The sequence below is a fragment of the Macrosteles quadrilineatus genome, unplaced genomic scaffold (genome assembly GCF_028750875.1).
Source record: "Macrosteles quadrilineatus isolate MER2022 unplaced genomic scaffold, UCM_ALF_1.0 Scaffold_5__1_contigs__length_97177068, whole genome shotgun sequence".
NCBI lineage: Eukaryota > Metazoa > Arthropoda > Insecta > Hemiptera > Cicadellidae > Macrosteles > Macrosteles quadrilineatus.
In genome coordinates this window covers 68257586-68401764 of record NW_026542598.1, presented here as the reverse complement: position 1 = coordinate 68401764, position 144179 = coordinate 68257586, and the positions used below count along the sequence as shown (strand labels likewise).

Below are 144179 nucleotides of genomic sequence, written 5' to 3'. Positions count from 1 at the left end.
TCTTTCCTCTTATAAATAACATAATTGTAACAGCAACGGCACTCACATGATCCAGTATAGGTGACAGAGCCGCACTGTTGACAGGTCGCTCCGTCTTGTAGGTTTTGATGTGGTTGAGTTGGTCGGTCAGGAACAACTTGGCCGTGTGATCCTTGGATGCTGTCACAAAGAAGATCTGATCCTTGCTCATCTGCATGTCGTTGATGGGACCTTCGTGGGCGATCACACTAGTCACCTCCTTGCCAGTCTGTGGAGAAACCGTTTATGTATTTACGTTGACACTTACTAGCCCTTTAAGTTCCCGATATTTGGTACTTAATTAGGCATATTACTTTCTTTTCCTATACCATAGGTCTCTGTATATGTGTGAGAGTGAGTGGATGTGTACTTAGCTGCAGACCCAACCTAAGGTCTGATTTAAAAAATTTGGTGAGTGCGAACTAATTTATGGTAGGGCCTATATCTTCGAAATTGCAACTTATGTGATTTTCCCCATAAAACATCATAGTTACTCCCACCACTTACCCAGATGATAAGTGTTCTTCACAAGCTAATGGGAGAATGTATGTGCAATGAATACAAAATATTTAAGAAGCAAAATGCCGTTGTTAAAAATTCAGTCTGGACATATTTGAATTTCAGATAGTTCATACGGCGGCCACTAGGTGGACTATCGCAAGCACCCGGCAAAGTCAGCTGACTGATTAAGAGAGAGTGAGACAAAGAATCGGCTTAGAGAGAGAGAGAGAGAGAGAGATAGAATAGCACGGCCCCCGTGTGAGCCATCATAGCAGCGGGCGCACAAAGCTAATTTCGGCAGAAAAATTTCAGTTTGACTATTTTCCATAAGCATCTTACAGGGTTTGTATTCATTGGTATGTGTCAGATTTGCTGGTACCGTTTATTTTTAATTTAGGCTACATGTTTCCTTTCATCTAAAATATAAAATTATAACTAAAATATATTCAAAACAAACAAACAATAACTTGATGTAACTGTTCAGCCTTGGCATGTAACTAAAAAAATTAACAAACAATAAAACAAAAACATGTGACCGCTAGCACCGGTGACCAAAGGGAAATGAATGCCAATCAATTATTTAAAGCTTTTGAACTGAACTGACAGATTAACTGATAACTGATTAACCAATTGGTATACAAGTTTCTATGTAACAAGTACTTAAAGCACTAAGCCTAGGCCTAATAAAAATGTTTTAAATGGTTTTCCATGCAACAAAAATCTGCACAATTGCATACCATTTCAATTCCTGTGATTTTTTTTTTTTTTTTCTTAAAACATGTCTCAAACCAATTTTGAATTTGAGTGGAGGGTGCCAGGAAAAACAGAATCAAATGTTGTAAATTCTGTAGGCTACCCTCTGGATTAGAATATATTACTATCTTACCAACCCTATAAAACAACGGCACGACGCAATAATTATTTTTTTAACTGAGCATGAGCAATAGGTTACTCTTAACCTTAATCATGCAAAAGGAGGACAAGGCTTTTTAGGTTTAAAGTAAATTGGTATGGAAAAATTTGTTCAAACAAGTACATTTTTTTGATAGGCCTAATGATAAATTCATCAGTAAAAAACACCAATTTGAACACTTTCAATAATCTAGCTTAGTACTTGGCTACTTACTCTGAGATCCCACTGGACGATTTTGCCGTTTTCATGTCCAGATATCAACGTTTCATCTAAGGGTCCCCAAAGCATTGATGTCACTTTTGATTCATCCACCTTTATTCTGAGAATAGGTTCTTGACTTTCTAAAACAATACAAGAAATTATGAAATAAAACGTGGAGTAAAATCATTGATAGGTAATTTTATTTCTAATTTTATACACATATTCTAGTACTGTACGTAGTACAGAAAGTGCAAAGATAGTCCACTCTCATTGCTACGGAGCGAGCTAAGTTAGTTTAAATCTGACAACACCACCTGATCTTTACTTCGCCATCCACTGTTTTAATCCACCACATGTCTACAGCACTGAATCTTATCATAGCCCTTATACACTGTTATCATATTTTACCTGAGCTTACTCCGTCTAGACAGGAGCTCATTGGTGATCTTAATTTACACAGACAAAGACAACCATTGTGTAATGCATCTGGGATTCACTTGATCTAGATACAATTTTTTTAAATGAACCTAAGTTTACAAAACAATTTAATACCGGTAGCCTTTTTGATCTAGTTAAGTTATCTTGTTAAAATGGAATTATGAGATTATCAATAACTGCTAATTACCTGAGATGGCTAATCTATACTATTATAAAGAAGAGGTGGTGTCTGTGTGTGTGTGTGTTTGTATGAGGTAATCTCAAAAACTAATGAACCGACTGGGCTCAAATTGCACACAAATGAAGCTACAGCTCCAAGGATACATATAGAACTATTCCCGCTTCGATATTGTCCTAGGGCTCCGCCCCGTGGGCTTTCAAAAATTTGAGGTGGGAGATTTAAAAGTAAATATTGATTGATGGTATCCATAGTAACAAAGAATCAACCTACAAAGTTTAAAAATGTAAACAAGCAGAACTAACTGTCAAATGAATTTTGATTTCACAACCCCACACAGCTGGTTCAAACATATTAAATACTACACGAATATTAGAACAGAGAGGGTAAGGATTATAAATTTAAAATAATGATGTCACTAGCCCGAATGTAAACATTATTTAACATTACTTAAATAGAGCTGTCAAACTATATGTTAATGTAATTTCAGTTACCTCATTTGTTTATGTTTATGATCTATTATACTGAGTCTGTTCTAATATTTGTGAAATGCTGTAATAATATTTTACAGGGAATAAATCTTTGTAAATAAATTGTTCATGGATATAGGAAATAATTAAGATTCTATAATCAGAAAGTTTGGATGTACGGATGTATAGATGTATGGATGGATGGATGGAAGTTTGTGACAAGTAAACGCGAAAAATACTAAACCGACAAGGATGAAATTTAGTATGATGATAGCTGACATTCCCGATTAACATATAGACATATTATTCTTACCTCAAAAATCCTTTCAGGCTCCGCCCAATGTTTCTTGTAAATTAACTACAAATATTTTAATATAATTAATGTCCAATGTTTTGTGACCCTACTGTACGTAAAAAATATTGCATGTTTTCTTCCTGTATTTAAGGCTCAATGCAATATAAAATTCATTGTACTTAAACATTAACATTAACATTAACTGGTGTAGCTTTTTTTTTACAGTGATGGGGGTTATTAATCATGCTTTGTTAATAATTTAGAAATAACTTTAATAAACAAAAACCTTGTTATAGACTAATTTTATCTTTAGGAAGAGGAGCTCCGTAATTCTGGAGACCCTAAGTTCTCCCACCTGTCAGATAAACTTCACGTGTTGTTCTTACATATTATTCTTACCTCAAAAATCCTTTCAGGCTCCGCCCCAGTGGCTCTGGCTCTGGAGTTTCTCATGTAAACCTTATGAGTATTCATATTTAAAGAAAATAAAGAATTTTGTCAGCCGTTTCAACTTTACAAGTTGGTTCTATGATATTAAATAGCATTAAAAAGGTATAAGGCTTACCAACAGGGTGCAGCACTATTGTGTTTTTTGCATTTATGACCACAGCTAATTTTAACCAACTAGGAACAAAAAGTGAGACACAATGAGAGCTTAACTTTTTTCATGGTTTAGGTGCAGTGGTAGAATATTAGGGCTATGGTAGATACTATAGGACACTATATGATACTATATAATACCGTATAAATTAAAAGACCAAATTTTAATAATCCGTGTCCTCTCCCATAACTAAATGCATTTATACTTATATGCCAACCCCGTACGAAGGACGGGTACTCTGCTAGTAAATAAATAAACTTAGCGACAAATTAAGCAGGTACTGAAAATAAATAAACAAACTTGGGAATATCTACAAATTATAAATAAACAAACTTGGGTAGATCTACAAATTATAGGATAAAAAATAAGGGTTCGGTTCAACAAATAAAAATAACTTTTAGCTTCAAAACTGTTCCTTTTCAAAAAAAGCTCTTACCTAATGATTTATCAGCATTCCTCACGTCCATGATGATGATCTCACACACTTGTTTACGAGCAGTGTCAGTTGAGAATGCAGCCATGTTGGCCGAGTAGCTAAAGTTGCAAGTTCTTACAGAAGAAGTTGTGTCAATGTGGCCGATTTCAATACCTGATAAAAATTCAATTGTTTAAGTATAACGTTATTCATCAAATTACGATATAAAAAAACTGTTAAATTTAGTAGTTACTGTATTACTTAACTTAGCCTTGTCTCTATCTTACCCAGATACTTTCCAAAAAGTCAAGAGGGTAACTAAAACTAATTAAAGGATTGTTACTGTACCCTGAAAGCTCCAACAATCAAGCAGTAAAATCTTCATGATAGCTTTGTGTTTCTTATTAACTCCAGTTGGTTTGTCTAATAGGTACGGTAGGCTACTAAAACTAACCCTTGAGAGCGGTTTTTAATTAGCCTACATTTGTATTCACATAAAAGTTTTTTTTTTGCTATCCAAACTATGGACATAACCCACCTCAATGGAGATGTAAAGTGCTGGTAAATTCATTTTGGCATCTTTCTCACAAAATCAGCGGCATAAATTATTTGTTAATTTTCCAATGCGGAAACACTCACTATTATCGTCCCAGAAAAACGTGGGGTTACCTATTAGGCTAATATAATAAATCCATATATAAATCCCAAAGTACCCATGAACTTTTGGGAAAACTACAAGTCACACCCCCATACTTAAACCATACCGGTAGGCCAACTTAAAATATTGGTAATGATGAGAAACCGTGTGCAAAACTATCCATTTTTTCATAAATTGCCCTTTAACCCTCCGAGTGTCACGCGTCATAAAAATGACGCACAACACACTTTGTGTAGGGTCACGCGTCACTTTTATGACGCACAAACATCGTTTACGGCGAAGGCTCTATGACTGACTGAATCGGATTGAACTGGATCGAGTTAGGTATCGTTCTTTCCGTAATATTCTAAGCTTTCTCCAGAGGTCTGTCTCTAAGCGCTATTCATTTTAGTTCCGAAAATATTGTAGCAGACAGCTGACGTGCGTGTATTTGTAAACAGCTAGGTTCCCCCGGACCGATGACTGATGTGTTTTATTACGTTTATCATTGTTTTAGTGTTAAAAATCAAAAGTAGTGATATACGTGGTGCATTATAAGAAGATTTAAGTGGTTTTGAAGTGCTGGTTGATGATCCTGAAGAAGTAGGTAGTGATATTGATGTAAATTATCAGCCAGATTCCTAGCTATGGTTAGGCTATGCATTCTTAGCTAAACGCTATGTACTGAAATCCGTTTTTCGCTCATAACTTATTTATTTGATAACTTACCTCGCTATATGATTATATATTTGTAATCCTCATTAAATTTAGAACAAAGTGGCTATTTTCAAATATTTATAGGCCTATAATTTATACAATTTCATTGAGCGCGAACTTATTTTTTTTTAGAAAATTTTCGAAATTATATTTTTTTTTACCTAAAAATTTTTTTTTTGAAAAAATGTTCCTTATGTTTTATATATAATATTGAAGCCCATGATTTTCCAAACAAAATGGTATATAGAACATTAGAATTGACATTGTTTTAAGCTTCTCAGATCCGTTTTAATAAAACCTTGCAAAGGGGCCAAAAATAGGTGGACATTAAGGCCTAAACTATGGACACTCGGAGGGTTAAGGTCGTAATTCCTTTCTAAAGGGAACTTTCCAAATACCTAATGTTAAAAATACCTCTGCTGTAACTTATTTGTTTGTATTAAGTACTGTACTCTGTTTTGTTTAACTTAACTTAACCAATCAATAGTTTTATTAATACACTTATGAAGTCAAACGGGGTGGAGCCTGTGGGTAACAGCTAGTAGTATAATAAATATGATTTTTGGAAAAAGCAGAGTCAAAACCCCGATTCCTCTTTTTCCTGTCCCACTTCACCACTGCAAATCATAATCATATAATGTAGGCCTAACCTAACTTAAGTTTTAAAGTTATTGATTGTGCAAGTTTCAATATTTTTAAAGATTCTATAATAACTTAGTTGCTAACTAGTGTTTTTAAATTGTAAATTATCAATATAAATTAATAAATTTAAAACAAAAGGACTAACTCATTATTTTAAATTAAACTCTGGAATTTCGACAGAGAGCTGTTGAGCCTTTCTCTTTTTAAGATTAGTGATTTTTTAGAAAAAATTATAATCTTAGGCTTGAACACAAAGTGAAAATTAATCTCTGCTAACTTAAAATGTATCACTCAAAAGTTTGTTTATGAATCCTACCATTAGAACAATCCCACAGTTTAAGGGATGCATCTGCTGATCCTGACATGAACCTTGTGGATTCCCAGTTGACATCGATACACCACACGGCTCCCTGATGGCCCTCAAAACTACCAAGTCTCTCTCCATTCAACGAGTACCAGACGTTTGGTACCGGATCCTTAGAGGCAGAAAACAACAGATCTCCTTCTCTGTTGTACTTAATCTGAGTGATAGAACGCTCGTGACCTTGTAGAAGTAAAGGTTTCTGTAAACATTAATTTGTACATTACACCCTAGGTTATTTAAAATTAGATTTTACATCTAATAATGATTATTAATTAATTGAATGCCTAAGGATGATGAGTTAGGATAAAAATAACAATTGCAGCAGCCTATAATTAGTTGGGAATCAATTCTCAATCAAGTCTGAAAATTGAATTGCGTAGTAGGCCTATATCAATGAAATATTTAACACAGAAGCCTAGTCCCAGTCGGCTATTAAAGATTTTATTTATGATTTAAATCCTATTAATCTACAGCAAATAAGGGGGGAAATCTGATAGCAAAAAATAGATTTGATTTCAATAAAATAATACCAGAACGTCATAGTGTGTATTTTAAAATGATTGTTTCAAGTTGAAGTGGGTTGTTTGGTCAAGACAAGTTTGATTCCAACAAGTGAACAAATGAACAAGTGACCCGGATTTTACCGACTGAAAAGACCTGTTCACGTACTCCACTTCGTTCACTTTTTCCTTGTCGTTCCAAGACCGACCGAAGAGACTGAGATGACTGGTGACTGGAACTAAGGAGTGAAGAACCTTGAGTGACCCAAAAGTTGAGTGTTTCTGTTGGGCCTAAGTTACATTTACATCTCTGTTCACAACAAAACGGAAGTGAAAGAGAATGGAAGTGGGCTAACACGTTAAAGCCTCATTTTTACAGTAGGCCTAGGCCCTAGTCAATTTTATTTTTACTATGCAAACTAAGTATTAGCATTGTAACTTATTACTTAGGCTATAAAAAGGGAGGTGGTTATATCAAAACAAGTTAAGTCGATTAATACCGTAGGCCTAGCCTACTTTATACTTTTATCTGAAATGGCGACCATACGATTAACTTACATCAGCCCACTTAAGTTATCGCTAAAAATCATAAGTCTTATCATCGATAATTTGATTCAAACGGTAGAGTCGTATGTCAAGGTCTGTTATGTAGGCTACCTACAAATTAGGCTAGGCCATAATTAGACAATTAAAAGAAAAAGATAATTTACTTATGTAATTTATGCCAATGGTACGTAAAATTGAACATTGTGTATTTATGATCCAAACTAAGCTAGTTAGGGTAGGCTGACTAACGAACTAAATGATTGTGAAACGACTGGCTATGGTTTAAGTTACCAGGTCAGGCGACAGTGACCAAGACTGACTGATCCAATTCAGTAAATTTTATACGAGCTTCCCATCTCTTTGTTAGTTTGATGAACAAGTTGATGACAGACGAACTACAGTCATATTATCCAACCATAATAATTTAGGCCTATCCATAAGTTAACCTAAAGAACAATGACAGCTGGGTCCAGGTTTGAACCAAACCGGTTGCTCAGAAACTTTTCTCAGGATCAAAGCAAAGACCTTCTGATCACTAGGAGAGCAATATGCCTATGTAGTAACATTCTGGCTTGCTTGGTAGTCACAATTGTATTAACTTAATGATACTGTAATCCCATAATAAGCCTAGCCTACAGCCTTATTTATTCAAAGGAGCTAACAACACTTTTGTATTTAAAAATAAATTAATAGTTAGCTTATGTGCTTGAAATAGACTCACCATGGCTTTATAGAACTAATTGTCAATCTTCCTTGTAAAAGATATACCTCAATTTTAATGTAAAATAATACAATACTAATATAATATTATATACATGTGCCAAAATATGTACGCCTTTGAGTAAGAAAGAACCTAACCTCAACCTCTCCAACTCTTTTTTTCTATTTTGCCGAAAATGGCCGGCTTGCTCAGTAAAAACAATGCAGCCATGTGGTTCAATATTTTATATATAACCTTTTCAGTTTGGTTGCTTCCTTCGGGTTAGTATAGAATGGTATTACTAAGGGAGTATGTTTTATCTATGGTATTGTCATCTGAAATGAACAGTTTGTTATTGTTAGTTACATGGTTATTATTATTTTTGTAATTTGTTTTTTTTTTAAAGATTGGGATATTGCTAATAGTAAGATCGATGGGATTTTGAGGAACGGTCAGGGTTGAGTGTCTTCACTGTTTGAGGTATATCCAAAACCCCACCAGAAAAACGTCCATCATGCAGACTTACCTAACCCAGAAGAGGATAGGACCGCGGAATGAAGAACCCACAAGCCAGAAACACACGGGATATACATAAACATAAAAATGTTTGTTTTGAGTGTGTCAGTGCACGGCTACCAGGCAACGGCCTTTGAAGTGACAACGTCGAAAGACGCAAGTAGGGTTGTAACAGCTGTTTTGTTTGGAAGCAGCTAATAAATGGCATTTGTGTATTTGAGTGAAAATTTAAAAACGCACGTTTTCAGGAAAAGCACTTTGCAAATTTTTTTCCCCTTTTTTCAAAACTTTTATTATTTTTTTATTTTATTAACATTTGAAGTTTCATAAAATGTCCATGGTAACGCAATATCTTTGGTAGTTTTTTTTTAAAGAGCATCTTTAGTGGAAAAACACAAAATTCTGTCACGACCATAACGGACGTTTAAATGAATATTTAAAATGGTTAATATTATTTTTATAACTATGTTTTGCTATAAACTAATTTACTTTTATGACCATTATACAATAAAAAGGTCACTAAGCTTTTGGTATATTTGGTCTTTCCAGAAAAAAATAAAAAACTCAAAAAATTGAAAAAAGCCAATAAAATCTTTTTAAGTTTGTATAACTACGAAAAAACTTACCCGAGACCCGAATAATCGTTATGTTTGTATAGAGGTGTGCTTCTCTTGTGTATAAAACATTGAAATATGACGATATTTTAATTTATGAAATTGTTATGATAGAAGTCATAAACGTGATGGTCAGGGACAAGCGGTACGGTCGTGAATTGTCTGGAATAATGTAAATCTTTCTAAACAATCCTTCAATTATACTGTTAGTTATAATAAAAATATGTGTTTCAATTGAACTAAACTGTTCAATTTACAATTATATTAAAGTTATTGTCACGACCAAACACACTATAATCCATAAGGCTGGATTGGTCGTGAAAAACCCGCGATGGTCGTGAAACTTTGGTCGTGAAATTACGTGTTATTTGGCTCTGTTCTGGCGGTAGCCCTGCACCTCATGTTCGAGGATACAAAGTGGACTTCTAGGTTAATCTAGCAATTGAAATATCTTATAAACAAAAATTAACACCATGTCTACTTCACCGAATGACTACATACGGTCACGGACACACCAAAATTACAAAAAACACAATCTTTCCTTTATTAATCTTGTAATTCCTCCTTTCAACTCGAAACGACCGGCACTACAATCCTGACGTACACCCCGAACTAGTCTCTCAAACCAACTGACTCCATCGACGCCAGGCTTGCCACTGTCGTGCTCCAAAGTTGAAATTGTTTCCCAAATGGTCGTGACGCCAAATCGAGGGACAGACTTATTTTGTCATGGTAGTCAGTTTGCAATGACAATAAAATTATAATATGCTCCTTTTTTGTAAGTTTAATAACCATTGATGACATAAAAATATGGCTTTATATATTTCGGCATGAATAATTAGTCTAAAAACAGCGTGAAAGTTGGAAAATGTACCCTAGGGACACGTCATGGTCGTGAATTTCGAGACTTAAAAAATACATAAAAAATACCTAGAACCTATTTAAAACCAAATAAATGTGTGTAACATGTTGCCCCCGTCCCAAAAAATATTAAAACACAAACTAAAAAACCAGTATCTACGAAGCAAAAGGCCAGGGACATGAAAACGTACGTTTTTAAATTTTCACTCATTTACGAAAGCTTGGTTACTGGACTATGGAAATATTGACTCCGCTGTACAGGTACAGATATAGATTTTCAATTCATATTTTTTTGGGTTTAAATTCTGTATGTTTTATTTTCAATATTTTAGTAATTCTATGTTCCTCTATGTTGGGTCTAGGTTTTAAAATGCCAAGGTATGTTTCTTGCACAAGGAGGAAGTCACATTCGTACATCTTGCACTTATCAGACAGTAATATTTCTTTGTCTCTCGATATTCCCCTGATATCTTACTAATGGCCTTGAAAAAGTCCGCTTAGGTAGATTCATTTTTCGAAGTCTTCCGGTTGTAGAAGGATTTGCCGCTGAAATGTCAGCGTTGCCCGGGGTGCGCCCGATTGTGATGTCGTTCTTAGCGTGTAATGGTCACAATCTTCGGGGAGGCTCCTTCTGTGCACCCCAGGTTTTCGATTCGAAGTAATGTCTGTGTGTGTGTGTCTGTATGTGTGGATGTGTACAGAGCTGCAGACCACACCTGTAGGCTGATTTTTAATTTAATGTGGTAAGTAAATACTGTACTAATCCATGGTATCTCCAGGCGTTTTTTAATTTTTTTAAATTTTATTTTTAATGACAATTTTTCCATAAAATCATGGAAAAATCAGATTTTCAAAAAAATTGAATGAACGATTTTGATAAAAATTTAGTATGATATAGTCCCTTTAATTCTGAACAAAATGGCACAGATCCCATTTTCGTAAAAATTACAGTTCAAAAGTTATTGCAACTTATGTTATTTTCCCATAAAAAAACATCGAATATCAAAATCATCGGATTTTAGAAAAAAACCTGTTTTTGGTCCAACTTAGTATGTTATGGTCCTATAAATTCTTAACAAAATGGTACAATTCCCCTTCCCGTAAAAACTATGGTTCAAAAGTTATTGTAACTTATGTTATTTTCACATAAAATTCATAGTTACTCCCACCGCTTACTTATGTTAAAGGTGTTGACAAGCTAATGGGAGAAAGTATGTGTCAGATTGCTGATACCATTTATTTTGTAAATGCCTTTGTCATTTTCAAGCAATCCCAGTCAATATAATAATTACAAAGTTTTACCATGCTTCCAAATTTGGTTTAATACCTCTCCACATAAACACATTTTGATTACAGTGGCGGATCTAGAACAGTCACAAGGGGGGGGGCAAACCTGGAGGGGGGGGTTCGGGGTACCCCCCCTGAAATATTTGTGTAAACTAAGTCTCCAAAATGGCAGTTTCATACCATTTCTTTGTCCAAAGTTTTGTGTCACAAATTATTTTACGCAATTTGTATGCACTACTGCACGAATACTATAAAAATACCTGTATGGATCATAAACATAAACAAATGACATTTTTGGTCCGAAAATAAACATTATTTAACACTGCTTACATAGAACTGCCAACACATATTATGTTCAATGCTATTAGTATGAGATTCGGGCCAACAAAGTCATTTGTTTATGTTTATGATCCATACCAGTATTTTTCTAGTATTTTCTAGTATTCGTGCACTACTGTATTACATGCAGTAACAAATATGTGTATATGTATGCCCAAGGGGGGAGCGGTCGGCCCCTTTGCCCCCCCACTGGATCCGCCGCTGCTTGATTAAAATACCGACGTCTGGTTATCTGGGAAAAGGAAGTAGGTTTTAAGATTAAAACAATATATTTATTAACATTTTGAATTTTATTTTTTTTTATAACAAAAATTATTAAAAAATTAACTTATGGTAATATTTTATGATAAAGAAAAATCTCAAATACAGTATATACCAATAAGGACATAGACTAAAACTTTTGACTATCAATACACTCAGTCAAACCTGGTTTATGAATGATAGTGAGATTAACATTAAATGGCATGTTTGAAGCAAAACTGTTACATGCAAATTTCATAGTTAAATAAAAAATAAATTGAGTAAAACTAAGGTGAAAGTATAATTGCTTCATTTGTTGGACTTTGTGAACTATTTTCTAGGAAAAATTGAAGTTGATTTCAAACCTTTCAATCCACAAGGATATAATCATTTCATGATACAACTTAACAGAGCCCATTTTGTTTTTCATCCCTGCATTGGAGTGTATTTTATCACAAACATTACTAAGTCCTCACTTATTCCATCAATATAAAAGTTTTTGCATTTGAAGCACTTTTAATCACATGTATTATCATTTGTTCTGTTTTCAGCTTCTCAGAATCATTCTAATCTTGGTATATTATTTCGGAAATAAATATTATTCAAACAGTTAACATGATCATCCTTTAACGCTATTTTGATCAACCAAATTACAAACTTAAATGGCAGAGATACAAAATTACCAAACCAGACTTAATTGTCAACAAACACACAACATTAAATTATAATTTTACAGATTCGTTTTTTCTCTCAAGATACAATTTCTAATAATGCTAGATATAACTGTATACTGATTGGTGTGCGAGTTGTACTGCACGTTGTGTTTACGTTGATGTGAGGAGTTGAGGGGGGAAATGTCCAGTGTCTCCAACAGAACGTAGAACCACTCGACCACTTGGGAGAATCGTTAAGATCGAGAGGCTAGCATGACGAAGAGAAATCCTCAACCAGGCATCTGCCGGGAATTGAAGTACCCTGTTGATAACAATGTGTAAATATGATTTTGAAATTATTTCATAAGGTTTTGCCAGTGGCAACAAACTGCGTCATAAGATAAAGTTCACTGCCAGATGTTTTGCCCTAGCTGTGAAGTACTAGCCACTGTAGATATAAGTTTCACTTAAAACGGCAGGCAGTGAAATGTATCTGCAGCGCATTTGACATCAAAACCTATGGGTATATAACAGTTGTTCGTACACTATGGACTGTTTGTAATGGTTACCTAGTTGACTCTTTTAACTTCTTTCACTGGTTTACAGGCACTATAAACCATTTTTCTAAATAATAATTCCAGAAAAAACAAAAACAAAAATAGTGCCCAAACTAATTGATATACAGACAAAATTATCTCGTTCTCTAATCTACGCTCATTTAACACTTATGATTTCATATATCTAAATCATATCTGAATAAATAACAAAGAAATGCATAGCCTTTTAACAAATGTATGGAATAATGAAATAATACCAGAGGAGTGGGCAGAAGCGATAATAATCCCATTACATAAGAAAGGTGACAAACAGTCTTGCTCAAACTACAGAGGTATCTCACTTCTAAACACAGTATATAAAATATTCTCAAAAATTCTATTAATGAGACTAAATCCGTACACAGAATCAATAATTGAGGATCAACAAGCCGGCTTTATGAAAGGTAGATCGACAGTAGACCAAATATTTTTGCTTAAACAGGGAATCTCAAAATATTATGAATATACAGTACAACCTCAGTATAACGAATCTGAAGGGACCGAACTGAATATTCGTTATATCAAGGATTTTGTTAAAACGAGGTTCGTTATATAGAGGTTATGTTTGCAGGAATTTCGCTAAGTCGAGGTTCAGAACCAGCGTCGGTCAATATAGGTCGGGATTAGACATCATTAAAACACAATTAAAGTAGCATATGCTACAATACTTTACAGTACAGTGTTTACATTGTACAGTAGAACCTAAATTATCCGGCATAAAAAAGGGGAGGAATCTTGAATATTGCGCAATCATGAAAATGGCATTGACCTTGGTACAGGTTAAAAAACTGTAAGTTTAAAATCACAGCTTGTTCTAACCCTCCTAAAACCTAGCCAAACACTGTATTGCGTAGTCATAAACCATGTAAAGAACGAAACAAAACAGTAGTAGAAAGTTTTGTAAGCAACTGCTCGTGATAGGCCGGTAGGCTACTTACAGTTTAGTACTGATTTATCACAACAGAGGAATGTCAATAATAATCACTAACTATAGTATTGGTGTTGCTAGTTTAAACAAAACGTATTGAAAACAATAAATTATTAGATAAGTCATTATAAAAGTGTATAATCATAGCAAACTTAAAGATAATAAAAACACTTGAAAAAGGAATGTTAAAATAACGATGTTGCTATTCTTTCTCTTTGGTTTTGTTTTTATATTGTTTCTTAGGTTTCTCTTTATCCAAAAATTGTACAATTTACCATAGTTACTTATCGCCCAATCACAGCTTACTAAACATTACGTCGCTATCAGTCCTCAGTGAATGAAATCAGTTCTCAGTTGCAACATAGTGCGCGCAGCGACAGCAGACAGAGATGTGTAAAACGGAGCATACGAATGTTGGCGCAAGCGATGACGTCACCTTTCCATTTCATTTTATAAAGAAACACATTTTTCAAAAAACAATATTGGGGTGAGGGATTTGTTATATCGAGGGAAAGACGTAGACAATTCGTTATGCAGAGGTTAAATTCGCAATGTAGAGGTTCTGACAATGATAAATTCGCTATATTGAGCTGTCTTATTTTAGCCGAAATCACAAAAAATTTGTTAAATCAAGGTCGTTGTTATGGTTTGTTCGTTATGTAGAGGTAAAATATACATTGTGTCTTATGGAGAGTTCTAGGGGATTTAAAAAAATTTGTTATATCAAGGAATTCTTTGTATCGAGGTTCGTTATATCAAGGTTAGACTGTAATAAGAGTTTTTATGGGATATTTATTGACTTCAAGAAAGCTTACGACAGCATTGATCGAAGGACCTTATATAGGAAAATGGAAAAACATGGCATACCTAAAAAGTTAATAAAATTGACAAGATTATGTGTTGACGAATCAAAAGCGAAAGTAAATGTAGATGGAGAAATGTCGGAGAGCTTTAGTATAAATACAGGAGTGAGACAAGGGGACGGGATTTCCCCCACTCTTTTCAACATAGCAATTGAAGAAGCTCTACAAAAAATAAAAAATCTAAAGAGAGGCCTAAAATTGGGTGTAGACTTAAATGTCATGGCCTTTGCAGATGATGTGGTGATATTGGCTGAAAAGTCGGAGGATTTGTGTTTTCTAGCCGACAAGTTTATTCAAGAATGTAAAAAAGTGGGTTTGGAACTAAATGAGGAAAAAACCAAAATAATAAAGTTTGGACGACATCCCATCAATAGAGGCACCAATTTCAATGTAGCCAACTATTTAATTGAACCAGTAGAAAGCTTTAAATACTTAGGAGTTACTGTAAATAGCTTTAACATAGAAGATACAGAAATATTAAATAAGTTAGCAAATGCCAATAAATGTTTAGGTGCATGTATGAAGCTCCTGTCATCAAAACTCCTATCATCTGATACAAAAATAAGAATATATAAAAACCATTATTCAACCAGTGTTATTGTATGGAAGCGAGACCTGGGTCCTATCCAAGAAAAATGAAGGACGCTTGATTGTTTTTGAAAACAAGGTCCTAAGAAAATTATTCGGCCCAGTAAACGATGAAGGAAAATGGCGGATTAGAAAAAACAGAGAGCTACGAGCGTTATACCAGGACCCTGATATAATAGCTTTGATAAAGGCAAAAAGATTGGGTTGGCTAGGTCATGTATTGCGAAGGGAAGAAGGAACAAGACTGAAGGAAGTATGTTCTGCTGTACCAACTGGAAAGCGTCCACTGGGTAGACCAAAAATGAGATGGTATGACCAAGTTAAGAGAGATGTGAGTCAGTGTGGAGGGACAGTGGAGATGGCAGCGGACAGAGAAGCATGGAAGAGGCTGATCTAAGAGGTGAAGAATCAACTGCGATTTGTAGCGCCCCAGCAGTAAGTAAGTAAGTAAATCATATCTGAAGTTTTTTTTTTAGTTTTGTCAATGGATGTTGTTAGCCTGGTCTCTAGACCAAGATTTTGATTTGTAGAATGAAGGGATAGCTAACCTTAGAAAAAGTGCAGGTAGGCCATGGATAGAATACACAGAAAACTTGTAATATTAATTAAGAAGGTATTGAGAAGGCATTTACTCAGTCATTCAGCAAGTTACAAGTTTGAAATTAGCAACCCGTTTTTTAAAGGTAGTTTTAATTAACTGAATCATACCAGTACCAGTTAAACTGTAACTCTACAATTTCAAAATATTATTGTTTTAGTTATCACCATCAAATAGTTTGTTATTTGTGTAACTAGTGTGCAAAATGGCACTTTGCTGCACATGAAAGTTTCTCAAGTGCAGCAAAGGCACTTTGCACTATATTTTTTGTACAGTCAAATCATATAAATAATTAGTCTTTCAAACGTTATACAAAACTTTTTTAATTTAGGTTAAATCCAAGGGTTAACTGAGATGGGAAACGCTGCACCAGCTGATCATACTCGTAGTATCTTTATAGTTTCGCCAACTTATTTTCAAGCGTACGTAGCCTAATAAAAAGCACTCTGTTTTGTGTCGTTTGGTTAAAATACTGGAACTGGAGTGCGGCAAAAGTAAGTAAATGCAGCAATTAGCTACGGTACTTTGCGTGCTATAATCAGTGCAAGAAAACACACTTTGTCAGGTAACTGTACTAAAAATACATTTCAGCATCATTGAGCACCCTATGTTAGGTATTATTTACTAACTAAGTGTAGAAACTATAATTATTTAAATTTAGATTATGTAGATAGAAAACATTTAAAAAGAATACAATTTAATTAAATGTAAAATAAAATAAAATTGAAATCACAGTTTTCAAACCTGCAGAGAAAAAATCTTATGACGTTTCCATGACACACAATAACTTCGTAGGAGTCTTCCTTCTGTTTAGGACTTGCTCTGTGAATGTGCTCCCTAAAAGCTGCTTCGATGCGAGCTCCGTCTTGAAAAAACTGCTGTACACAAACAGTACATGAAAATATCTGGCATTTAATAAAACTACACCAACCAAAACTTTTTTTGTGATTGAGCCATTGTACCGAATATGGTATAGAATGTGCCATTAATGTTAATCTGAAAGGTTTATTTAATAAGCCTAAACTGTACCTACAAACTAGTAAGCATACAAAGTAAATTACGTGAATTGTGGTTTTGATGTACTAACAATGTAAAAGTTAAATGTAAAATATTACTTATCATGGTTGACTCTCCATAATACTTTGCTGTCATGAATGAAATGTCAGATTTTGTGGGCACAAAACTGGAATTTGTAATATGTGGTATCAAGTATCAGTCTAAATTACACGTTGCCTTAATTTCAAATGTCTATTTTTTGTATATTTACAATTTTAAAAGCTAAGCCTAAGCCATTCATGTAAATATAAAAATACCTTAACGAATTTTATCTTATGATGGAGGTCTAAGTTTCTAAAACTGTGGATAATTTAAAGCTTGAGACGGATGTTGTAGACACCTACTCCTTTCCTTAGATTTATCTTAGGTGTTAAGCAGCTAAACTTCAACACACTGATTACCAGTTACAGTTGCACAGCTATAGTTCAGTCACATACATGAGGTTCAGGGCGCCAGTCGCCCACTGGTGGTTCGGGAGGTATGGGTGCGCCCTCCTCCAGCATGGAGCAATGAGTCACTTTCACACTGGACGGCAAGAAGCCCTGTATGATGGAAGCCGTCTCTTTAGCCCTGGTCATAGTGGACACAGTCAGATGCGTGTAGTTGTGGCCGAGCTCCTTCAACCGCTTACCCGTCATTGCCGCCTGCTCCTTACCTGAAAACTCCCATAATCTTCAACCTCACCAGAAACAGTGTCAAATCCCCATGGTTTTCTTTAACGGCTATCCTTTTATACTTTATATTGAAATTGAGACCATACAAATTTGGTATTTTAAGCCAAGTATGAAGGTCAAGATTGTGATTAAAAGATAGAAGTGGGTGGCACCTAGCTTACCTTAGAAAAAGTCTCAAAAGCAATAGGCAATAAATAGACTCTCTTGGTCAAAATAATTGGTCATGCACTCGGATTGTGAAATATTTTTAGGCAGGTACAGTTCTGCGGAGAACCTGTGAATTATTATCAGATGAAATCTTAGTTTGATGTATAAATTGTATTGGATATAGTAAAAAAAAACTATTATTTGAGATGGGATGCCACCCATATGCACATTTTAACCCAAATATGAGTGAAGTATTAGTGTAGAATGGTGTGAGATGATCTGTTTAGCTTAGTTACTAAGACCAGCTAGTTCATCAGTAAGGATAATTTTTTGAAGCCCAATGATCAGGAATTGCTGGGTCCGGTTTCATAGCATCAAAAAGCTGCTAATGACTTTTCTCAGAATCGAACTGACAGCTTTTTGATTATTAGCAGGCCAACTGGCATTTTTTTCTGGTAATTTTACTGGGACAACAACCAAGTCTCGCGACGAAGCGACGAGCTCTCCCGCCACCTATCATAATAATATTTATACGAAAATTACCACAAGTATTTATGACAAAAAATTGTTAAACCAGTAAGAGCTCTCTGACAAGTAGTTTACAACAGCTAAACTGATACTACTTGACCGATCAATAGAAATTCTCTACTAACAAAAGAATTCATGAGAAGTATGAAGAAGTATATCAGTCATGCGGGTTGCATCAACTGTCCTCGGGGACTGCGTGAACGGACCGCATTACGCATTACCGGAGTATTATGCGCTATAATACGGACCGATAATAATTTAAAACCGATATGACCCCCGGCGGGTCACATCAGAGAGAGGCCTCTATGCTGATTTAACTAAATGAACTTGACCAATTTTTAAAATAAAATCGGCAAATAAACTTAGGAGACTAGAACACTAGCTAAAAATAATTCATTTTTTCATTGATACTACTAATAGGAGACTGCACACTGTCGGGAAAAAAATATGTGCACTCGAGTTTGAACTAAATTATCTCTAAGATGGACGATTTGATTTTGTTGAAACAAAAGCTAAATATGCTATAAGCTATTTTAAATACATTTTACATGGTAAAAATAAAAAAAAAATCTGTTTACCAGAGTGGTTTGGTTGCAGAGTGGTTTGGTTGCTGAGTGGTTTGACCAGTCACAGTCCTTTATTTACGATATCAAATCTTAAATAAAATGACACACTGTATGAGAGTAGTTATGATATTTTAAATTTTAGATACCTATTGGCGTGAGGAATTTTTCAACATCACTTTTTCCGTCCAAGTTATACTGGCCGTGACGGATCAAAATGATGTGACGCTTAGCAGTTGGGGTTGCATTTGCTATTTCTGCGTTGTACCTGGCTTCATCTTCCTTTCCTTTACAGGGCTTCACAAGGCTTTCAGGATTTCTCCTGTGAATGAAATACAAATTAGGCCTTTAAGATAATCTTGATTAGGTACTAATGCAATCAAATGATATGAGTCAAGAACTACGGTTTAATGTGCCCCATTCTAAGGGTGAAGCAGTGAGGCTAGATTGTAGCGGAGAGCGTAGCTGAGTTTTTTACCCTCGATGGTAGCAGTGCTGCACATGCACATAGTGGAGCGGCGACAGTAGTGATTCAAGAGGCTGAATTACAGTACTTTCGTATATACTTTAAACCTGATTTATCTATCATGAGGATAAAATGTACTGATTTTGTAAAAAAATGAATGAATGGTGAAAATGAAATGCCTGGGACCCGCTCCACTATATCTTGGCGCACCTGCGTAGCCTACATCCATATAAATAAAATTTTGTCACTACATTGCTCAGAATTATATATTTTTGGGTTATTTTTACGTTTTATACATAAAAGAAGCCGATACAAGTCTTATCTCGCTTTCTGTCTGTCTGTCTGTCACAGCCCAGAAGGCGTTTTACAGGGCCTCCAAGAAAACTAGAGTACCGATCATGATTCTAATAGTTTAATTGTATTCACAGGATTGGCGAGTAAGTCTTTAGCCATTAAAATATGGCCTCACTATTTTGAAAATAAAATAACGGACGATAAAAATCCCAATTTTGTGTGATTTTTGCCAAGTCTTCTCCCTAGCCTACTACATACGTCATTTATGAAATACTAATCATCTTAAAAGAATACGTCATCTTTGAAATTACGAACAGCTGTTTGGATAAAGATTATTTTTCCTAGCTTTCACTGATATGTTTTTTTTTTGTTTTTCTACGCCAGTGGTATTTTACGAGAGAGTCACGAGAGAATAAGTGTTTAGTGGATGTGCCGGGGATTGAACCCGTCCCTCCCGCACAGAAGTCCGAGACAATAACCACTAGGCTGGCAACACAAAAAAAAAATTGTTAAATTAAATGTTGTTTATGAATACTATGTACTTAACCATTTCACGTTTGTAAGCAAATCCAAAACCAAGTGAGATTAATAACCGTGTGGCTTACATTTAACGGGTTTGATTGATCACAAGTTGGTACAATAATATGTAACCATAAATTAAATTAGGCCTAAATAACTAGCCATCATCCAGGTTGGGAACCGGAGATTCTGTGTACGTATTAAGTTGTACTTGAGTTTTGATATCCGGAAAAAGACCGCGAATCAGTGTTGACTGGGAAACTTACATATTTTAATCGTGGCGCCAAAAGACTACAATCAAGGTTTCCACTCTTTACCGGCGTTTCGAATGTTGTTGTGTCAAGTAAAAAATCACAACTATACTAGGCCTACTGTGTTATCGCGGATGTTGTTGTGAGCTCGGAAGATCTTGGTGATTTTGTTTTCATCAAAACAATCGCTTTTCCAATATGACATCTTTCAGTTTTGACTCACCGCTGTTGCGCTGTTAACTTATAGCTGGACCGTACCGCCAATAGGCATGTGGTCCAAATTGTTTGGTGGTACGTAGGCCTACCCAATCAGGCCTATCCACAATCAAATTTAAGACGACTCTCGGTATCGGTACTTTTCCCCAGAACCAGTTTAATGTTAAGTTAATCAATGGTTATCACGTATAGAACAAATTTAATTGATTTATATCCGGGTGACATTTAGTTGCAAAGCATTTGGTTTGATTTGGTATATTTGGGTTATATGAGCACTTTGGTGGTGTCCCACCTCAATTAATATTAGGCTAGTTGATATATAAGTTTTGCCCAGCTTTCTATGAGAGCCTAACTCACAAAGAACACAACTTAGGCTATAATGATGTAGGCCTACGTGAAACAGGCCTACACTGCAACCTGAGAGTCAAGCTTAGAAATAAGTAGGTACCTAACTAAGTTTTCAGGGCTTTGGGTTTACCAGTATTCTTAAGTGGTAAGTAGGCCTACATTGTGGTACATTAGATAAGTTAATCTTGAATAATAAATACAAAATTGACTCTGCTTGTTCATTCAAATATTACCTACCTATTTAGGTTTAGAATGAGTCTGTCATAAATATCTAAAGCCTCGTCCATTTGTCTGCAGAAACGTTGTCGGCCAACTGTCTCCGTAATGTTGCCTTTTGTATCTCACTTAGCTACATCTCAAGATAATCATGATGCCTTCGGACAAGTTTTGTGGGTAGGTGTATGGCTCTGGGCAGGGTGAATTTTTGGCAGGGATTTTTAAATAACTTCTTTATTAGTATTTTGTACGTGTTAAAAAATTAGGCCTACCGGTACCTGAAAGCTGTGGCAGATATAGAATTTTTTTTTTTTTTTGGGCCGAGATTAATTTAAGGTTAGGTCAAGTAATTTCAAGTAGACACGCCATGACTTTATCTCAGTTTTGCTGCAGTAATTTACACTAAATGTGACCTTTACTTTACCAAGATCACGCTGTATCATTAAATTGTTCCATTAAATTATAAAAATGTATAAGTTATTCAAGCCAAATGAAGAAAATATATCAATTAGGCCTACTAAATCAAACAACTTTGAGTCAAGATTAAACAGTGTGTCATTCCATCTGTAAACACTTATCCGAACCTAAGGAGTCAATTACGTGATTGTGTTTATCATATTCGGAGGAGTTCTAACCTCCGGTACTGTATAAGTTATTATTTTGTGCAAACTGCAAAACGTTAACATTTCAGTACAACGTCGAACAGATGTAAATAACAAACAATAACTAGGCCTATGGCGGCTGGGATGGGTGGCGTCATCCTGTGATCCAGCTACTAGGAGGTCACGAATTGTGGATATTTAAATAGGCATGCACTGTGGATGCGATACTCCCTGGTGTGGATTAACGTCCGCACGGGTGAGTGGGCCTACTACAACTATCCACAGTACTATCCTGATAATTAGACCAATACATATACCAAAGGCAAAAATGTGGTTTGGATTCCACTATAAACTGTAGTTCCCTTAGTCACCATTAGCTGTATGGGCTATTAATTAACAGCTGTGTCTAAGGAACATGTCGGCCTTAGTCACTAACAAGACTACAAGATCACGCCACTCATCCTACACTCATCTCCATTCGAACATACTTGGCTTAAAATACCTAGGCTACTTTGTATGGTCGCCATTTCGAAGAAAAGTATTTAAAGTATTTAAGTACCACTGAACTGACTGAACTCTCCATTACTCCCCTCCCCTGTCACCAGTAGATATGCTGGTGGTCTCTAGCGGTCACTACTGCAAGCGAAGGCCCCATTTATGCACTAAGAGCAGGAGCGGTAGGCTAGCGGTTTTCAACAACATTGAGATAAATGAGACTGTCTTAAGCACGAAGAGCAGGAGCTGTAGCGGTTGTCCTCCCGCTGCAGTTTCTATTTGACCGCTGAGTAGTTAAAAATCACAGCAGTTGTTTGAGAGTGAGCTGTTTTCCAACAACATTGAGTCAAATGAGACTGTTTATGTACGGCGGAAGCGTGAGCAGTTGCAGCCAACTCGGCTAACCTACCTACAGGCACGCACATTGTCTTCTAGGTTCGGTTAGAGGTTATTTGTTTAGCCTACTGTGAGCTAGAGAGTTGGAGTTGGCAGGACTGTGTCCCCCCTCTGTTCGCCTTTGACCGACCTCTATCACTAATTTATTTTATGCCTGTGCCCCCCCCCCCCCTTTGGACTATATTCGCCCACCTGCCTGAAAGCACAAAAATAAATAACTCTTATAAGAATAAATTTACACTTATACTGTTTTTAACAAGACAGTAGACTATATAAGTTAAGTTATACCGGTATATAAAAGATGGTACCAGTAGCCTAAGTGGCACGATCGATTTTGATTGGACACTCCAATCATCAGGCCCAATAATTTAGGCGAATAGGCCTATAGGCAGATTCGCTTATTGGGTCTGATGATGATTGGAGTGTCCAATCGAAATCGATCACCACATACCATCTTTTATATGTAACTTAACTTATACTTTACTTTACTTATAGGTTGTCATCTTGTGAGCAAACAGTTGGCTGTAACTTAAGTGAATATTATTATAGGCCTAAGTGCTGTTTGACATGTTTGTGCTTTCAGGGATTTTTCCGTAATTCTTGTATTTACCCTAACTTAAAGTTACTTTGGGGGTAAAACAGTCCATCCCTCCCTAAAATTGCTACTCCCTAGAGCCATTCACCTAGCGTTTCGTTTTTCTGGAGACAAGATACAGACAGGTATAAAATCTGTTTCCCGTTTTTACAATATGAATAGGAAACGCGGAGACAAGAATCGACAAGTCTTTTGTCTCAACTTTGCATGTTTGGTGAGTGGCCTCTCTCTTAGCATCTAGGCTGTTTTGAAATTTTTAGTCAGAATGTTGAGAACTTACCTGTCCCAATTGAAATCCCAGGGCACTTGAGGGGTGTAGTTAGTTGTCCAAGATGCGTTCACTTTAAATTTCTCTAAATTCTGATTATATAAAGAATACAAGACTAAACCCCCGCCACAAGCTGATATTCCTGTGGCCAATACTTTTTTCAATACTGTCATTTTAGGTTAACTGTTACTGATAATAAAAAAAAGTTAAAAAATAACTTAAGTTAGGTCCCTAGGCGGTAAGTTAGCCAAAGTTAAGTACACTTAGGTCTAATTGCACTACACTTTTCTAACCACTTGGGTAACCTAACTTACTTTGAATATATTTATTTGTGGATTTTATGGTGTCAGGGCCGGGCTAACCAAGAAAACTTATTTTATCTGATGTAGGCTAGGCCTAGGTAGGTAAGTTTGTCTTTCTATAGCTATGACGGTATGTAGATCGATTTATAAGGCAAAGCACACGAGTTTGTCACATGAACAAGTGAACCCCAACAACGAAACAAATACAACAAGAACAAGTAACAAACAACTCAAACTCAGACTCAAGCCAAACCTCAAACTCAAACCAAAACCAGAGCAGATGGAAAAAATTCTGAAAACGGATTGGGAACCACTGGGAACAACAGAACAACGATGAATGAGAAACGGAAACAAATTTTCAGTTCAGTTCTGGTTCAGATTCAGATTTCAGAATAACCAGAATCAGAATTCAGAATGACTGAGACGAAACGACGAAAGTAGAGAACTCATTAAAACAAAAAAAAAAACAGAAGCTGTGCAGACGGCTGAATTTTTATTTCAGGATTAGTGTTGCCTACAGTATTATTTTGAGGCTTCTGATTGGCTGAGGGAACATCATTACCGCGACGATACAGTTGATGCCAACGGCCTCGGTGGTGTTGTAGAGGATAGAGTGCTGGCCTGATAATCCGAAGGACCCGGGTTCGAATCTCACCCGTAGCACTATTTTTTGTATCGGATTTTTTCATTATCAACAAGTTTGGTTGGTTTGGTAAGGTTATGACGGTTTAATTTTATAATTAAAACATTATGAAATTGAATTTGACCCATTTATAGTTTTATTTTATGAACAGAAATATTTTTTTCGGTTTAACCTTCATTTGATTTTTCATTGTTAGCAAGTCTGGTTAGGTTATGATAGTTTAATTTTATAATAAAAAAAATTATAAAATAGGATTTGAGGCATTTATTTGCCTCAAATACGGAAAAATAGTTCCGTATATTTTATGAACGGAACTATTTTTTCGACTAATAAACCTTCATTAGATTTTTTCATTGTCAGCACGTGTGGTTGGTTTGGTTAGGTTATGACGGTTTAATTTCATAATAAAAAAATATAAAATTGAATTTGAGGCATTTATAATTTTATTCTATGAACAAAAATAATTTTTCAATTACTAAACCTTCGTAGTCAATCAGAAGCCTCTAAATGACACTGTTGGCAAAATTAATCCTGAAAAACAAATTGTGCGAGCAGACGAGACGAGACTGACTTCGTGAGCCGTGACTTGACTTGACTAGTGTGTACTGTGTAGCCTAGTCGTAGTGAGTGAGTGACTGAGCACTGAGCAGTGAGCAGTGAGCTGAGGCTGAGTGGCTTGGCTGGCTAGTGGATAGCTAGGCTCAGGCTGATAGCAGCTCAGCAGTGATAGCCGGCAAACTTTTGAAAAAGAGTTAAAAGAAATTGAGTTTTACAGTGCTAAATTGTTTAAATAATTTTGTTTATAATTATAAGAACAACCCTTTGTTCACTAATCCTAGTTTCATCATTAGTATCGACGTTTACTAAGTTTAATCATGACAAATGGAATGGACCCTACTTACCTTGTTGACCAGCCAAATAAGGTTGCTGAAATTTACAGAAATTATCGTCCCACAATTATGCCTTTAGAGATTGAAAAACACCTAGATTTCATTGATATTTCAGAAGGTAAGGCATAAACTGTCTAGGCTAGCATCAGGATTATGAGTCTTTTTTTCCTAGTTGTGGAATTATTTGGGTTGCCATTAGGCCTAGGCCTACATTGCACCTGAACACTAACTTATAACTTAGTCCCTACGCCTTTGAATATCTTAAACAGAACTAACATGTGTAATGGTGTACAACCGGGCTATCCTAATGTCTATTGAATATAGGCTAATCTCTTCAGTAAACCTTCATTTGATTTTTTCATTAGGCCCATCAGCAAGTTTGGTTAGGCCTAAATAGGTTAGGTTTTAAAATTTTCTTTTTATAATTGGCATAAGTTAGTTAAAAACATTGATTTGTAATCGATATAGGATCAATTTTAGGGTAGGGCCTAATCCATTTCAGAAACTTATCGTACCTGTGCGATGCCATCAAGTTTTTTATAGGTTGGGCCACAGAAAACACTACTATAACCCAGAATGCCAACCGCATGGTAAAAAGCATTAAATGTTTTGAGAGAGCTTTGCCGTAGGAAGCGCCACCAGCGTTGCTATGCTGAGTGCATGGCAACGCTGGTGGCGCTGCCAACGATTGACAGGCAAAGCTCTCTCAAAACACTTAATGCTTTTTACCACGCGGTTGGCATTCTGGGTTATAGTAATATGTTTTCTGTGGTTGGGCCTAGCTTAATGTAATTCGAATCACAGATGATACGCTTCTGGTATCCGGGCGTAGATTCGGCGTCCAGCAGTGATGTCTCCGGGTTGTGGGGGCCCGGAGCGCCATTACCACAACGATACGATGTACAGCGATCGGTGTTCGTTGCGTAGTGGATAGAGTGCTCGGCTGATAAGCAAGAGGTCCCTGGTCCGAATCCCATTGGTAACTTTAACTTTTTGTTACAGATTTTGCTTTTAAGTTAAATGCCATTTCTTCTTAACTGTAGGCCTACATCATTTGTTCGAATTTTTTACATTTATAATTTTATTTTATGGATAGAGTTTAACCTTCATTAGATTTTTATCATCAGCAAGTTTGGTTGAGGTTAGGTTATGACAGTAACTGCCAGACGCCTGATCCACGTCTCGTTACCGGACGCGTATCCTCTGCGTATTTGAATACATGTTTAAAATTCCTACAATTTAGATTGCTTTTTTGCCTTTACTCTTCGCCGCAAGTCTTGAAGACCAAGGCATTCTAGGTTTCATCAGGGCCGCATTTAGCCAAACGGCGCCCCTAGGCACACAAAACAGTTGCGCCTCCCTGCCGTAATATTGGTCGCGAAACGTAAATAATGTCACGATCATTATCATTGAGTTGTATATACAAGGATAATCCGTTGATATTTTAAATAAATCAACTCCTGTAAAATGTATAATATTGTATTAAACTTCACAGTAATTGGCATATGACCTGTCCCTATACTACACCTCTAATGAGACTAACTGAACAATTATAAATACTTTCCATCAGAAAATCTCAATCTTGTAAAATGTAGATGTGGAACATTTACAATACCATATTGTACTATATTGTGTTATTGTGTTATACACAATAACACGAAATACGTTTATGATGGACAACATTCATGTCCCGAAACATCATTTAAATTGTCGTTATCTAAATATTCACCTATTTCATCGTCTCGAAGCTAAATACCGGCTTGATTCAACAATGTTTACTAACAAAGCATAAACAGAATGACTCAACAGGTAAGTTAACAGGAGAGAATTACACAGCTGAATTTCGGCAGTCGCTGCAGGGATGTCGTCGAGACTAGCGCAAAACGAAATATCACACGCAAAAGAGCAGGTTATTCCCACTGAGCTATAATAATAACTGGAGTCACCACTCTGTGTTTTTTTCAGGTTTCGTGTTGTTAGGTTAGCCGTTTGATCGGTTGGTGGGACTTGTCAAATTAGAGGCATCCTGTTGTTTTGTTGATAGTAAACAAAAATATGTCAACATTATGATTGCAATATAAGTTTATTTATTTACTTTACGGGCAACCCATTTTAACAAGATCATAAATACAACAGCGATGGTTCAATATAAGTTAAGTAGGTGGGCGTGTAGGGCATTGACAAAAATAATTACACTAGGTGTAGGCTAGTAAAAATAATTACCAGGAAACTTGACTATTTTCACCATTAATCATAGCTTGAAAATAATTTAGTATTTAGCATAAAAAACAATTCATAATGTTACAAAATAACTTTAAATACACAGGTTTTAACGTTCAATAACTTAAATAAGTTGAAGTCCATCAAATAAAGGATAACCACAAATAAATAGCATGGATAGGTTAGAGTGAATTGAATTTGACAGCATCCCCCAACCGATCAGTGGAACGTTTTTCTCTAATGTTCAACCAGAGAGTAGTGACTCCAGTTATAATCTATTTATCTCCATGGTTATTCCCAACACGGCGGTATCAATCAATGCAATCTTTCTTCTTCTTTGATTTGCTTACTAAGCACGGCAAATTCAAACTACACTCGGACGCGCCCGTGTGTCAGTGGGCTCTGGGCTGGTAGCAGGGCTACCGGTCTGACGCGTGGGGGCGTACGTGGGATTCATTTAAGAGGTTAAAGTTTTGCGCCCCCTAAAATTTGGCGCCCTAGGCCTGGGCCTAGTGGGCCTAATGGGAAATGCGGTACTGGGTTTCATTAATGTGTTTTAGTAAGTAACTAAAAGCACCCACTTAAGTTATTTTAATGAAGAGAAGTACCTACTTAATCAACGTAGGTACTTATGTGAAAGAAAACAGGTGATGCGGTGGAAGGTTTCTTGTTGACAATGATGATGATTGAAGTAGCCTATGACTAAAAAACCCCATCTAAATAGTATCCAGGCTACTTACCTAACTTAAAGGGAGACTGAACCTTTTATGTCTTAAAAAATTAAATATTTGTTTTTTGTCTAAAATTAATCTCCGTTTCTTCCTGATTAAGAAAATATATAGGTAGGCCTAAGTTAATACCGTACTTAGAATATTAGAAAGCTCCTTATGATAACAATAAATAAACAAAGCTAACTCTACCGAGGTTTCGGCCACACTATTCTTATGGCTTTGAGTGTGTGCTGCAAAGCTTTAAGTGTGTTTTTCCATAGTTCAAAATCTGTAATACATAGAGACTTAAAATTTTGCATGCATTAGTCTGGGTAGGCCTACTTGGTGAGTACATTAAACCAATTAGGTAATCATATATTGATTAGTAATAAATTTTCATTTAAAAAATATTTTTTTTTTTTTTTGAATATCGCATAAAAATTTGTATTTTTCAAATGATTGAAAATAATTTGTATATTGATATATTTCTTTAAAAAGTGGTTTAACATAAAGATATGGATGTGATAATTAAGTGAGCAAAAAATCAGTATGATAGGTTTAGTAGTTTCGTGCTATATGTACTTGAACTTGTAGAGAATATCCATTTAAAAGCATTGAACTAGAAAAGGTAGGTACAGTCTCTCTTAAAACTGATAGTGAAAAAAATCAAATGAGGGTTAAATTCTGTTAAAATTATAAATGCCTCAAATTCTAAAAAAAGATGTACAGTCAAGAAGAAATGGCATTCTATCTTTAACAAAAATGTTAAGGTCGCCGATGAAATTCAATCTAGGCTAGATACCTCTTGTACATCAGCCGAGTACTCTATCCACTTTTTTTTTTTTCTTTTTTTTTTCAATATTTGTCATGAGAGCCGAAGCCCCCTGACTACATACCCGGTACGAGACGTAGGAATTGGCTAACTCAGGAACTCGCTAACTCGGTCGTGTGGCGGAACTGGCTAACTCTGGAACTGGCTAACCGTCTCAGTCAGGAATTGGCTAACTCCGGAACCCGCTAACTCGATTTTGTCTCGCGGCGGAATTCGCTAACTCTGGAAGTCGCTAACCCGGCCGCGCCCACTGCTCGGAGCGTTGCCAACCTTGTACGACAAAATAATCGTACACTGCCGTATTTCAAAATGTCAGTGTCTATAAAGATACAGTAAATGTTATTGTTTTTTGTTATCAATTCCACTTTTAACAGATAACTAGCCCAAAGTAATTAAAAGACAATTAAAAAACAATGAAAAAGTGTTTTTTATTAAACTGTACAATGGCCAGTTAAATGTTTATGATTTCGATCTTAAATATAAATGCCATCAGTATAAAAGAAAATAATAGAATATGAAAAATATTCAAAATTTAGTTTAATTGGTAATAAATAATTAAACCTCTACGAAATTAAGCTAAAATACACGCAAGTTCTTAAACACGGAAAACAGATTTAATTGTAATGTCCTAATAAACCAAAACCATTAATTAATACAGTCATCAACCATCGTAACTTTCATAACTAATTCATAGATTTTAAATTAAATGTTCGTCGTTGAACCGTCCAACTTACGTGTACAAATATGATGACATAGACTAAGTTTTTATCTAGGCCTAATAGTTTGAACCAAAGCATTGTAGGCCTACTAGTAAATAGTTGCCTAATTCTAAAATGTGTTGAATTTATTAGCAATAATGTTACATGTTTTAAAACAGTTTTTAGATTGTACACCTAAGCACCACTAGTAAAAAATAGGAGAAGATATAATATTCATATAATAAAACGTGACAGGGTTATTTTAATTCACGATTTTTAATAAACTAATTGACGGATTTTCCTGATTTGAGTGTTGGGTTTCCTTTATATTGCTTTCACAATCGATATAAACTATACCAAGCCATTGCTCGGTTCACCGTTCCCCAGTACTGAGCTACACAATAGACAGTAGTTTTTTTTTTTTTTTATAAGAAAGAACCAGCCTGGAAAAAAACTCCAGACTTTTAAAAAGTACGCCTACTGAAAGACGTAAAATTAATATTAATTAAACAAAAATAAGAGGATGACCCGGGTTCTACACTAATAGCCTACAATAAAAGAAATTTACAAGTTGTATTTATACATAGACTAACTTTTAATGCAATCCATGAATACATTAGGCCTACCACTTTATAATGTATTGATCAATATTTATTTAAATTCAATAGCTCTATTTAAAAATACATAACCACTACAATGTAATTCTGTAATGACGTTTAACGTGCAAATTTTATTATGATTTATGATTTAAGGTTACTACAAGCCCAGTATATAAAATACGAACTCAATAATTTTATTTGCAGAAGTTCACAAAATGGTATTTATTCGAATAAAAGAAACAAATGGCGGACTACGAAAATAGATATTTCATAACATGTAATAGATCCAAATTAAATGTGCATTTTTATCTTTTTCATACCAATAAGCTACTATTTAAGTAAGAAACCCACATATAAAACATACTCCCTTATATTAGTAGGTACATTTCTCATTCTTATGGATGATCTGAAGACAGTTGTATTGTTAGTTCTGTCCGGTGCACTGCCTTTAGAGGTTGTGTTTTGTTTACAATTGTTTCTTGTTTTCAGTAATTTAAAACCTCGTTTAACCAAATAAAACGTTCTAATCACAACTAATAACACGTCCCCTAGTTATATGACCAAACAGTAAAGAACAAATCATGAAGGTAACTATAAAATAATAGAAACACAATTTTGTCGACACTAGCGATCAGTGTCACCGGACATGAACTAGACACGAAAAACGAGCTTCAAAGTTTGGGGGAATGGGATGTAAAGTTTACTTGTGTTGGTTAGTCTATGGTAAGACTATAATGCATTTTCCACCCTAATAATCATAAGAACTTCTCTGTGGTTAAACATACTTCTAAATATATTTATTTTATCGACTACGTTGCTCTTACTCCTAATTACTCGTAGGATACGACATTATGGTGCCGATACGATATAGGTACTACACTTTCGGCAACACTGGCCAAAAATATTCGTGCTTGGCTCCCATTGGACGGCCCGCGAGGCTTCTGATTGGGAGTTAGCGAGTTCCGCCGAGGGACCGAGTTAGCGACTTCCGTACGAGGACGGAATTCGCTAACCCGGCTCTAGAGCGGGTTAGCGGGTTCCGGAGTTAGCCAATTCCGAAACCGAACAAGTTAGCGAGTTCCTCTCATCGACCAAATTTGAAGATAGGGCTTTTAACATGGGGTTAGCGAGTTCCAGAGTTAGCCAATTCCGCGGACCCCCCGGTACCTATCGTGAGACTTACCCGCGCCCCATGATGTAGGCCGAAGCTTACGCATCAACCTTTTGCACATCATGGGCGGATGACTTAAGGTCATCAGGCTCACCGGCTGCCGAAGCAGACCCTTCGGAAAGAGGGTTGCCCCTCAATCCTAACCAGGGTTTCCGGCTACTTGTTTAAGCGTCACTCCACCTGGGTTCCACTAGGTCGGGACCTAGAGGACCATAGTAGAGCGCCCCGACGCATTTAGTGCAAGCAACACTCGGGACCTATCTAATCCCTGACAGGCAAACCCGCCATCAATAGCCAGAAGGAAGGGGACCGCCAGCAAGCTGACGGGGGAACCTCCCATTTACACCACTACCCGATCGAGGCCTTACCCAGTTGCTGGGAAACCAGAGATAACCAGAGCGATAGATCCCCGGATACCTCTGGTGGGCTCGGACCCAGCACCCGATCTACTTCATTTGCCCGTCAGACCCAACATCACTGCCAGGCCATCAGGGTTTCCCAAAAGGAGGCAGGTATAGAAGTGGGACCCACCCGGATGAACCTATCCACCAGAGGTGGCGACACCCTTGACTCAATTGAGGTTCCGGGAAGAACCCCCCACACTCAAGATAACCATACCGTTTGCATAAGTGCCTACAAACCGTTACCCTCACACTGCGGAAAGTTACGTTGCCCTTGATTGTCCCCGTGAGCTACGGGTACTTGCCCGTTTTCACCTCCAGGAAAGGTTACTTCCAAAGTCGAGGATTTGCCACACTGAATGCTGGTCGCACACAACAAGCAGGCCGAAACCCAAAGAACCACAGACACAGGTAGGTTAGAGATTATGATGCACTTCCATCTCTCCTAGAGCTAAACACCCCTCCATCCTGGATAAAGGAATGTCACTGGGACCCAATGCCCAGTCGTCCATGTCTGTGGCCTACTTGAAAATGCCGATACCAACACCGAGCAGTTACCTCCCCTTTGGGGGCTAGGTTTTTCACCTCCCAGGACGAGGCTACTTCCAAAGTCGAGGATATGCCTCACAAAATGTCAGTCAAACACAACAGGTAGGACGAGCCCGAAGAACTCAAGTCACAACCACAAGCTACAGGCAGGTGAAAGATCTATGAACTTAATCAACACTAGCAGAGCTGAACACCCCACCACCCTGAATGGAGGAAATGTCACTGGGAACTCTCACTTTGGGTACAACCCAAAGAGGCTGGCTTGCCCAGTCGTCCATAGCTTGTGGCCTACCTGAAGTGCCGGTTCCAACACCGGGCAATTACCTCCCCTCTGGGAGAGCTAGGGTCCGCGTGGTCGCCAGGCCACGTTGACGTACGATGATTAATCATTGATAAAGAAAACCCCTCAATATATTTCATATAAGTTTGCCAAAAGACTGTTTAATAATTAATATATAAACAGTCATATGTTTTTCAATTGTTTTGTAAACAGAAAATAGTTTAATATGTTTTTTTGTTGAATACAATAAAGAAGATACCTAGTTTTTGTTAAAATTTATTTTGTTATTTCTAATGTTTGGTATTAATCGTCCGTGATATCAAAGGAATTGAATCACGTACAGTATAGTGACGATATCAATTGGCGACCGTGACAGGACTTTAAGAAGAAATGACAAAATTAGGAGAACCACCAGCAGACCCGGTGAGTATGTTACTAGTAAAGATTTCGGCACAGTTAGATACTCGATCAAAACAATTGGATACTCATTTGGCAGGCATCAAAAATGTAATTTCATCCTCCATTAAAAAGATTTCGGAAAACCAAAACCAATCAAAATTAGAAACTAAACTTATTACTAACACCTATGAAACAGACAAATCGGACATCAAAATTAAATACAATGAAATCAAATTCAACAACCGGGAAAATATCTTGGAGTTAACCGAGGACTCATCGGCCATCCCGAGAGATACAGATAAGATCCTGAATAGTACAGAGATGGTCCAGGACTCATCAGCTGTCTTGGGAGATAGAGAAGAGATCTTTCGACAAACAGTGATCGTCAAGGAATCATCAGCCATCTCGGGAGATAGACAAGAGATCCTGCGGCCAACAGACAGGGTCGAGGACTCAATGGTCATCACAGGAGGTGCAGAAGAGATCTTGCGACGGACAGTGATAGTCGAGGACTCATCAGCCATCTCGGGAGATAAACAAGAGATCCTGCGGCCAACAGACAGGGTCGAGGACTCAACGGTCATCACAGGAGGTGCAGAAGAGATCTTGCGACGTACAGTGATAGTCGAGGACTCATCAGCCATCTCGGGAGATAAACAAGAGATCCTGCGGCCAACAGACAGGGTCGAGGACTCAACGGTCATCACAGGAGGTGCAGAAGAGATCTTGCGACGGACAGTGATAGTCGAGGACTCATCAGCCATCTCGGGAGATAGACAAGAGATCCTGCGGCCAACAGACAGGGTCGAGGACTCAATGGTCATCACAGGAGGTGCAGAAGAGATCTTGCGACGGACAGTGATAGTCGAGGACTCATCAGCCATCTCGGGAGATAGACAAGAGATCCTGCGGCCAACAGACAGGGTCGAGGACTCAATGGTCATCACAGGAGGTGCAGAAGAGATCTTGCGACGGACAGTAATAGTCGAGGACTCATCAGCCATCTCGGGAGATAGACAAGAGATCCTGCGGCCAACAGACAGGGTCGAGGACTCAATGGTCATCACAGGGGGTGCAGAAGAGATCTTGCGACGTACAGTGATAGTCGAGGACTCATCAGCCATCTCGGGAGATAAACAAGAGATCCTGCGGCCAACAGACAGGGTCGAGGACTCAACGGTCATCACAGGAGGTGCAGAAGAGATCTTGCGACGTACAGTGATAGTCGAGGACTCATCAGCCATCTCGGGAGATAAACAAGAGATCCTGCGGCCAACAGACAGGGTCGAGGACTCAACGGTCATCACAGGAGGTGCAGAAGAGATCTTGCGACGTACAGTGATAGTCGAGGACTCATCAGCCATCTCGGGAGATAAACAAGAGATCCTGCGGCCAACAGACAGGGTCGAGGACTCAACGGTCATCACAGGAGGTGCAGAAGAGATCTTGCGACGGACAGTGATAGTCGAGGACTCATCAGCCATCTCGGGAGATAAACAAGAGATCCTGCGGCCAACAGACAGGGTCGAGGACTCAACGGTCATCACAGGAGGTGCAAAAGAGATCTTGCGACGGACAGTGATAGTCGAGGACTCATCAGCCATCTCGGGAGATAAACAAGAGATCCTGCGGCCAACAGACAGGGTCGAGGACTCAACGGTCATCACAGGAGGTGCAGAAGAGATCTTGCGACGGACAGTGATGGTCGAGGACTCATCAGCCATCTCAGGAGACGAGGATGGGATCCTGCATCGGACCGATTCTCCTGTGGTCACGTCAACCGCAACGGACACCGAGATACTACCTGCGTTCAATGTTACGTCGTGTGAATACTTTGAGGTGGAACACAAGCTAGGGAAGGGAGTGTACCTCTTGAGGTCTGATCCACCAATTAAGGTTAATGTTAAAGTTTTAATGTCGGAGTTAAAAATACTCATGAATCGACAAGCCGAAGAGAGTTCGAAGAGCAAGAAGCAGAAGACCATAACGATGCTTCACCTGGGTATAACTTAAGGTCTAGAAAGAGGAAGATTTGAAATATATATTGAGGGTTTTGGGGGGGATGATTGACGTACGATGATTAATCATTGATAAAGAAAACCCCTCAATATATTTCATATAAGTTTGCCAAAAGACTGTTTAATAATTAATATATAAACAAGTCATATGTTTTTCAATTGTTTTGTAAACAGAAAATAGTTTAGTATGTTTTTTTGTTGAATACAATAAAGAAGATACCTAGTTTTTGTTAAAATTTATTTTGTTATTTCTAATGTTTGGTATTAATCGTCCGTGATATCAAAGGAATTGAATCACGTACAGTATAGTGACGATATCAACGTACCCACGCAAGCGTGGGCCCCCTGCGGGAAACTCTATCCACTACATCACAAACACCGATGACTGGTACTGTATATCGTATCGTTGTAGTAATGGTGTTCCGGGCTCCCACAACCCAGTGAAGTCACTGCCGGACGCCTAATCCACGTTCGGTTACCGGACGAGTATCCTCTGTGAATTGAATAACTAACTGAATAACAAACTTCAGTTTTAGGAAATTATGCATATTAAAGTGACCTTGGGAACCTATAGCAATTTATATATCATTAAAAACTAGATTTTCACCTGAAAACAATGGTGCAAAGTTTTTTTTTCTGCTGTGACTAAAACTGAATAAACTACGATCGTTTGAATTTTATTACAATTGTAAAGCCTCTTGTCTGATTGTCTCTGAAGTCATTACCTAAATTGAGTACTAACTCAATCATGAACAATTGAAAGGATCGTCTTGGGAAGAAGAAGAAACCTAAGACAACAAACATTAAGTTTATACAAAGAGGACAAAGCGGTAGAGGCATTTGTAAATGCAATAGAGCTTAACCCTCCGAGTGTCCATAGTTTAGGCCTTAATGTCCGCCTATTTTTGGTGCATTTGCAAGGTTTTATTAAAACGGATCTGAGAAGCTTAAAACAATGTTAATTCTACTGTTCTATATACCATTTTGTTTGGAAAATCATGGGCTTCAATATTATACATAAAACATAAGGAACATTTGTTTCAAAAAAATTTTTTAGGTAAAAAAAATATTTTGGAAAATTTTCAAAAAAAAATTAGTTTGCACTCAATGAAATTGTATAAATTATAGACCTATAAATATTTGAAAATAGTCACTTTGTTCTAAATTTTATGAGGATTACAAATATATAATAATATAAGGAAGTAGATTTGCAAATAAATAAGTTATGGGCAAAAAACAGATTTCAGTACATAGCGTTTAGCTAAGAATGCATAGCCTAACCATAGCTAGGAATCTGGCTGATAATTTACATCAATATCACTACCTACTTCTTCAGGATCATCAACCAGCCCTTCAAAATCACTTAAATCTTCTTATAATGCACCACGTATATCACTACTTTTGATTTTTAACACTAAAACAATGATAAACGTAATAAAACACATCAGTCATCGGTCCGAGGTTAACCTAGCTGTTTACAAATACGCACGTCAGCTGTCTGCTACAATATTTTCGGAACTAAAATGAATAGCGCTTAGAGACAGACCTCCGGAGACAGCTCCGAATCTAACAAAAAGAACGATACCTAACTCGATCTAGTTCAATCCGATTTAGTCAGTCATAGAGCCTTCGCCGTAAACGATGTTCGTGTGTCGAAAAATCGACAAGTGACACTACACAAAGTGTGTCGTGAGTCAATTTTTCGACAAGTGACGCTCGGAGGGTTAAAACTTGGTATATCAATAATAGCCATGTCATCAGGGATTTAGGGCTTCAGAGGCCCCGGGCAAATCTGCCAATATGGGGCCCCCAGCATGAATATACGATTATGTACACAATATAATGTGTCTTACATGAACACTGATTTTAACTATTAGCCTATAAGCAATGTGATAGTGAAATAATATTTAAACATGTTAGAATATCAGTATGTTGCATTTTGTATAAAGTAATTTTATATAATATTTTAACTGTTAAAATATTTTCAATGTACGATTTTATGGTTTGTCGTAACTTTATTTATTAAAATTCAATATACCACATAAGCAGATACCTTGAATTCCTTTGCAATACTAGGCCTACATTAAACCATTGACTATTGGATACTGAAGTCTAATTCTTTTAATAGTCAAAGATTTAAGTGTAATATCCTTTTCAACAAATAACTAAAAAATTCAGTCAAAATAAGAAATAAAATAGCACAAAGTAGGCCTGTAAGGATTATATAAAATTTATTTTAAACACTGTAATAGGTACCATAGATTTTAATTTTTTTTTAAACTTGAATGAAAACACATTCAAAATTAATTAATTAAGGTAAATAAGTGAGAATTCTAAACTTCATTCTATAACACTTTTGTGGTAACAACTGTGGTGCTCTCCCTGATCGCAGCAACATCCGCGATGATTTCTCATGATTTTGGATATCTGTGCTGGTGCTCTTATATAAAAATCGCCCCAAAATATGTGGGGATTTCCTACAATCGTGTCAACATCCGTTATGATTCCCCACGATCATAGCAGTTCCGTAATCATTACTAGATCATGGCCAAATCCGTGAAAATTTCTCTTGATCATGGCAACACATGTGATGATAATCTCCTCTGATAGCAGGAACATTCGTTTATCTTCCATGCGACCATGTGAGAACCTCTTTATTTTACTCAACCACGGCAATCAGGACAACTTCTCGGGTTTTGCCGCGATCGTCTCTGTTTTTCGTGATAAGAAAGACCGAATACTTTTTAGTTGGTATGTTTAAATATTGTGACTATTTATTGGGATCTCGACGTAGTTTGTGATGATTCCTCGTGATCACGGCAACATCCACCATTATCTCAATACTCGTGACACTGTGTTGCGATTCCGATCATTATCTGGGATCATATTTGAATCGCGGCCAAATTCGTGATGATTTTCCGCTATCGCGGCTACGGCTGTCATGATTTCTTGCAATCGCGGCAATTTCCGGTATTCGTATTAGTTTCCCACGATCATAATTTTCAAGTACGCAAAACGAGAGAGGCCATTCGGTAAGCGCCTAATTAATTTTTGAACTTGTTAAGAAGGGGCCCCGGGCGCTCGCCCCGTCCGCCCCTAGGTAAGTTCACACATGTCTACTCTTTTAAGTTCTTGTCCCTTTTTTATCCCTGAAAGAGGACGGTCTTCAAGGAGTCAGACAAAATTCTTAAATAGCAGCATCTAGGTCAAGGTCTTAGATGGTAGAATACATTACCGCAAACTGGAACTCAAACGGACAACTTCGAGTACAAAATGACAGCTGTTCAAAGATTCATTGAATTTGCAATGCTATATGCTACCTCCTCAGGGAGGGGGGGGGGGGTAGAAGTCAGAATAAAATAACAAACGTAAGGATAGGTAGGTACACATCAAATTAAAGGTCTTTATTAGCAGAATACAATAACCAATGAGCTCTAAAGAACAAAAGTTAGGCTTTTTATTTTTATTTTAGAGCCTAAAATTATATTTTCTAAGTTATTATCTTATATTTTTACTGGTAGTTGATGAGACAAAACAGATGCTATAGTTTACTATAGTCACCCTATCAGTTTTCCTTGCTTATAAGATGGTGTAGGTAGGCTATTTGACAGCAATTACTAATTTACATAGATCTTTTGGAGGCTCAAATTACCTTCTTAAAATTTGAATTGAAAACTGGTGACAACTTTAAGGATGGAATGTCTAATTACCGGTATATCAGCGTCTTCCGTCTTTAATGTTGTAGAAGTACAACGCTGTAGAGACAAATTATTGACTAGGCATATCAAAAGAGTTCTTAATGTATACTAAAGAAAACAAACAGATTCTTACCTAAGCTAATTTTTTCTTAGTTAGGCCTACCTAACAAGTGTGTTTTTCCTGTGTTCAAGCTGTTTCTGAATTTTCAAAATTTAATTTTCTAGACGGATACTTTCTCCTTGGCTCATCGAACCTGACTGGAAGATACTGGAGAGGCTCTGTATGGTACTATAGTAAACCACCTTTGCCCCCCCAAAAAGAAGAATGTGAGACAGGAATGGAATGTGATAATACTGTTTCCGATGGTCAATTTCTTAATAATAAAACAGTAAGTACTTAACTTTTAAATCAAAGTATATATTTTATACTGCAGATTTTTAATTTAAAAATTGTTATTACAATAGGCCACTCAGATGTCACAAACCCTGTTGAAGTTATTTAAAAAAAAGAGAGAACTTTTGTCTGATGAGTGCTGAGGGAACATTTTGGTAGGCCTACACATTTCTTAATGACTAATAAAATAAACTTAGGCTTAAGTTTATTCAACAAAAATTTTACAAAATGAGTTTCAAAGTAGGTACCTATAGATCAGTCGGACTCTGATCAATATTAATAGTCAAGATTGAAAATAATGTAAAGGGAGAGTTAGGTTTCTCATGTTAACATTAGAAACTGTTTCTTGAACAATTTTTAGAGAACTGCAATTCAGTAAGTTTTATTTTTAAATAATCCAAAAATCTACGCCATATAGATAATTTGGTGTAGACGTACCGGTATTTATAATTTAACTTACCATTACATTATTTATTGTCATAGATAATAGTTGGTGATGATGGAGGGGCTGTGATAGTTTATGAAATTACAAAACGAGAAGATGGAACATTAGTTTTTACCCAGAAAAGTGCAAGATATGAACATGACAGTTCTGTATCGAGTATTTCTGTTTCCACGGACAAGACTGGGATTGTGTCTGCAGGATTTGATATGTGGTGAGAGTGATCTACTGCAGCTAATAATTCTACTTGCTATGTCGGAAGTTGCCTCTTTTCAAGAATTTCTACTGATTGGAAAGTCTAGAGAAGTGGTAACTTAGGTTAATCATTTCTTGCTACAGTAGACTCCCTCTTATCCGGACTGCTCGGGACTGAGGCCAGTCTGGATAACGGTTTTTCCGGTTAAACCGACGTCCCCAAAAGCTTGTTATGTAACCCAAATATTTGACTTAAATTTAGGAGAGCATTGTATTTAGACACGTGATCACTGGTCTCGAATCTTTCCTACGAGAACAGTTGTTTCAGTAACGCCCACTTCCTGCAGATCTAGTCCGGTTAAACCGATGTGCTGATAAAAATTGTCCGATTAAAGAGATGTAATTTCCGCCGAGTATAGTCCGGTTAAAAGGTGTCCGGATAAGAGGGAGTCTACTGTATGTCAGGAGCAGTAATAAACACAATTAATCCTTTTCCATTACGGTTACTCCATGAACTATGGATCTACAAACTCTCCATCTTTTTTAATCCCACTGCTATCTCCTATCTCACCATCATCTCCACGACCCCTCTTTACCTAGTCAATCTGATGTTTTTATATACTGGTAGGTAATACTTTTAGTTTCCTTTATCACCTGTAACTTCATGTTCCAAGACATTTTAAATTCTTGCATGTACACTTGAGTCCAGCTAATCCATTGGGACTGAACACTTTCAGATCAGTGGAAATAATGTGATATACTGTACAAGAACTTTGATTAACCGGAGCAATAGGGGGTATTCAAAAAAGGTTGGGAGACATCATTTACAAAGTGATTTCTTGGGTCAAAATAAGAAAAAAAGATTATGTAAACATCTTGTAAGTCAACCTTTTGATAACAAGTCTTATTTTATAATCCCTATGAGTCTTGTTATCAAGGCTCTACTGTATATTACACCTAATCACATGTTATTGCAAACTTCTATAAGAAGTAAACCTTGATAACAAGTCTTATTTGATGATTTCCATGACACTTGTTAATCAAGGTTTTACTGTGGTTCTAAGAGTGCTTTTCCACAGTGGTCAAACAGCAAACGGTTGGCAATCTCTTCCGATTGCCCGCATTTCCTACATTCTACATCCCTAATTTGTGTTCTCAAGCGATGTCAATGTTTCATCTGGTAACCATGACCTGATCTCTTAAATATCTAATACAACGGATTTACTTATTTCCCAAATACCTATTCTAATCATATTTCTTTCAGCATCAAGGTTTGGGATGGAGATGAACTGAGCCCTGCACAGACTTTCCGCAACGCTCACTCTCACCAGGTGACCAAAGTGGCTCACTCCCCCGAACCTGGCTCTAGAGTGTTTGCTTCCACTGGTCTGGACGGACTTGCCCTTGTGTGGGACACTAGACAACCCAAGCCCGCCTCAGGTATTTTATTTTTTTTACGCCAGTGACATTTTGTAAGGTTGATTCATTAACGGTTCTATGGTAAAGCGGTTCTTAAAAATTTCTACTCATCCCTCTAGCACTACCGGACACTACACCTTATATTGGACACAGATATTGTTGTACTATGTAGTTTTCCAAATGTCCTTCTGAAATTTACATTAGCCCTTTCTACTCTCATTTTAGGGCTCCGCCCCCATGCCCTAGGTTTATTTTACTATGCAGATCATTAAGCCTACTAGTATTTTTAACTTCCAACTATACTAATAATGAAAAATAAAAAGTGATGGAATATTTACATTATTCCAATCATGTTTCTTGAGAAGGTCGTAGTAGAGCTTAGTAAAATACTGGTTTGGAAATGCAACTCGTAAAACGTTCACTCAACCCAAAAACTTCCACCTAAGACGTCCGCCTTTATTTTAGTTGGACGCTATAGAAATTAAGTAGGTAGTTAAAGTTGTGCTAGTTGCTTGTAATTACAACACTTTATATCGAATATGATCATTATAATCATTATTGCGATTAGCTACAGGTTTATTTGTACATCAATTATATTTCCACAACATTTATAGCATAAGATTAAATTTCTAAGGTAGGTCTGGCTGTATTCAATGTTTTAAATAAGTAGTTTTTTTTTTACTTTTAGTCGTCATCGACCACCCAGGAGAAGGAATGACAGCTGTTACATGGAAGAGTGGGGATTTCAATACACTTGCCGTGGGTTCGTCGTTTGGGAACGTCTCTCTTATGGATCTACGTACTAATTCGTCAATACAACAGTCAGCGCCTTACAAACGAACGATTTTCAAATTACTCTTTATCAATCCAAGGTAAATTTTAAAGATTTTGTATGTATAATTTTTTGATGGGAGTTCTATTATTATAGTTATTTCAATAAATATGGATCATAAAATATGTGAGCTTCACAGATCAGCGTTAAATAAAACGTATGTATTGTTAGATAAATTAACTAGCCACAAGGCAATAGGTTGTAATAAAGGCATAGGTTGTAATTTAGACAATCAGGTTAAAATTTTATAATGTCAATCTAGTTGTAGGCCTAGTGATGGATGGAAATATTTAAACTTTTGAAATATTTCCATTATAAGGCATATTATTTAAATAACTTTAGATATAACAAGTAGGTCCTTAAGTTTGCTGCTACAGGAAAAGAAAAAAAAAGAAATGCCAAACCTTCTGTTGGCCGCATTGATTTTCTAACAACAAAGGGGACGCTCACGGATGTTACCTCTCGGGAGTACAAAAACTATACAATATGGGAAAAAACATTATCAATAAAACTGTTCCTTACCTATCCCTTGACACTTTTTTGTGCCTATAGATGCCAAATGGATACAAGTTGTCCTTATTATGGTAATCTGTCTCATCCTATGCCTATAGTTGCCAAACAGACAGGTTTCTACACGGTGCCATTTGTCACCTACAGGAAAACTATGATTGTGCAGCAATAAAACGTATACAAGAATTGTACATTATGAGAGAATAGTATCCATATGGATAACATTCCTTTTTTTACTTTAGAGGGAATACAATTTTTTGAGTCAAATATGACTAATTTGAACCTAAATAAAAAGAAAAAAGCAAAAAGGTTTTATGTCTCGTTTTCATAATTTAGGAAAGAAAGGGAGATTAAGTGGATTCATATGCCAGTACATGTACATGTTTTAACAACAATTTGTCTAATTTTTCAGATCTATGGTAGTTTGTGCTGATTCTAACGAACTCAAAGTAATTGATACTTCATCGCCCAACTTAGATATCAGGTAATGGCTATTACAATACAAAATTTTTTTTTAAAGAATTTCTGTGACATTTTGCACTTGTAGTTTACAATCTATATTAACAATTGCATTTAATTAAATGCTGATAAATAAATGATCAAACATTTCATTTTATTTAATTTTTTTTACATTATATATTATGTCAAGATTACTAAGGCCTAGTCTAATTATAACAAACCTGTATTTTAACTGCTATCTACAAAACGTACAGGTCCTGCAATGTAATAATGACAAATTGCTCAAAAAACAAAAAACTTTATTGTATCTAACAACCAAAACTTACATACTAACAACGGTTTTTAGTTAAATATTAAATTTGAAACAATATAACAACAATGCCACCTGATACTTCACCCTCCATTCTCTGTAACAATATTGAGAAGGAGGGATCGGCAATCTTCTGTTCAAGGAAATCATTGAAGTGTTAAAGCCGTGTTTACACGAGGCTAATAGGCAGGCAGGTTACCTGCCTCCAGTGTATTTCAAGTTACCTGAGGCAGGTAACCTGCCTGCAAACAGACTTAGTGTAAAGGCGACTTGACTGAGGTTTAAGTAACCTGGCGGAAGCTGGTACTATCTGGTTTATAATAGTGGTATTTACATAATAATAGAGATGACAGCAAAATGTAAACGTCTTTGAGTTTGGGGCAGTTGGCACTTGATTACTGGAATGTCTGACTGCATACCCTCCTTTAACACAAGGCCGTGACAATCATAACTTTGCACTCCCCTTCTTATTGCCATGGTAAAAAAGTAATTGTAAACATAAAGATTGCATAGACGCTCCATGTGAATTAGTGCTACAGCTATTTCAATAGGCGGGGACTTTAGTCTCGCCGCGGCCTTGTTTTACAGGGAGGAGGCTTTGCTGACTGGGATAACATTGCCATGGAAATCAAATGTAGGTTTCAAAATGTGCCTTAAGGCGGTGAAAATATATGGTAAAAGTCCTATAAGTATCTTATTTCAGTGGTTTTAAAAATAAATAATCTGTTCATAGTAATCTAAGTAATACCATTAATTAATGTAATCTTTATTTACCTATAATTAATGTATATTTTCTCTGCAGCTATATGGACAAGCGGCACTCAGATTTTGTCAGAGGACTTGCTTACGACAACAAAGCTAGTGTTCTCTACTCCTGCGGCTGGGATAAACAAGTTCTGTCTCACTCTCTCCCCTGACAGGAACACATCTTACAACATTTGTGAAACTACTTTTCAGTGAAAATAAAGTGTTAAACAATATTGTTATTCTGTGAAGTGAACACAACTTTTTGCTATATGTGTTATGTTGTCATTATTAAACAGAAATTAAACGTGACATGATTCATTTTGTGTAATAATTTTATTTGTATCATATTTTAACTAGTTTTTAATAATAAGTCAAGAAGTGTTTTTATTGTCTTTATTGGTGAGCAAAGTGGCAATTTTCTAAACAAGATAAGTGTTGACACATTCAAGGCTTAGTTAAAAATAAGACACTTTGATAAATAATAATAATAAAGGAAAAACCCAAAATGACAGCTGTTTGAGTAACTAAGGACTACCCTAAAATATCCTACACCAATTACCAATTCTAAAACACCCTGTGTGTGTATATGACAGAGGATATTAAACGACAAATTAAAAGAGAGGAACTATCGAGGGCTTGCTGATTGAGCCATTTTTGTTAGGAATAGTTTCCAGAATAATCAAGAATTGTACATGGACAATAAAGAAATGGAAGATGGAAAGACCCCAGAAGATTGCTTGTATTGTCAGGTTACACCACAAACCATCCTCAGTCCCCTGGTACTGTTTTATTAAATACATTGCATCAACAATTTTCCCAATATAGGTCACTAGCTGTAATGTCACACTCCGTCATAAACCAATGACAACATGTGTGTGTGTTTATACATGTATTTAAAAGCCAATTATATTTGTCATTACAGTATATACAGAACTTAACGAAGCTTAAATGATATGATTGAATAAATGTTGATGTACAGAATTGTCAGCATGTTTTGAACTATAAGGTCCAGGATGAACCAATATGCTTGATTGCCTTATTGGTGGTTAAGGATTTTTCATACGTAGTTAATTTATGAGGTCACTCTTCGGTGTAAACCAATGTATGAATGAAGGAACATACATTGGTTCACACAGGGGAGTGGCCTCATTGCTTTTGCTTTTCCAGGATTTTCCACAAGTAGTTAGTAATACATGTACGATGACCCTCTCCTCTACAGCCAGCTTTCTTCTCCCTATCTACATACACACAGGCAAGCAAGATAACTGATCACCTCATGGAATCGTTCACCGAACTCTACCTCATGTTTTCTAAGAGATCAAACATAACTGTGTGGCATAATTTTTCAGATCGAGACGGAAATGTTCTATCCTAACCTAACCTAACTTATCCTAGAACCTACTCTAACATCAGACCATAAAAATGTTTCCAACAATATTATTATTATATAAAAAGGCAATTATAGGCCTACCTGTTTAAATTATTTTAACAAAGACAAGTGCTGTCAAATTCACACGGAGTAAATATTTCCGTGAACGATTCCATGAGCCAACCCCACTAGTTCACTAAGTGTCCGTGGGTGGATGGGAATTAGGCAGGGAGAACAGGAAAATTCTATTCAGTCCTAATGTCGCACCCTCGGAAGATGCCACATGCCTGCCCCAGGGGGCTCAGGTTGGCCCAGGTCAAATTCAGTCCTGTTGTCGCTTTACCGAATAGATGAACATCAAAGTAGGCCTATTTTAACCTATTCACTTTTCTATAAAGATAACTTAAGGCTACGGGGGCAGAGCCCTGATTGAATTTATAACTTTGTCTGATGACAAATCTATATGCCTGGACCTATGAAACGACACCTTGTCCAGGGTGATTCTAGCTTATGCGTACCTACATCTTCAAAACAATTAACTTATCACAAATTTTGTGTTTGACTCTTACATTAGGTAGATATAGGCCTAACTTGCAGAGTGCCTGTCCTTCGTATATGGTTGGCGTATAAGTAAAAATGCTTATTGCAGTTATAAGCTTACTCATGCGTTAGGTGCGTTTGAATGGGGGAGGACCTGGTGTGAAAATTTGGTTCAATTAGGCTATATGCTATGGTTACACATTTACCTTAGCCATTATGTTCTACCTTCTACCACTGCACCAAAACAGTTACCGTAATAGGAAAAAATTAATCATCAAACATTTCGCATTACTACCATACTGTTCCTAACTGAAGAGAACAACATAAGATCTAAACATTACAGGATACACACTGTGAACTCACTTATCAAATCAAACATCCCGTCGACAAATTCTGCAGAAGACGCCCGCACCTACCACAAAAAATGAACCGGCAGAAAGAAAGTAGCACACGCGGCGCGGCGGAGATGGCGTCTGCAATATCTAGTATCAGACTGGGACGGGTGGCGTCGTCCTGTAATCCAGCTACTAGGAGGTCACGAATTGTGGATATTTATAGGGATGCACTGTGGATGCGATGCTCCCTGGTGTGGATTAACGTCCGCACTAGTGAGTACTACGACTATCCGCAGTACTATCCTGATAATTAGACCAATTCGTAAATTACAAGGAAAAATGTGGTTCGGATTCCACTATAAACTGTAGGTCCCTTAGTTGCCATTAGCTGTATGGGCTATTAATTAACAGCTGTGTCTAAGGAACATGTCGGCCTTAGTCACTAACAAGACTACAAGATCGCGCCACTCATCCTACACTCATCCTTCACTCATATTTGGGTTAAAATACGCACATAGTGGCGTCCCCATCTTAACTAATTGATAATTGATTGATAATTGATAGCTAATTTCCCTTCAATAAGTTAGTTCCCATCCATCACAACAAATGCATCTTCATTTCTCACAGTCATACAATACTCTTACTACTAGCCTAGTTAGTTGTGAAAGTGTATATTGCTGACAATTTACAGTTAAGAGAATGAGTTGTCAATGGTAGCCTATTTAATAGGCCTAACTTCAAAAACCTGAGTTAAACCTGTAATAATATAACTTACTGCCAGTTAAGTGTAGTGAAGGAGGAACATCAATAAATTAAATTTATCAAATTTCTCACATTTAATTCGACCGTTCATGAATCATGATTTCAATTATTTCTTATTACAAAATACAAATCCATATCACTCCCCTACAGACCATACCTTACAAACATAACAACAATTTATGTTATGACATAAACATAAACCAAAACAAGCAAAACTACACCTGGTCTTCTGCTGGTCTGCCACACCGCCGCACCGCACGGCACCACAGACAGCCACCACACCACATTTTGCCAAAATTGGCCGGCTTTACTCTGTATAAACCTTAAACAATGCAGCAACGTGGTTCGATATTTTACATATATACAGGGTGGCTGAAAAGTAACTCGCACCCCCACCCCCCCACTTAACTTTACAACCATTTGAGATATTTGAAATCGGTTTGCGGCAACCTTCTTAGATATTAGGGGCTACAATAACTATGGTCGATTTTGAAAATTTTGCCCTTAGGGGTAGCGGGGGTTGGGGGTAGCTCAAAATTTTCAAATGACAAGTATAGTCGAGTTTAGTATCATTTTACAGGTCTTGGCGAAACATAAAAATTGACATAAAGAAAACCAAAATCGGCCCACTAATAACAAAATGGCGCAATAAAACGTTTCAAATCCAAATAATCATGAGGGTGGCAAAAAAATTAACTTGCACCCTCTTTAACTTTTTAACTATTTGAGATATTTGAAATCGGTTTGCGGCAACTTGTTTGGATATAAAGGGCTACAATAATTATGGTAAGTTTTGAAAATTTTGCCCTTAGGGGTAGTGGGGGTTGGGGGTAGCTCAAAATTTTCAAATAGCAAGTATAGTCGAGTTTGGTATCATTTTGTAGGTCTTGACGAAACATAACAATTAACATAAAGAAAATAGAAATCGGACCATTAATAACAAAATGGCAGCTCAAAACTACTTTAAATAACCATTTTCTCAATCATTTTTAGCTGCCATTTTGTTATTAATGGTCCGATTTCTATTTTCTTTATGTTAATTGTTATGTTTCGTCAAGACCTACAAAATGATACCAAACTCGACTATACTTGCTATTTGAAAATTTTGAGCTACCCCCAACCCCCACTACCCCTAAGGGCAAAATTTTCAAAACTTACCATAATTATTGTAGCCCTTTATATCCAAACAAGTTGCCGCAAACCGATTTCAAATATCTCAAATAGTTAAAAAGTTAAAGAGGGTGCAAGTTAATTTTTTTGCCACCCTCATGATTATTTGGATTTGAAACGTTTTATTGCGCCATTTTGTTATTAGTGGGCCGATTTTGGTTTTCTTTATGTCAATTTTTATGTTTCGCCAAGACCTGTAAAATGATACTAAACTCGACTATACTTGTCATTTGAAAATTTTGAGCTACCCCCAACCCCCGCTACCCCTAAGGGCAAAATTTTCAAAATCGACCATAGTTATTGTAGCCCCTAATATCTAAGAAGGTTGCCGCAAACCGATTTCAAATATCTCAAATGGTTGAAAAGTTAAGGAAGGGTGCAAGTTACTTTTCAGCCACCCTGTATTTTTTATTTTGGTTGTATCTTTCGGGTTTGTATTTGCATTGGAAAAACATACTCCCTTGGTCATACATCCAAACAGTAAAGCACAACACAACTCATGATATTAACCATAAACTAAAATAATAGAAACGAAATTGCATCGAACCTAACAATCAGTGCCACCGGACAGCACAATTTGTTTTTCAGGATTAGTTTTGCCAACAGTGTCATTTAGAGGCTTCTGATCGACTATAACGAAGGTTTAGTAATTGAAAATTTATTTTTGTTCATAGAATAAAATTATAAATGCCTTAAATTCAATTTTATATTTTTTTATTATGAAATTAAACCGTCATAACCTAACCTAACCAACCAAACGTGCTGACGATGAAAAAATCTAATGAAGGTTTATTAATCGAAAAAATAGTTCTGTTCATAAAATAAAATTATAAATGCCTCAAATCCTATTTTATAAATTTTTAATTCTAAAATTAAACTATCATAACCTAACCAAACTAACCAGACCTTCTTATAATGAAAAATCAAATGAAGGTTTAACCGAAAAAAATCTGTTCATAAAATAAAACTATAAATATGGGTGAAAAAAATTCAATAAAAAAAATAGTGCTACGGGTGGGATTCGAACCCGGGTCCTTCGGATCATCAGTCCAGCACTCTATCCACTACACCACCGAAGCCGATGGCATCAATCGTATCGTCGCGGTAATGATGTTCCCTCAGCCAATCAGAAGCCTCAAAATAATACTGTAGGCGACACTAATCCTGAAATAAAAATTCAGCCACCGGACATGAACTAGACACCAAAAAAAGAGTTTCATAATATTTATAATAGGATGATAAGGTTACATGTGTTGGTTAGTCTATGGTATTATTTTAATTTGTCATATGAATTTATGAAACTGAAAGGAACACTAGTTACATTGTAGTACAAAAGTGTCAATTTGTTAACATCGTTTGAAAATATTCACACATAGTTAATTTTTTAAAAGATTGTGATAGTGATTATGCACTTCATGGCAGTTGATGTGGATTGTCGAGTGTCTTAAATGCTTGGGGTCTATCAAGCTCAGACCGCAATTGAAATTAAGTGAATTTGTGAAGCTTGAATCTTTGTTATTTCGTTTGCCCGTTGTAGTTGTACCGACTTCTGCTGGGCTATTTCAATTTCAAGCTCTTCTTGAAACGACGAAACTGTTCTGTTCTGAACCACTGGGCATTGTTTTTAGGAATTTATTTAACAGTTAATTTTTAAGCTCAATGAGTAAAATATTTTACACCTTACTACTCTACACAGAAAGAGGTACTTTTCCATCCGTATTGATAGGCAGGAAAGTTGTCCTTTACCATGCCTAAACACGGAAAAGTAACGATAACTAAAGTAACGATAATAACGGATAAGTAAAGTAAGTAAGTGCGCACTGCACGGTAATAGTATATTACTGTACGTTACTAGTCCTGAAAATATGTGTTTACTGGACGAGTGTGTGATCGTTCCGTGCGAGACGAAGTCGAGTCGTGGGAAGTTCGTCAAAACTCAAAACAGTGTGGTGTGGCGTAAAAAGCTTTTACACCACACTACAATGTTACAACTAACTTCGGCGTTAATCCCACCAGCCATCTACGTAGCGGCATCACTGCGCGCGGCAGCTCACACCTCATATCTATTGTCCAGTTCCTTTTGGATTCTGCGGTGCGGTGTTATGTTCGATCATAAATGTCGCATTAAATTAGTTTCATCTATATAAATAAAATTAGAGTTTTGTCTGTACATTGCTTAGAATAATGAACTTTTTGGTTATTTTTACATTTCATAGGTCAGAGAAACCGAATCAAACCTTATCTCAATTTCTGTCTGTCTGTCTGTCTGTCTGTCTGTCTGTCTATCTGTCATTCTCTTGGTAACGCTAAAATACGCACTTTATTACAACTACTCCTCAATAACTATAGCACTGTCCCGCCTGAAACTTATTTTCCAAATACTATACATATATGAGATGGTTTTAGACGTATTTCATCGAATATGAGACAGTTAGATATTTAACAGTAAACCCTTGAAAATCAAGTTTTTGTCGATTTTTGACGTGGAATTTCTGGAAGCCCATGTTAACCTTATGAGAAATGAAATTATTGAATCTTAACAGCTGTTTCAATTAAACAAGTTGGTTCTGTTCTGTGATGTTCAATAGCATTAAAGTTACAAGGATTACCAACAGGGTGCAGCACTAGCACTATTATTTCTTTTACATTTATGACAACAGCTAATTTGCAACCTGGAGGCGAGTGAGCGTAGCGAACGAGCTAACCTGAAGGCAAGTGAGCGTAGCGAACGAGCTAACCTGAAGGAAAGTGAGCGCAGCGAACGAGCTCCAACATACAGGTGAGTGAGCGTAGCGAACGAACTTCAACCAGGACGTGATTGAGCCATGCAAACGAGATCAGATAGTAAAAATAAAAGTAAGCCTACCGTTATAAGATCGACCGGCAGACACAGAGGTAATTTAACCTTTTATTGATTGTCATACCGATCCGGAACAACAAAAAACAACATAAAATGAAGCTATGTATAATAGTTTGGCCAGCATATCTTAAAATATGCAAACCAACTGCTGTTCGTTATATAAGAAGGTTTCAACTGAATATTATAAGATCCCCGTGCGTAGAACGGGTACACAGCTAGTTTGTTATAAATTTTGTATTCCCTTAGTCAAAAGTATGTTTATTTAAACTATAAAAATAGTTGGTCAGCTAGTAAGTTACTAATATATTTGTCATATAGCACATTTAATTTATTAGAAGCTCAACCTTCACCATATAGGAATAGAATGCCAGAAACTGCGTGAGCCCAGGAGGGTCTAGACACAGCCACCTTGACTACAGGCCGTGGCCTTCGAACTGGCAACGTCGCAAGTGGTGTTGTAACAGCTGTTTTGGTTTGGAAGCAGCTAATGGTATTTGTGTATTAACCACGGCCGCCTTTAACTACAGGCCACGGCCTGGTAGAATTGGCAACATCGCAAGTGGTGTTGTTCAGTGACAGACGTACCATAAGATAACATGGCAGACAGGTGACATCAGCTCATTAATTCGCACTTTATTGATTTAATTTTTAATTTATGAACATAAATTTATGAAAAATATTGAAAATAAAACATACAGACCTAAAAATTGAAACAATATGAATTAAAATATATATCTGTACATTTGTAAGTGTCGAGTCAATATTGTCATAGTCCAGTAATCAATCTTTCGTAAATACACAAATACCATTAGTTGCTTCCAAAAAATCAGCTGTTACAACACCACTTGCGACGTTGCCAGTTCGAAGGCCGCGGCCTGTAGTTAAAGGCGACCGTGGTATTTACGATAGATTGGTTACTGGACTGTGACAATATTGACTCCGCTTAAAAAATGTACAGATATAGATTTTAATTCATATTATTTCGGTTTTCAATTTTGTATGTTTTATTTTAAATATTTTAATAAATTTATGTTCATAAATTTAAATCGAAAGTTAAATTTAAGTAAATCTATACTTATTTAATTTAAATTTAAAGTGCGAATTGATGAGCTGATGTCACCTGTCTGCCATCGGACGTCTGTCACTGAACAACACCACTTGCGACGTTGCCAATTCTACCAGGCCTCGGCCTGTAGTTAAAGGCGGCCGTGGTCTAGATCACACGTTGACCTGACCTGAAGTAATGTGACAAACAATCCCAGGTCTGTGTACAACAGAGTGGAGTGGTTTTTTAGTGAGTAATCTAGTCTGATAGGCCTAGAGGAGTCTGACTACAGGCTGATGGCCACCTGTATGCGTAAAAGCATTGTACATCATACTACACAGAAACTGGTACTTTTTTATACGTATTGATAGGCTGGAAAGTTGTCCTTTGCCGTGCCTATACACGGAAAAGTAACGGTAACGTAAAGTACTTTTATCGTGCACTGTAACTTTTAACTTACAGTATGAAAGTTACTGCAACTTTTGCGATTCCCCCCATAATAGTTACCACGAGTACTAGAATAAAACCTTTTTCAAGTATTCGTGATAGTTACTCACTAGGCTTACAAATGATAAGGGCTGTTGATAATGGGTAAATAGGAGAAAGTATGTGTCCGATTGCTGATACCATTTATTTAGATGTTTAATAACCGCTTTGTTAATCTGCACAACATTTTAAATAGTACTGCACATTTATACAACTGTTAATAAACAATCGCAGAGTGGCTAACCTGAAGTTGCAGACAAATGTTAGCTAGCTTGTCGTACGTCAAACATGAAGTAGTGCGTCAGTGTGAGTCTGTCAGTTAGTGAATTTGTTTTTAGAAATCTAATGCAATTAGAAAATTACTGTGCATTTATTGGTTGTGCAAAGTCCTTTAGTATCCTGGTGAGTACTAAGGTAGGAATTATAATAAATATTTGCAATTATCATCAACACCAAGAACTTAAAACAGCTAATGTGGCCATGGGGGAAGGGTTTGTTTGAGAGCTAATCACTTTTGACAAGTAATATATTTTGACTCCTTTTATATCTGTGTTTACGAGATTGCAACTAATTAATATGCCTAATATTCTGCCCTATCATACTATATTGAAACTTAAGTTATTTCTCTACATTTTCTAAATAGGCCTACACCTAGCACAATTTGCAAGGCCTACCCTTGCTATTCAATCTTAATGAAGGATAACTTATGCCTAACTATTTTTTACCAATCTGCCTTGAAGGTTTAGGCTATTTCCAAATGGATAAAGCTTAAACAAACAATTTTACTAGGCCTAACAAAAAATGTAGTAAGTAACTTATCTTAAATTTAACTTAAGTCACAATACTTTAGGCTAAACATAATTTATTTAAGTCAGCTTTAAGCTAACTTAAACTCAATTTAGATTATGTCAAATATGTTTCAGACTGTGTAAAATCGTCAAAAGCAATCATGATGGAAGGCAGCTTTGGGGGCTACAGCTCCAATTCCTACCAGTTTAATGGAGTTGGTTCAGATCGATCAAATGACTTCAGGAAAATTGCTCAGAAGATTGGAACAAACATACAAAAGATTTCTTCTAACGGTAAGCTTTTTATAGATATTATATGGATAGTGTAGCATTTTTTATAATAGAGTTGTTTAAATTTAGCTGTAAGTTAAGCTTAGATTAAATTAAACTAGAGGTTGTCCAACAGTTGAAAACTTGACCAAAAATATGCAGATTAATGTGTCACAGACTTTATTTTCACCCCACGCTGTAAATGAAACATGTGATAGGAATTTCTTCCATTTGTTTTGCTTTTCTGTTTAAGTTATATTTCATTGTTATTTCGTCACCAAAATGACAAAGGCCTGTTAAATTTATTTAATTTTAAATTCATTTTTTAGTTTATTTTAATTTCCAAAGGGATTCTGCACATCTACAGGAAAATATCTTTTAACTGTAAGTTATGGGTGGATTTTCCCAGCGATGCACCGAGCTGAGAAAAAAGGTTTTCAAGAAATGTGCTTTCCTATTAATAAATAGGATTTGTACAACGGTAATACACTATGGTATGGGTATTAATACCGCCTCGTCAGATACACCGGTAGCTGTATGGTAGGGTGCCCACACTGGCGCGGTACGCTGTATGTGGTACCTACTTCTATCAATCGATCAGGAGGCATGCTGCTAACTCAACTGACAACTGCTCTACACTGAGAATATGCGTACCGCTGAAATACCGCGCAGCAAAAATAGCGCATGCAGCACTTTTGTGGTACGAGGGTAAATTGTACCTACCGCACCGGTGGCAGTATACCGCGCCAGTGTCGGCAGGCCTTAAGAAGAGCTGCTTTTTTTTAGCTAGGACCATTAATTTATTATTTGATGATCAAGGATAGCTGGGCCCAGTCTTGAATCCATAAAATAGTAATTGACTTTTCTATAGTACATTCCAGCTATCTTGTAACTACTAGGCAAACAGGAAGCACTATAACCACTTGTCTGAAAATTAGCATTAGAAATTCAATTCCTTAGCCGAAAGAAGATAGGATTTGTTAATACTAGCCGACACACTTGAATCATTCTCACTGAATCCTTCTCAAATCCCGTAATTGAAGAACACAACATACAGGTAATACTGTGTAAGTGCATTGTTGATTTAAGTACGGGTTCTTACTTTTAGGAATAGATTTGGGTTTACATTTTAGATTATTAACTTTTTCAAAATATAATGTTAAGTTATTTACATTTTTTCATGTTTATAGGACCTCTTAGAACACTATCTTCTTGAAGTAATAATATGGCTATATAAAATTTTTGTGTTGATGGCTTTGTTTTTACACAGGCATAGATTTAACTGAAAAAGCTCACCCTTGACAAAGCCACAAACAACTGAACATGTAAAAAACGGGGTCTGACACCTACTGTAATCCTTCCTTCCTTAGTGTCTGTCTGCCAATCCATGTGCCTTATTTAACACGTTCGCTACGTCAGCCGGGCCACAGCGCCAGGAGCTAGGAACGTTCCGGAACGTCACCGTTCATTGTTGTTTAACGTTGCCATGGATAAGCCAGCTTGTCGCAAGCGTCCTATATTTCTTTGCAGCTCGTGGGGACGTACTTTTCTGACAATAAAAAATATAGTTTCCCAAAATCACCACCAGGGTCGTTTGGAACAGGGCTTTGTTCCATCTCTTTCCTGCTAGATAGCGACTCTACTTTATCGACTGTAACCTGGGTAGTGCTGCTATCTATCAGAATCACTTAGTACTACGCCAAAAGCCATTTTTATTGCAGAGCATTGCCATTCAGTATAACTACTGTTGTTTTTACTGTAATTCAGTGTATCGGCGGCAATGTCACGCAGCGGCGAGCGTTTGCTTAGCTCCTGGCGCCGTCCCGGCATCTAGCGGGCTGCAGCGAAAGTGTTAAAGTCCAGACAAAGGTAACTTGTAAGGGAAATTCCTTCTTAGTCAGTTTTAAAGGATTTTGGACTATTCCTTTGTTTGACCGTTGTCAGCCAACTTCGCTTTGATAGTGTAGGTGCCCAAGAGATCAACAAAAATTCTTGGACCCTGCTTTAGGTTTCTCATCAACATGATAATAGAGTTCTTTTTAGCATGGGTTTATGAGGTAATGAACCTAAAGGGCTTAATGAGTTCAAAAACTGTAATGGAAACAATAAAGCTTTGCACGTCCCTTGGTAAGGAACCGAATAAAATTGATATAGGCTACAGTAAACCGTTTCCTGTCGGTAACAAATTCAACACAACCACAATATAACCATTCATTGAAACCTGTAATAAAGAAAAGAATATGGAATTCTTAACGATACATAAAAATGGTTGGTAGGTATGTCCAAATGAAGGCAATGTCGTAAATAAAGAAATATAAAAGCCAAAGAATCCATGTGGTAACTTACTTACTTTTGTGTTGTTCTTGTTTAGACAATTGTCTCATCCATCGGGTATTATCTCACAGAGAACCAAAATACCTGGTGGAGAGACTTGTGACACGTGGAGCAATTGCTCGACGGGGCATTAGGCAGGACACCCTCCTCCACTTTCCAAAAGTTAATTTGGAAATAGGGAGGAGTGGGTTCTCCTATTCTGGCCCAACCATTTAGAATGACCTCCCCTATCAGTTCAAAAGCCTTTTGGCCTCAGCTTTAAAAAAAGATTAAAATGCATTGTAGGCCTAAAGCAGGCATGTAATTTTTTGTTGTTGTTTTATTCTTGTACATAATTTGTTTAGATATTTGACTTGTAAATGTTTAGTTTTAGTGATGTAAGTTGTTCTGTAAACCAATATTGTATTGAGAAGCGCTCAAGAATAAAGGCATTTTGATTTGATTTATCGTAGAAAGCACAGACTAAGTATGTTGGTCGTCATGGGTGAAGTAAAAACAAATCACTCTGATTTGAAAAGTAACGTAAATAAACATTTCAAGTCTAAATTACTTGCAGAATGATAAAATAGATCACATAAAAAAAAACAACTAAAAATTAGTGATTTCTATGTACTTTTCTGATGTATTGTGTGAAAAGAGATTTAAAATGACATGTCGTTTATTGGTTAAGAATTAAAGAAGATTAAGGAAGTACGGACAAAAAAAAGTACTTCAGAAATTATAATATATAGATTAGGGATTTTCATAAATGGTTCTGACTTAAGAAAGAACTGGACTTGGTCATTAACAAAGCCAACAAAACATCCGTCCCATCCCACATTTATCTTTACTAGTGTACATGTTGCTCGAATTCGAGCAATTGCAAAGTATTACAGAAGTTATTTCAAAACAAATAACAGTCATATTTACAATGAGTTTAAAAGAGTCAACTCTAAAGATTACCGGTGAGTAACTTAGACCATGTTTATCTTTGTTATTGATAAACCTAAAGCATTCCGGCCGGTTTTCTCCTTCTCAAAATGCCTCGCTGTACAGGCAACACAGGTCATTGATAGAGGGCCAATTGAGAGCGAAAAGTCGTTTTGGAGTAGTGTTAGGGTGCATTTGTATCCTAATAGTTGAGATTGTCCAGGGTCAGGTGCTGACTGTGATGAGTTAAAGCCTATTACGCGCCACTGTTCTGTAGCTGCGGTCGTTATCACGATTACGTCTCCTGCCTATGTTTCGCGTTGCCGTCGCGTCGGAGGCATTTGAAAGAAAGAAACAACAAATAAACAAATTATAGCTACACAAAACAACGATACATGCACAAATTAAAGTTACGATCAAGCTAACACAATCCGTCATAGCAACACAAAACAACGATAAATACACAAATTTAAGATACAACCATACTAACACCATCAAACTTGGGGGTTATGTTTACACAAACTCAAAAAGTAAATAAATGTACTCAATGCGTTTCGAATTGAAAAATAAATAACAGCAATTAAATTATACAGCTGATCAAAATGTAAACAATTAAGTTCTCCATAAGGATAACATGGGAACTTTCAAACCCACTGGGGCAGAGCCCAAGGGAATTTTTAAAAAATGTAATGCCAGTTTGCAAATCTACGCGACACGCTCTTTCCAATGAGACGTCAATGGATAAAATCGGTTAAGAAATGGCGGAGGAGTTCAACCGACAAAGTTTCATGTAGCGTATTAATTATATAGATTACGCTTCTTGAATACTTGCACTCTTCATCTTTACCAGAACTAGTTCGATAGATTGCGCCATACTTAATAATAAAACCATGTAGGCCTACATTATTTACAATATTTATACTAAGTTTCACGTGAAAACTGGACCGTTTAACGAATTGGCAAGGCAGACAGACACTTATCTCATTGCAAATATGGGATCAAATATTTGTTTACCAATCCAAAATATTGAATTGGTGACATCTTATAGTCGCTTGCACACTTCAAGTAATGAAAGTATTTGTGAGTATGAGTCCTGTTCTGCCTTGGTTTGCTTTTGAACAACCTTCTTTTATTCCCATGAGTCAAAGTGCTGTGGGTAAAAGTTTTTAGAACCTCTAATGAGGCATACAATTTTCGTTCAATTTGTTTCCGTCACTACTGCGGCTAGGTGTTAACCTCTTTAAAAGTAATGCAATTTATACCGGTTGGCCAGTGCGGCTGTTTTGTATATTTTGTTCCCGTTTCTAACATAAGTGACTTTCTAACTGCTCTCCTTTTCCAGTGTCTTCCATGAAACGGATGGTAAACCTTCTTGGGACACCCCAAGACTCGCAACAAATGAAGAATGAGTTGTAAGTGTTTTTACTTAGTCTACCATCATAGTAAAATAAACTTTTTCATAGTAAAATAAATTAAAGTGAAACGAACGACAGGCCCATTCGCTCATTAGTTTTTGTTTCTATGGCGAATCATTAGTCTTACTTAATCCTTCAAAGGTTGTAGGACTGCAAGAAGGGGTTGGAAGATTGAGTTCAATTCCCTTCAATGGAAAGAGATAGAAATACTGATTGGGTAGTGGCAGAAGTGATGCCTGCATCATTAAATGTTCCTATAAAACAATATAGTATTCCCCCATAATCATAATTACTACAGGAAATACAACCCTATTTTGGTTGGCTAGGTTAAGTTAGTCACTGTCAGTTTCTTACTGAAAATCATCTCAAGATTGGTGTTTCAAAGATGACATTGTGGCCACAAAATTGGATGATTGGACTTTGAAAAGGGAACAACAGGACACATTCAACCCTCCAAATGGCCATTTTCTCCAAGAAATCCAAAACATTTCCTTCCTGCCTCATCCCCCCTCACAGGGAACTTATGCAAGTGGGCTGCACAAGTCACATGATCCTGGACCAAAAATCTTGTACCGTAACTTTTATGACTCTACGTGATCATTTTTTGCTACTGATTTGTCCTAGACCAAGAATTACAGTACTTATATATTTTTGGTTTGACAAAATATATTTTTGTTTTAATTCAAGACCGATAGGTCTAAGGTTTTGAACAAAGAGTTGAAATGTAAGTTTTAAGTAGTAGTCTAAGACCGATAAATCTAAGGTTTTGAACAAAGAGTTAAAATGTAAGTTTTAAATAGGCTTATTTTCTTATCCGTCAAAATGATTATTGAGTTAAATGCAACCAAAATAAGGTACTCAAATTTTATCAAATAGTGTATTGTCAACTCGCTATCTTTGAAAACCATTTCCATAGTTTTATTGGAATCTAATTATGTAGGCCTATCTACTAAAAATCTAGTATGATAAAAGAAGAATTTGTTAAATGTAAATTAACCAAACGACTTACTTTATTCATGACTAGCTGTGTACCCGTTCTACGCACGGGGATCTTATAATATTCAGTTGAAACCTTCTTATATAACGAACAGCAGTTGGTTTGCATATTTTAAGATATGCTGGCCAAACTATTATACATAGCTTCATTTTATGTTGTTTTTTGTTGTTCCGGATCGGTATGACAATCAATAAAAGGTTAAATTACCTCTGTGTCTGCCGGTCGATCCTATAACGGTAGGCTTACTTTTATTTTTACTATCTGATCTCGTTTGCATGGCTCAATCACGTCCTGGTTGAAGTTCGTTCGCTACGCTCACTCACCTGTATGTTGGAGCTCGTTCGCTGCGCTCACTTTCCTTCAGGTTAGCTCGTTCGCTACGCTCACTTGCCTTCAGGTTAGCTCGTTCGCTACGCTCACTCGCCTCCAGGTTGCAAATTAGCTGTTGTCATAAATGTAAAAGAAATAATAGTGCTAGTGCTGCACCCTGTTGGTAATCCTTGTAACTTTAATGCTATTGAACATCACAGAACAGAACCAACTTGTTTAATTGAAACAGCTGTTAAGATTCAATAATTTCATTTCTCATAAGGTTAACATGGGCTTCCAGAAATTCCACGTCAAAAATCGACAAAAACTTGATTTTCAAGGGTTTACTGTTAAATATCTAACTGTCTCATATTCGATGAAATACGTCTAAAACCATCTCATATATGTATAGTATTTGGAAAATAAGTTTCAGGCGGGACAGTGCTATAGTTATTGAGGAGTAGTTGTAATAAAGTGCGTATTTTAGCGTTACCAAGAGAATGACAGATAGACAGACAGACAGACAGACAGACAGACAGACAGAAATTGAGATAAGGTTTGATTCGGTTTCTCTGACCTATGAAATGTAAAAATAACCAAAAAGTTCATTATTCTAAGCAATGTACAGACAAAACTCTAATTTTATTTATATAGATTTCATTGTATTTTTGCTTAATACTGTTTATGGGAAAACATTTTTTCAGGCACGAGGTCCAACACTACACCCAGAATCTGGTGAAAGATACAAACCTGAACTTGAAAGACTTAAATAACATTCCTTTGCCTGCACATTCAATAAATGAGGTGAATAATTATCCATCATATCAATGTATTATGGGTAATAGCATAGATTAGTCAATACTTTTTGTAATAGATCAGCTAAAACAGATTTTATAAGTCTCTGTCCAATTTATGTATGATGTCATGACAATTTTTTTTCTAACCTATTCTAAAACTATTTTAGCTGAAAAACTAACTAAATTATAAATCTACTGTATTTATTTGTAAAATAATACTTTCCCACTGGTCCGCTGCAAAACCTATAATTTTTAATTTTTTTCACAAATTTCAGAATTTGAAGAACAGCTTGAGTATAGAGAAAATATAAATATATCTAATAGCGTGATTCATTCACACACTCAGGCCTTAACCATCAGACAAAATCTAATAGCTACTTCTCTATTAAAAATATTCTCTCAAAGAGTTGATTTAACCATTATCATTATTGTTACCAATTAACATGGGGTCACCACCAAGCTGTGTATTTCAACCCAAATATAAGTTAAGGATGAGCATACAATCAAGACCCTATTAGAAAAACAGGCCATGCTGCAGCGCGAGCAGCACAACACTACGTCACAGTGGTGGATAGTTGTACTAAAATCTTACAAACAGCCAGCTTATTTACCTAAAACATATGGGATATGGCAGTAAATCTACCAATGAATCTATCCACTAGTGTAACGTCATGGATCCTGCAGCATGGCCTGTTTTTCTAGTGAGGCCTTGGTACAATGAAGTTAGATGCTTTGTGTACCTATCTTACTGACTAAAACCAGCTGTTCCATTAGTCAGGACCATCTATTAAAAGCCCAACGATCAAGAGCAGCTGGGTCCAGTTGAACCACCAAATAGCTAGGGACTTACTTAATTTATTTTTGCAGAGAGAATTCAAAATGCAGAAAGACAGACTACATGAGGAGTTTGCTGCTGCTGCAAATGCATTCCAGGATATCCAAAGATTCGAACTGCAGAAAGAAAAAGAAGAAGTTCGGAGGGTACGAGCTAACTCCAACATAGCTCCACCGCCATCCTCTAAAGATATTTTTGGAGGTAATAAAAGTGCACCTATTGTGGGTTGCCAACATTTTATCCCCTCGACAAAACTGGCGTCAAAAAAATGCCAGGTCTTACATTTTGAACTGATCTCATAAGGGAATAAACTTCCTTTTTTAATTCATTTTTTTCTGATTAATTTCACAGTTTTATTTATTCAACTCATATTGTGCAAACTCAAACACCTAGTGTGGCTAACACTAGTGGGCGGAAATTTAACCTCCTTGGCAGTGACGTCAGTTTTGCCCGGGGGTAAAATTCTGAAAATGCGTAAATGTCATCATCTGTACAGTAGAAACTGTTTTTTATTGTAATTTGATAGTACATCTTGATTAAATCTATATAGGGTTTGGAAAGATATTGCAGTAGAACTCTGATTATCCTAACTTTGATTGGGAATTGTGCCGATTCTGATGCAGAAATTCGAATAAGTGGGTACACCTCAGGAATAAAGCAAAAATAATCATCGTATTTTACACAAATCAGAATTTGATTGAAAAAATTACTACACATATTGTTTTCAATTACCTTATTAAGTATTTCCGCTCTTGCAGGATGACGTTCTTATATTCTAGGGAACTTTGGCCGCAGTGTAGCAGTACTAGAGTATTGTGCTAGAGTTTCTATTTCATGTTGGTCTTAGATTGAAATAAACTTATTCACTAACCATAAGTATACAAGAATGAGGTATAGATACTCTCTTTCCCCGAGCACGAGCTTGTACATATCCGGGTCTATTGTAGTCCGTTCGGGGGAATAATTCCTGAGTCTGATATGTCTTGCATATATAGTTTTTATGTTAAATAAAGAGATTTGATTTTATTTGAAAAATCTAATTCAAGGTAACATTAAAAGTTCTTCTTGGTAAGAAAGTTATAAACAGTAACACTTATCTTTCCCCATGAGATTCAAATTCAAATAAATTTACATTAACATCCACAGCAGGTATTTAGTATTTACATTTGTATTTGTAAAATACATGATCCAGAGGCTAAACATGTCAAGTCTTAAGCTAAAGGCAGGCTCAAAACTACCCAGGTTACAGCATTATCACATATCAAACTGCCATTGGTGATTAGTAGGATGCCTTGAATACATAATAAATAGAAAAATTCAGTGGGTAACTGTGGTTAAACAACCTTTATTTTTTATCAACAATCACATAAGACCAATAGATGGAGCAGGTCTATCGAATTAATTGCACTCTAAGCTCCTATGCACAGGCTAGCACACTCGCAATAGTAGCGCCTTCGCTTCATAGTGGCCGTTGCCGGAAATATCCAAAATTAAAATATTCCCAGACTGAATTTTTACAAAGGCATTGCGCTTCTTAAAGGGTTTTTATCAATTGATCATAACAAGTTGACTGTTTGTGTTGCAGATGACGCATTCTCCAACCAGCTGATTGAGCTGCAGGACAGCAGACAATCACAGACGCAGGCACAGCAGAATCTCCAGGATGACCTTGACTTGGAAATGCTGCAGCAACAGGAGCAGTCCATCCAGGTTTTGGAGGTAAGGATTGTTGTAATATTGCGATTTATTTTCACTGATGTAGTGAAATGACAATACCATTCAAATAAATCAACAATTCACATTGACGCAAACATGTTTTACATTTACAGACATATGAAGGTTTTAGCTGGGCGAGTTGTGCACCATAAAAGCTACAAACTTTAAGATCAAATTTGAGATCTTCAAGGTTTCTAGGCAAGCTCTAATTATTTATGTATTTACATCTCATTGAGACAGGATATCTGGGTCAGTTGAGTCATTAAGAAGCTAGTGACTTTGATTGAATTGATCGCCTTTAGCATTGAATAGATGATTGAATCAGAAATTTCTGATGTTAGGTTAGCTCTATAATTGCTCACCTACCCAGCTGTTATAAACAGATTTGGGAGTGTTGATGAAGGTCTAATTAGACCTTTGGCATACAATTTACATTTTGAACTTGTTGCTGAGGGTCTAAAAGTACAGTAAATGAAGGAAATGTATCCAATGTTACTGTTTTAGATCTTGCAGAATTTATACCTTGGTCCTATATTTTTTATTAAATTTTTATAAAATGAGAGTTTCTGAGGATCTAAATTTCAGAAGGTCTATGCATTTTGGACTAGGAGAGGAAGGTCTAAAATAAGAATTGGACCTTCCACCACTGTTCGTGTTTTGAAATATGTAGCAGAAGGTCTAAAAATGGATAGCGAACTTAAGTTCTTTGTGTGAGCCTGTGCTCACAAAGTGGCCTGAAATTGAACACAAGAGGGTATATTTGTGCATCCCTAGTCAATAGCTAAGCTAAACTATTAAACTATACCGATACATGGCTATTGTTTTCAAAAAATAAAATGTTAAATTTGTTAAGCTGTTTTTACTTTTGAACTAAAAAAAATAGATTTGGACTAAGTCTGATTTGGTCTGTTGGTGTTGAGTTGTCTAGCAGTCACAGTTTAAAAAATAAAAAGCTCTTCTCAATTAATTTTATAAAGTTGACCTCTTTACTTTGCAAAATGAATAAAGCCTGCACACGCGGGTTGAAAAATTAAAAAAATAATTTAACTGGCTTTGTTAACAGATAAAAATATGGTTTTGTTGTAGAAAAACATCTGTGAGGTGAACGACATCTTTAAGGAGTTAGCTGTGATGGTGCACGACCAAGGAGAGATGGTGGACAATATTGAGGCAAGCTTGGAGAACACAACGGTCCATGTGAGCAAGGCAACGAGCGAACTGCAGCAGGCAGCCCAATACACTGTAAGATACTCGGGGGCTTCTGATTTAATCAATAGTAGCTTACATTGATAATAATACACTTTGGGGGGCAATTTGTACAAATAACTCAAATGCATGAACTGTACTGGCTCAATTTTACAAGGTGTTATTACCAGTTGTACATATTGTTTGGGTTCTTTGCTAGGTTATTTTTTCAAAAAACACTCAGTACAATATACTTGTGTTGATTAGTCTTTGCACTAAGTCTTAAAGGAAAAGAAATCAGCTACATTTAAGGTATTAGGCTGTTAACATTTATATCCATTCATACTACTGAAACTAGGCTACCTACCTATTAGGAAGAACAATCAAGAGCCAATCATTGACTATTTCATTTATAGTCTAAACTAAACCCTGCAGACCACATATTTGACACCCATTCAACTTGTTATTCTTATATTTTTTGCATGATTACTCATCAATCTTTCACTTACAGTGGTTTAGAAAGGTTACAATACGATGTTGATGAAATTGATTTCATTACAGTTGAGTCAGATACCAAATTTACACACACTGTAGAATTAAAATCATCGGAATCAATTTGGACCGTACCACAATCGAGTACTGCAATATAGATCGGGTAGTTTGAATTTTTATCAAAATTTGCCTTCTCCAACAATTCTTAGGACCGTTGTTTAAGGGGTTTTAAATTTTTTCTGTAAGCGATTTGGATAATTGGTGATCCGGGTGGTTGGAGTGCTACTGTACATGAAAGATGAACTGCTTAAAACTGCTTAGGTGAGTCGGTAGCGTCACGTACTTCGGGCCCAAGGCAGCGATGTTGTGGGTTCAGATACTGGTCACTGCCGCAAACATTTTATGAGTACAGATCACCTTCGTACTGTACCGGCTCACCCCTTGCTTTGCTAAAATACGTTCCACGCACAGATCCTTAGTCTACATGGACGGGCAAATGCAAGGTTAAAAGAGGCCGCCAACCTCTTTAAAAAAAGTAAACAAGAGAGTCGTATAGGAAGTACAACAGTACATTAAACACATTCTATGAATAAGTTGATGTTAGATGTTGACTGTTACTTTGGTATCACTTCATTGCAGTATGAGATTTGAATAGTACATTTAACTGAAACTTCAAACTACATCTGGTTTCGTTGCAGTACATGATGAGCATTTGGATTGGCAAATTTCTTTTTAAGTTTTACATTAACTTTGTGTAAACAGTAAAAAAAAAATAATAAAAAAAGACAGTTCTTTTTAAAATCAACATTAAATAGGTCTAACAAAGCTACCACCCTTTATAAGTTTTAAACGATAGTGCAACAAATACTAATATCAGGTTTGTTTTAATTTTTAAGTGCCAATTGATGTAAGGCGATGAAAAGTAAGTAAATTTATCCAAAAAGATTTTGAATTACAATCGTTTGTAAAGCTTTATTTTTATTATTGACACCTGGAAACTTTACTCTTACTATGAACTCAGAAGCAAAGTATTTAGTTCTGGAAAGCTACTGTTGATTTCATTGAACTTAAGTTTACAAAAATATCCTATTGAAACTAAGAATATTTTGTTCATAATAAATTATGCACGTTAAAGAAAATTGTTGTGATGATATAGTATTTTTTCTTTTTTAGTTTTGGACAAAACATAATTTTGTATTAAATGGATTTTTTTCTTCTTAGCACTAAGAGTTAATATAAATAAATTAATAACGTTAGGACAAAAACCAACAAACTATTTATCTATATTAATCTTATTTGTAATCAATCTAGCAAAGTAGTTTTATTTTTATGATCCTGCTATCCGACATTCATGATACGTGTTTTATAAATATTTAGTTAAATATAAATTGATGGCTTTCAAAACTATTTTTCACCACACTAAGATGTTTTTAGCCATTTATTTTGCAAACGTTAATTGGAGACTGAAAGCTACCTACGTATTTCTTCCATGCCAGCTGTCATCGTCATTTGGGGACCAAGGTTTTTACATCCCTAGGGCCGAAAATCAGATGTTCGCTTATTTCCATAAAACATCGAGAATCTATATATTAATTTGAAACTGTTTTTCTTTGTCACAGCTATTTTGAGAGAACGGCTGGGCGTAGAAACTCGGTAGAGGTGTCTAAAGAAAGGTTTTGGTCTGTAGATGAGCCATCAAAAGAGAAACATGGCGAATTCCCTTGGGGCTCTACCCCCGTGGCCTTTCAATTCCCATCCCATGTTTTTCTTATGGAGGAAAACGGGGTTTTTGTCACAGCTAATTTGAGAGAACGGCTGAGCGTAGAGACTTGGTAGGGGTCTCTAAAGAAAGGTCTTGGTCTGTAGATGAGCCATCAAAAGAAGAATGAGGTAAATTCCCTTGGGGCTCTGCCCCAGAAGCCTTTAAAGTTGCCTCTTCAGATTTGTTTACATTACGACCATATGCATAATTCTACACTACTTTGAAACAGCTGTTAATATTTAAATTGTGATTTACTAAATTTGTCAAAATGAAGTATTTGCAAAGGTTTTTTTCTGATTTTAAAATCGATTTCTTCTGCATCCTGTCATGTTTTGCAATATGATGTTGTAATGTTGTAATGTTATAATGTGCAATCCAAATCAGTGGAAAATCCTAATATCACAGTAACTCTTAAAATAATTTCTTATGGAGTTAACTTATGTCTATTGTATAGGTTGGTTTCTGCCTTTTTTTACCACTTCTTGGAGATTGTACGTAGGCGTGTTGCACGTAGATGATGTTCTTTGGCGTATTGCATCTGTAGACGATACTTGGGTTGGTGTAATTATTACAATGGAAAAAAGCGAGAAATCCTGGACAATTTGATATAGGCCTACTAAAAATAAAACTGAATTAGAAGAAATAGAAATAATGTTTTTTTCTTCATTTATAATCGTTATTATAGAGAAACTAATGCGGCTATGAGTGGGAAACATTTGTATAAAACTCTAAAAAACAAGATCAGCTTTTAAAAAAAGATAAGATATTTACAAACAATTTTGGTTTTATCTAACTGTTGTGTACATCGAGAGTATTTCCATAATCTTTGAGTCGACTTTTATAAAGTCATCGGAAATTATGACCGTTATTCGTTTAAAAAAAAAAACCTGTAATGCTTCGCAATTGCTCGAATTCGAGCAACAGGTACACTAGTGTATATTAAATACAGAAGCAGTATCCATATTATCCATTGCAATAGGCTTGTTTTATTGTCACCCCTGCCTAGCAACTATTTATTATTTTTGCCGATTCCTCTTATTATTTCTCCACATAACCTTAAAGTTGTATTTTCTTAATTTTTTGTATAGTGTGGTGAAAAATAGCATTCGTAGCATGGGCCGAAAGGGTTTTGCAGCTCTTGATCATATATGTCGAATATGTCATGTAAGCATGTGATGCAATGTAAGGGTTTTATTTTAAAAACTTATTTTTTTCAGAACAAGCTACGCAAGAAGAGATGCATCCTTTTACTCTGTGGATCTGCTATCTTAGTGATTCTTCTTCTTCTTATCTACTATTCCAACTAGAATATTCTCTGCAATATTGAAGAGCAATGTATTTTAAATCGCTACTTATTAAATATCTGTAAAATCACTTTATCATATTTGTATATTACTGTAAATATTGTTTAACCACATAATAAAGCAATCTATAAGTTTCCTAAAGCTGTTTTTTAGACCTTACAAGAAATTGTATTTAATTCAGCTGGAAGTCATTTGATGGTTGTTTTTTTGTGAGCCCCAAAGTCTGGCATTTTGAATTTTTACTTATACTTTGTGTGTGGTTGCCACCAAAAACTTCTTTGTTAGGAACTTAGATTAGATTTTTTAATCCCTCTGTATACGAAAATGGCTCATTTCATTACAGCAAAACAAAATTTACTTAACAAAATTTGTTTTACAATCCATCGAAACATACGTATTGTCCCAAACTAACTTCTTCCTTACACAAACATACTAAATTTCCTGTTTAGCTCAACCGGAGCATTTTTTTTTTTATGTGTTAAACCAATGAATACAAAACCTATAAGAATCGCAATGCCTTTGTTAAAAATCAGTCTGGGAATATGAGAAGATCAGTCTGAGTGAGAGAGAATGAGACAAAGAATCGGCTTAGAGAGAGAGAGCGCAATGCTCATTTCAGCGCCAAAATTCCAGTCTGACTATTCTCCATAAGCATTTTGCTTCTTAAAAGGTTGGTGTTCATAGGTTAAACATTGTTTAAACAGCTGAATTATAAAGAACTTTTAAAACATGATATGAAAACTTAAATTACTAGACAATGGAATAATATTTTGATTAAGAAGCTGGGTGTGATTATTTGCATCGTGATGAAAAGTATCATTCACTACTTTTCATAAAAGTTCCGTTTTGAGGATCACACATAAACCTATGTCTTGCTCCAAAATGGGTTACTTTATTTACTTATAGTAAAATATACTATTTGTGTGTTCATGAAGTGAGACAAAAAAATCCCTAGGGTGGCTAAAAGTGTCCCCTCCCCTAATTGTTGTGTTAAATCTATTTCAAAAAGCCTAGACACCAATTTCACAATTTCAATCCTTTTCTGTACATAATATTTCCAACCAACAATAGTTCATCAACAGCATTGAGTAGATTTAAAATTAGTCATTGGTACAATACACGGTACACATACTTTATCCCATAAGCTTGTAAACAACCTTTATTGGTAAACGGTGGGAGTAACTATGATATTCTATAGGGATAAATCACAAATGTTGCAATAACTTTTGAACCGTAATTTTGACAGCAATGGGCGCTGCACTATTTTTGTTTAGAATTATAAGGATCATAACACATTGATTTGAATCATAACCTGCTTTTTTCTTAAAATCCGATATTTTGTTATTTCATGGGGTTTTTATGGAAAATAGCTAGGGGTCTGCGGTATAGAAAATTTAAGGTCGGTACGATTCAATACAGTAAAACATTTTGTACCTCGGTTCTCGGTACAAAATCGGAACGGTACGGGGCTGCTATTATTTTTTTTATATTTTCTTCGCAAAATTGAATTGATTAACTAATTTATATAAATTAAGTTAACAATTTTTAGGAATAAATATTATGTTTGAAACAACAATTAGATGAGATGGTTCAATAACTACTGGTAAATTATTTCTAACTAAGCCTAAACACAATAACTGGGTGTTCCTTTTATCTTAGGCTAAATTCAATTTTCTTAGAATATTTTAAAGCTTTTCCAGAGAATCAAAAGACCCAGGCCTAGACCTTATTATTTAGTAGGAGGGTATATATTTAATGTTATTGGAACATTTTGTAAGATTTTCTTATATTATCAAATACAAAATTTAAAATTAACCCAAACAAAAATTGCGGTTTCCACTACTTGTGTGATTTAAAAGCCATAAACGTTTATCAAATAAAGTGGTATGGTTGAGTTTTATTTCTTAAGGGTGCGCTCTACCCGTCTGGCGCGCGCAAATGTAAGGGTTTTAGTTCTTCCTGATTGTAGCCCCAATTGTGGACCGATTTAAAAGATCTTGGTGTCATATTTTCCGTCAAATGTTATTGTAGGTTTCCCGTTTTTTTAAATTTTGATAATTTAAAAAATTTTGGGCTCAAAGGTTGGTGAAAAATGTAAAAAGAGGCGTTCTTTACCATGAGTTTTAATACATAAAAATAATTTTTAGAGAAAAAATAAAAAACGGGAGACGTGCAATAGATTCTTAAAAACAAGAACCTGGAATTAGTTTACTAAAAAGTTGAATGATAACTATGTAATCACGAGCGATTATTTTGAGACGACTATTTCATCGGCCGATCTGTGCATCATGTATTTGAATGGAAGCGCGCACACAGGCGATCGAGAATTGCGCCGATTTTAAAATCTGGGTTTTGCCACAGATTCGAAGGCGAGGCGATTGTCGCCCGAAAATCTAGGGCCTGGCGCACACGGTCGATTTTTCGATCGGCCGATTAAAAAATCGGCCAAAAATAAATCGCCCTTGATTTATGTCTAGGCGCACACGTGGCGATTTTTTAGTCGAGAAATGGATTTTTTTAGTGCGTTTAAGCTATCCTAAAATGGACTTTGTTGAATTAACCTGTGTTTGTGCTCTTCTAATTAGATCAAAGAAAAAAAGAAGAAAACTTAAATATTGGGTCCATCCGATAGTAAGTCAGGGACTTTTAAATCGACAGTTTTTTAAACTATACACTTTACGTGATGACAGTAAAAAGTCCTTTAATTACTATAAAATGTCTGTTGAAAGTTTCAGTTTTTATTATAACAGCTGTGGCCTTTTTTAGCAAAGAAAACAACACAACTCGCACTGAAGTTCACTGACTCCTGTGGAGAACAACAAGCGACTGTCCGATTTTTAGTCGACCGTGTGCGCGGACTGATAACAATCTGTACGTTACAGATTTTCGGGCGACAATTGCCTCGCCTACGAATCTGTGGTAAAACCCAGATTTTAAAATCGGCGCAATTCTCGATCGCCTGTGTGCGCGCTTCCATTCAAATACATGATGCACAGATTGGCCGATGAAATAGTCGCCTCAAAATAATCGCTCGTGTGCGCCTAGCCTAGGCCTACAGATTGTTATCAGTCCGCGCACACGGTCGACTAAAAAATCGGCCAGTCGCTTGTTGTTCTCCACAGGAGTCAGAACTTCATTGAGAGTTGTGTTGTTTTCTTTGCTAAAAAAGACCACAGCTGTTATAATAAAAACTGAAACTTTAAACAGACATTCTATAGAAATTAAAGAACTGTTTACTGTCATCACGTAAAGTGTATAGTTTATGAAACTGTCGATTTAAAAGTCTCTGACTTACTATCGGATGAACCCAATATTTAAGTTGTCTTCTTTTTTTCTTTGATCTAATTAGAAGAGCACAAACACAGGTTAATTCAACAAAGTCCATTTTTGGATAGCATAAACGCACTCAAAAAAATCCATTTCCCGACTAAAAAATCGCCACGTGTGCGCCTGGACATAAATCAAGGGCGATTTATTTTTGGCCGATATTTTTATCGGCCGATCGAAAAATCGACCGTGTGCGCCAGGCCTTACTTTAAAAGATTCTACTCAAAGATTATAACATTTTTAAGATGTACATAAGAGATCGATAGAATTAACATTTCTTATAAATATCTTATCACTTTTCAAAAGCTGATCTTGTTTCTTCTTAACATTATTTCTATTTCTTCACCTTGGTGGTGTTATATAACTTTCCTATGTTTCCATAGTTGAAAATCGGCTCGTTCATAAGAAATGCAGCACAGTGTTGTTAACTCATTTTTATTTTTCAGTATATCAGGAGTAATGTAAATCAGCTCTCTCGCTTTTTTCCATTGTAATATTTATGCAAACCCAAATTCAAATAGTGAATATTTCATTTCATACTATTAAATTAGCAAAATTATTGACGGTTTACAATTTACATAGGTTTTTCTTCTCATTTTTAATTTCTGACAACAGCTGGAGTTTTATAAAAAAATTTGTTTCCCATGCTAATCTTATGGAGAAATACAAAACTTTAAAGGGTACCAGGGCCTCACTCTCTAATTATTTCCCTAAAAAGAAAGTTTCCTGCACAACTTCACGTTAGGCTCTTTCCAATGACTCCAGAAACATGTAAATCGGTTCAGTAGTTTCGGAGGAGTAATTGTCACAAAAAAACTGCTTGCGTATTAAATCTATACTTGCCTATACATAAAATTAGAGTTTTGTCTGTACATTGCTCAGAATCATAAACTTTTAGGTTATTTTTACGTGTTATACATTAGAGAAACCGAAACAAGTCTCATCTAAATTTCTGTCTGTCTTCCAGTCTGTTACGACCCAAGAGCCATTTTACGCGGCCTACTCCTGAAAAACGAGAGTACCTATAAAGTTCCAAATCATTTTAATGCATTCACTGAATTGGCGAGATTGTCATTAGCCATTAAAATATGGCGTCACCACTTTGTACATAAAATGACGGACAATTAAAAACCCAATTTTGTGCGATTTTTGTAAAGTTTTCTCCCAATGTTTAGCACATATTCTTCTATGAAATAACGAACAGCTGTTCAAATCAAGATTATTTCTTCTAGCTGTCACTGATATGTTTACATTGAATGTCGTTTACAAATACCGCAACCATTTCCGATCACGTTTTGAAAGCAAATCCAAACCAATTAAGATTAAAAACGTTTTTCCTTACATAACGGATTTAATAAATCGCAAGTGCAATAATTTGTAGGGTAACAGTAAATGAAAATAGAGATTCTTTGTGCATAAAATTGTTCTTGAGTTTTGATAACCGGGAAATAGACCTTGAATCAGTGTTGTATATTGCTGGGAAACTTACATTTTTTTAAATGAGCGTTTTCAGTCAAGACTCGGCACACGACCGACGCGCGTCTACTTGTCCATAGTAAAAATAAAAGTAGGCCTATCGTGTATTTATGTTTTATTCGTTATGTGTATAAGTGTACAGTTCGTGTATGTGTTTCAAAAACTCCAAGATGCACCTAATGGGGAAGCTCAAGTCCTTATATTAGGACTGATGATGGCGATTTAATTTCGCCGAAATGCATCTCCTGTAATAGGATACATTAGGATCGACCGGCGGACACAGGTAATTTAGCCTTTTATTGATTGTCATACCGATCCGGAACAACAACAAATGACATAAAATGAAGTTATGTATAATAAATAGTTTGGCCAGCATATCTGAAAATATCCAAACCAACTACTGTTCTTTATATAAGAAGGTTTCAACTGATACTATAAGATCCCCGTGCGTAGAACGGGTACACAGCTAGTAAGTAAATAGATGAGTATACTGTCCTCTTTGTAAACAGTTATACTCAGCCAACGCAACTTGCTTGCACAGATTCAGCTTTAAAACTTTACCAAAATATAAGTTTGTTTATTAACGTCGGGTATGAGATTGTTCTAATAACAACCATAATAAAGAGTTTTTTTTTTTTAGAAAACCAGTACTCAATAGTACTGTTTTATTAAAACAGCATTTTAAAATTTTTGTAATTAACCCCTCCAAGTTGGGGACTTGAATCTGATACTTCAAATGTTCTAGTTAGACTATTGACCACTCAGCCATTCAACTTCAAGTTAAAAACCACTACAAGTCATAACTCGGGTCTACAAATAAAATACCCTGATACTTTACAAAGTATAACTAAAGTATTTTATTTTTATTCAATAATGACAAACAAGACTCAATATTTAGGAATGTTTTACTTTTTACTGTATAAGCTTATGGGAGCGATAGCGAACGTGAACGTCACGTTGCTGCCAGTGAGTGTCGGTGGCAGGGCATGATGGAGGTTTGAGCAGAAGCAAAAGATATGCGGACGCGCGAATAACAACCTGGTTGCGCTTGCGCGTGTGTGCGTCGGGAGCTCCGCAGGGCACTGCACTGCCTAGCGGGGAGCGGCAGTCAACTCGCGAACCTCCTAGCTCCTCCCACCCCTTCCCCTCCAACTGGGTTGAACCGACACGGCGCAGTCTGGCGGACACTTCGAACATCGTTCTGAGATTTCCGAGCTGAGGTAGAGCCCACCCTTAAAGTGTTGGTGGATGTCTAAATATTTTATACAACATAATAATGTAAAGATTAAATTTTTCTATTTCATCCTAGGGTAGGACAGCTAGTAAAATATAAAACTCATAAAAATGCTGTTGTTATCAATAAGTGATGATAAAAGTTTGCTGATAGGCTACATAATGTTGTGTTGCTAGCCTAGTGGTTAGCATCTCGGACTTCGGTGCGGGACGGGTTCAATCCCCGGCACATCCACAAAAACTTTAATGGGTTTGGACCGCTTTCCCTTAAAAGTGTTTGAAATGACTTCATAACAAAAATGCCACTGGCGTAGATACAAGCAAAAAAATGCTTAGTAGTCTCTAACAGGGTGATTAGTAACCATGGCAACTTGTTGAATGCGTGAATGAAGGGAAATCCCGGAAAGAATGAAAGAATAAGACTTTGTATGTTGTTATCTATATGAGTTATCTAATGTTTTATAGGCTTACAAAATAATTGTTTTCAACTACAACAATTTATAATTGTGCTTCTCTTCTGAAACAACAACCAGATGCGTAATAAAGGCCAATGACCTAAATATCATGATTGTGCAATGTTGTATTTTGATGTAAAAATGCAAATCATGGCATTAATTTGAATATATTTGTAGTTAATTCAAATTATTATTCTAATGATTCAAAGTTTCTACACGGAAAAGAGAATCTGAAGTCAAACGGGGCCAAGGATTCCCGAAAATACAACTTTGTATCATTGTCTATTAGAATCCCCACCCAAGCAAGCCCTCTAGTCTAAATATAGACCCCTAGAAATAACATAAGTTACAGTAAATTTAAAACAGTAATTTTTACGGAAATGGAATTTGAACCATTTTGTTCAGAATTTAAAGGACTAAACATACTAAATTTTGATCAAAATACTTAAGGCCGTTTTCGAGAAATTTTTTCCCCGTAATTTTATTAGTTTTTATAGGAAAATCACCATTAAGAATAAAAAATTTTGAAAAAATTAAAAAAATTGCCTGGAGATATAAAAGAAGCATTAAGCTCCAAGTAATTTTCAACTACTCCATCAGTTACAAACAAAAACAGTTTTACTCCAACAATTTTCTTCTTTATTTCTCTGTTCACATCACTTACCAAATTTACCAGGTGAATAAGAACCAGTATTAAATGAACAAACTGTAATATATTTAACGACATATGATTTAATCACACATACACAAACACTGGCTCATGGGCGTTCCTCATCAGAGTCAATGTCGCCTTCTGCAGGTCCATCAGGCATGTGAATGTTAGAAAGCAGGTCTCTCATGGCATCCAGCAGGGACGTCATGCTGCGCCTCAGGTCAACTGCGGCGCCCTGGGTACGGGAAACAATAGAAGTGGAACAAGTCAATTAGTCGATACACGAGTTATAATATGAATCATTTAGCGATATGCTGATGTCACAATCAAATGGTTCTTACCATGGAAAACAACCAAATATCTTAAGCTGACTGGGTATTTAAGAATAACAAATGATGCTGAAAAAATATGTTCACTATCAGCTAATAATTAATAAAACTACTGTGTGCCAATGTAAAGGCAAAAATTCTGCATCTATCCTCCAAGTGATGGCACATACAAAAACTGAATTTCAACCCTAGATCAACAATTTTCTTTCAACCTTCATAAACTAAATATCAGCAACCTTTCTTGGTGTCTCTCTTGCCACAGCATTTGAAGTGGCCTATTGCACGGATGCACAATAAAAGGACCGACTCGGTGAGTCAATTGTAAAGTCAGCTAACTATTTTTTCTGTATTTAATTCATAAGTTAAGTTATTATTCACCTTTAAAATCGTTGAAGGTTAGGGTACTAGTCAAATCAGGTTAGGACAGTTACTTTTTAATAATTTCTTAAAAATGTATAACTTTTCAAAATACCTATCATCAAATACCTTCAAATAATCTTTAAAACAATTAAACATGTCCTGTGTGAATCATTGAATGCCAAATCTCAACAATCTGTACAAACAATGATGTGGCGTCAACTTTGCTTTCTTGACTATATGTCAGACAATGAGCGTCACCCATGCTTGTTTAGGAATAGAAAACTGATCATTACCTCACCACCTTCAACTTCATCACCGTCTGATGCTGGAGCGTTCACATTGAAGTTGGGCATGAAAGATCGCAGGAAAACGGAGAAAGCATTTCCATTATCATGGTAAAGTAACCGGGGCGGTCGGTTGTACAGGTTGATGGAATCCACTGGAGGTAACGGGTCGAAACTCAGCACCGGACTTTGCGACAACTGCCACAGACACAAGTCATTATTATTTCAATACATTACAAACTGTATAACTCCAACTATCCGGGTCAATTGGTACCATTTCCCATCCAGAAGGTAAAAATCTAGAGAGTTAGATTTTTCAATATGTAATAGATTACCAAACTGCAATGAACTCGATTTGTTAGGCAGATTTTTTGTTCCATAACAGTTGTTTTATTTGTTTTGCAATCTAGTGGAAGACTAAACAATTTTAGCAGGTGATGTATAGCCACTATTTTTCTTTCACAAGTTTGTCCACCAAAATGTGTCTCCAAAACTTTTAAAGTTAAAAGTGAAGTTACACAGAACTTAGTTAGGAAACTTTAGTCTTTTACCACAGCCAATTAACTTCTAATTGTATTAGGGGTTGAAGCTTCTTTAAAACAAACACTCTAACGTGTAAGTTAACCAAGAGGATAAATTAGAGTTCTTGCTTATTTCAAAAACGTATTCAATCATTTTCTTCACTAACGGTTGCCAGGCCCGTTTTTGACAATGTCAGCGCCCTAGGCACAACTAATAGTAGCGCCCCTTTGAAATATACAGGGTGTCCCGTAAGTAAACAGCCAAACTCCAGGAAATGGTTCTATGGGTAAAAAGAAACAAAAATCAAGAATAACATTTTTTCCCAAAATGGCTTCGTGAACCAGATATTCGCCATTTTGTTTTTCTTTTCACATGAAATTTTTATCTTTAAAGTTTTTCAAGCGATCATTATGAAACTTGGTATGTATGTTAAGGTAACAGACACCCATGTTAGAAACAATCATTTTGATTCATCATAAATCTTCAAAATGGAGGCCATTTAAATCTTTTTAAGCTTAAATTACAAAAAAATGGTAGATTTGATGAGAAAACGACAAGAACATTTTTATTTGGAATTTTAAATTCCCTATCAAACAATACCAAGCTCAAAAAGATTGAATAAGAGATAGCTGAAGTATCACGATTTTTAGTTGTAAAATGGGACAAACCTGACTAGCTTAACCTTTTTCTACCCCATTTTACAACTAAAAATCGTAATATTTCAGCTATTTCTGATTCGATCTTTTTGAACTTGGAATCGTTTGAATTAAAAAAGGGGAATTAAAGAAAGGGAATTAAAAATGCCAAATAAAAGTGTTTTAGTCATTTTTTCATAAAATCTGCCGTTTTTTTTTTAGGAATTTGAGTTTAAAAAATTAAAATAAATGACCGCCATTTTGAAATTGTATAAGTCAAGGTTAATTTTTTTTACATGGGTCTCTCTCTATATCATCTATGCCAAGTTTCATAAAGATCGGTTGAAAAACTTTAAAGATAAAAATGTTAATGTGAAATAAATGAAATGGCGAATATCTGGTTAATGAAGCGAATTTAGAAAAAAATGCTATTCTCGATTTTGTTTTTATATTGACCCATAGAACCATTTTGGAAGACCCATAGAGTTTGGCTGTTTACTTACGGGACAACCATATAAAAGGTTGACCACCACCGGGTAATCCGGGAATTATGCATGAATGTTGTATTTCTACCTGGAATTGTCAATTTACCACGATCACGCATGACAACAGTGACCTTTACATGACCGCGGGAGACGATAATATGTCTACACAAGGCCGAGAGGGATGATCAGAATATTACCGCGATTGCAGAAGACGATGATAATTTCTAGTCGACCGCGGGAAACAGTCAGAATTTTGCCGCGACCGCAGAAGACGATGATGATCTTCACACGACTACGGGATATGATCAACATTTTGCCGCAATCGTGGGAGGCAATTACGACGTCTTCACGACCGCAAGAGACGATTACGATCTCTACATTACCGAAGGATCACAATCGGCCGCAAGGGATTATCAGAATTTTACCGCGATCGCGCAAGACAATAATAATGTCCACACGACCGTGGGAAATATTTAGAATTTGCCGCGATCGCGAAAGACGACGATAATCTCTTCACGACCGCGTTATATGTTCATATTGCCGCGATCATGGAAGACAATAATTATGTCTGTCCAAATTCACCAACATTTTTGGGGTCGTTTCTAATGTCCAAATTTTCTAATGTCCAAATTCACCAACTTTCTACCTGGAACAGGTACGATATTTCTCCCCGCGGGCGGGGAAGGAATTCCGAATGGTTTGCACTCGCCTGCTCCGTCTCGTCTCGGCGAGAGTGTACTGCTTAGCCCTAATAGTACTGTTTAAGCTGTGATTGTTTCAGGCAGCTGTTAGGTTAGGTTTGGTTAGGTTAGGTTAGGTTAGGTTACAGTACACTCTCGCCGAGACGAGACGGAGCAGGCGATGGCAAACTATTCGGAGGGAATTCCTTCCCCGCCCGCCGGGAGAAATATCGTACCTGCTAAAGGTAGAAAGTTGGTGAATTTGGACATTAGAAACGACCCCAAAAATGTTGGTGAATTTGGACCTGGCCGGGAAATATTTACAATTTGCCGCGATCGTGGAAGACGATAATGATGTCAACACGGCCACGTGGGATTATCAGAGGTTTACCGCGATCGCATGTAAATACAATTACAAAATATTTTTTTTATTTTCCAATTTTTGGTGCCCCTCAAAAAAACCAATTGTCTAGCGCCCTAGGCACGTGCCTACCGTGCCTATTCGGTAAATCGGCCCTGACGGTTGCAAGGCATGGATAGATAAAAGGTTAGAAATAGTTGTGCGTCATTGAATAGCCAATTACTATCCATTAATTCTGTACTGTTGTCTGCTGTACCTCACTGAAGGTGACGTCCTTGTAGTCAGAGAGGACAATGTGTCGGTGGATATTCCGAGGTAGTTTCGGGTAACGTTTGGCTCGCTTCACCTCACAGTCCGCTACATATGAGTCTTGTTTGTCTACTCGGTCCAGTACAGCGTGTACGTTGCGTTCCAGCCACGGGAGCAGCTCTGACTCCTACACATATACAACAATGAAAAGTCTGTTTAATGAAACAATAAAATAAATATCTCTTACTGAAAAAAAGGATCTGGTGTTTACAAACATAATTGTAACAGGCACATAAGGGAGGTTGCCTTAGCACTTTCCAGGATTTTGTCAGATATTTTAAATGTGCGTTCGGAAATCTGGTCAAGAATGACTCTTGTGAACTTCTTTTGAGGAACTGCATAGCATTGGATTTTAGGTGTTTTTGGTTTCTGGCATTGTGTAGATTTTATCAAGGTGCGGTGCGGAGGTAGCTTCCACAGTGTGCTCAATAATAACACGACTCTAAGTTAACTTCCGTGTACACCTGCATTACTGAACTTTCTTAGTGATTTATTTAAATCGTCATAGAAAAAAAAGAATTGATCTTTTAAAAAATAATTTTTATCTTCAGGGTTGTTGTTTATTTTCTTAGAAACATTGTGCTTTGCTTAAAAACTACTATAAACCACAAGATTTAAACAATGAATGATTTAAGAACATAACTAATTTAAATTGTTTAAAATTAAAAATTGGCATATTTCAAATTTTAGGTTTTTAACATGAATTTTAATAGATAAACAATAAATTACCTTCCACACATGGTAGCATCTGGCAACATACAGCTGGACAAGAACTTTCAACGAAGCACTCTGACTGAAACATTTAAAATGGGATACTTAAAACACATCTGCGAAAAAGATATAAATATTCAATTTATAGTTTGTGAGAAAGATTATCTTACGTTATCGTCCGAAAAATTTTACTTTTAACCCTATAAGTTGGCATGTGGGAAATAAAAGATAGGTTTCTGTCAACATTTTAAAATGACAAGAGAAATATTTTATCGCCACATTTATCCTGAGCGTGAATGTGTATCATAATGTTCAACACCAATAAGTTTCATAATACCCAAAACTAAATTAAGTAATCAAATGTTGTGCAAAACTTCATTTTTGACCATTAAATAGTATAGCCTACAATTAGAATTGAATAGAATCACAACATTCAAAACAAAATTTAAATTAAATATATATTGTCCAAAACAATATAAGAGTCTCCAAAGGACACAGATCCATTCTTGCATGTTGTTTGGTTATAATTAACTAGTTTTATATTTTTTGTGTGGCTTGGATAATGCAAATTTTTCTAATTCAGCCCAATAAAAGACATTTTTATTATTATTCACCTACTTATTCAAAACCAGATAAGTCAAGTTTCTGTGTGACAAATGCTTAAACAGATTGTAAACTCTTGTACTATTGGTGACGAGGGAAAAAAGTTATAAATATCTAGCTTTTAATAGGTGTAAAATATAGGTGTAAATTTGTTAACCTGAAGATGGACTTATTTTCAAGTCCAAAACTATAGTAGTGTAATACCGAAGCAGGATCACTTGACGAAGCCAGGTAACTCAAACCATTTAGCTTAAATTTAGTGATCCAGAGGCTACCTCACCATGTAAAATACAGGGTGTTTTTAAAAGAATGCCGGAATTTCAAACGGTCGTTGCTCGGAGACTATTCAAGATAATTAAATGATTTAAACGTCAAATTGAAGGGAAAAGATTAAAGTTTTTTTTCATTCTTTGATACAATTCGGAATGATTTCATAAATTTCAGATTTTCATAAATCTTATATGAGCGTAAATCTGGCAAAGTCTGTACGACTTAGGCTTAGGGCGATCGGCTGGTTTATCTGATGTCTTAACTGAATCTTTTTTTCCGCACAAAGACTCTATCTTTTATAGATAACATCATAAAATGACCAATTTAGGTATGTTCAACTGAAGACTTCGTTGGGCAATCGATTTTTCGGGCTTCTGATGCAGAATTGTTGGATTTCTTCGACTATGTCATCGCTTGTTTTTAGCTGGCCAGGTGAATGTCTTTTCAAAACACTTCGGTGCCACGAAACTCAACCAGCTTCAAGTTTCTTTATCATCAAGTAGATTTAAATTTAGTTAAAATTAGCAATGAATATAAACTCTGCGAACCACAGATCAAAATCTGCGCCTTCTGTTGCGCCGTTAACGTCGTACAGGTGAGTGGCAACTGGCGTCAGGCGTATGAGTCACAATAACGGCCTACCATCCCGCACCTGTTTTGCGCATGCCAAGGTCACAGTTTCCTCCCTTGCTACACGGGAAACAAAACTTAGTTAGTTTAGCTTTGATTTGACATTTCATTTCATTTCAAACAATCTTTATTCTTTTAGTACATATTTACATAGTACATTGAACAGTGTCGAAAAGTGATTCTTTATTATAACTTAAACTGTTTTCTAACTTATTTCTACAATTTTTACCATAAAAAACGACATATAAAACGTTTAGTTACCTTGAATAGTACCCAAACAATTACCATTTAAAATCCTGGCATTCTTTTAAAAACACCCTGTATATGTTGTTTTGGTTACCATTCAAGATACAATAATTAAAGTATTTAATTTTTTATGGAGATTTCAAAAATCGGGAAATTGGTTTACTTGATTTCCGCAGTCGTGAAGAACGTGTGAGTGCCAACTCTAGAGTCGGGTTGGACGCCGCACTTGGACAACAACGGCAACAACACACCGGGGAACATGATGAGAGCGTTCTGCAGCAGATGGTGAGCCAACTCTACGTCCTGGCCGAGCTGGAAGTGAGCCACGGCGATGGAGAACGCAAAGTTGGGCAACTGCACACATACACAATGGTGTACTGAGCGTTTTTATAAAAGCTTAAAAAACTTGGATTTGTTCAAAGTTAGTATTTAAACTTATTAGTTAGTAAGGTTTATTATGATGATGGATATTCAGACACTTTAAAACCCTATAAAAGATTTAAAAATTTCAAATGTTTTGATGATTTATTTTTACATTTGTAAATTAATACTTGACTCCACTTGTATCAAAGTAGAAACGTGAATTCAGGTTTTTCAATGATAATAATTGTTTTACAAGCTCACAAAAACTGCTCAAACATCAATCAATAGGATACACCAGTAATACTGTAGGCTGTATGAACGAAAAAGCAAATCTTAAATTGATACCGGTATTTCAATACAAAATATTTTAGATACATGATATTTTGTTTGAAAAAATCAAGACCGCCTTTGAAACTAAACCGTTTTCTTGGTTACTGTTCTTTTCATTTCTTATGTTAATTAAATTGATCACGATGCCTTCTATAAGACCAACTCGTGTGTATTTTAGGTAATGTGGTTGTGAATGTGTTGATGTGAAAAACCTATTTACAAAACCTTAAGAGTCATGTAACCAACAGTTCAATAAACAGTACAAATTTTGTTTCCAAAACTTTGTATTGCCAATTTATAAGAATTTATTGTGATTCTTAAAAAATCTTTCTATTTTTAAAAAGTAGCTTTTAATACACTTTCAAACCTGAGACAAGTTTCTTGTAGGTTCCCAGTCCGAAGCAAATCGTATCAACCAGTTGTACTTCTGAGCTCGTAAAGCGTAAAAGTCGATTGCTAGTACGATTCCCAATGGATCGTTGTCAGGGTCAAGAGAGAGGAGCAGTTTACAGAACTCGAGCGCGGTCCGGTAGCAGGCACGAGCGCCGACAAACGTCAGGTGCTTGAACACTGCTAAGTACAGAGCTCTGAAAAATCAACAACCAACATAATTGGTTGTGGCTCAATTTAGGGCCTATTGTCAGTATTATATGATTAATTTAACTGGGAAATTTACATGTTATGTGTTTCAAGAAACAAGTTTAGATTTTAGGGATTTGAGGATTATTTGAGACAGGTATTTTTATTTCATCAATATACTCAAATAAAAAACTCTTTAAAAAGTACCAAAAAAAATCCACCACTTAATAATTCTTCCAGTATTACTATATGGATCGAAAACATAGACGCTAATTAAAAAAAGGGAAAAGAAACTTATGATTTTTTAAAACAAGATTTCCTAGAAAAATATATGGACCGATTCAAGGATAAGAAGGCTGGAGAATTAGGGGAAAATAAAATACTGTAGAGAATTTTGGGATATTTATCACCATTCAAAAGTTGGAACAAGGATAAAAAGCAGGAGACTGAGGTGAGCAGGACATGTGTGGAGGTCAGAAAATTGATTGTTAATGAAAGCTGTGGACCAGAATAAGAGGTAGGTCTGGGTATAGCGACTTTGAAAGTTTTGTCTTAGGGAGTTAAAGTACAAAATTATCTAACCACTCGACAATATAGCTCTACTCACCTGTTCTCCTGCTTGCGGTAGTCGAGGCGGCAAGTGCCTGTGACCAGGTTAAAGGAAGGGTGGAAGGCACACTCGAGGCAGTAGAGAGCTCGCTCTATCAGCTCGGCAGCCATGGACAAGTCCTCACTGAGACGACAGAGCTCGGACAGTTGCAACAACGCGTCTACATGGTACGGCGACGAGTTTATTATGGCCTGAAACATGTGTAGCCTACAACTACAATGAAATGCGCTTCAAACATCTTAAGATAAAAAATGTTTTAGTTCAAATTTTTACTGATCATGATCAATTTTGAAATATAATAGCTACTAACTAGAGCTGGCCCGTGGTCGAAAACTCGACCAAAAGTATGTATTGTGCAAACTTCTCTATTTTCACCCTGCTGTAAATAAAACATGTGATTGGAATTTCTTCAATTTGTTTTGATTTTCTGTTTATATTTTGTTGTTATTTCGTCACCAACATGGCAACCCATAATGCCCATGTTAATTTCCTTCCTTATACTCTACTCTCTCACCACCCTTAGTGTACTCCGTGTTGCCGTGGACCAGTCAACTACTTGCCAACCCTTGATTTTTTCATTAGTTGATTTTTTTTAGCTTTGAATTCTTTGGGTAAGTTTGAGCATTGTTTAAGCTCGTAAAATGAAGAAATTACGTTCTCATGCCACACTGAGTAAAAGTTTTGACTTTGTCTTTATGTTTGATGGTACATAAATACCAAAGATTTCAGTAACCTATTCGTGCAATCCAGAATATTGCAATAGGGCAACTTGTTTTGACTAGCTAAGTAGTATTCATAATGCCAGCACTAGATGACTTTTCACTTTGTTTGAAGGTTGTTAACATTAACAACAAATAAATCAAATTATATGATGATCCAAACTTTATTCAGACAAGTTTCCGGTCCCGAAGTCACCAAGCAGAACGGAGACTACTGTTCTTCCTATTTGTTTCATACTACAATAGGCCTAACCATACTTACTACAATGTTATCAGGATTTAAGCTTTCCACTGCATCAAGGAACTTCATTTGTACTTGCTGATAGTTTAGGCTATGTTCATAGGTGAATGTGCTTATCCCATTTTCAGTCTTCACCAGGCTCATTGACAGACCTAAAAACCATCATCTCTATACTCCTATGTTTTAATAAATTTAACTATAGGAGCTTTTGATGAGCAATTTAATGACGACCTTAGTTCTAGTCACTTTAATAGGAGTTAATACTAAAGAAAGGATGAGGGCACCAGTGGCCAATTAATGTTGCCGTTTGCCAGTCTCTGAGTTAATTATGTAGCCATTTGCTGTGCTGTGGGTAAGATAAATTGCTATTTGATGAGTTGTGAGCTAGTTTTTTTGCTATCTGCCAAGGTATGAGCTTGGTATTTTGCCGAGCTATAATAAGCAAGTTACATTTGTATTTATTTGCCTTGTTACGAGTTAGTTATTTTGGGGTTTGCTGAGCTATGAACTAGTCATTTTGGTGTTTGCCAAGCTTTGAGGTAATTATTTTAGTTTTGCCAAGGTATGGGCTAAATATTTTGGTGTTGGACGAGCTATGGGCTTGCTATTTTGGTGTTTGCAGAGTTATGAGCTCGTTCTTGTTTATTTTGGTGTTAACAAGCTATGACTAATTATTTTGAGCTAGCCAAGCTATAAAATGCCAAAGGAAAAAAATAAATAAAAAATGCTATTGGCCTACTTTCAAAATGAGATTTGTAATAAGCTAATACAAAAGTTACCAGTTTTTACGATGGGTGGCCAGTTGTCCTTGAGTGAAACAAGCCACGTTGTTTTCAACACGCCCCTGGTTCGAGATCCGCCTCTTCTCTTGCTAAAACAATAATTAATTTACTTATATACTATAAAAGGTATAAAATTACCTGAGTACTTGCCAGAGTGATCCTGTTTGTTCCTTACGGATAACGCGTTTCGAAGACTAAGTCTTCATCATCAGATCTTGTACAAGAACATTAAAACACTGTCACTTCGAAAAGGTCGTCAAGAGTTTACATACAAAACATGGAAACATATTATGTACAAACGTGGATGTTTTACAAATAAAAACGAGTAGGCCTACCGACGAAAACTTACAATGTCCGACCGCATAGTTACAGGTGAAGGTCATGACTGTGATGCGGGAGACGGTCGGGCGGTGGACTTTGTACCTCTCAGCTCCTTATTCATCAGCTGTACTTGGTTTGTTATAAGAGTGTCATACAGAGCGTTGGACTGGAAACTGATTTTGTAATTTAATAAAGTGTTAGGTTGAATTTTGGTTGATTTACAACGCTCTGTATGACACTCTTATAACAAACCAAATACAGCTGATGAATAAGGAGCTGAGAGGTATAAAGTCCACCGCCCGACCGTCTCCCGCATCACAGTCATGACCTTCACCTGTAACTGTGCAGTCGGACATTGTAAGTTTTCGTCGGTAGGCCTACTCGTTTTTATTCGTAAAACATCCACGTTTGTACATAATATGTTTCCGTGTTTTGTATGTAAACTCTTGACGACCTTTTCGAAGTGACAGTGTTTTTAGCGAATTTCCCATATAGGGAATAAGCTATTACCGTAGTACTCATGGTAAGACCTGGACGCGGGACCGATTTTTTTTTTCGTTTTGAGGTTCCTAGAGGCCAAAAACACCATCCGTTCAAATTCATATATATATATATATTTATATATTTATATATTTATATATTTATATATTTATATATTTATATATTTATATATTTATATATTTATATATTTATATATTTATATATTTATATATTTATATATTTATATATTTATATATTTATATATTTATATATTTATATATTTATATATTTATATATTTATATATTTATATATTTATATATTTATATATTTATATATATATATATATATATATATATATATGTGTCCGTTAGCACTATAACTCGAGCAAAAATGATCCGATTTTGATGAAATTTGGTACAAACGTGTAAACCTACGTTTATTCGAACGAGTTCGCGATCCAGCATGATCGGACCATGGGAACGGGGGTTTACGGGGGGTTTTATGGGGTAAAAATAGGTTTTTCCTATTTTTTACCCAAAAAACATAAAATTTAGCAATTTCTTTTCAAACCATTTTGTAGAGCTTAAAAAAACAAATAATTTAGTATATTGAAGCGTTATTATGCGCCTAATGGTTATGGAGAAAATTCAAAAAAATTGTAAATTTAAAATTCCAATGTTATTCTTATGGAGAATAAGTAAACTGTTGTAGTTTGCTTGTTTATTAACATATTTTGATCAAATTTGGAAAATATTTTTATTTCTTACTAACTATTAACATTTTACAAAAAAAGAACAGTTTTACCCTCCCTGATGCAGCAAACCTAAGTACTTGTTAAACTAATTCTATTTAAATAGGGAATAAATGTTATATTTTTAAGTTGACATTTCAGTGTAAATCCAATCAGTCAAATGGAAATTCGCTTAGTCTGCAGGTTTGCTGCGGCGGGGGTATAATGTTCTTGTACAAGATCTGATGATGAAGACTTAGTCTTCGAAACGTGTTATCCGTAAGGAACAAACAGGATCACTCTGGCAGTACTCAGGTAATTTTATACCTTTTATAGTTCGTTCTGTGATCCAGAGACAAAACAACTCAAAATATGAAGTTACTTATATACTTCAAAAGGAGGTATATTTTTTTCACACTCTATGTAATAACTGTACCAGAGCAAAAATGTTTTAAAATATCATCAACGTACATTTAGAACTACAAAGGTCATGAGATTAAGAAGGTGAACTGAATTTGAATATTAAAAGAAAATTAGTGTATTAACCTTTGCTCGTTTTGAACGATTTTTGATCCAAATATTTTCTTCAGTTCATTGTTGTGGTTCAAATGTCGATGCTCAATGTTCAGGATCCTGTTTTTACATCCGCTAGTATTAGCCGTAGCTACTTCTCTGCCTGGTTCAACTTGAGCACTGTCTCCAAGGAGTTTGTTAACTTCCCTGACAGATCTTTCCACTTCATCCTACAAAATAAATAAAAAAACACTTCAAGCAATGACTTAATAATAATCAATGTTTTTTTTTATCGTAAATTAAATATTTTATCATAAAATACATTTAATTCAAAATGTAATAAGTGTCAAATGTGTAGCTCTAGAAAATAAACTAAACTCTTTTACTTTAGAACCATATTTTGTACCATTCTGTTTAGAATTTTCAGAATTATGAAATACTAATCTTTAATCAAAATCGGTTGAGCTTTTTCCCAAAAATCCAACTTTTTTGTTATTTTGGGTTTTTTAATGGGATAATAACATAAAGATAAAATAGTTTTTGAAACATAAGTTTTCCAGCAATGGGGGCTATATCGTTTTGTGTCAAATTAAAAGGATTATAGCATAATAAATTTAATGAAAATCTTTCGGGGGTTTGTTGGCGTCTTCATGGGTATTTAGTATTTATAGAAAAATTGCATTAAAAATTTAAAAAATATGACCCAAAACAAATATAAACACAAACAACCATACTAAAAAATGAAAATGTTGGCGAAAATCAAACTTTCTCCATTACTACAACATAGTGTAGGGAATTGTTTTTTCTTATGTGTAGCCAGAAAGCAGAAAGTAAAAACCAATTTCTTGCTTTCCCTGTAGCAGCAAACTTAAGTTCTCGTTAAACTAATGTTATTTAAATGGAGAATAAAGCTGACATTTTTATGAAGATATTTAAGTGAAAATACAATCTGACTTGAATGACTTAGATGGGACATTTTGAGTCTGCAGGTTTGCTGTGGCGGTGGTACTTTTTTTGATACGGAAAAAGTCTGCATTTTCTCTTACTAATTCTCTTATACTAAATCTCTTATAAATTTAGAACCACTAACAATCTACTTTTTAGTTAAATAAAATCACCTCTATATTATCCTCACTGCTACGAGCATTACTGGGTACTTTTCCATGTTTCTTCCTCTTTTTCTTTTTCTTTCGTCGAGCTGCGTCTTTGCAATCTGCTGCGTTCTCCTGTGCGTTTAAGGAACCAGCTGTCTCATGATCATCATCTTCCTTTACTTCTGATTCGGAGTGAGATTGTTGATTGAGCTAACAAAAGAGAAATAACCACTTATACCCAATAGATGAACAAACAATTAGTTAAACAGGTTAAGTGTCGATTACAGTAGGGTATCGATTATCCGACCTAAATTATCATCAGTTAGCAAGATATCGATAGGGATAACAGGATGTATGCAGGTGCTAGCTGTGCTGTGTGACCGTTCTACGGACGGGATCTTGAAATTAGTTTAATTCTTCTTATATTCAGAACAGAAGTTGGTTTGTGTATTAAGTGTGCATTTTTCCAGATATGCTGGCAAAACTATTATAGAACTACATATAACTTAAACCTTCACAAATACAATATCTGACCGTTTCAAGCCAAACAAATGAAAAAAAAGCTTTATAGATAAATGAGTCATAGCCCTAAGGTTATGTCATAGCCCTATAATTGAAAGCTATTTTCCACACTGGTTAAATAGTTATTTGTGTAACTAGTGGTGAAAGTGGCACTTTGCTGCACACGAGAGCAATGTTGAGAGCAATGATCTCGAGTGCAGCAAAGGCCTTTTTCACTCGTGTTACACATTATATTTTTCCTACAGTCACTATAAAGCATATAAATAATTAGTCTTTCAAACACTATACAACACGTTTTTAGGTTCAGATGGCAACACAAATGGTGCCCTAGAGAAAGTAGTACCCGCGGTCCGTATCACTCCGCTATTTTTCCTCGGCAAGAAATGTGCTCCGCGTTTTGAGAATATAGTTCCGTATGTTTTTGTAATTTGAAGTGGTTTCCGCGCCGAAAAAAAAATGCTTTAAAGGTATTTTCTCGTTTATTAAGATCGTAGGAATGTTTTAAAAACGTTTAAAAGAAAAGTACAGAAAGTTCAGAAATACCGAAACTATAAACACGAAATGACAGGTTAAATCGTAGTTATAATAGTCAATCAGCTGCTCATAGTATTATTATCTTTAAGTGTTGCCAACCTATTTCCAAGCGTACACGGATTACGTGCATAATAGAACCACGCTGTTTTGTGTTGTTTCGTTGGAATCCTGATGTGCGGCAAAGTATAAACCGTATGGCAAAGTATAAATATACAGCAATTAGCAGCTTTCTGTACTATAAACAGTACAAGGAAGCCAACTTTGTTGGGTGACTGTAGGAAAAGTAGTTGTAATACTGCCTCAACTTCACCATTGAACACTTTATTCCGGTTGAAATTTTCACTAACACAAAGGTGTGGTGCTCTTGTCTTTTCCACGAAATACGGAGAAATAAGTTAAATGCGCAAAGAGGTGTATTCAACGTTACTACTACACGTTCTATTTCTTTGGTTAATTTTAGCATAATTTATTTGGAAACTACAGCTGCAGACTAATATATATATTGCTAGATATATATTGCAACACTACTTGCAATAGACTACAACAATGCTACGCTTTTGACGAGGTTATCTCCCCACTCATCAGTAGGCTACTTAAAGGACAGTGCTCGATTTGTAAAAAGTTAGGAGTTCCGGTGAAGTGTAACCTATTTAATTTTATTTGTATCTATTTATGCCAATATACAGGGCGTTTATAAAAGAATCATCAGGTTTTAAAACATTTTAATGACGTTAATGGAAAACAAATACGGATATAAACTATATCAACAGAAAGGAGAAATCTTACATTTTTCATAGATACCCCTATAAGTGCTCAATGTGCCGTCCATTAACCGTGGAGCAAGTTTCCAATCTATGCTGTAAATTGTCCCATACACCGGCTAGCATCGCAAGGTTGATTGATTCTACGACATGCGAATTCGTCCACGGAGCTCTTAAAGCGTCTGAGGCATTGGCGGTATATAAACTTTGTCTTTAACTCCATGGAAAAAATCACACACCGAAAGATCAGGGGATCTAGGGGGCCATTTGAGAAGGGTCATGTCATTATTGTTACAAAGATTCAAAGATTCAAAGATTTATTTCAACAAGAAACAAGATTGTACACTTGTACAGTTGACGTCAAGATACTAAGACTAATAAATTAACAAGAGTGAATATATATATATATCTAAAGATCAACAATGCCATCTATATAACTATAAACAAGGTAACAAGGTGTAAACATAACAGAGCAAGACTAGTCAATGTCAATAATTAATTACTAAAACTTAAATTAATTCTGGAACATTTAAAATATTCTTCCAAGCTATAAAACGGGTTTTCAAGCAGCCAGGCCATTAGACTAGATTTAAAGGACTTCATGCTAACATGGTGTGACTCAAGAGGTAGCCTGTTAAACAATTTAATACCAAGATAAGAAAAGGATTCTTGTGTTTTTGCAAGCCTTGCCTGAGGTAAATCTAAGTAATGTCTCCTCCTGGTTAAATGGACATGAGTTTCACCTCTTAAAGCTATGGAACCTAGATTTGCTTTTACATGTAACAAACACTTAAAAATAAACAAGCTATAAACAGTTAAAAATTTTTCACGGACAAAAAGTGGTTTACAATGTGCATGGTAACTAGAACTTGTAATTATTCTAATAGCTTCCTTTTGCTTTGACAAGACTCTTTTCATGCCATGGCCACAGCCCCAAAGTAGTATACCATAGCTTATAATGCTATTGAAAAAAGCAAAGTAAGCCATTCTCAAGTAGGATTTTGGTATACAAGTTTTTAGTTTTCGAAGAAGATGAACTACTCTTGATAGTCTACTTGTAACATTATTTATGTGGGAATTCCAATTGAGTTTTGAGTCTAAATGTATTCCTAACAGTTTTACATTCTCATTCACATAAGATAAGCTAAGATTCCTGTTTCTTAAGCTAAACAAAATAGACTGGGTTTTGCTACTATTTAACAACAAACCATTACTTTTAAACCATATATTACATTCAGAAATGCAATTTTCCATCTGACCCTTAATAGTTTCAATATTGACATCATTACAAAAAAAAGTTGAGTCGTCAGCAAAAATTATTGACTTACAGGGTGTAGGAACATAGGATGGTAAGTCATTAATCAAAACCAAGAACAGGAAAGGGCCAAGGACCGACCCCTGGGGTACACCACTTTTCATCACCTCTGCATCAGAGAGACTATTTTTGTAACAAACTCTCTGCGAGCGGTTGGTCAAATACTGGCGAAAAAGGTTTAGCTCAACACCTCTGATACCATAATATTCCAATTTAGCAAGAAGAATGTCATGCGGAACACAGTCAAATGCCTTTGAAAGATCACACATGGTTGCAAGTGTGTCCGCATGCTTTTCAAAACCTGTTAAAGCAGCAGAGACCAGGCTTCCGACTGCATCCACAGTTGACAAACCACCTCTGAAGCCGAATTGGAATTTAGAAAAAAAGTTATTAGATTCAAAAAAACAATTCACTTGGTGTATCATAGCTTTTTCTAAAATTTTGGAAAAGATTGGTACGACGGAGATCGGTCTATAGCTCTCTGGATTTGACAAATCTCCTTTCTTAAAAACTGGAACTACTTTTGAAAATTTGAGACACTCAGGAAAATTTCCAGAAAGTAAACAAAGATTTATACAAGATGTTAGGGGCTGCAAGATTTCGGGAAGCACACTTTTAATTAGATCACAGCTAATTTGATAGATATCACGACACTTGCTACTTTTCATACCATGAACTATTTTCACCACTTCCTCACTTGACACAGGCCTCATCCTAAACAAAGCTGGCTCAAGGACAGAAGGTTTCAAGGCGAGCTGGGATGCTACAGCTACTGAAGGTGGAACTTGGTGACGGATGTCATCTATAGAGGCAACGAAGAAGTCAGAGAAAATCTGTGGTGTAAGCGAGTCAATAGTTGGCGAGATCACTCTGCTTTTACACTTGTTAATGAGCTCCCAGGCCCTTTTGCATTGATTGGATGCAGAAGCAATCGAATCAGCATTTGATTCTAGTTTAGCATGAGCAAGAGCTTTTTTGTAGCTGGTTTTAGCTTGTTTGTACCTTAGCTTTGTCTCTTCAACCAGCACATTATACCTCTGGGCCCACTGCCAGAAGTCATATAACTTTGTTACCTCCTTACGTTTCTCAGATAATTCACGACTGAACCATTTAGCTTTGGATTTTTTACTAACAACTGTTGGTGTAATAGTTTTCTCAGGAAAGCAGACATCCATAGCATTCTTGAAGGTGGAGAAAAACTTGTTAAAATCATTAAAATTGCCCTCTAACTTCACATCCCAGTTTATGCTGCTTAAAGTTGATTTGAATAAGCTTGTATTATGTAAACTGAAACTTCTGATAACCTTGGAATTTTGCTGTTTATCATGGGCATTATTATTTGGGTTGAAATTATCCAAATTCAGGGTTGTTAATAGGGCATTATGATCTGACAGTGGGGGTGAGAGGACAGTGCTAGTTATGTCACTCATAGGTATGTCAGTGAAGACATTGTCCAAGCAGGATAGTTCCCTGGTCGGCTTCTGATTAAGGCAATGGCAGTTTAAAGACCTAAGTACGTCCAGAAACTGTAGAGGAAGATCAGCCTTCACGTTCACATCTATATTGAAATCTCCACATACAATTATAGGCAGATTAAGGCGGGACAGCTTTATAATGAGCCTGTCGATCCCCTCCAGAAATAGACGTTGGTTCCCATTAGGTACTCTATAAACAGAGACTATGATTACCTCAAGGGCTATGTTCACAAGAGTTACCCGAATACAAACACATTCAAAGTCATTTTCAATACGGAACTCTTTTACATCAATTTCACGATAGTCTAGGCCAATTTTAGTATAAATAGCAACACCTCCTCTTTTTTTCACGGATCTACAGAACATAGCAGCACAAGTGAACCCATCAATAACAGCTAGGTCCTTATTTTCCTCTAAATACCAATGCTCACATACACAGAATACAGAAATATTATTTTGGTTTAATAATAACTCTACTTCATTTAATTTATCACCTAGAGACTGGGTGTTTGCTGAAAGAATATAAAATAATGCTCTGCTCTTCCTGTTGTCTTGAGATTTTACATTTTTTAGGTTAGATTTGTTGGTAGTTTTCTTTTCCTTAAAAAATAATTGCTTTTAGTTGTGTTTTTACTGTTACTGGTAACTATAGCTTCTTTCTTCGTTTTCTCTTCCATTCCGGATATTACATTATGCAGTTGTTGTACATTTTTGGTGTCTGGAGAGGAAAACCCCAGAAAAGAAGATGATGTAGAAAGTGCAACTGAACTATCATGCTGTAGGTTCTGGTGGATGGTCGGGCAAAGTGGTGGAGGGGTTTCAGAGACTTCCTTGACTAATGACTTTGTAACACAGATTCCTGAGCTGAAGGGGTTGCTGTTGTAATTAGTTATTATTTTCAATATCTCCTTGGATATGAACTTTTTACCATTTTTACATCTGCCAATCCATCTCAGTTTCTAAGAGAACTCTTTCACGACCCATGAATTTACGTTTTAATACACTTCCAGAGTTCTTAAACTAGCGATACCACCTTAAAACTCTTTGGTGTGTAGTAGGAGTCCGTCTGAAATGCCCCGGAAACTCACGCTGGGCGGTTATTAAAGATAAACTTGAGTCATAATGAAAAACTCAAAATGTTTTTTCTTGAATTGTAACCATTTTGAAAATGATGCAAACACGTCCAAGAAAAAACCAAGACTGATTATTGAACAGCTGATTATAAAACTTGGTAACATGCTTTTTAAGCACATGTTTCAAATATAACTTTAACCTTCACAAATACAACTACTGTGATGTGTTATTGTGGGACAAGAATTGGGTGAGGTACACACCATTATAACCTGATGATTCCTTTTATTTATCTTTCGGAAAGAGAGGTACTGTATCGAAACTCCATTTCGCCACGTTCCTCGCAAATCAAGCACTGCTTATAGAGACACCCACCGCAACAATGCAAATACTGTGATCGTGTCATCACTGATTGACGAGTGCCAGGGTGAAGAGTGTTGTGATCATTTACTATTTAATTATATTACAAAATGTATTACAATAGAGGTGTTGTGAAACTCCACATAAAATAATAGTAAAGTCATTGTATGAGTTAGGTTAACAGAATTTAAAAAAAAATAGGTTATCCAGTTGAGAAGTTACAAATTATTTAATTAGGCCTAACACGTTTATTTACACATACTTAATGTTCCTTTAGGCTACAAATGGTATTCCAAAAAGATATTTTTTCCTACAGTTACCTGACAAATTGGGCTTCCTTGCACTGATTTTAGCAAAAGTAGCTAATCGCTGCATTTACTTACTTTTGCCTCACTCCAGTATTCCAAACAAACAACACCGAGCAGTGTGCACGTAAGGCACGTAATACGTGTATGCTTGAAAATAAGTTGGCAAGACTTTAATAGGCCTACATTACGCCTAAGTTCAGCTAGTGCAGTATTTCAACCTTTACTATTATACTACACCTCACAAATCACAAATCCATATAAAGTCTGACCTACCTTCCTCACATGCCTAAATAGGAACTGATTAGTTTAACACGTTCGCTACTGCAATAGTACGAAATTTTCCATTCACATGGACCAGCGACGCACATATGCGACGGCCGGTTTCCACCCATAGACTGCCGTCGCATATATGCGTCGGCTAGTCACATTAAAATGGACTGCCGACGCATATTTGCGTCGGGGTTCTAATGTTATTAAAATGCTTATATCTTTGTAGTGGTCTATTTGAAGGCACTGAATTCCCTGCAGTGGTCTACAGAGATGTCCGACGCACAACTGCGTCGCTTGGTCTGTGGATATGATGATTGGTGACGTCATATAATAGTTGGAAAAACTGGTCTTTACTTTTCTGCATCACTGTATGTATGTATGCAGAATGTATGCTGCATTATCCTATGTATCTTTTATATTTGTTCAGTTATAAACTGTTCTTGAATAATCTGTTTATTTGTTTACTTACTTTCACCTTAAAACACAAAAAAATGAACTGTCGCATATATGCGACGTTTAGTCTATTTCAAGAAAACTATGATAATTTCACTATTGTCTTCGCTGTAGACCGGGCGTCGCAAATATGCGACAATACAAAGGATTACAAAAAATACAAAAAACCAAGAATAATTTATTTACAAACACGATTGTAGCGTATTACAATGTAAATGATCACTGTTTTACAGGTTTTAGCCCGTGGTCTGTGTGTACTGTTATCCAAGTGACAGCCGGTCTATGTGTAAGATTCAAATGTATACCTCGGTCTGTGGCAATGACCGCGGCGTCGCATATATGCGACGCTCAGTAGCGAACGTGTTAAAGTGATCAATAATAGACAAATATGTAGAATAAATATAGGCTGTCAAAGGAAGGGTCCGTGATATTCCGCTAGAGTGCTCAGTGTTCGATTCACTGCCGTCGTCCGACTCTTCGCCTTATTCTACCAGCAGATGCTGCAGCATTGTGCGCCGTAACTACACAGCACTCCTAGTGGTGGACGCCAGAACTTATGCTAACCGCAGGACTGCTGTCGGTCTAAGTAGCCTAAGTTAAATTTAATTCTTTTTGTCTATGCTTATACTTAGGTACGTAGGTATTTAATGTAAAAATGGTGTTTCCTTTGTGAGAAAATAAGAGCTCAGTTACACTTATAAATGTGTTTAAAGTTACTGCTATGTTTTTAATGTATTAGGTTGGGAATTCTTGTTCTTAAAGATCTGTTTGCCTACCTACCTTTTAACAACTTATTGAAACATCCAATTATATCAAAGCTTAGGCTAGTTAAATAATCTATGTTAAGTTAATTAATTGTTAGTTACCAAATCATATCGGTTTATATTTAGTTGCTTCTTTTTTGCTCCTCCAGAACTAGAAAAATCAGCCTCTGTATCACTTGCTTCATCAGCTATAGAGGTTATGTCTTTTTCCCCTAGACCTAGTTTTCTTAGAACCCTAGATGACATAACTTAAATACAAAACTATTTGCACATTCCACAATTACTTCAATTATAGATGAGGTAGGTATTGTGGTTATGACAAGACTTGCATCTCACTAATCAAGAAACATATTATTCCTAATAGTCAATACAAATTCTTGGATCTTTTCACTAAGAACTTATTATTATCTGAAATAGCAGAATCAGACTTAAGACAACTATCGAAAATTCAAAAATACATCACGATTAATGCACAATCGAGATACATTGAATGAATGAATCAATAACAAATAGCTGACAGCATAACTTTGATCAACTGACGATGACAGATGGAGATGACAGATAGAGCAGAGAGGAGAGAGATACTTAATTTCCTTCAGTCAATGTCTATTGTCTACTATTGGTTCACTCTATCCATAGAGTTATTAGACAGCTTTACAGGGCATTGATAGATAAAATGTATATAATCACGGCCACATATACACTTATTGAGAGAAGTGACCGGACCGAAGACCGAACCTTCAATCATTGACTATATAACACTACATCGTGTAGTGTTATATAGTCAATGCTTCAATGCCTCAATGATCCACTCTTGATGTCTCATAAGATAACATGGCAGACAGTTGACATCAACTCATTAATTCACACTTTATTGATTAAAATTAAATTTTATGAACATAAATGTATTAAAATATTGAAAATAAAACATACAGAATTGAAAACTGAAACAATATGAATTAAAAATCTATATCTGTACATTTTAAGTGTAGTCAATATTGTCATAGTCCACTAACCAATCTTTCGTAAATACACAAATACCATTTAGCTGCTTCCAAACAAAACAGCTGTTACAAACACCACTTGCGACGTTGCCACTTCGATGGCCGCGGCCTGGAGTTAAAGGCGGCCGTGTTATAACGCTCGGTTCCCACGGGGGAGATTTCAACGAGAATGGAACAGCAGCTTATAGGTCCTGAGGATCAATCAGCTGCTCTATAGCTGCTATAGAGCAGCTGATTGATCCTCAGGACCTATAAAAACAAATTATTGTACAGTGGACCTTTAAATTATCGTATGGGCCGATTGCCGAAGGTGTGAACTCGAACTTAGTTATGCTAGTGTTTAGAACCCTAAAACTAAAACACTAGAAAATCAATACTTTCTCCTTACTATGTATGAGGATACGTGGAGAAAAAAAAATATATAGATATGATCGAGAAACAATAACAATGTATGGATAATGTATGTAAATAAACAGCTAATGTTCTCACAGTTAGTCATAATAAAATGTTTATCACATCAGCAATTTAAAAAATTAAGTTACAAAAATTGTACTTTTGATTCTTTGAATTATTTAATATCGATTGAAAACAAAAAACTGAAAAAAAAAACAAAAAACCTGCCACTTAAGAAACTGGTGTCATTCTATAGTGCCTTTTTTATAATAATTGCAACGCAGGATATTTCAATTGCGGCTTACTTGTATATTTAACAGTGCAAGGCACTAAGGGAGTATTTTAATCTATGATGGGAATGCTGCTGTTATTTTTGTGTTGACTTTTTACTTCCCCTAACTCCCTAACTGCACCCACCACCGGCTAGCAGGCTATTTGTTTTTTGTTTGGTTGTTTTTGCTCTGGGGTGGCGTTTGTTTGTGTTTTGATTGTGTGTGATTGAGATTGTGTTTTCGTTTTGTAGTGTTAAAGTGTTGTTGTTTTCGACTTGGCTTGTCTTTTGATTTAATGACTTGTTTTCTTTACCCATGTATTTATGTAAGGGTTTCAAAGAAATTGATTTGTTAGATTTGTAACTCAAAAATGTAAAGTCAAAACAACAACGTCCAAGTTATACAGTACTACCTAGTGGATTTGCAATACATTTTACAATGAGTGCCGACAATCAAATTACATCTATTGTCAGTGATATTTTGGTAAGTAGGACCCATTTAGCAGGTTAAACATTGATTTAGGATTAATTTAGCGAACCATTAGAAATAGCCTAGACCTAAGTTATCACCTGAATAACTTTTAAATTAAACTTTAATAGGCCGGGTACAGTTTCTTAACTGGGCTATGCTAATATTGATTGAAACTATCGATTCGATTATTTTTTATTGTTGGCCCTACCTCCACTGTAATCCCATACCTATAGGTTATTGCTTTGATTGCTTTGTTTTCAATCAATAAGGCCTTACGGGTACTCTTCCATATCTGTGGGCACAAACAACCGAATGAGTAATATTGATTATTCTATTGTTAGGTTTGCTATATCGATTGGTTAGGTAGCCTTACCTAACTAATCAAACGATATATCGAACTAAACAATCGATAGCCTAAGTTATAACTTATCGATTTATATTACTCATTCAGTTGTTTGTGCCAACAGATAGGCTATAGAAGTGTACCCGGCCTTACTTAGTCTAATTGATTATGTACAATGGCTGTTTGTCGTATAAATAAATAAATTAACTTACAGTCTAATCCTAGTAACTTACTTTAGGTTTGGTTTGACTAGACTTTTTCCCTACCACTTGCAACTCCTCCATAGACAATTAACTTATGCAGGACGATTTGGGTAAACAAACGTTGCTGTGGTTGTACAGATAACTTAATGATTCTCTAGTGGTCACTAACTACCACCAAATGACTTTGTAGTTTCGGTAATGGACAATGTATTGGGTAGACTTCCGTATCTGTTGGCACAAACAACCAAATTAAAATATTGATTAATATATCGTTTGGTTAGTTAGGTAACCTAACCAACCAAACGATATATCGAATGAAACAATCGAATAATCAATATTTTCATACGGTTGTTTGTGCCAACAGATACATTGGAAGTCTACCCAATGTATTTACAAGCCTTTGGTGTTGGCTTAACTAGGACTTATCTTACTTAATGTTTTTTTATTGTTGTAGAAAGTTGAGGGCATAGAAGAAGCCTTTAGCTGCTTTTTAGTCCACAAGACTGACCCCGAGACAGAAAATGCGAACAGGCAAGAATTACAAAATGTGTTGGCTGGGTTGCCTGCTGAACAACAAGAAGTTGCGCTTAAACAGTATCTCTCATTGGCCGCTACCATGACAAATCATAGCCAACTCCAGTTACTTCTCAACCTTTTAGAACACATGGTGGCAAATTCAATCGTACCAGCCAGGTAAGTGTGTAATATTCTCTGCTTCATTTTATGTTGTTTGTTGTTGTTCCGGATCGGTATGACAGTATGACATTCAATAAAAGGTTAAATTACCTGTGTCCGCCGGTCGATCCTTATGTGCTGTATCCTATTACAGGAGATGCATTTCGGCAGAATAAATTGCCACCATCAGTCCTAATATAAGGTCTTGATCTTCCCCATTGGGTGCGTCTTGAAGTTTTGAAACACGTACACGAACTTTACACATACCGTTCGACCGATAGAAACGTTTGATTGATATAGGCCTATACATCACGAATAAAACATACAAATAAATACATGGTAGGCCTACTTTTATTTTAGTTATTACGGACATGTAGACGCGCGTCGATCGTCTGTCAAGGACTGATGATGGCAATTTATTCTGCCGAAATGCATCTCCTGTAATAGGATATAGCACATTAAGATCGACCGGCGGACACAGGTAATTTAACCTTTTATTGAATATGCTCTGCTGTTTAAAGACATTCTATCAATTCTTCAATTAAACTTAATCAACCATGGTATTAATCCTATTGGCATAGTCTGACTATGACAGCCATACACCTTGGCTTAAGGAAAACCAGGAAGAGGTGACCGAGGTGGCAGCCACACACAATTGCATGGAAGTGGCAGTGCTGGCCTTTCCTCCAACGTAGTAGGGAGAGGGCTGTCAGAATAATACCTAGGATTGGCAGATACGTCTCTGAATGTCAAATTACTGTCATTGGTTACTTTACTGATTTAAACAGCCAAATATTGGAAAATTTTGGTAATATAACTCTCACTTCAAATCAAATCAAAATCTCTTTATTCATTTTGTACATACATAGGCTACAAGGATAGGGTCATAAAATCAGAAAAACTCCTTCTAGCCTATACAAAAGGTATTCTACTACTTCTGCTTTGAATTTTGAATTTGACTGCTAATTTTGATGAGTAACTGACTCAAAATTGTGCTAAAGTACCGGTACCTACATCAATAGTTTTTGTTCCTAAAATGATCTTCTCAAGGAAAGTAATAACTTTTATTGACTAAAAAATGTTAGGTACACATTATTTCTGAAATGTGTTTTGTCTGCATTGGCTTTAAGTGATGGTGCGATGGTGGTAAATTATTTTTAAAAACTTAGATCCTATGTGGGTTGCTTTTTATCTATAAAATGTTAAATTATGTTGGCATAAGTTTATTGCATCTATATCTTGTATAGTAGGAATGGACATTTCTGTGAAAACTCATTTTATGGAACTGGTTTTCGACACAGATTATACATTCTAGAATGAATGTATGATGTGTATGACTTAGCCTATTGTACAATCTGTATCTAAAGGCCAAATAAAATTATTTATCACTAGTAGAGTACCTTTGTACGGGGTTGGCATATAGGTAAGTATAAAATGCTTATTGCAGTTATACTCAAGCTTTGGGTTTGCAATGAGGGAGGACACAGTTTGATAAAATTTAAATTTGCTTCTTTAAATTTACAATATTCTATAGTATTACACATCTACCATAGCCATAATGTTCTACCACTTCCCCTAAACAATTGAAAAATAGCTACAGTAGAGTCCCGCAAACTCGGCACTCGATAACCCGGCAGTCTGGATAACTCGGCCATCACCTGGCTCAGAAAATTTGTGATTTTTTAGTTAAATATGTATGTACAGTATACATTTTTTTATTTCCTAAGGCACCAAGAACTTGTTTCACTATATCTGATGACTTAATACTGACTTGTAATATAAATATAAATAAAAAAGGCGGTTGAAAAGCTTCAAAACTGTATTGTTAAGCCTAGTTTCCGATAACCCGGCATTTCACAAACTCGGCACCCTTTCAGTCCACATTACGCCGAGTTTGCGGGACTCTACTGTATTTACATTACAAGTGTAGTAAGAGCGTTTTTACGTCATGCAGGTGAATGTTGTGCAACGAGCGGAAGCGAGTTGCATAATTCACCTAAGTGATGTAAAAACGCTCTTGCGTAACGTGTAACGTACAAGATTTTACCTGACCCGACAATATACATGGGGTTACGTACAATATTATCCATTTCACTCATCTTCTAACAGTAACGTTCTTTTACAAACAAAAGCTAGGTTATGAAAATACTTTAAAGCATAACAATAACATTCAGGCGCACAACTGATTTCTAGCGTTGAATGTCGTTGGCTCCATAGAGGTATATTTTTTAAGTTAAGCACTCAATGTTATTTAAATGGGTTTCATTACCTCACCGAGTGAGTTTTTTCAACTTAATATCACTCCAGAAGTAAAGAAGTAGTACACATCATGCTTGGGATAGGGAAGTTTAACATGGCTGGTTAGGTAAAATGAATTATCAAAGATTCACAAAATATCACTAAATTATTTATGAAATTAAAACATAAACATAACTGTAAATAATCCTACTTTGACAGTTAGTTCTCATTGTGTATCACAGTTTTTTGTTGCTGCTTAGTTCAAATTATCTGTTTTAATAAATGCAAAAAAAATACAGGGTGGTAAAAAAGTCCCTGGACAGTTAAATATTTAAAAAAATAATGCAGATAGAGCTACAATACTTGGTACAAAGTTACAGGGTATAAAACTCTATTTTAACACATATTCAGTGATCCAATAACTCTTCAGGGGGACGGCCCACAAGGAGTCGGAAGAAAATCTTAAATGGAAGCATAGGTCAATATGCACATCAAATTAAAGGTCTTTTTTAGTAGAATACAATGCCGCAAACCACACTTCAAAAGGTTGATCCTGCGCAAAATGGCAGATGTTCAAAGATTTCTTGAATCCGCCATTTTGAATCTTTGAACGACTGCCATTTTTTACTCAGGCATTCTTTTGATCTTGAATTTACGGCATCGTAATCTACTAGTGAAGACCTTCAATTTGATGTGCATATCGATCTATGCTTACGTTAACAATTTTCTTCCGATTCCTAGGGCTGTGCCCCCTGAGGAGTAAAGCCTCGTTCACACGGGGCGAGTTTACACGCTACTCGCCAGCGTGTAAGAAGCCGGCGAGTTGGCGAGTGTGCTTGTATTCGTTCACACGGAGCTTGTCCACTAGCCAACTCGCCGGCGTGTAGAAAGACGCCGGCGAGTCGGCGAGTGCGCTTGTAGTCGTTCACACGATGCTTTTTCCACTCGCTCAGTAGCTGGCTTGAACCAAATTCTCCAACATCTTTGAGTAACAAGCGCACAAGCACAAGCAACTGTGTTCACACTGGGCTACTTTACACGCCTACTCGCGCAAAAGCTGGCGAGTTGGCGTGTAAAGTAGCGGCACCGTCAACTTTTTCCAGAGCTTTTTTACAAGCAGCTTTTGAGCGAGTACGTCGTTCACACTGAGCTATTTTACTAGCTGCGTGTAAAAAAGCCGGCGTGTAGCTTGTAAACTCGCCCCGTGTGAACGGGGCTTAAGCGTATAATAGCAATGTAAATTAAACAAATCTTTGAACAACTGTCATTTTTCGCAGGATCAACATTTTGAAGTGCGGTTTGCGGCATTGTATTCTACTAAAAAAGACCTTTAATTTGATGTGCATATTGACCTATGCTTCCATTTAAGATTTTCTTCCGACTCCTTGTGGGCCGTCCCCCTGAAGAGTTATTGGATCACTGAATATGTGTTAAAATAGAGTTTTATACCCTGTAACTTTGTACCAAGTATTGTAGCTCTATCTGCATTATTTTTTAAAATATTTAACTGTCCAGGGACTTTTTACCACCCTGTATAGTGCTGCACCCTGTGGGCAAATCTTATAACTTTTTAATGCTTTTGCGTCATAGAACCAACTTTTTTAGTTGAAACAGCTGACTAAATTCTTTAATTCTCTTTAAATATGAATACTCATAAGGTTAACATGGGAAACTACAGAGCCACTGCGGCGGAGCCCGAAAGGATTTTTGAGATAAGAATATGCATATGTAAATCGGAAATGTGAGCTATCATCATGCCAAATTTCAGCCCTATCTGTCCAGTAGTTAATGCATGATTAAACTTCAAACAAACAAACACACAAACTTTCACATTTATAATATTAGTAAGATATACGATTACCATACGTAGGCCTAATAGACTTCTAAGGCCTATACAGAAGTTCAGTTCTGTAGTTTTAAAAACTACAGGGTGTTTTTAAAAGAATGCCAAGATTTCAAACGGTCGTTGGTCGGGGACTATTCAAGATAATTAAACGATTTAAACGTCAAATTGAAGGGAAACGAATAAAGTTTTTCTCATTTTTTTATACAATTCAGAATGATTTAATAAAATTCAGATTTCCATCAATGAGCGTAAAACTGGCAAAGTCCTTACGCTTAGGGCGATCCCGTTTATCTGATGTTTTAACTGAATCTTTTTCGGCACAAAAACTCTTATTACAGTACAAGACAAAAGAAGGAATATTATATCAAAGTTAAGCTTAGTTATAACTGGAATTCCATACAGGCCAAGCAGTTTAGGCTATTAGGTCTATGTATCGTAATCATAACTTTTTTTTTTGTTATCTTTTATAGATAACATCATAAAGTGACCAATTTAGGTCTGTTAAACTGAAGACTTCGTCGGGCAATCGATTCTTTCGGGCTTCTGATGCAGAATTGTCGGATTTCTTCGACCATATGTCATCGCTTGTTTTTAGCCGGCCAGGTGAATGTCTTTTCAAAACGCTTCGGTTCCACGAAACTCATTAAACCAGCTTTAAGTTTCTTTATCATCAAATAGATTTAAATTTAGTTTAATTTAGCAATAGATACAAACTCTGCGAACTACAGATTACATTCTGTGCCTTCTGTTACGCTATAAACGTCGTACTGGCGACTGGTGTCAGGCGTTAAAAACACCCTGTATTTATAATAAGTAAAAAACTACCCTTTTCTATTGGTGTGTGAATAATTGTCTAGGCATATACAGTTATGATTACGATACATAGACCTAATAGCCTAAACTGCTTGGCCTGTATGGAATTCCAGTTATAACTAAGCTTAACTTTGATATAATATTCCTTCTTTTGTCTTGTAATAAGAAGAATTATAACAGCCAACAGAACAGCATGTTGGCATTTTGATGTCACGTTAGAAATTTACTACAATCCAACAGGTGTTACACTAAAACAGTGCTCTCAATTCTTAATACAATAAAAAAATTCCTCCATGGATCACGAAGTCTAATTCGTTGTCGTAACCAAAATTTTTTTACCTATAAAAGAATACAAGATCCCGGCAAAATAAATAATATTTGCATTGTATTTTAAAGACTGAGAACTGAGGATTTATTTACAGGTACTGACATTAAGAAGTGTTAGGCCGGCCACACACAGAACCAGGCGGGGCGGGGCGCGACAGGGCACGACGAGACGCCTGATTTGCCCTGTCCTGCTGCTGTCACACACAGAATGAGGCGTCAAGTAAAAAGTTTAGCCCCTATAAACCTGAAAATTAATATAGGATTTTTGATTTCTGAGCCTTGAGCCGATTTAGCAAACTTTTAAATTGGACTTTATACTTGGGAGCAGAATAGAAAACAAAATTCAAACAGCCATACCTCCAGAAGAGTGTTTTTTGAAACCCTTTAGATATGAACGTTGGCCCTCTATTTCCTCAGTTATCAATACCAAGATAAATCATTATTTATTCAACCACTGTAGTAATATCACTACTTCACTACAACTTGTATAATCGTATCAAAGGGTGTGTATAAATTGTTACTGTACAGTCTTATACGTAAATTTTATCGGTTGCAAAATAACCCTTATCAAAATTTGCCCGAAAGGGAATAAATCACATGACCGCGCATGCGCAGAAAGTTCTGCCCGGCATCGACTTGCCTCGGGGCATAATTTTGGAGAGCTTCACATTTTGCCCTGCGGGCGCCCAGGGGCGTCTTTTTGACGTGCCCTGCCTCGCCCGGTCCTGTGTGTGGTGCTCCATAAGAGCCTGTGCAATTCCCATCGCACAAGACGCCCCGGGGCAAAATGCCCTGTCGCGCCCCGCCCCGCCCGGTTCTGTGTGTGGCCGGCCTTAGGCCTTCTTATCACCTCATACAATCACATATCACCATACTGTACTATATACGCTTATACAATCAAAAGGGTTACACACATCTGACACATCACAAGTAATGGTCAAAGGTTTAAGCTAATGTCTGATTGTGTATCATATGTAGGATAACATATATATTTTGATATTTCAGAATGGTTTGTGAATGTATACTAACTCATGAAAAGCTCCAGTACCAAGAAGCTGATTTTTGGGTTGAATGTTTTCATCTCATACGCAAGATTATCGGAGGGGTGGACTACAAGGGTGTTCGAGAAATAATGAAGGTAATAAGTGCTCATAATTCAAAAAGTTTGTCCAGTTAAAAAACAATTTTGTTCATTGATTGCATTCCAAAAATTGTTTAAAGCAAAAGGATGGAAAAATGTGATCTGGGATTATTGTTTATTTATCAGAAGTTTTGCATACTTTTAGAAAACTTATTAAACAAGACAACATACTAAAAAAAAATCTATTAGCCAAGTTTAAAAATATTTTGTGATTATATTGAGATTTTATAAATTAATATTTCTTCCAATGTGCAAAGTCCATCTTGAGAAGTCACAGGTGGTGTTTTAAGGAGGAAATTTCTAGTTAGCTATCGTAACTGTGACACTATAGGGACACTTCTACCATATAGCCTTTATACAAGTATATGGCAAGTAGGCCTAGCAATCTGCCATGTATAACAATGCTTGGCTGTTTGGCACAATGAAATGTCTCAGGCTTGCATACTCTAAAATCTTAGGCCTACTTCTTTTTTTTATCACCATAATACTACAATGGTCCTGGAAGTTTCCGTAGATAGACTATATGTACGGTAAAAATAGAAATACGATTTAATTAGTATTCTTGTACAGTACTTTCATACAAACTAATGAGTATTTCCAATGAACTTTTAAATGATTGTACATCTTATCAACACTCTTCTTTTATAGGGATGTCGTGAAAAAGCACAGACGTTACCTTCACAACTCAACGGATCAGCCATGCCTCAGATGAAGGCTCTGGAAGTGGTGTTGGAGTATATATTTGATCGCAACGCTTGCCTCTTGCCTGGATATTTTATCGCCAACGAGATCCAGAAGGTCTACCCTGAGGGTAAAAACTGGCCACATTGGGTAAATTGAAACTTGCACCTTTGACTTTTGATACAACTAGACATTCCATCTCCATGTTAATGTTGTCACCAGTTTTTAAATCATCATCATAGTTGATGTGAGCCACATTATATTGATCAATGACAATATAAAATAAAAATAGGTTTACGTTTCTTACGTCGTCAATCGTAGTTTATTCTCAGGCGACTAGTTTCGAAACAGTTGTTTCGTTTTTAAGCCTCTTGTCGTCTTACTTAAGATTATTTGAACACATGGTCGTCGTCAATTCACAAATATAACATTTAATACAAATGAACACTGTTACATTGAGTGTACATTTTACATGGATTATAAAGCAAAATACATTTAGAAAAAAATGTTTATCGGTACCAAATACAAAATTTAAAATCCACTCATCAAACTCCAAAAAGTGATGAAGTTATTTTTAGATTTTAGTGGTGTTTGAAATATGTATGAGTTTAATTTCACTTTTCAGAAACTAGCCAACCTGCTTTCTAATTTTGTGGATGGTTTCCGAGATACTGCTCAGATGGTTTCTATTATCGGCCATTCCTCGATGCGCCCAGTAGTCGAACATTCTGGGTACGCTGATCATGTGATAAACCCGTGGAAGTTGGATCCGACGACGCTCAAGTTTTCTCTGAAAGGAAATCTACCATATGAGAAGGCTCTTCTGGAACCTCAGACAAAACTGTTGCGATATGTTCTTGAACAACCTTACTCCAGAGATATGGTGTGCTCTATGCTGGGTCTGCAGAAACAGGTTAGATTTATATGATGTCAACATACTAGGGGGGGGGGGATATAAGGCAATGATAAGTGATGGATGTGATAATAACTGATGAAGCCTTTAATAATGATATTTATCCAGGACCATTATTAAGTCTAGTTTTGAAGGATAAAAGAAGTGTGGCTTAATTCGTTGATTTATTGAGGCTTAAGTTTACGCTCATGTTTGCTGTCTTATTCATAATTTATCTTGTATTTTGAAACATATGAGCACAAAGAACATCTGAAAAATATATCTTACGTTTGATTTACAATCAGTATTTTCCTCAAAATCTTAGAAATAATTTTTAATTATTATTTTTTTTATGGTAACTTATAGTTTAATATTTTAAAACAAATAATCAAATTACAGGTTTATTTATGGTTTGAAGTTTTCAAGAATTGATAGAAAGTTGTTCTTTAATCATCTTACATTGCCATCAGCTTACATCTTGCCTGAAGTATTTCTATTAAGGTTTAGTTGAAGCACAAGATTACTTACTATAGTTACAAGTTAAAGGTTAAAAATATCTGCTGTACAGAGGTTTGGTCTTACCTCTTCCTTTAGGCATTTTGGTTTAGAACTTAAAGATTTGTTACCAGCTTTAGAACCTAGTAAATTAAAACATTCTTCTTCATTCCCGGGGTTGTTATCATTGTTAATCACTAAGTTCTGTAGCAGTTTTTTTTTTCAATACGTCATTTATAACACTTGTAACAATTACATGTTCAATTGTTGCAGCACAAACAGAGATGTGTGGCACTGGAGGAACAGTTAGTAGAGTTGGTGATTCTGGCGATGGAACGAAGTGAGAACGACAATTCCATCTCAGATTCAGAGGAGATCACCACCACTCATTGTTTGTGGCTGCATCTGTCCAGTCAGCTGATCTACTTTGTACTCTTCCAGTTCGCTACGTTCCCCAACATCGTCATGGCCCTGCACAACAAGGTGGGTTTTTAATGTGTCAGACTTAACGCTTAACGTTGAAGTGAACTTTGTCGTCTGTTTGGAAGTGATTTTTACAGGGGCAATGGTTTATTTAAGCTATTTCCTCTAGGTTGGTACTATTTCATCAATAAGTGATTTTAAATCAATACATTTTAATGAAGAAAACAAACTATTTGTTCTAAATAGCTTTCCTATGGCTATCGTAAATGTTACATGACTGTTTACTTGTTACAGCTGGCTGGAAGGGATTTGAGAAAAGGCAGAGACCATCTTATGTGGGTGTTACTACAGTTCATCTCAGGCAGTATACAAAGGAATCCTGTAAGTATGAATATTTTATCCAGTATCAGACTATTTGATTCATCTATAATTTTATGAGGCTTCAAATAAGGTTTCCAACAAGCTCCCACTGCAATGGAGCAAGCTAGCTTAAACCTGATAACTAGGGATGGACGGGTCCCGAAATTTCGGGAATTTTTCGGGAAAAAAATATTCCCGATTATCGGGACGGGATTACATTTGACTCGGGAATTTTTCGGGACGGGATTTGGTCCGATCGTCGGCGATTTTTCCGCTTCGCGAGTGCCGATAACGCCGTTATTGCGAGCGATAGGTCCGCGAACGCAGGAGACGAAGTCATACCGACGATCGCGCCGTGACCGCGGAGTCCTACCGACGATCGCGCCGTGACCGCGAGTCATACCGACGATCGCACCGTGACCGCGAGTCATGACAACGATCGCGCCGTGACCGCGGAGTCATGCTGACGATCGAGCCGTGATCGCGAGTCATACCGACGATCGCGCCGTGACCGCAAGTCATACCGACGATCATGCCGTGACCGCGAGTCATGACGACGATCGCGCCGTGACCGCGGAGTCATGCTGACGATCGAGCCGTGATCGCGAGTCATACCGACGATCGCGCCGTGACCGCGAGTCATACCGACGATAACCCCGTGACCGCGGAGTCATACCGACGATCGCGCCGTGACCGCGAGTCATACCGACGATCGCTCTGTGACCGCGAGTCATACCGACGATCGCGCCGTGACCGCGAGTCATGACGACGATCGCGCCGTGACCGCGGAGTCATGCTGACGATCGAGCCGTGTTCGCGAGTCATACCGACGATCATGTCGTGACCGCGAGTCATGACGACGATCGCGTCGTGACCGCGAGTCATACCGACGATCGCGCCGTGATCGCGAGTCATGACGACGATCTCGCCGTGACCATGAGTCATACAGACGATCACCCCGTGACCTGCGAGTCACAAGTTACTATAGGTACCTGTAAATTGTTACCCATTTTTTGGTTTTTATAGATCAGTGCCACAAATGGTAAAAATTGATTTTGTATGTCTTTTTTTGGTAACTGCAATACAGTACTTTCTTTTTATGCACAGAAAAAAATCCCGTCCCGTCCCGTCCCGAAAATCGGGAAGGAAATAAAAATCCCGTCCCGTCCCGTCCCGAACTAAAAATTCAATCCCGTCCATCCCTACTGATAACACGTTAATATAACAGCACTGTAACTTTGCTTCCCATGCAACTATTCTGGTCAATTCCCAATACTATGCAACGCTCATTCTTGTCATAGTATCTGTTAAGAGAAAGTCATCGCTCTTGCTATTACGTTATTAACTAGCTCCTCCCCTTGCAACAATACTTCAGAGACCCTAATCTACAGACAACTCTGTACTAGCTAAAGAACATGTTTATGTCCTTTATACCCAATATTTTGATGTATTGATAGTTATTGAATGCCAAAAGTTCCTTTGTGCATAGCTGGATTGCAAAATCATCATACATTTTCCTTAGATGGCTGACAGAGATCCTCAAAGGGCTTGTAAAAAGTCGTTACAGTAGGTTCATTGCTACAGTAAGAACTTATGCTATCCATTGTGAGTTGATTTCCCGACACCTTATTCCTTATTGTCTCTTCATATGCTAATAGAGCTACTCAGTTTGGCCATACTCTTTGAGATTTTTAATATTCTTGTTTATATGTTCCATTACCTAGACATGTCACTAGATTATGATAGTATGAGTTGAACTCGCTGGAATTGGATGCAGTTTCCTAGAGAGTGTGGAAGACTTACAAATTACTTCCTTTCATATACTTCTGGCGAGTGGACAAAATTTTAGTGATGGATGCTGTACCTATCTGGCTTTGGTGGGATCTTCTCCTCTTTCTAATGGCATTCCCTGCCTAGTGTAGTGTCTCTAGACTAATTTGTCTTTCAGTAAGTGTCAATTTTCTTTTGATATACTATTGATTATAATACATTTGTATTTTGCAGCTAAGCAACTTTTTGCCGATGTTGAAGCTGTACGATTTACTGTACCCAGAGAAAGAGCCTCTACAAGTACCTGATGTCAACAAGCCTCTGTGCACACACCAGATGGCAATCACCTGTATCTGGATACACTTGCTGAAGAAGGCACAGACAGACCAGGTCAACATACAGCGACCCATCCCTCACACACTCAAGGTCCACCATGAGTGAGTAGATTTTACAGTCATTCCCACTTTTTTTTTCTTCCTAGGGCACTAGGCTCTGCCCAGGGATCATTTTTTATATTCCTTCAAACTAGACCTAGGGGTTGCGGCATTATCACTTAGGTAAATTCCGTTTTTGATTGGTGGGATTTGAACATTGGACCCCAGAGACAAAGAACGTTCCGCACTCTATCACTAGACCAGATTGCTCCGGCTGTTGTACCCACTACAGGTAGCTGATGTCAACAATTCACCATGCATATGTGGAGGGATAAAACCAAGAAAACATTGTTGAGTACCATGAGGAACAGTGTGATGTTGACTAGGCTTATTTTCCGTAATTAGAGCAGCCAGAGAGCTCACCTCTCTTCGTGTTTTCTTGAGCTTATCTTTCAGCCAATCCCAAATCTTCTGATATCCAAGGTTTTATTTGTTACTTTTCTCCGTATCCTGCATGTTATTCCCTGTTTATTGTTCCTTGATGATAGGTTCAGTGACTTCATTCCTTAGGGACACTGTACATCGGTCATTGTTCAAATTTGTACAAGAGTAGTTACATTTTCAAGTATTTTTACTTGTTAATGTTTGCACTTTATAGCTATCTTCAACACCTAGTGCTGCCCAACAACGCCAACCTTTGCATGGGCTCCGACTACCGCATAGCTCTGCTGTGCAACGCCTACTCCACCAACACCGAGTACTTCAACAGACCCATGCAAGCATTGGTGGACACCATCCTCGGTAATCAGAAGGGTCCCCAGCAGACTCCTGTGCCTCCATTGCTCAACAACGCGGCTTTAGCTAATGGTAATTGAGTAGAATATTGAGTTCCCCGTCTTTGGATGGCTTACAAAATAGGCTTCGGCTTCTATTTCTCCATTTGAAGCTCAATTAAATGCTTGCAACATGTGTAAAAATCAAAGTAAATGCCAATTCTAAACTTGTGTATCCAGAACTACTGTAAGAAAAAGTTTAGTACAAAGGTATTGGTTGTGTGGTAGATCGTCTGGTCAATTGGCTGAGCTTTTTAATTCATTGTTGGTGACCTTTTTCAGTTGTGAAATTTGTATAACCTTAATTAGTGTGATTTTCAGTTGTTTTATCATAGTTTTAAGTTCAAAACAATTATGTTTCTCCTATGAATACCCTGGGTCCCAGGGAGAAAACCAATATTTTGTCCTGTAAATGTCCTGAAATTTTTCTTCTGAAAACCTGTAGTGAGAAACCTGAATTTGTGAAATTAAACATTTCTTTAAAGTATCTTTCATCAAGAAAAGTCTAGCGGTTGAGTACAAAGGTTTTTTTTTATTGAAAAAGTTTAGCTGGTTTATCTAAGAAAATTAGTCTTACAGTAAACTCCCTCTTATCCAGACACCTTTTAACCGGACATCGGTTTAACCGGACTAAACTCGACGGAAATTACATCTCCTTAACCGGAATATTGTTATCAGCACATTGGTTTAACCAGACTAGATCGGCAGGATGTGGGCGGTACTGAAACGACTGTTCTCGTGGGAATTATTGAGACCAGTGATCACATGTCTAAATACAATGCTCTTCTAAATTTAAGTCGAATATCACAGTAAATAGTCCGTTTTAACGTTTTTGGGGACGTCGGCTTAACCGGAAAACCCATTATCCGGACTGGCCTCAGTCCCGAGGAGTCTGGATAAGAGGGAGTGTATGCAAGTGCCCAAAGGCAGATTTATATCCCTAAAAAAATTTAACATAAAAAAGTACTTTATTTCCACCATGTGTGTTGTAAAAATCAACATTATTTATTGCGCTTAAAATTTATTTTTGTAATATTTCTCAAGGGTAATGAAAATGTTTCAGGACCTACGACACCCTTGTCCATGTCCATCTTGGACTCTCTGACCGTGCACTCTAAGATGAGCCTGATACATGCTATAGTCACACATGTGATCAAACTGGCGCAAGCCAAGTCCAACATGGCGCTCAGTCTGGCGCCGGCACTCGTGGAGACCTACAGTAGACTCCTGGTGTACACTGAGATAGAGAGTCTGGGAATCAAGGGGTTTATCAGTGAGTCAAGTTTTATTTTTCTTAAGGTGATACTTTATGCACTAATACTAGTTGTTAGTTGTGTTTCTGACAATTGAATTGAAAAACAGATTATTTGTGCAACGGAACAATTGGTTGGATTTCTTAGTTAAATAGAATCTCAGTATGCTGAATGATTGAAATAGCTTTAAAAGTTGGTGGGTGTTGGAATTACGTCCATTGAGGTAAAAGGCAAGAGTGTGGGCTGATTAACTATAGTGTGAACTGTCTGAACTAGTTGGAGACTTGTCAAGAGCTTACATTCTTCAGGTTTAAATTTCATGCTAATTATTGCAGCCTATGTCATGTACAGGTCAGTTACTGCCCCAGGTGTTCAAGTCTCACGCGTGGGGTATCCTGTACACTCTGCTGGAGATGTTCAGTTACAGCATGCACCACATACAGCCTCACTACAGGGTCCAGCTGTTGTATTGCAGCCTATGTAACTGAATGTCATGTACAGGTCAGTTACTGCCCCAGGTGTTCAAGTCTCACGCGTGGGGTATCCTGTACACTCTGCTGGAGATGTTCAGTTACAGCATGCACCACATACAGCCTCACTACAGGGTCCAGCTGTTGTATTGCAGCCTATATAACTGAATGTCATGTACAGGTCAGTTACTGCCCCAGGTGTTCAAGTCTCATGCGTGGGGTATCCTGTACACTCTGCTGGAGATGTTCAGTTACAGCATGCACCACATACAGCCTCACTACAGGGTCCAGCTGTTGTATTGCAGCCTATGTAACTGAATGTCATGTACAGGTCAGTTACTGCCCCAGGTGTTCAAGTCTCATGCGTGGGGTATCCTGTACACTCTGCTGGAGATGTTCAGTTACAGCATGCACCACATACAGCCTCACTACAGGGTCCAGCTGTTGTATTGCAGCCTATATAACTGAATGTCATGTACAGGTCAGTTACTGCCCCAGGTGTTCAAGTCTCACGCGTGGGGTATCCTGTACACTCTGCTGGAGATGTTCAGTTACAGCATGCACCACATACAGCCTCACTACAGGGTCCAGCTGTTGTATTGCAGCCTATATAACTGAATGTCATGTACAGGTCAGTTACTGCCCCAGGTGTTCAAGTCTCATGCGTGGGGTATCCTGTACACTCTGCTGGAGATGTTCAGTTACAGCATGCACCACATACAGCCTCACTACAGGGTCCAGCTGTTGTATTGCAGCCTATATAACTGAATGTCATGTACAGGTCAGTTACTGCCCCAGGTGTTCAAGTCTCATGCGTGGGGTATCCTGTACACTCTGCTGGAGATGTTCAGTTACAGCATGCACCACATACAGCCTCACTACAGGGTCCAGCTGTTGTATTGCAGCCTATGTAACTGAATGTCATGTACAGGTCAGTTACTGCCCCAGGTGTTCAAGTCTCATGCGTGGGGTATCCTGTACACTCTGCTGGAGATGTTCAGTTACCGCATGCACCACATACAGCCTCACTACAGGGTCCAGCTGTTGTCACACCTACACAACTTGGCCGCCGTCCCGCAGACCAATCAGACACAGTTACATCTCTGTGTGGAGAGCACAGCACTGAGGCTCATCACAGGTCTAGGCAGTGCCGAGGTACAGCCACAACTGTCTAGGTTCCTGGGAGAACCTAAGACTCTGGTGTCCGCTGAGAGTGAAGAGCTCAACAGGGCTTTGGTGAGTAAATCATTTTGCATCTTCAAACATACAGAGTATTTGGTGGCATTGCTATTTTTGAACTTCGGTTTCAAGCCTTTAAAAATTAAATATGCTCAAATCAAGTAATCCTTTTTTTTGCCATAAAACATAGTTTAATCATTAAATTGAGTCAAATAAAATTACTTACTATAATATGAGACATGCATGGACAAAAAAAGCGGACATTTTGAAATAAATATCTTATTTCAAAATCATGGACACTATAAAACGCTTCACCAATAAATAATGTTTAAATCCCCTCCCAAAACGTATGTGGGACATTTAAACGTTTAGACAGCCAGACATTGTATAGCTTGATAGCAAGGTGGCGAATATTTATTTCAATGTGTAACTATCACAAAACAAGTCACAAGTGCATTATTAAGAGGATTAATAACAACACTAAAGGTATCTCGATAATCCCTGAAAACAATGGTAGTGTCCTAGTAATACCTGACAATAACGGTGATATTCACAAATATAAAACGAAGCAGGTAGTGGAGTCTTTAAATACAAGGAGAAAAAATGTTGTCTTTTTGAACACATTTATATGAGACATTCTTACTGTACTCAAATTAAACAAAATTTTGTTGTATGGACAATCATTTAAAACCGTTATGATGAAACAAGAATGTAAAATATACGTTACTAGCAGGTGGTGTGTTTGTTATATGGCAGGTGTTGACGATTGCCAGGTCAATGCACGTGACAGGGACAGGATCCGACCCGTTGTCCGGCAGCTGGTGTAAGGAGCTGTTGAACACCATCATGCAGAACACTCCACACAACTGGGCCAATCACACATTGCAGAGCTTTCCTCCGGTGCTCAATGAGTTCTTCCAACAAAACAGTGTGCCCAAGGCCAACAAGCAACAGCTCAAGGTAATCTTATATCCAATATAAGTTTAATTCTTTTTTCTTCCTTTAATATTGCAGTCCTCTAAACTTTATTGTCAATTTAACTATGATTTTCTTCTATTTTTTCTTTCGAAGCAGCCACTGACAGACTGCGCTAATCTAAATTACAAATTATTTAAAAAAAAAATAATAATAATGTATCCAATAATATACTTCTGTATCCAATAGTCAGTGCTTTTATCTAAGAGATATCTGACTGCTCCTTCAACTATCCAATTGTGATTGATCTTTACAGAAAGCTGTGGAGGAAGAATATCGCAACTGGGCTTCCATGAACAATGAGAACGACATCATTGCACACTTCTCCGTTCCAGGCACTCCGTCTTTGTTTCTATGTCTCTTGTGGAAGATGATCATGGAGACAGATAGAATCAGCCCGATTGCCTACAAGTTAGTGCTCAAACAAATAAATTATTATCTGTGTTTTTTTTTGTGCATGATTTTATTCAAAGGCAATTTTTAACGGTCAGGGTATTATTTTTACATTTTTTGAAGGTACATAAAAACTAATAGGTTTGGAAAATGGGTAGTTTTAAAAATGCTGCTCAACCTTCACTCTAAAAGTTTCACCCTGGGGACACACTCTTCTATCAGTTTCTGAGAAATTTGTAAATTAATTGTTTGGTGTTTTTTCACACCATTAAAATTTCTTATAACTCAGCTACCAAGACAATTGTCAGTTCTATTGAATCACTAGTAAATGGTTAGTATTTGACTGACCGTACTCATTTTTGTATTCAACTCATTTTTGTGGAAACAATACTGAACTGGACAAAACTGATTCCAGAATCCTAGAGAGGATAGGAGCTCGGGCGTTGTCAAGCCACCTGCGTAACTTCTGTGACTACATAGTGTTTGAGTTTGTGGCCACAGGAGAGGGTCAGGTGGTCAACAAGTGTGTGGACGCGATCAACAGCATGGTGTGGAAATACAACATCATCACCATAGACAGACTAGTGCTGTGTCTGGTTAGTCTTACTAAAAGTTAAAAACTTAGTTAAAAACTCATCTACCTAACAAAATGTTGTTTATTTAATTGATTTCATAAATTTAGTTTGTATGAATTGCACATGTAGCTAGATAGAACCACTTATTTATTGCTCGATGAAAAGTGGCACCTGAACCAAGAATTGACCCCATTTCCATACCCCATCCCCATGTATTAATAATACAATTTTATTGTATTCTAGGTACTAAGAACTCAAGAAGGCAATGAAGCCCAAGTTTGCTTCTTTATCATTCAGCTGTTGTTGTTGAAAGCTGCAGAGTTCCGCAGTAGAGTGCAAGAATTTGTGAAGGAAAACTCTCCTGAACATTGGAAACAATCAAACTGGTAAATAAAATAATGTTTGGACCAAATTATCCAGGTCTGCTTTGTCAGAGCTAAAAACAAACTCAGTAGTAAAGTGTATTTGAAACAAAACTACCCAATGTAAAAGTTTCATTATTTTTTGTGTCACATTTGTGAGAGGGGTGGAGGGAAGGTGAAAAGTCGGTAGATTTATTGTCTTTTTTTTCAAAAATTAAAAACGCTTGCGATTTAGTACAAAAAACATTACGTTTAAAAATAATCTATAACTATACAATTTCATACCAGAAAGGCAGAAAGGTGCTCTTTGTAATCTTATTATAGTGAATGTTTACTTCATTATCCAAAGACAATGGTTATTTTTTCACTGCCTCTGCAGTTATTTTGTTAATCATATGTATCTAATGAGCATGCAACTAGAAACTAGTTTGTGTCTAGTTTCACCAACATTATCATAATAATATCATCTACAATACAATACAATTTTATTTTCAACGCATGTAACTTTAGCCTTATATAAAACAGTTTGTAGAGCCTACTATACGCTGCATCAGATGTCATAAAATAGAAACTAAATTCATCTCCAAAAATAATTCTTAATTTGTATTCAGTTTAACAGTGTAATAAATAATTTATAATTCACATATTTATATTCAATCTGGTCATGATTTATTGTGTTCAACTTTGCAGGCATGAGAAGCACCTGGCGTTCCATCGTAAGTATCCAGAGAAGTTTGCTCCGGAAGGTGTTCTGGAACAGACCGGAGGAGCTTCTTCCCCGTACCAGTCTCTACCTGTGTACTTCGGCAACGTCTGTCTCAGGTTTCTACCTGTGAGTCTTACCTTCAGATAGATCATCATAATCTGTAACACAAATTTAATTTATTAACTTAAGAGCACTTGCCTTTGAATATTCGTAGTACTAATTTTAAATTTAGCAAAATGTTGAATAAATTGAGCTGTACCATGAATGTTTTATTCTTGGTACTAAAAGTGAGATTATAATTTGTTTGTTGGATATATCAAGACTCTAGAGGTGTATTTTTAATTGGCAAACCATCCAAAAGACTAACTTGTTTATAGCGATTTGATAAAAAAAAACCTTTTCTTTTTCCCGTAGCAGAAAATGTTAATACTCCTTTAATGTAATCTTATTTAAATACATAATAAATATAACTTATTATTTGAAATATTTTAGTAAAAATCCAATCGGACAAATTTAAATTTGCTAAGTCTACAGGTTTGCTGTGACAACGGTATTTCTTATTTTTGTTATAATTTTCTTTAATCAATTTCTTCTGGTGTTTATAATTTTTCCAAGTCCAATATTTCATCCTTTATTCAGACTTTACTCTTTTCTTCTTTTGGAATCACTCCCCGCTTGTTACCCCTGGTTTTATTCTAGTCTGTTAATGCTAAGGTATTGTGATATTGTATATTTTTTCTTTAAATAAACTATGAAAAGAAGAAGTATAATAGTTTCTAGTTTATCTTGGAATGTGCTGGCCATTTTCAATTTTTTTGTACTTATGTCGATATTGATATTTAAATTAAACAATCTTTTAGGAGAACTTTTGGTAACGCATTTTGGACTACTCTAATGCATCAATCACTAGTTTTATCAATTTAGATAGGAATGATATTATGATGATTATGAATTTGCTCAAGAATTTGCTATTCATCTTTTCAAGCCGCAGGGTTGATGAAATCACAAAATAAATTTATTTTTTAAAATTTCTTAAATAACTTTTTTATTCCTTTGTTTTGTTGTGTTAAAGGTCTGTGATATAATGATCCACCGCTACCTTGAGCTACCCCCTGTGTCTAAGTCTTTGGAAATACTGTTGGATCACCTGGGATGCCTTTACAAATTCCATGGTAACTATCATTGATTACTCATTCAGTGTGTCTACTGGGCACCGATTTTGCTATAGGACCACTCTTGTCACTAATTTAAATTGAAAGAGTTAAAGTTACAGATTTCGACCAGGAACTAGAAAATATAATAGTTGCAACAAACAAGTTAATTTTTTTCATCCACCAAAATCGGAAGCATTAATGGAGGTGTACTATTTGCATTAAAACAAAAAGAAATGTCAGGGTGGATTAAAAACTTATTTAAGTTTCGTTAGTCATCAAAAGTTTTTGAAATTGTTGATTTCTAAAATTCAAAGAATTTCTCCATTATAACAAATAAACTAGGTATTTCACCAAGAGTTCTTTACAGCCAAAGATTCTTGAAATTTAATCAAACATGTTTATTGTTTATTTTAAAACAAAAATAACAATTCAGTCTCAACCAAAAATCAAAATTATAGAGTTGAAAGGTTTCTCTCATTCGACAGATAGGCCAGTGACGTATCTGTACAACACGCTGCACTATTACGAGCACAACTTGCGGGAGCGGCCGGCACTCAAGCGACGGCTAGTGTCAGCTGTGCTCGGGTCTCTCAAGGACATCAGAGCGCCTGGGTGGGGTCTCAGTGACCCATACACAGCTTACATGGCCGACCCAGGACTCTCATGGGAACCCCACCTCGACTACTACATTCAGGTTGGATTACTGTGTATCAAATCAAAGCGATCGTAAGAAATTCAATGGCATTAACAACATTTCCCCCTATTATTAGCATGAAAACAAGTTTTCAAGATGTTTGGAGTTTAGGAATTTGCAAAGTTTTTCTCTTGTGATTTCCAAGCTTTGGCTCGGTTTGTGAACTAATCTTGTCATGCTTTTGGTACATTATCACCTGAGGGCGGTATTAGATTTTCGATCAATGCTTTGTGAAAACTTAGTTTTTTACTGATACAAAATGTTTAGTCAAATAACAAAAACATCGCGGTTTGGTTGTCCATCGCCAAAAATGAACTTCAAACCAAGGATATTGTATGTTGTTGGGTTAATATACATATTATATTACATCTTGAGGTAGTGATGAGTGTTGTGTGGTGGGGAGGGGGGGAGTTTTGTAATAAAAAGGAGTAGTGATGGGTCGCTACCACTATTTCAATGTCGGTACCGGTATCGGTTCCTAAACAAAATCAATTTTGGGATCGAAGGTATCGGTACCGACATTTCATCATCAATTCTCTGTCCTGGTACTTTTCCTAAAAATCGGTGGGACCAACATTTGATGTTAAGTACCTATCACTAAAAAGGAGTGATTAAATAAGATTGTCCCATACCAATGACGGTAGACAAACATCATAAGTGCACCATACCCAAACTATTGTGTGTGTATATGTATGGTTGATCCTTAGAAATAACGTGTGTAAAACTTGTTAATATAATCCCGAGGTCAAAAAAGATGAGTACCCTTGACACTAAGAATCGCTAAATCAACTTGCTCATAACAAAGCTTCAAAAGCCATTTTAACAGATTTGATATTATCCTAGTAGCCACATTCACCTAAACCAATCAAGTCCGTGTCAAATGAGCTTTAACTAATCTATGGGTAACATAGTCTAAACCTAAACTGTGTCCAATTCACAGTAAATTGGTTTTGCAGACTTAAGCAGATACCTTTGTAACGCTTGCTGCATAAACATGTACAGTTACTTAACAGTATTAGCTATAGTTTAAGGAGAATGCTCTTCTCTAACTTGGTTTTTACTTGAATTGTCTAGCAATACAATTTTCACAACTTCCGGTCTCATAGTAGTCTCACTTCAAGAGTGACTAGTGTATAATGTGTGATATTGTGGCACAGTTGGTCCGTCGGATCGTAGACACCATGGCAGGGACGGCTAGTTTCCCGGCGACAGACTGGCGCTTCAACGAGTTCCCCAACCCAGCGGCTCACGCTCTCTACATGACCTGTGTCGAGCTGATGGCAGTGCCAGTCACACCGGCCACTGTGGGCACTTGTCTACTGGACGTCATTGCTAAAGGGTGAGTCGGTCTCATCGTCTAAAATACTCTGATCGGTGTACCTAGCTAACAAGAGCAAAATATCAAGAGTGTTCAGTTTTTAAATGTCGATTTTCATTCAGCTAGCCAGAAAACTCATGGAGCTAAACAACTTTTTGCTAAGGAATGTGAAATAGACGATTCCCCATTCAATACTCTTTCTGTTTGATTGCCCAGTCGTAATAGCGCAAGAAAAACTGGACTTAAACTCATAGGCCTTGGTTATGTAAAGGAAAAATAATTGGTTAAGTCGTTGAAGGCAAATTAACACAAGTAAATTACGCAAGTGCTGGATGTTTTGTACAACTTGGATCATCTCTGGGTGTTGGCTGAAAGTCATTGATATATTTCATCATTGTTATACAATTTCCTAGGCATAAAAGAGTTAATCTTGTTAGGTACACAGTTATACCCTCATCTCAGATCCAACTATGGATCAACTCTGTTGGTTTGCTGATGGCTGCCCTTCCTGACTCCTATTGGCTGACACTGCACGATCGACTTTTACAGGTGAGCTGTTTAATTTTTTTGCTAAGGTACATTTTAATAGATGTTTGCTTTACAAATGTTGAACCGTAATGCTAAAAATTGTAACTGAATAATTTGTCTACTGAACTCTACTGTTGTTTGCTGACTGATTCCTGAAATATAGTATCAAGTTTCATATTCCTCCCTCTTTTAGCATTTAAATTTTAATAAGATCAAAATTCAATTTATATTTTTTTCAAAATCAAGAGGTAACTTATTAAATGTAAAGAGACTTTAAGAAACATTAAAATGTTACTTGAGTTAAATGTTGCAATCATTTAACTGAAGACAACATCATGATAACAGATGATCATAATGTCACAACAAATGCGTGACATGATCCCGATATTGCCGCGACTGCAGGTTCTGGAATCAATATTGAAATCTGTTACAAAGTATTTAAATTATCAATACTTAAATACCACTGGTGTCAAAGATTTTGAGTTTTTAAGAATGAGAAGTGACCCATCCCAGTTCATGACCAATTTACCACACCTTCATTAATAATAATTTGCTGCAGGTGATATCGAGCCCAGAATTGACCAACTGGCCCTACTCAAACTCCCCCTTCCAGATGTTCAACTTTGACATGACACACAACTGTTTGCTGGAGAATAAGTTCTCCTACACTCTGGCGACGGCACATGCCATGTGGCACCACGCTGGCATCGGCCAGATCGCCACCGTACCTCAGTAAGTCCACATATTGTGTTGTATAAAATAATTCTTAATTAGATGTGTGCTAACCTAAGACTTTTTATATAGAGCCAAGCTCAAGTTGAGTTCATAGAATAAAATAATATTGCGACACAGTCATTTTTGCTTCAATCCACTGAGGTATTTTTTTTTTTTTTTTAAAGAGGTTGGCGGCCTCTTTTAACTTTGCATTTGCCCGCCCACATAGACTAAGCGCCTGTGCGTGGATCGTTTTCAGCAAAGCAAGGAGTGAGCCGGTACAGTACAAAGGTGAACTGTACTGATAAATTTTAGTGGCAGTGACCAGGATCCGAACGCACGACATCGCTGCCTTGGGCCCAAAGTCCGCAACACTACCGTCTGAGCCACTGACTCACTAACCACCTCAAACAGTGCCTCAAATCTAAATGCCTAAGTGTGTGCTAAATGCCTCAAACAGTGTTAATCTATGGCCAGTAGGTTTAATTCAGTTCTTCTGTCTAGTGTTTTAGATATAATCTGTGGAACTATCCCTGACAAAAAGTTGTTGACGACTCAAAATACAGTTAAAAATATACTGATCATAAAAAGTAAAAACTATAAATAACTGACAGTACTTCTTGTAACCACAGACCAGGAAGGTGCAGAGCAAACTCGCATGGGACGACTGTGCGCTTTCAGATCTAGTATGTTGTGCCAGTAATGTACTTTTGACAAGCAAGGAAGAGCCCGATTGGGAAGCACAGGTTTTTCCTCCACCCTGGGGTTAGACTTTGGACTTTGCCCTAGACCAGTCTTAGTGCTGGACACCACTCAATTATACCATAGAGTGTTTCCTCTGTACCTTCCTTCTGTGTGTTTTAACATACATCCTGGGTGTACCATGATTTCTAATGATTCTAATTACCATATCTGAGGGAGCTAAAAGTTGTCTCAAATTCTAGATTATTTGAACTACAGTTAATAGTTACAAATATTCCAGTTGTTCACTATGCTTGATTGGCAGGTTTGTGAAGGAGAAGCTATCAGCAGCCATCAGGACGGAGGAGCAGTTTCTGTTCTTGTGCCATCTTGTCGGTCCGTTCCTGCAGCGGCTCAACACAGAGCGGCCTCGGTCCATCGTGGAGATCACAGCCACCCTGTACCACTTGTTGGACCAGGTGGACAAAAATGTAGCTCACCTGCAGTATATTGACTCCATATGCGACTTGCTGTATCCTTTACAGAGCTCCTCAAGGATCTGTTTTAGTTCCCTAAATTGTATATACCTAGAATATTGTTTTTGCTTAACTGCTGTGAAAATGACTGTTTTCAGTACATGTATTGCGGGGCTAAAGAATATTTCTTTTTATAAATGAGAGGAAGTATCAGCTGGAGTCGAAGTCATCAGCTGTACATTTTTTACAGATATTTTCAAAGAAAATACTTTGGATTAACAATATATTTTTTGTAATAGATCAAATATTTTTGCGTTTATTATCATGTCACATTATATGATTCAGATATTTTATGAGTATATATGGGTTAAAGCATTGGTTGTATTGATAGTCAAAGGTTAGTAAGGCAGGAAGGAAGGAGGTAATTTGTTAATGGGGGCATTGATTCTTGAATTTTCTGCCGCAAACTTACTGGGAGGTCTGGAACTCCCCCTATAGCCAATGTGTCTATTACCTGCTAAAAACCAAACAAATTTTAATTTAATTGTCTGATTAGCATAGTGGTTATGATAGTGCTTTTTTTTAAATTAAAATTTGCTGGTTTGATCCCAAGAGGAAAACGTTTTTGCCCCAGATGCAATTTGTCATTGGGCAATTATTTAACAAAAGATTTATGTTAGATAATAACAATACCAGGGTTATAAAAAAAATCACAAAAGCCAATAGCGTTGAAAGATGTAAAATAAGAACATTGCTTGAATATTTAATCTGCTCAGAAGCTGGTAACAATCATCTAATAGACTATCAATGTTGGTTGCCTATCCGAAGTTCTTTTCTAAATATTTAGGTTGTTTGGTCATCAAATTAATTTTTAAGATTTGATCCTCTTTGGATTAGGTAATCTGACAAATAATGAGAGACTTACGCGGTTTAAAACGGTAATGATTTAAACTGTTGGTACAAACCTAGGGGCAAAGCCACAGACCTGACAAAATAGAAATTTACAATAATTTGTTATACATTTTGCCCAAGATTATTGTAACTACATCCCGGAATTTGAAATACTGTAATATGCTAATACTTAAAAAAATTAAAAATTCTAAGACTCAATTTAGTTTAGTTTATTAAAATATGTCATTTCCTGAGGGTAACAGCAATTTGCTTTATGTTTGGAAATCGCCTTCAGCAGTTGAATAGTCCGGCCTGCACTACATCACTCTAATCACCTTGCTAATAGTGACTGTCAGTTATGGCATAGACGGCGACTTGAAGAACTACTGAGTTCATCGTCAGAGTTCCATTAAGCCCAGGCCCAAATAGCCTTAAAGCCCATCAATATTTACACTTGCAGCACAAAAATATAAATAATTGTATCTTTCTTTCAAAAACCCTAGTGAATATAAAAAAAAAATTAAGACTATTTCCTTAACACAACAACAGATACCATATTAAGTACATGTTTGTTGGTGACCTGATGAGAGCCGACATAGAGGGAATCATCAGAAGACTTCGGCCAGCACTGCAGATGAGGCTTCGGTTCATCGCTCATCTGAACGTCGATGAGATCACAGAGAACAAAGCCGAGACACCGACAAGATGAAAGAACTAAGCAATTGTTCCCTGTAATGATTCTACAGACAGAATCTGGAACGATATGTGGTCGTTTTCGGTAAAAGATTGGTGTACACCAATCTGATATAAACTAAATACCTCGGTACTTTTTATTTATATCTATAAACATCGTTACGTACCTAAATAAAAAAAATAAATAAATCGGGAAGTCATGTCAATAGTTGATCAATAATCATACTTTCAAATGTTAAGTTCTTGTTTGCAAGAACTGGATTATAAGTGTGAGTTGGCCACCCAAAAGGATAATGACAGAATTGTATTTGGAAGTACAAATAGTTTCCATTTCTTCTAATTTAAGAGGTGCTATATTTTGAAATTGGCCATGACAATTGATGTTAGGTTAAACAATATTTTTGTTTTCCATCAGTGTGTACATTTAAAAAAAATTGTTGATTTGTTAGTATTATTTTGCTTTGCATTTACAAATGTGGTTAGATAAATAATAATAAAAAAAATGACTGTTCACAACCTAGTGGAGTTATAATTTGAAGACTGCGGGTATGGGTATTTTACTGTTTTATATCTAATGGTTTTGAAATAAAATAATATTAGATTTTATCAAAGGTAGGGTCAAGGATTATTATAGTTTTGCTTTTTGTTCAACCTTCCATGTACTCCATATCTAGTACAGTATTTTTAATTATTCTTAATTGTTAAAAATGGATGTTAAAAATAAGCAAGCCCCAGCCCCATACACTAAGTTTAGACTGAATATATTTTGAATTATTCTAACCGGTTTTTTTCTATGAGATTATCAGTTATTGATATTAGTTGTTGGCATACAGTAGTTAGATTGTGATTATTTTAGTTCTCTCTAGGATCACTATAAAAAAGACTTTGTACTGTATTTTTAATTTTAAGTGTTTAATTTAGTGTAAAAAACTATTCATAAATCTTCAATTAAAAATGTTTACTGTTTATTTATTTTGTGATTAAAATCTTTCAAATACAACTTTTTAAAAGCAGACAACTTTAAAAATAATATGTTTAAACTAATTTATTTTAGACCACTTTGATTTTTTAAGTGAAAAATCACTATGGATGTTTTTTGTACAAATTATTTACTTGCTGTGCAAACCTTTATACTCATAGTTTTATTTTGAAGTGCATGACATGTTTTTTAACCGTCAACCTTAAAGTTAACCTAAACATCAATGAAGACTTCATTCCATTTTCTTAATTGATGATTTCCTTTCTGACTATTTTACTGTAAATATTAGCATTAAAATATGATTAATGAAGGATGTTAATAATATATCTACAGGAAATGTAGCTTTTATTTATTATAAATAAATTGTTAAAGCCTTTATTTGTTGTTTAATATTCCACTTATTGTCACATATTGTAGTAGAATATCACTGCACTTAGCACTTATCCTAAACTCGGCTTGTTCGTCTGCTCTTGTAGGACCAATGTTGATCACCCCTATTTCCTTGTCTTGTTCTTTTGCACGTAATATTATCCTATAGCCAGAATATGTAGAGAGAGAAGATCCCAAGACTAAAATTGCGTCACATTTGTCCACCTCATTGTTGATTTCGTCGACTCTATTTTTCGGAACATTGTCTCCAAAAAATATTATATCTGGTTTCAAAATCCCTCCGCATTTAGGACAAGATGGTGTTTTGAAATCTTCCACAAATTCCTGAAAAACATGCCAAGGGTTGATAAATATGTTATTACATTGCCTAAGTAGTTACTGGTTAGTAGCCTATTTTAACCATTTTAAACTACATGTGAAACTATGCTTGCTGTAATATTTATGAACTACTTTTTGAAACCTAAGTGAACAGTTGTGGTTTTCTAAAACGACCAGCCTACTAATTTTAAGGGATCATTTAGGTCCTTATCAGCAGCTTTACCCAAATTGTCATACAATAGCCCTTTAAATACCGTCCATCTCAATCAAAGTACAAAGATTTGGCATTGTTTCTATGATCAATAGTATAGCCAAAAAACAAACCTATGTATGAACTTATGTTCAACAAAATACACTGTACTATTTAATTTTTTTCATGGAATACTGTCATGTCAATACTGTAAATCTATCCAATTCTAAGCTATAATCTAACTATGTCCCACACTTCACACATCCAGTGGAACAGTCGTACCTGTACCATTGAGTTTGAGCCCATCATCCAAGATATACTATGGTGAATTCCCAATGCTAAGCTCAGGTAAAACAAACTGTGGAAAATATAGTAATTAAGAAAGAGTATGATAGTGAATTAAACATGAAACCTCTCTTACTTGGGGAAGTTCAATGTCTCCATCCGGCCTGATTGATTGTGGGGCTATTACTATTTCCTGATTACTGTCCGACAAAACCTGTTGAAAATTGTGCCTATCTATAGAATAATCACAACTCAAACATATTACTTTAAAAGCTGTCCCATGCAGTTCGATCACTTCAGTACTTCCAGCTTTGCCATGTAAGTTATCTACATTTTGGGTTATTATTCTCTGCACTTTTTCAACATCTTCTAATTTTTTCAATATTATATGATTGTTATTAGGTTCAACTGAGGAAAAGTTTGGCCAGCCAACAAAATTCCTTGCCCAATATCGCTTCCTAACATTGGGATACTTAAGAAACTCTTGATACTGGACAGGTTTTGTGCTGCTTCGGGCAAAAAGACCGACTCCTTCTGAGCGGTAGTCGGGAATGCCGCTTTCTGTCGACACGCCAGCACCGGTTATCACTAGAATTCTTCGGTTCCTTGTGAAGAAGTTGTCGATGATAGAAAGTTGATCTCTAGTTACAGGCTGGTGTTTGGGAACAAAGTCTACCCTTCTAACCCTCCCAGAGTGATGATTATTGATTTGATTGGTTAAGTTCTGAAACAAAAACATGGCAATGTAAGAATATTTTGAAAACTTAACAAGTAAAAGTGGCTTGATAAAAGTAAAAATATTTAAAACAAGTTTTAGTGTAAATTAGAGTTATTTGTGCGTAGGATCATCCTGTGGATGATAGGCTAAGTACATAAAAAAATTTGAAAATTAATTTCTGGAAATGAATCAGCATGAGTTTTTTTAGTCAGCATGAATGGTATTTTAGAAGACTAAAATTGATGGTAAGAACCTGATTGAATACCAAATTGTACTTGGAATTTTTTCTGGATTTTTCTTTAACTATGGTGTATAATAGGGAGCTGTCATAAAATCACTCAGGAAAACCATAGCTGGTGAGTCACCAGTGGTGACCTCCTAATACAGCTTGACCATTCCTATGGAACAAAGCCAGATTTCGTTGCCGACTTGCAATCGATACTTGATGCAAACGCCTCAGTCCGAGTTATAGAGCCAAAGTTGACGTTGGAAGTGAAGGGCCTCGACGAACTCATGACCGAGGAAGAGGTGTCCACTGCAGCCAAGTCTGTCCTCAGCGAATCCGCTGAGATGAAGACCTTCGTCTCGAAAACTAATGCTCGAGGGCAGAAAATGGTAATACTGACGTTGGGAGCTAGAAAAGGGGAAAAACTCCTAGCTAGACACCTTAAGGTTGGTTGGATGAGATGTTAGGTCCATGAGAAGCTCGTAGCCTCAAGGTGCTTCAAATGCCTGGGTTTCGGCTACATAGCCAATCGCTGCAAAGGTCCAGACATTAGATGTGCTACAAGTACAGTGGCATGCTGCGGGATGAAGCCGTTGTGGTGAGTGTAAGCAAGCACTGCAGAAAGTCCGCCAATCCACAAAGAAATTATCCGTTCCCTTCAGCTTAACATGCAAAGGGGCAAAACAGCTGACAGTCTGCTGTACCACTTTGCAACTGAACAAGGCGAAATTGCTACTGAGTGAGCAGTATCAAGACCGTCGCTCTCCCCAATTGTTCCCTGATAATTCCAGCACAGCGGCTATCTGGGTCCTTGATCCCAGGAAGGTACTGATCTTGATTTCCGGCGCGGGCAACGGTTTCATATGGATGCGGAGTAGAGGTCTAATTTTTTTCTCCTGTTACCTCACACCCAACCAGCCCATTGCAGAGTACTGCCAGATAGTCGACTCTCTACAGGACGAGATCCTGAACATAGAGGGTGAGGTGATTGTTTGCGGAGATTTCAACGCTAGGGTGGTGGAAAGGGTCTGGACCCCAAACAAACACTTGGGGGCGGAATGTTTTACAGATGGCAGCCAGGCTAGGTCTCCATATCCTTAACGTTTCCACCCTCCGTCGCTGGAGTATGGAGATCCCTGGCATCCGAAGCCCTAGCCCACCGGATCACAGACTGGAGAGTCTCTGAGGATTACTCTGCAATCGAGTGCAGGCACTCCTATGCCAACTCAGGGTGTCCGTCTTGACATTGGAATCTCGGTCTTCTTTGCCAGGCAACTTTTCAAGGTTGCATTGAAAATTAAACGATCGAGTAAATTGGAAGTGCCGAATTTTGTGCCTCGTTGATATTGTGTCTTATTTCTTCGGTGTGTGACCGTTCCATGCCCAGGATTTCCGTCCGTCACGAAGCCCGTGGACACCCGCTTACTGGTGGACACCCGAGATGGCGGAACCCCGGAGAATATGCCTTAGGCTTCGATGAGCAGGGCAGCGAGCCAGAAACCAGCCTGAAGCTAATGCCAGATCTGCAGAGCAAAAGGCCGCTATGCATGATCTCTACGCGGTGTCATCAACTAGAGTAGGTCAGGTGCTGGAAGCAAATGTGTCATTATGTCGACAACAACCCTTGGGGGATGGGCTACAAGATTGTAGCCCATCTCATGCACCTCGAGTAATGTGTTTGATTGTAAAACACAGGATCATGGGCAAGTACTACAGGTATTAAACCTTTTATTAGTAAACAATCTTAGTCTAAAATTTTGATTTATTTGTTACTATGGTTATTAAAATTAACTCTCACCTTAGAAGAGCATATTTCTCGAGCTAGATTTAGCTGAGCATATATCCCGAAACATAATGAAAAACTATTAAATATGTTAACTTTCAAATGAACCCACTGATAACCTAAGTATCCTGACTTATGTAACTTATTAAACAACATGCCTAAAACAAAAGTTAATAAATCTAGTAAGATGGTAAATTTTTTTAAACAGGCTATTATGTTCACTCTATTAACACTACAAATTTGAATTTATAAAATAAGCTACGGCTAGTACGGTTACAAATCCCATGGTTGATATGATCGAATTCTTTTGTTATGACTTTTTAGGTTTGACTAGTGACTAGCAGTAGACACAATTTCTGCAGACGACATAAGTCTACGGCAGTGTTGTAGCAGTGATAACTCCAATACCAAAACAAAATTATTATTTTATAGTTTCAGTAATGCCAAATCTACCAACGCAAATTTTATAACCAGGCCTTTTAAGTTACTGAGTATCAAAGATTAAATATGCACTTCTTCAGAAGAGTGAATTTTATTAGACGCTATATAAAATGCAAACTGAAATTAATATCCCCTTTTGCATACTATATCATTGCGTCCTCAAAACAAGATGTATCTGAGTAAGGCACTACAAGATTTCTTTCAATTAACTAAACCATAGACTAACCAACACAAGACTAAACGGACATGAGGAAAGAGGGTTAACAACAAGTAAATATGACCTAAATAATGTCTGAACTTTATTTAGGCTAATCAGTAAATCCGGTTTTGATTTAACATAGTATGTTATGGTCCATACAATTTTGATAGTTTTTTTTCATTTTTTAGAATTTTTTATTTTTAATGGGGATTTTCCCATAAAACTCCATACAATAACGGAAAAATAGGATTTTCCCAAAAATGGCCCGAACAATTTTGATAAAAATTTAGTATGTTATAGTCCTTTATATTCTGAACAAAATGGTACGAATCCCATTTCTTTAAAAATTACGGTTCAAAAGTTATCGTGAATTATGTTATTTTCCCATAAAAACCCATAAAATAACGGAAAATCGGATTTTTCAAAAATTGGCTCGAACGATTTTGATAAAAATTTAGTAGCCTATGTCCTTTAAATTCTGAAGAAAATTGTACAAATCCCATTTCCGTATATTTACTCTCACCGCTTACACATGATAAAGGTTGTTGACAAACTTATGGGAGAAAGTACATGTCAGAATGCTGACACCGTTTATTTATTTATTTACAGTATGTGACCAAAGATCAGAGACCTTGTTTTTCTTTTTTCAGTTAACAGTTTGCTATATCCATCATGGATCCATCAGCTGTTTGTGTATTCGGCAAGGCAAGGTGCTCACGCAATCGGTCGCAATTTCCAGCAGACGGCTTCGAATAATCAAATCAAATCTCGGATCTTCAGCACTGCACTGCAGAAACTTTTAAAAAGTCACTCACTACTAACTCTTAGTTTTGAGTATTTATTGTCTTTAGTGAATTATGAGTGTAAATTTCAAATCTGAGGAAGAAGCCAAGGAATATGTAAAAAATCTTGGAATAGAGTATAGATTTGGATGTTTTAAAGAAAAGAAGACGGAAGGTAAGACTTTCCTAAATTAAGTTGAGCTAGGCTACCTAACTATTTTTCTAATATAGACTGGTAAATTACTAACTAATTCGGGACCAAACTGTGAGATCATACCTTGATTAACAACTTCCGTTATAGTCCTAAGGCATAGTTGACTAATAATTCTAAATTTTCTAGCCCAAAGTTATGTAACTCCCAGAGTAGATGATTTATTATACAGTTTTGACCAACCAGCCCAAAGCCAGGTAATTGTTGCCCTGACAATTAATTGTTTCTTTAAGTTGGGATCAAAGTAAGTTTACTCAAATGTATAGTGTCCATACAGATATAAAGGTAGGCCTACTTCCCTGTTAAAGGGGACATTCATTATTATCGATGATATATCGATATTAACATATTGAAACATATCAGCTGACAACTAAGATAAATAAATATTGTTCAGAATCCACAAACAAAAATTAAAAAAAAATATTTAAATAAAACTGTTCTAAACTAACCTAAAAAAACTAACCAAACTTGCTGTAACATTTAAAAACTCCATTCAATATTCTCCACTTGCCTTTTCTGTTATCAAACAGAATTTTTAAATGGTACAGCAAGTTTGGTTGGTTATGTTAGGTTAGCTTAGAACAGATTCATTTCTTTCCATATAATAGACTATATTTTAGCCTAAATATCAGCTGTCAATTTGTAATGTATCGTAAAGAAAAAAAAACATTGATAATAATGAATGTCCCTTTAACAGGAAAGTACCGATATGAACAATCTTTTGCTAGCCTATTTAATGACACATCTTTGTTGGATTTATGTTTGAAGTTCCGACATTTTGTAATGCAGTGCGCTGCGGCGGTTAAGTTAGTTTGGGTTATCATAAATATGTTTGTAGAACTTTCCTCGTTTCATTATGAATCAAACAATACCAGATGCTCAGATACTTTCGCTCACCACATCCCATCCAAGTAGGCCAAGGTGAGGTCATTGACCGTGGAGCGAGCGCATCATCATAATTACGCGTTGCCTGTATGGTGGAATTAGTGGTTATTAGTGTGGCATAGTGGTGGGAATCACCGAATGAAAATAACCGAATCAATCGGTTATTAATGCTGAATAGACTAATTTGGTTATTTTATCCTGGTTCGGTTAAATTAGTCTTACCGAGCGATTCGGTGATTTAGTTTGTCACATCATCAGGAAACTAAAATTTATTCGGCGATTTGTTCGACTAAAAATCACCGATTGATGCTAAAAGACTAAATGCCATTCAGTTTCCCATAAGATAAAAATTAGTTGTGTTTTGTGACAGTGAATAATGACTAAAATTGATTTGGTGATTCATTCAACTAAAAATAACCGGTTGACGCAAAAAATAACTGATTGATTATTCGGTCATGGAAACCATTCGGTTATCCCATCACTAGTGTGGCAGCTACAGGTGGCGACGCATTCAACTCAATAACACTCGCCGACATTGCTGCCTTCTGGGAGGCAGAACTCAAAGGCCACTAATCGTAATCATGTCAAATTTTGCCAGTAAGTTAATTAAAGTATGTTATTTCCATTTATGATAATCCAACCTAACATAACTGCCGCAGCGTGCTGTATAAGGGTGGCCTCCGGATAATACCAATGTACCAATCCACTGGCTGAACTGAAACTTTGTAATTGTTTCTTTAAATACCTATTTACAAAATCTTTTAGAAAATCTGTAGGCCTAAATTAGTCTTTTTCACGTGCCATTTTAACTTCTAAACAATAGTTTAAAATTATTTTTGCTCCACCCACTGCAAGCTCTGATATATTAAGTGCACAACAAGCACACAATCATTGGAAACAAATTAGTTTTATTTATTTATTTATTTCCTCTCAACAGTAACACCATTTTACAGCAAATACATTATGTTGACATGTTAGTTTCTAAAAGATCACAAAAATACTTAAGCAACAGTAACTATAACAATTAATATAACGGCAAATATTTACTGTATTTACATTGGGATATGATGTAATTTTTATATGTCTACTTACAATATTTTTAACGCTGAATCCAAAAATGCAATCAGTTTTTGTCAGAGAGATTCCTAAATTGCCGTAGTGGCCGTAAAACGAAGGTTAGGATTACGAATCTAAGGATAATTGAGCGGTATTGAAGGTAATGGTAATATGGCGTGGTCTGGACTGGACGGGTCCGTTCTGAGTGAGGAGTGAGGAGGACTGAGTGAGAAGAGCAAACAACTGTTTATACTTGATCTAATGTGGAATGAAATCAAATCAATTCGTTTTGATTTTTGAAACCAAATAATCAGTTCTTATTTAGGCATGTGAGGAAGGTAGGTCGGGTTTTATGCGGATTCGTGACTGTATTAAGTCCTTCGAAGTGAGGTTAGATTAGGTAAGTTAAAAGTTAGGTTAAAATGAACCGACTCATTAATTTATGCAACTTCCAGACTGTTTTGCACAATTGAAATAGTGGGTGAAACACAATGAAATAACGATATCAAAAATGCGCAAGCTTGCCAAATTAATTAAGTGACCAATTAATTAAGTTGGTGTGGATCCCAAGGTCCTTTACCTTATGTTGTTCGTCTCTAATGAATTTCCTCAGGTGAAAGCCTTTTTAAATGTTTAGCCACCATCTTGAATTGACTGGGTGAGTCACAGAGACTAGTACTAGCACACAGCTGTAAGCTATGAGAAATGTGTTTCATAATTGGCTTCTGAGTAGTGGCCAGATAAGTAAGGACCTGTTTAACCAAACCAGCATATTTGTAGCATGTACACCATACTGTCCTTTTATCTTTATTAAGAACTTATGAAGTAGGCCTATAGACCATAGCCAATAGGCCAAAGTAGTTGCACCATAGCCAATATAGTTTTAATCTTCATTTGGTTTCATATGCTGCTGATTGCTTTGTCTTAACTCAACCCCTATTAAACCTCAAAACTAATTTGGATATTTTCAGTTTGTCATCTACTGGGTGATTATCTTGAAGCTGTTGATAGAAATTATGAAAAAGCTTGGAAAGTATACAAAGACAACTGTGACACATCAAACCATCCAAGGAGCTGTTTAAAATGTGGTAATTATGTGGCTATGGGAAAAGGAGGTCAAAAGGAGGACAAAGTTCAAGTGAGTATTCAAGGCCTATTCAATTACTGATAAGTACATCATATTATATACGAGGGTAATTTTTAAAGTAAGAACCGTTTTTAATTAGCCTAGAGGCCTATTGAATCTTTCAACGTGCTATGTACTATGAAAAGAAAGTTGATTTAGCCTATGTTTTAATACATATTTTTATTCTTTACCAAATTATTGTAAGTTAGCTTTTCAGTGAAACAAAACAAAACAAATTAATGTAAACAAAGTCATCTATTCTATATATAATTCAGTTTTGAAAATCTTTGTACAACTAAATCTAGAGTTATACTGGACCGATTTTATTAAATAATGGGTCGTTGGAAAGCTCAAGTCGTGTAGATTTGCAAATAATTATGAAAGTTTCCATCTATTCTATATATAATTCAGTTTTGAAAATCTTTGTACAACTAAATCTAGAGTTATACTGGACCGATTTTATTAAATAATGGGTCGTTGGAAAGCTCAAGTCGTGTAGATTTGCAAATAATTATGAAAGTTTGTTTTTGTTATGATTTATGGTGAAAATCTTTAAAAAAACATGTTTTCCATAAGAAATACATTGAAAACGGTGTTTTTCACACTTTTTAATTGGGTGCGACTTTTTGCGGCCTTTTTTGAGTGTTTCCAAGAAGTGTATGGTATCAATTTGTAGGAAATTTTATTCTCTTTCAGAATATCACCTTCCACTTTAGTCGATTTCCTCACCATTTAAAAGTTATTTGCAAAAAAGCTAGGCAACCTCCGAATTTATAGTAAAGAGAAAATACTGAGTTAGGGATATTTTTGTTAAACTTTGTACAACTAAATCTAGACTTCTACTGGACCGATTTTGTTAATTAATGGGTCATTGGAAAGCCCAACTCATGTAGATTTGCAAATAATTATGAAAGTGTGATTTTATTATATCTTTGTGGTAAAAAAGTAAAATTAACAAAAATACATTAAAAACTGCTTTTTCAAGTTTCTGTTTTCAAGTTTCTATTTGTAGCCAGCTTTTGGCTGCCTTTATTAAGCATTTACAAGAAATGCATAATAGTTGTTTGTAGTAAATTTTATTCTCTTTCAGAATATCCCATCCACGTTGGTCGATTTCCTCACCATTTAAAAGTTATTGGCAATAATCTAAGTGATCTCCAAATTTATAGTAGTGAGAAAATACTGAATTAGATATATTTTTGTTAAGCTTTGTACAACTAAATCTAGACTTCTACCGGACCAATTTTGTTACTTAATGGGTCGTTGGAAAGCCTAATTTGTGTAGATTTGCAAATAATTATGAAAGTTTGATTTTATTAGATATTTGAGGTGAAAAAATAAAAATAAACAATAATACATTTAAAACTCATTTTTTCCAAGTCTATATTTCCAAGTTTATATTTGTAGCCAACTTTAGGCTGCCTTTATTGAGTATTTTCAAAAACACATATTAGTAATTTGTAGGAAATTTTATTCTCTTTCAGAATATCACCTTCCACTTTGGTCGATTTCCTCACCGTTTCAAAGTTATTTGCAAAAACGTTAAACAACCTCCCAATTTATAGTGGTGAGAAAATACTGAATTAGAGATGTTGTTGTTAAACTTTGTACAATTAAATCTACAGTTCTACTGAACCGATTTAATTAAATAATAGGTCATTGGAAAGCCTAATTTGTGTAGATTTGCAAATAATCATAAAAGTTTGATTTTTTAAAAGATTTACTAGGTTAAACCCGTCATAGTCGACAGTTACTGTTGAGGTTGCAAGCAAGATCGTTTGACTATAAATCAATGATAAATAACTACATTTTTTGAACAATTTGTGTTGTACGTCATTTAGCTGTGTGCTTTAGGTACGTCCGATTTTAATAATCTATAAATCAAATGGATGCTGGTATTTCACAGAAGGTTCTTAGGTCAAAACAAATAGAATAACGTAATTAGAATTAAGTAAATATATCTAAAACTAAATTCCATATCCAAGATATAATCAAATTTATATTTTCTGATTGAGCGATACAGTATCTTAAACTTAACTGTTTAAAACTATCAATATCTCAAGTGAAAGCCTATGAAGTATTTTAAGACCAAGACATATTAAAATAACTCAAATAAAAATAGAGTTACGTATCATTGATTGCAGATAAGTACTAAAACGATTGTAATTATTGTTGATTTGTGATTCAGCAGTGTGTTTTAGGTAGTCCGATCTTAATAATCAATAGCTCAAATGAAAGCTGGTATTTCACTAAAGGTTTTTAAACCAAAACATATAGGGGTAACATATAGAACTGCTGGAATACAACTTTAATTAAAGTGAAAAATTAAAATAATAAAATTTAAATTCTTTCAAAATATACGTCAAAATGAATGCCGATGCTTTATGGAAAATCTGTGGTACGTCCATACCTTTAGTTTAAGGCCAAAATAATGAAAATCGGTTGGGTAAAAGAGCTAACCCGACTCGGAAAAGAAAAACTAATAATTGTTATAGATGGCAATAATTGGTTTACCAGTATGCATAATATAATTATCTAATGTTATGTGCTTAATCTGTACCATTAATATTAGTGAGTAAAGTTGTGTATGGATTTCATAACCATTATTTTACTAGAGACCGTTGTATTTAACCACAACGGGCACTGTTGCTAGTATGATAAATAAAAGAAATTAGGAAACAGTTGGTTGAACACAGCACCTCTCCCCTAAGTTTTAGAATCACATATTCATTCTTGTAACCGGTTGTTTTTTCCTTGAGCTTCTTCTTAAAGCAGGGTTTGAGGCTTGACTGTTTGGTAGAGGAGCTAGAGGTTGGTTAAAGCGACCTTCATCTTCAGTATGGTTGTTGATCACATGATCATTTGCTCCCTGAAGTTCTTAATCTTGAATTGTAGGCCCTAGAGGAAGTTTGATATTAATAAAGTAGTCTCTGTCGTCCTTCTCACCGCTTGAATTTGAACCGACCGATCTTATTTGATAAATGTGTCTCCACATAGGTGTCTTAATAGACGTGGAATTTCCAGATTCAATATTATAGTGGCACGTGCCCAGTTTTTGTAGAATCCTTCCAAATCTCCACTTTTGTGGCGTTCTGTGGATTCTAAAAGATTGTGCAAGTATTTGAAGAGTTAAGAAGTGTCAAATCAAGCCTTCACCTCAACGGTCTGCCGATGAAAAGATGAGCAGGTGTTAACCCTGTAGTTGCATGAGGTGTTCTCCTATATACCATGAGAAATCTGGCAACCTTTTGGTTCAGGGTACCAGGTTCATCTTTCATAGACCTAAGGGATTGTTTTAAGGTCTGAACATACCTTTTGACCTGCCCATTGGTAGCCGGATGATATGGAGCAGAACGTTTATGGCATATGCCATTCAGTTGTAAGAAGTTTTTAAATTCTTGAGAAGTATATTGTGGACCGTTGTCTGAAACCAAGATATGTGGAATGCCAAATTGCTGAAGAAAGTTTGCAGTTGTAGAATTCATTGGAATAACTTCTGGCCATTTACTGTACGCATCCACAATAATTAAAAAGTAGCTGTTCATAAATGGTCCAGCGAAGTCAACGTGAATTCTCTCCAAAGGTTTTTCAGGAGCAGACCATGGATTTACAGGTACTTTGGTTGGATCATTACGATGTTCTTGACAATTTTTGCAATTTCGAACCAATGTTTCGATATCAGGGTCAATATTTTTCCACCAGACATAGGAGCGAGTTAAAGCTTTCATCCGAACCATACCTATATGTGCTTCATGAAGTTCTTGAAGAATTTTGTTTCTTAATAATTTTGGTATTACAACTCTATGTCCTTTAAATAAGCACCCCATTTGATAGCTCCATTCTGATTCAGTGTCTCTGAACTCACTTGAATGGTTTAAGCTTTCCTTCATTAAGAGCTTCATAGATGTCTGACAGTTCCTGATCTTTTTGAGTTTCTTCTGATATTAGTTTGCTTGAAACGGGAAGGGTTTGGAGTTATTGTATTTCAAAAACATCAACGTTGTCTATTTGGTTATTTGAAGGTAAACGGGATAAGGCATCTGCGTTGGCATTTTCATCAGTAGATTTGTATTTGATGTCGAAATTAAAGGCTTTGGAGGAAAACAGCATAATTTTATAATCTAGTGGCTGCTAGAATTGGTATACCTTTTTTTCTCACCAAATTTATATGTCAATGGTTTGTGGTTGGTGAAAAGAGTAAAGTGATGGCCATACAGGAAGTAATAAACACGTTTTACAGCAAAGTAGATGGCTAATGCTTCTTTCATTATGACACTGTACTTCATTTCCGAGGAGTTTAATGTTTGTGATGCCATTGCAATAGGTCTTTCAGACCCATCCGGATAAACATGTGAAAGAACGGCTGAGATGCCATGCTGGCTTGCATCTGTAGCTAAGATGAGTGGTAAGTTGGGACCAAAATGAGTAAGAAATATGTCTGATTTCATTTCCTCTTTAATGTTTTGGAATGTTCTTTCACAGTCCTCAGACCAAAAGAATTTTGTAGATGACTCTGTGAGATTTATAAGAGGATATAATTTCTCACTTATGTTTGGAATGAACCTTCTGTAGTAATTAATCAGACAAAAGACGTGTCTGACTTCATGTATGTTTGAAGGGCGAGGCAAATGGTCAATAGCTTCAGTTAGTTTTTGAGTTTTGTATATCCCTTTACAGCTAGCTCCAGTGCTTTGTCCATACTGTAGTTGAGACCGATTCGCTGATCAATTTGGCTTGAATCACTTCATTTCTCAATCCTTGTATGAACTGATTTCGTAATTCTGTGTTGAGAAAGTTGCCAAAGTTGCAGTATCTTGACAATCCTTTCAATTCCGTTGCAAAGTGCTGTATGTCTTCACCTTCCTGTTGACGTCTATTGTGGAATTTGAAAGCTTCTGCTAGGTACTTCGTTTGGGGGTTAATTCTTTATATGAAAACTCCGTAAGCAATTTAGGTTGTAACAAATCTCTAAGTGTTCCATAAGTTTTCTTTCCAATAACATGCAACAGTGTTATTGTCTTGTTTTCCTCAGAAATATTGTTGAATACAAACACTATTTCTAGTCTTTCTAGGTAACTGTTCCATGTCTCTTCATTATCATCAAAGGGTTCAAAAATAAAGTTCCTCGTCGCCATCCGCTGTGTACTATGAAAAGAAAGTTGATTTATGTTTTAATACATATTTTTATTCTGTACCAAATTATTATTGTAAGTTAGCTTTTTCAGTGAAACAAAACAAAACAAATTAGTGTAAACAAAGTCATATGATAAATAAAAGAAATTAGGAAACAGTTGTAGTCCAGTCAAGGAATGAGGTGTAGAGTGCGTGAGCAGGTAACTAAGCGATTCCTTCAGAAACTTGTTCAGGGGGCTTAGGGTGTTAACATACCAAAAGTCCTGACTCCTAGGTGGTAAGCCAGGGGGTGGAGGGGGGAAAAAGGGGGGGGAGAAAGGTTCGCATTTTGGGTTTTTTGATTATATCTCGAAAACTATCAACTTTTTGTATACTTTAGTAAATTATAATATTGAAGAAGATTAAATTTTCTACAAGAAAAGTATATAATGTGTTTATTTTGGTTCAACAGATTACGAGTTATAACTTATTTAATTGATATCTTATTAAAATACTCCTTCCATAAGAAATACATGTAAATTAGTATGCGAAATGGGGCGAATCCTATCCGCCTAAAGGAAATATAACTGATATTCTGGAAATCTTGACAAAATTTCCAGTAATTTGACACTTTAATCATTAAAATTGATCCAAAATTAAGGTGAGGGCGAGGTAACAAAATGTCGAGTTTTGGTGTTTTTTTATTGGAAATATAAAAAAAACCTTAAATCATCCCATTTTTAAACGCTCACCCTCGCTTTAATTTTTGACAAAATTTCATGATTTAAGTGTCAAATTACTGGAAATTTTGTCAAGATTTCCAGAATATCAGTTATATTTCCTTTGGGCGGATAGGATTCGCCCCATTTCGCATACTAATTTACATGTATTTCTTATGGAAGGAGTATTTTAATAAGATATCAATTAAATAAGTTATAACTCGTAATCTGTTGAACCAAAATAAACACATTATATACTTTTCTTGTAGAAAATTCAATCTTCTTCAATTTTATAATTTACTATAGTATACAAAAAGTTGATAGTTTTCAAGATATAATCAAAAAACCCAAAATGTGTACCTTTTTCCCCCCCTTTTGCCCCCCTCCACCCCCTGGCTCACCACCTAGGAGTCAGGACTTTTGGTATGTTAACACCCTAAGCCCCCTGAACAAGTTTCTGAAGGAATCGCTTAGTTACCTGCTCACGCACTCTACACCTACTTTTGGATCATTCATTGACTGGACTATTGGTTGAACACAGCACATCGCATTTGAGATAAGGTGAACGATACGTTTTTTTATTACGAAAAAACATGTCCGATGTTGACATTCATCGACAGATAAAGAAAGGTTATGGGCCTAATGCAACAAACTCAAAAAGGGTAAAGCGCGAATATGAGTACCATAAGGAGTGTAAAAATGGCTGTGAAGACCTTTTTCCTTCAGGGTCTTCTGTGAGCAGTCTGGGTAGGGTATCCGCCAAAAACACAATTCCTTCCGAAATGAATATTATTACAGCAATTTTAAAACTCCCTAGCCCATTTCTACACCTAACCCTCTTTCATTGCATTAGGATTGTAAACTTTAGTCATCTGGCAATGAATGTTAGCATCAGCTATATGTTTCTTGTGGTTAAAAACGTTTCACTGACCTAATATCTCACGTGGCGGGAAATTCAATAATACTTAGAACTTAAAACACACAGTGAAGTGTAGGCCTACACGTCAGCTAGAGAGCTACAAATGTGTCATTCTGTTCACAAAGATGCAAGTAAACCACAAAGAGCCTCGTAGCAGTGGCTGTAGTTGCTTGTGGTTATGCTTAGTGGATCATCCTCCTACATTCAGAATTATATGTGATATTTCCATGAATTTATTTTTTTACTTGTTTGTTAAAATCCAACATTTGGCCCATAGTAGAATGTTAGAAATAAATACTTGGCTCTGTTTATGACATTCATAACTTATGACATGAATATCGATGGATCCATGGCTGCTGGCTTTATAAACAAGAAAGCCAACAAGAAAGTGTAAACCTCATTTACAACACATGGTATACTCTAGGTAATGTTTTTAAAAAATTAATGCGGTTTTAAAGAATTGTTTTCAATTAATAATAATTATTATTATTTATTTCCAAAAAATACAAATTTACAAAACAAATACAATTCCAAGCCACAAAAGCCAATATGGCTTGTCTGCAGCAATTATTCTAATTTTGTTATTTCACAGTGCTTTTTTTACAATCAGTCTTTGTTACACAATCAGTCTTTTGTTTCCCTTGTTTCCCTTGTTTTTCTGTAAGAATTCAATAATATACCAAACCAATCATAGAATTTAAAGTAGTCAGATTTTAACAATTATTAATAAACAATGAATTAAGTAACAGTAATAAACGAATTTAAAACTATTAAAAAAGTAACAATAATAAACATTTGGAACATTGAACAGTGAATAATCTATTAAAAAAGTAACAATAATAAACATTTGGAACAGTGAACAACAATGATAAAATATGAATTAAGTGTTGAAGATTGTCAAACTGATAGAATTTCTCTCTAAAACAACTGTGGGCATTTCTTTTACCTTGTGTGTTTTCTACGCCATGGCATTTTTATGTTTTGAAAGGGAACAGTCCATACCCTAGTCTTGTATAGTATTGTATGTATGTCCTTGTATAGTCTTGACGAGTTGTCAAATGATCCTTTGATGCCAGGTTGAGAAACAGACACGCTTACCACAGCCTAAGTTTTAAAGTTTTAAGTTTTATGATATTTTGTAAAGCAAGTTTTGTATATAATAATTTTGTAAATATTAGTATAACGACGCAATCTATCCGATATACTTCGGTCAAAGATTAAGGCAACAAGTATTCAAGTATTCAAGTAAGTATTCTTGTTCCAAAAGTTGTTTTGTCGACCTTTTTGTTCGATACCATCATTAATTCAAACTCCAATGTCAAAGCATGTGGTCTGGAAAGTATCTCACTAGGAATCAAACCTGTGAACTTCAAATTTGAAAGCAAGCACTATCATTTATCATCTGAATATTGCAGGCACTGCAGTATTTTGAGAAGAGTTGTCGTCTCGGAGAAGCAAGTGGTTGTTTTCGAGCTGGTATCATGGCAGCAGTGCTAAGCAATACTACAAATTCTGCGGTTACATTCAAGCAGGTTAGTCTTATTTTAAATATTTATTTGAGAATTCCAAAGCCTCTGTGATCATTAAGAACTATTTTTTCAGTATAATGCAAATTATGTGTATCGTAGTTCTATAGGGAATCCAAAGTTTGCTTGTCAATATCCATTTTTAAGCCTACCTTGGTCAGATTTAAGAGTGCTGTCATATTTTTTCTTGCATTTCTCATAGAATTAACACATAGCCTATTTTTTGTTAATTATTTTGTATTTAAACCTATGAGGAAAGAAACAACAACTTATCTAAGAACGATTTTATTCATGACAAAGCACCTATACATACATTTCGTAAACTCTGTACGTTATGTGCCAATGAATATTATTCATTCATGATTCCAAATCCTTTCAAGACCCAGATTCTTTGGGCTTTATAAAACCACATATCTATTCAATTTATATTCATTTCTTATGCTAATTTAAATCTGCTGCAAACATTAAAAATTTATGTTTTTCAGGCCATTAGCTATTTGGAAAAGGGTTGTGAAGGTCGGAACAATGAAGCTTGTTACCACCTTAGTGGAATCTACTTGGACGGATTTGAGAAGGGAAAAATAGCCAAAGACATGAAGCGATCTTTTGAATACGCCACTAAGGCATGCGACTTAAATAACATGTATGCCTGCGCCAATCTTAGCCTAATGTATAAACGAGGAGAAGGGGTTGAGAAGAATGAAGAATTAGCAGAAAAATTGAAGGTGAAAGCTCAAAGAATACAGGACGATATGATAAAACAAAGAGAGCTTAGTTTCCAAGCTGGGCTTAATAGAACGTAATGTTTTATAGGGTTTAGATGTATATAGTAACAAGTGTAATCAAAGGAAGTAAACAATTTTTTTGCAAATTGAGTTTAGTTTTTTTTTACCTTTTTTATGCTGGTAATTTTTTTTTGAATCATTAGATACAGTAAGGTGAATACCCTATGGCATAATAAGAATCTACCCGATACTTATTCAGATATTTCTACAATACAATTTTAAAGTGATGAATGAAGGACTCTGAGATCAAGGTGAAACTCATTAAATAGTGGCTACATTGCTCGCCTCGTAATCAGAAGGTTGTCAGTTCAATCCTGAGAATGGTCAGTAGCTTTTTGCTGATTCGAAACTGGACCCAGCTAACCTTAATCATTGGGCTAATGAAACAGCTGGTCTTAGTCAGTAATAAAGCTCCATAAGGCTTCTCACTTCATTATACACATCTCTCGCTCATATTTGGGTTAAAGTATGCACCCAGGTGGCGTCCCTATCTCAATT

General features: G+C 36.2%; 8 protein-coding genes across 10 annotated transcripts in view; 4 read left to right on the top strand and 4 right to left on the bottom strand.

The window, feature by feature from the left end:
* The window catches only part of LOC128994325 (eukaryotic translation initiation factor 3 subunit I), a 9568-nt gene extending 1277 nt beyond the window's left edge, over nucleotides 1–8291 (bottom strand). The window contains exons 1-5 of the mRNA XM_054418781.1: nucleotides 8158–8291; nucleotides 6343–6589; nucleotides 4052–4204; nucleotides 1646–1773; nucleotides 47–247 (exon numbers count right to left, since the gene is read on the bottom strand). Of these exons, the coding sequence (XP_054274756.1) occupies nucleotides 47–247; nucleotides 1646–1773; nucleotides 4052–4204; nucleotides 6343–6589; nucleotides 8158–8160 (732 nt within the window). The 5' untranslated portion in view covers nucleotides 8161–8291. The remainder of the gene's footprint in view (nucleotides 1–46; nucleotides 248–1645; nucleotides 1774–4051; nucleotides 4205–6342; nucleotides 6590–8157) is intronic.
* Nucleotides 8292–12383: 4092 nt separating this feature from the next.
* Nucleotides 12384–24354, bottom strand: LOC128995838 (serine/threonine-protein phosphatase Pgam5, mitochondrial-like). Of its 2 annotated transcripts, none has more exons than XM_054420857.1 (5): nucleotides 23866–24354; nucleotides 19337–19509; nucleotides 17713–17930; nucleotides 16964–17097; nucleotides 12384–12968 (listed from the first exon to the last, which is right to left on the bottom strand). In XM_054420857.1, exons 1-5 carry the CDS (start codon nucleotides 24024–24026, stop codon nucleotides 12818–12820), a joined length of 837 nt encoding a protein of 278 aa, XP_054276832.1. In that variant the 5' UTR covers nucleotides 24027–24354; the 3' UTR covers nucleotides 12384–12817. The 2 variants fall into 2 exon arrangements, with proteins under 2 accessions (XP_054276832.1, XP_054276833.1); XM_054420858.1 differs by having other exon boundaries at nucleotides 16964–17094.
* Nucleotides 24355–25498: 1144 nt separating this feature from the next.
* LOC128994450 (methylosome protein 50-like) lies at nucleotides 25499–44890 on the top strand. The gene is made up of 7 exons (XM_054419025.1): nucleotides 25499–25806; nucleotides 39489–39652; nucleotides 40141–40313; nucleotides 41559–41734; nucleotides 42402–42585; nucleotides 43468–43539; nucleotides 44627–44890. Exons 1-7 carry the CDS (start codon nucleotides 25674–25676, stop codon nucleotides 44739–44741), a joined length of 1017 nt encoding a protein of 338 aa, XP_054275000.1. The 5' UTR covers nucleotides 25499–25673; the 3' UTR covers nucleotides 44742–44890.
* Nucleotides 44891–53427: 8537 nt separating this feature from the next.
* Nucleotides 53428–68386, top strand: LOC128994712 (syntaxin-12). Of its 2 annotated transcripts, none has more exons than XM_054419444.1 (8): nucleotides 53428–53540; nucleotides 54062–54220; nucleotides 58782–58851; nucleotides 60865–60964; nucleotides 61825–61993; nucleotides 63378–63511; nucleotides 64595–64750; nucleotides 68165–68386. In XM_054419444.1, the coding sequence occupies exons 2-8, from the start codon at nucleotides 54088–54090 to the stop codon at nucleotides 68252–68254; spliced, it is 852 nt and encodes a 283-aa protein (XP_054275419.1). In that variant the 5' UTR covers nucleotides 53428–53540; nucleotides 54062–54087; the 3' UTR covers nucleotides 68255–68386. The 2 variants fall into 2 exon arrangements, with proteins under 2 accessions (XP_054275419.1, XP_054275420.1); XM_054419445.1 differs by having other exon boundaries at nucleotides 53428–53552.
* Nucleotides 68387–75435: 7049 nt separating this feature from the next.
* On the bottom strand, nucleotides 75436–96953 carry LOC128994976 (transcription factor 25). The gene is made up of 12 exons (XM_054419838.1): nucleotides 96518–96953; nucleotides 88607–88792; nucleotides 87522–87718; nucleotides 85441–85532; nucleotides 84683–84813; nucleotides 83699–83892; nucleotides 82880–83099; nucleotides 81983–82173; nucleotides 80089–80152; nucleotides 79307–79486; nucleotides 76377–76565; nucleotides 75436–75629 (listed from the first exon to the last, which is right to left on the bottom strand). The coding sequence occupies exons 1-12, from the start codon at nucleotides 96659–96661 to the stop codon at nucleotides 75501–75503; spliced, it is 1917 nt and encodes a 638-aa protein (XP_054275813.1). The 5' UTR covers nucleotides 96662–96953; the 3' UTR covers nucleotides 75436–75500.
* A 1386-nt stretch (nucleotides 96954–98339) lies between these two features.
* On the top strand, nucleotides 98340–126386 carry LOC128993939 (mediator of RNA polymerase II transcription subunit 23). Its single transcript, XM_054418074.1, has 23 exons — nucleotides 98340–98567; nucleotides 99556–99794; nucleotides 106006–106138; nucleotides 106790–106972; nucleotides 107448–107735; nucleotides 108483–108692; nucleotides 108927–109013; nucleotides 110997–111199; nucleotides 111795–112003; nucleotides 113033–113242; nucleotides 114624–114928; nucleotides 115628–115831; nucleotides 116103–116257; nucleotides 116655–116835; nucleotides 117058–117200; nucleotides 117867–118008; nucleotides 118955–119054; nucleotides 119522–119730; nucleotides 120888–121069; nucleotides 121486–121597; nucleotides 122136–122308; nucleotides 123297–123503; nucleotides 124888–126386. Exons 1-23 carry the CDS (start codon nucleotides 98523–98525, stop codon nucleotides 125045–125047), a joined length of 4080 nt encoding a protein of 1359 aa, XP_054274049.1. The 5' UTR covers nucleotides 98340–98522; the 3' UTR covers nucleotides 125048–126386.
* Nucleotides 126302–130280, bottom strand: LOC128993940 (NAD-dependent protein deacylase Sirt4-like). The gene is made up of 3 exons (XM_054418076.1): nucleotides 129936–130280; nucleotides 127330–127917; nucleotides 126302–126724 (listed from the first exon to the last, which is right to left on the bottom strand). The coding sequence occupies exons 1-3, from the start codon at nucleotides 130074–130076 to the stop codon at nucleotides 126386–126388; spliced, it is 1068 nt and encodes a 355-aa protein (XP_054274051.1). The 5' UTR covers nucleotides 130077–130280; the 3' UTR covers nucleotides 126302–126385.
* Nucleotides 130281–131307: 1027 nt separating this feature from the next.
* LOC128994960 (cytochrome c oxidase assembly factor 7 homolog) lies at nucleotides 131308–143771 on the top strand. Its single transcript, XM_054419816.1, has 4 exons — nucleotides 131308–131517; nucleotides 134466–134632; nucleotides 142786–142902; nucleotides 143382–143771. The coding sequence occupies exons 1-4, from the start codon at nucleotides 131418–131420 to the stop codon at nucleotides 143697–143699; spliced, it is 702 nt and encodes a 233-aa protein (XP_054275791.1). The 5' UTR covers nucleotides 131308–131417; the 3' UTR covers nucleotides 143700–143771.
* The last annotated feature ends 408 nt before the right edge of the window (nucleotides 143772–144179 follow it).

What these genes read in the sequence shown, in the direction of transcription:
- LOC128995838 (XM_054420857.1), bottom strand. Translation starts at nt 24,026, where the DNA reads ATGACAGTATTGAAAAAAGTATTGGCCACAGGAATATCAGCTTGTGGC. An exon ending in AAAATTCCTCACGCCAATAG is followed by an intron (nt 17,931 to 19,336) that starts GTATCTAAAATT and finishes GGGAGTTTTCAG; the next exon opens with GTAAGGAGCAGGCGGCAATG. An exon ending in ACTGGCGCCCTGAACCTCAT is followed by an intron (nt 17,098 to 17,712) that starts GTATGTGACTGA and finishes GTTTGTGTACAG; the next exon opens with CAGTTTTTTCAAGACGGAGC.
- LOC128994450 (XM_054419025.1), top strand. Translation starts at nt 25,674, where the DNA reads ATGACAAATGGAATGGACCCTACTTACCTTGTTGACCAGCCAAATAAG. An exon ending in TCTGCAGGATTTGATATGTG is followed by an intron (nt 40,314 to 41,558) that starts GTGAGAGTGATC and finishes TATTTCTTTCAG; the next exon opens with CATCAAGGTTTGGGATGGAG. An exon ending in TTACTCTTTATCAATCCAAG is followed by an intron (nt 42,586 to 43,467) that starts GTAAATTTTAAA and finishes CTAATTTTTCAG; the next exon opens with ATCTATGGTAGTTTGTGCTG.
- LOC128994712 (XM_054419444.1), top strand. Translation starts at nt 54,088, where the DNA reads ATGATGGAAGGCAGCTTTGGGGGCTACAGCTCCAATTCCTACCAGTTT. An exon ending in CTGCACATTCAATAAATGAG is followed by an intron (nt 60,965 to 61,824) that starts GTGAATAATTAT and finishes TTATTTTTGCAG; the next exon opens with AGAGAATTCAAAATGCAGAA. An exon ending in AGTCCATCCAGGTTTTGGAG is followed by an intron (nt 63,512 to 64,594) that starts GTAAGGATTGTT and finishes GTTTTGTTGTAG; the next exon opens with AAAAACATCTGTGAGGTGAA.
- LOC128994976 (XM_054419838.1), bottom strand. Translation starts at nt 96,661, where the DNA reads ATGTCATCTAGGGTTCTAAGAAAACTAGGTCTAGGGGAAAAAGACATA. An exon ending in ATCGTTCAAAACGAGCAAAG is followed by an intron (nt 85,533 to 87,521) that starts GTTAATACACTA and finishes TTATTGTTTTAG; the next exon opens with CAAGAGAAGAGGCGGATCTC. An exon ending in AGGACGTCACCTTCAGTGAG is followed by an intron (nt 76,566 to 79,306) that starts GTACAGCAGACA and finishes TGTCTGTGGCAG; the next exon opens with TTGTCGCAAAGTCCGGTGCT.
- LOC128993939 (XM_054418074.1), top strand. Translation starts at nt 98,523, where the DNA reads ATGAGTGCCGACAATCAAATTACATCTATTGTCAGTGATATTTTG. An exon ending in AAGAGCTCAACAGGGCTTTG is followed by an intron (nt 114,929 to 115,627) that starts GTGAGTAAATCA and finishes GTTATATGGCAG; the next exon opens with GTGTTGACGATTGCCAGGTC. An exon ending in TCTGTCTCAGGTTTCTACCT is followed by an intron (nt 118,009 to 118,954) that starts GTGAGTCTTACC and finishes GTTGTGTTAAAG; the next exon opens with GTCTGTGATATAATGATCCA.
- LOC128993940 (XM_054418076.1), bottom strand. Translation starts at nt 130,076, where the DNA reads ATGTTGTTTAATAAGTTACATAAGTCAGGATACTTAGGTTATCAGTGG. An exon ending in GAGAAATATGCTCTTCTAAG is followed by an intron (nt 127,918 to 129,935) that starts GTGAGAGTTAAT and finishes TTTTTGTTTCAG; the next exon opens with AACTTAACCAATCAAATCAA. An exon ending in GAGACATTGAACTTCCCCAA is followed by an intron (nt 126,725 to 127,329) that starts GTAAGAGAGGTT and finishes CATGTTTTTCAG; the next exon opens with GAATTTGTGGAAGATTTCAA.
- LOC128994960 (XM_054419816.1), top strand. Translation starts at nt 131,418, where the DNA reads ATGAGTGTAAATTTCAAATCTGAGGAAGAAGCCAAGGAATATGTAAAA. An exon ending in AAAAGGAGGACAAAGTTCAA is followed by an intron (nt 134,633 to 142,785) that starts GTGAGTATTCAA and finishes TGAATATTGCAG; the next exon opens with GCACTGCAGTATTTTGAGAA. An exon ending in CTGCGGTTACATTCAAGCAG is followed by an intron (nt 142,903 to 143,381) that starts GTTAGTCTTATT and finishes TATGTTTTTCAG; the next exon opens with GCCATTAGCTATTTGGAAAA.